The following is a 144179-nucleotide window of genomic DNA, read 5'->3' on the forward strand; positions in this document are numbered from 1 at the left end:
ACACTAAAACACTGCTCTAGACATATTAATACAACCCAGAAAAGTTCAACTGAGACAAACAGTTTTCCCACATTTGAATAAATGTATTGGAACAGTAACAAAATTAGCAGTACAGAATGAGAAGCAATAAAACATAAGTGTATGCAAAACAAGAAAAGACTCAAAAAGAGTGCAAGGGACACATCTTGGCAACATACGTGAGTCCAGATGTGGAAGCTGATTTTATTAGGTCTACATGTGTAAAAAAAAAAAAAAAAGGGTAATATCAGCTGGGACGTGCATGAGTCAGGCAGGCCCAATCTAGAGGAAATTAGGCCCCAAAGAGACCATCCAAGAAAAGTAAAAACATAACTTAATAAAAGCAGAACACAACAGATTCCGTAATGCCTTCAAGCTTCATGGTACACGACTGCAAACAAGAAAATTAAGAAATGAATATGTTAGACGGAGCAACGGACTTATGCAAATAATACATGAAGTATAGTCCAATAATGCTAGAGCCCCGCTCATTTGATTTTGTAGACATTTCTGAAGAGAACCCCTTGACAATTTACTGATGCTGAATCACTTTGTTGGACACTACATACATAGTACTTGGTGCAGGATCATTGTACTGCAATACTATATAACACGTGTGTGTTTTGTTATTTGACAGTATGCCAATGAGAGGCTTTTCTTCTTGGGAAAACATTTTTCAGGTCTATTTTAATTCAACAATTAATACCGTATGTGTACGTAGATCACTGTGGAAGTCGCTTCTTCGCGGTCCCACTGTCAAACACGGCACTGGAGCCAAGCGGGCAGGTTTAACAAGGTTTTTAATAATAATTTTGTTAGCAAAATTGTTCTCTCCTAGTAGAACGTGACTTTTCAGTCACGTCCGTATCCTCTATCCCCTCCTGCTCCCGGCCGCTTACTGTTAAAGACAACAGATGATTAGATTAACACGTACCACCTGTGAAATCTAATCACCTGCCAGCTGTGTCTCGCCGTCAGCACTGCCACACCCCCGCCCCGTCTAATGGTGCTCCGTCCTCAGCACCATGGAGGGAGGCGGTGACCTTTGCTCCTGCATACAGCGCTGGCCCCATCTTCCCCCGCAATCACTAAACGTAGGAACAATCTATCACCACTTTTGAGAGAACATCCTTTTCAAGCATGATAGTGACATGTGGCATGGTTTAAGGAAGGCAAAGCAAGTTTTTGTTTTTTTTTAACCTTTGTTTATTGGATTTTTGACATATACAGTCCAAAAATACAATTAAACACATGCCATGTATTGTCTTTTTTTTTGTTTTCTTTTTCGACATGGCCAGAACATAGTGTTTGTACGTTCAAAGTAGCGATGTGGAGCTTGTTGCGGACGTCCAAATGAAGTTGTCCAGGGGCTGATGTGTCCAATGGTGGTCTGTCTGGTTTCTATTGTTTGGGGGAGTTGGCCATGCGATGGCTCGTCAGCTGGAAGGGATGTCACCATACAGCAAACCCCCTCATAATAGGGCAGGTTTAAGTGGAACGGCTCATTATTACAAACCTGGTGCCATAAGACCCCTGGGGTTAAAGGCTGACAGGTAGTTTCAAAGGTTTACGATTTAACCTCTTAAGGCCCAGACTATTTGTTTACATGTGTTTTTTTTTATTTCTCTTTGCTATTTGGGCTTATTGGGCCCTAATTAAAATAAAAATTGTCAGAGTTTGTTGTTGACGAACCCCAAGATGCAGAGATGGAGGGAGGCATTTTGCAGGAAAACATGATTTAAATAAACACTAAGACAAAAAAAACTAAACTAAGGGCTCAAACAAAAAGCGCGCATGTGGGCGGATAACAAACAAAAGGCCTAGCTTGGAAGCTAACAGGTATCTAGCAGGAAATAGAAGCCGTACTTATAATAAGAAAACAAACTGGAAGCAGGGAACAAAAGACAGTAAGCTAAAAACATCCAACTTAATATAGCTTAATATAGCAATGACAAGAGAGACAAGACGTGAAATCGACAAAACAATAATCCAGCCCTGACTGGAGGAACAAACCAGGTAAAATAGGAGTTGGCTGATTGACACCAGGTGTGGCCAGGTGCCAATCAGCCACAGCTGAGGGGAAACAAAGCACTCAGGGAGACAAACAGGAAGCTGAACCAAAATAAGAGTGCTGACAGGAACTAAGGACAGGAAATACTAAACACACAGAGGAGAAACTAAAACACAAACAAACTGTCAGTGGAAAGCCTGACAGAAATAATCTTTTAATATGATGTACTGAGTCTGTAAGTGCACATACGTGTACTTCATGTGTAGTGATGTGCACATTTTTATTTTTACACTTTTTTTCCAAATGACATAGTACAAACGTTTGTATGTTATTCTCTTCTGACACCACCAGATAGCAGTATAATTGTCCACATAAGTGGCCATAAGATTCCAATTCAGTAGTGCACACAATTTTGGAAATAAAAGCTAAAAGCATGGACAGCACCTTTAGAGGTTAAAAGGCTTTTCAAGATTTCTAATCAGATATTCGTTTTCAACAAAGGTTAGCTTAGAATTTATTTCAATGTTGCTTATATATTGATGATAGTTATTGAATCTTCATGCATAATAGGGTGAACATCTGTTCAGACGTTGCAGATGTGGAAATTTAGAATAAACTTCAAGACAGACTATGATTGTTGTTGTAAAACAATTAAGGAAACTAAAGAGACTGATAGTATCCACTCGGCATCCATTGCACCGGTCACCTAGGGGCGGAGGTCCCCACACCTGTGGTCCCTCCCAAGGTTTCACATTGTTCCCATTGAGTTCTTTTCTTGCCCTGATGTGGGATCAGAGCCGAGGATGTCGTTGTGGTTCGTGAAGCCCTTTAAGACATTTGTGATTAAGGGCTATAAAAATAAACTTTGATTGTTTGATTGTCGTAGGAACCGTGTTGACGGATTAACACTTTTCTCACGGGAAAAAGCAATAAACCAATAAAGAGGTAGATAGTCACACACTAACTGACTGGACAGCAAACCCTATAGTTGTAGAACTCCCCCAACTTGCAATAAGAGCTAAGAGAATTTGACTATTAGGGTTCTTGTCTCTCACATGATCCAACATGCGCGGTAACTCTTTTGACAACAACCCAGAAAGTCTCTGTGATGATGCAAATAAATGTAACTGTTTGAATGTGGAAAATAGTTTCTGACAACTTTCTTCTCCCTCTCATCAAAAACCAACATGCGGCGAATGGAAGGAGTCCAGGTTAAAGGAACCCATCGCCGAACCGTTCCCACACCTCGAAGCGGTCACACAGTTCCTTTTTCCATGTGGAGTGTGCCCCAGAGGACATTAAAAGTCATAACCGATCACACAGAGGAAAACAACTACATAACTGTGCTGCCTACCCAAAGTTGTGAACAAATATGGGGCACATACAGAGAAATGTTTTAAACAAAAAAAGGCAATGATGGATTTCCACCCCGAGTCAGAATTTGGATGGGAAAATATGGGTAACATTTATATCATTTTGTATCCAGCATGTATTTTTCGTCAATTATATTTTTACCTGTTTTTTATATTACTTTCGTTGGTTTCTTTGGTAAAGCTATATTAATTTTTTATGTTTATAATAAAAATTACAGACGTAAATCTTACAACAACTGTGATTCTTAAGGTTGATGATTCAATTCAGAATCTAACCTCGTTTTAAAACATTTGTAGATTAAAACTACTCAGTGGCCTTTTGGTAAGAGTGTCCACCCTGAGATCGGTTGGTCTTGAGTTCAAACCCCGACCGAGTCATACCAAAGACTATAAAAATGGGACCCATTACCTCCCTGCTTGGCACTCAGCATCAAGGATTGGAAATGGGGGTTAAATCACCAACATTCCCGAGCGCAGCCATCGCTGCTGCTCACTGCTCCCCTGACCTCCCAGGGGACAAGTGGATGGGTCAAATGCAGAGGATGATTTCACCATACTTAGTGTGTGTGTGACTATCCTTGGTACTGATAAACATTTTTTTTTGTGCAAATAATCATTAACTTTAGAATTTGATGCCAGCAACACGTGACAAAGAAGTTGGGAAAGGTGGCAATGAATACTGATAAAGTTGAGGAATGCTCATCACACACTTATTTGGAACATCCCACATGTGTGCAGGCTAATTGGGAACAGGTGGGTGCCATGATTGGGTATAAAAACAGCTTCCCAAAAAAATGCTCAGTCTTTCACAAGAAAGGATGGGGCGTGGTACACCGCTTTGTCCACAATTGCGTGAGCAAATAGTCAAACAGTTTAAGAACAACGTTTCTCAAAGTGCTATTGCAAGAAATTTAGGGATTTCAACATCTACGGTCCATAATATCATCCAAAGGTTCAGAGAATCTGAGAAATCACTCCACGTAAGCGGCATGGCCGGAAACCAACATTGAATGACCGTGACCTTCCATCCCTCAGACGGCACTGTATCAAAAATCGACATCAATCTCTAAAGGATATCACCACATGGGCTCAGGAACACTTCAGAAAACCACTGTCACTAAATACAGTTTGTCACTACATCTGTAAGTGCAAGTTAAAGCTCTACTATGCAAAGCACAGATGCAGGATGTAGTTTTAGCTCTACTTAATAAATAACAATATTATGAAATGTTTAACTCATCCAAATGTGTGTGGTGTGCGACTATGTGTAGTGATTCATTGAGTGTTACCGGGAGTGTTGAGCGAGGTGCGGAAGTCCAAGATAGGGCAAGGCAAGCTCAGAGGTCCAAGGGCAGGGGCGAGGCGTCAGAATCCGCGTCCAGGCGAGAGGTCCAGATCCAGGAAGGCAGCAAGAAGACCAGGGGGAATCCAGGGAGACAAGACATACAGCTTGAATCCGGGGAGTGAAGAGGGACTGCGGGAACATGACACAGGACAACACGCAATGAGCACAGAGGTGGGGGGAACAAGGAGAGCGAGATTGCAAATGGAGAGCAGGTTTACTCTGGTTTAAAGGGGAACATTATCACCAAACCTATGCAAGCGTCAATATATACCTTGATGTTGCAGAAAAAAGACCATGTATTTTTTTAACCGATTTCCGAACTCTAACTGGGTGAATTTTGGCAAATTAAACGCCTTTCTGTTTATCGGTCTTTTAGCGATGACGTCAGAACGTGACGTCACCGAGGTAACACACCCGCCATATTCATTTTCACATTACAAACACCGGGTCTCAGCTCTGTTATTTTCCTTTTTTTCGACTATTCTTTGGAACCTTGGATACATCATGCCTCGTCGGTGTGTTGTCGGAGGGTGTAACAACATTAACAGGGAGGGATTCAAGTTGCACCACTGGCAAGAAATCTGCCGCCAGACCCCCATTGAATTAGAAAGAGTGTCTGTACATTTGACCGGCGATGCTAAGACAGACATGGCACAGAGATGTATGGATAACCTGCAGATGCATTTGCAACAATTAAGTCAACGAAATCACAAAGGTCAGTTTTGTTGATGTTGTTGACTTATGTGCTAATCAGACATATTTGGTCACGGCATGACTGCCAGCTAATCGATGCTAACATGCTACGCTAATCGATGCTAACATGCTATTTACGCTAGCTGTATGTACATCTGAAACTAGATACCCACATTTAATGCGAAACAAACACTTACCAATCGACGGATTTAAGTTGCTCCTGTGTCTCAAGATGCAAAAGTCCTGATCGTTTGGTTTGCACATTTTACCGGCGATGCTAATAAGGCAGCCATGCTATGGGCCACTTCATTAGGTACACCCACGCTATGGCCGAATAGCGTCAATAGCTATTCGCTCAATAGCTTCAATTTCTTCTTCAATTTCGTTTTCGCTATCTGCCTCCATACTCCGACCATCTGTTTCAATACATGCGTAATCTGTTGAATCGCTTAAACCGGTGAAATCCGAGTCTGAATCCGAGCTAATGTCGCTATATCTTGCTGTGGTAACCGCCATGTTGTTTGTATTGGCAGCCCTGTATGACGTCACAGGGAAATGGATAGTGGTTTCGAAGATAGCGAAAATAAGGCACTTTAAAGCTTTATTTGGGGATATTCCGGGACCGGTAAAATTTTGAAAACAATTTCAAAAAATACAAGTCACTGGGAACTGATTTTTATTGTTTTTAACCATTTTGAAATTGTGAAAATGTTCCCCTTTAAGAAGTCTCTTCAGCTTCAGTTGTGCAGATTTCTGATTGATTGCAGCTGTGCATAATTTGTCTATTAAATTGTTTTAAGTACAACTCTGCATAACATTGTATCCTTATTAATATTAAACAAAACAAAGATCAATTTACAACAAATAACTTAACACAATGGCCATTAACATTTTTAGTCTGTAACATAAAAGACTAAATGAGATTAATTTGACTGAAATAGTACAAACATTTGTTTTTATAACTTTAAACATTTGTGATCGAGCTCTACAATATTAAACCAAAAAATACTTTTCATAAACTCAATGAATAATAATAAATTCAAATTGATCAGCTACATTACCTCAGGTGCGCAATATATGAAAACACTTTAAACTTCAAAACAACAATGAATAATACGATTTGTGCCATTTTTTATTTATTTTTAACAAAATGAGGAATTCAGGATGAATAGCTACAATGAAGCATGATAATTGTTAAGAATTCTCTATGTTATTATACATTTTCCAAAGACTTTTATTTTGAATACCGATACTGAAAAAGTATGTTTGCAGGGGTCACACGCTCCCTACTTCTGAGGAACTGCGATTAGCATTATTTTTTTTCTCCTACATAACGATCCTCTTTGACGTCAAGTTGATCCTGCTGCTCCTCATTACTTTATGTTGTTGTTACTGATATATGGAATCTTTTTTATTTTGACAAGTAATGAGTTGCAGTGTATGTTGTTAAAAAAAAAGCGGATAACGAAACGCTTCCTCGTACCATGCACTCCATCTGTCAGGGAAAGTTTTGGAAAAGTGTGCACAAATACATCCATCAATCTTGACAAAATAACAGAAAGGGAAATGACACAATATGTTATATATATATTTCAGCAGACTAATTAGAAGCCTTTGTTTACTTCAGGGGTCTCAAACTCACTTTACCTGGGGGCCACTGGATGCAGATTTTGGGTGAGGCTGGGCCTTAAGAAAAGATTTCCAAAAAAAAAAAAAATGTTGCATACTCCTAAGCATGTCTAGTTGTGTAATGACCTTTCAAATTGTATCCCTTGTGCACCTCAACTTTCTCTGTGCAAATAAGACACGTCGAGGTGCGCCTGTCCTCAACATTGAAAATATTGCATCTACTACTTTTCCTGGAATTGTCTTTGCACATCACAAACCCTTCTCTTCACTGCAGGCTTTGAAAAAGACATGTTTGGGGTTGTGGAATATATTTGTATTTATCCCACGCACGGAGAATAATGTTATTTCCGCAATGTGCGTCGTTGCACTTTTCCTCTCTACAGCAACACGGCGGATAATAGCCGGGAAAGTATCAGGATAGCGAGCGCAAAAAAAGTGACGGCTCCCGGAGTGTTTTATATATCGAAATATATTTAATGTTCATCGTGTGAGGCAGTGTCAATTTTGACAGCAAAATTTGATTTAGTTTTAGTCATAGTCTTTTGACTAAAATGTAGTTTAGTTTTAGTCATGATTTAGTTATTTGAATTGTTTTAGTTTTAGTTGACGAAATATCATGAGATTATAGTCGACAAAAACTACAGTACATTTAGTTCACTAAAGGGTAATATATAAACTTTCCCTTCAATTTCTGAAAGTCAAAGCAAAACAGCGGAAAAATCACAGATACAAGTCGTATTTTGATGAAAATCATGTCTCGAATTTAGTATTTCACAAGTAAGCCGTGTAATAAACGGGATAACGTCGAGTGAGTTGTATGTTGTGGAAAATGCTTACCTGTGTGTGGATTTCGGGGTGTTTCCACTGTAAATGTCGCTTCAAGTTTGTTGTGTTTTTCCCTGTAATCCTCGCTCTGCCTTTCTTACACTGCGTCTTGTTATCTTTGACCTCAAATATAAGATTTCCCCATATGTCCTCTCTCCTCTTCTTCCCCGGCGTTGACATGTTTTCTCAAACGCAAACTACGTTTACGTAACTTCCTTACCACGTCGCTCTGATTGGTTCTCTTCCCAACTCCACCCGCCTTTTCCTAACGAAATGAGTTCCGATTGGATCTCGTCTCTGGCAGACATTTTCGTCTCGTTTTTATCCGTTGACGAATATGTCAATTCACCTCGTCATCGTCCTATTCCACGTAAATTATTTTTTATTTAGTTATTTTAGTCAGAAAAAAAAGGTCGTTGACGAAAATTTTTCGTCAACAAAATTAACACTGGTGTGAGGCAATGCAAATTGAACAATAAAAAAAAAAAGAAAAAATATCGATTTGAATTGGTCCAGGTTATCGGGGACTGTAATTACTGACGGACAAGTGTCACGGTGTGACTGCAGCCAGGCACGTAATAAAACCCACGTCTCCATGGCAACTCATTTGCCGCTTTTCCACTAACGCAGGGGTAGGCAACCTGGAACGTTGAAAGAGCCATTTTGGACCCAAATAACACAACGTTGTGAAGCGTTGTGTTATTTATGTTTTTTTTTTGTTTGTTTTGTTTTTTCCAAGATGGCGCTGCTGTAGTGGCTGCTGTTGGCAGGAGCTCTGTGCTCTTGTGTCATCCTTTTGTGTTTCCCTCTTGTTTTCATGTGTTATTATATATTTTTGCCCTTTGGTCCGGGACCCTTTTGGATTGTGTGACAAGGGGTGGCACTTTCATGACCTCTGTGGTGCTTTTTTTTGTGGACTTCTGGATCTGCCTCCCGGGAGCATTTTTGGCCATGGAGACCAGCTGCTGGGTCTCTGCCACACCGGAGTCGGTTTGGAGGGACTGGAGGAGATGCGGATGAGGGGACAGGGCTTCGGAGCTAGCACTGAGCACTGGGACAGAGAGGCTTTGCGGTGTCTTGGCTGGGTGAGCAGGTGTCGGACACCTCAGTCACCTTGGACGTATCCTCGCTCATCCATTCGGACTGGACACTGGCCAAGAGTGGAGTCGGCTGTCTTGGTTGCTTTGTTGGGTCTGCTCCTGTCTCTGGCCATGCTCCCTCCACCCCAGCGGTCGATGGCGTGGAACATCGCAGAGGCCACCACAGTGGATATGTTTGTTTTACTTTTTATTCATAACTGTATGTAGAAGTGTCTGGTTGTATCTGCTGCTTTAATGTCTTTAATGTCCTCTGTGTTCTTTGATGTTTGATGTTTTCCTCTTACACACATGTAAGAGGGATGTGTACTATGGCTATGAGTTGTTTTTTTCCCTAGGCCTCAGTCTCCACCCCCTCTCCAGGGCCCAGGCTAAGACCGATTTTTTTATTTTATCCCCCCCCCCCCCCCCACCCCCCCCCCCCCCGTTTACCTGTATCTCATTTTTTTTGTAAGGGGCGCTGGAAGCTGACAGACCCGTCAACGATCCTGTTCTGTCTCCCTGTAATGTTTGTCTGATCTTCAATGGGGTTGTGTTGAAAATGTTAATTTTCCTGAAGGAACTCTCCTGACGGAATAAATAAAGTACTATCCAATCTAATCCAAAGCGCCATTCATATAAAACTCGCAGGCCACACTTACATTAAACTTTCCTATCAAGGTGGGGGCTGCAAAATAACGTCTCGCAGAGACCCCTGGTTTACTTGCTTATGACTAAAAGAGAAGACGTCTTGTATGTTCACTATTTTATTCGATGGCAACATTATTGTTTGATTGCAATAAGAAACTTATGTTTAATAGTTTCTTTGTTCGGATTATATCGAAATACATGTTGGTACTGGTGCCAAAATATTGGTATCGGGACAACCCTAGTCTGTATAGTACTATCCGTGGTGTGTAAACGTAAGTCTGAAAGTCGCTCCATTTGGCATCACAGCCTTGTGCCTCATTCTACAGAGTGACATCGTGATAGCATAGCTGTTTGCTATGGAGGTGTCAGAGAATCGGCAGACACACTCCACTTCGCCCAAGAGTCTATTGTATATCCAGCATCAAACGTTTCGTCAGGACAGACAAGTTGCACCAAACCTGAGCTCCGCGTCCAGAAGTACTTTTCAATTCCGTTGGGAGACCAGTTGATCCATTCCATTGTTTACATTTTGGAGATCACAAAAATTGAGACAAGAGGAGACAAAGAAGCAAAATCAGGAGAGATAAGGAAACGGGATGGAGTGTCCGCCTTTGTTCAGAGCCACAGACAAAATTGTAATAAGACTGTCTTGTGGTCTGAGGTGTGTTAAAAGTGAATATGTCCTTATAATTACTTTTCAAAACGAGTCGGGGTTGAGATTCGTAAATGTTAAAGTTGTTCAATATTTACCATCAACACTTTTAATGTCTGTGACAAAACACACATGCCTTGCAAATGATTGCTGTGGGAATTGTGACATCTTACAGCAGGGGTCACCAACACGGTGCCCGCAGGCACCAGGTAGCCCATAAGGACCTAATGAGAAGCCCGCTGGCCTGTTCTAAAATTAGCTCAAAGAGCAGCATTTACCAGTGAGCTGCCTCTATTTTTAAAATTGTATTTATTTACTAGCAAGCTTGTCTCGCTTTGCTTGACATTTTTAATTCTAAGAGAGGCAAAACTCAAATAGAATTTGAATATCCAAGAAAATCTTTTAAAGACTTGGTCTTCACTTGTTTAAATACATTCATTTACTTTTTTTACTTTGCTTCTTATAACTTTTAGAAAGACCATTTTAGAGAAAAAATACAACCTTAAAAATGATTTTAGGATTTTTAAACACATATACCTTTTTACCTTTTAAATTCCTTCCTCTTCTTTCCTGACGATTTAAATCAGCGTTCAAGTAATTTATTTACTTTTTATTGTAAAGAATAATAAATACATTTTTATTTAGTTCTTCATTTTAGCTTCTGTTTTTTCGACAAAGAATATTTGTGAAATATTTCTTCAAACTTATTATGATTAAATAATTCATATAAATTATTCTGACAAATCTAGAACATCTTTAGAATCAAATTTAAATCTTATTTCAAAGTCTTGAATTTCTTTTAAAATTTTTGTTCTGGAAAAACTAGAAGAAATAATGTTTTGTCTTTGTTAGAAATATAGCTTGGTCCAATTTGTTATATATTATAACAAAATGCAGATTGGATTTTAACCCATTTAAAACATGTCATCAAAATTCTAAAATTAATCTTAATCAGGAAAAATTATTGAATGTTGTCCGTCTATCTGTGTTGTTGGCCCTGCGATGAGGTGGGGACTTGTCCAGGGTGTACACCACCTTCCGCCCGATTGTAGCTGATATAGGCGCCAGCAACCTCCGCGACCCCAAAAGGGAATAAGCGGTAGAAAATGGATGGATGGATGGATGTTCCATAAATTATTTTTTAAATTTTTTCAAAAAGATTCGAATTAGCTAGTTTTTGTCTTCTTTTTTTCGGTTGAATTTTGAATATTAAAGAGTCGAAATTAAAGATAAACTATGTTTCAAAATTTCATTTTCATTTTTTTTCCTGTTTTCTCCTCTTTTAAACCGTTCAATTAAGTGTTTTTGTCATCATTTATTCTCTACAAAAAACCTTACGTAAAAGGAAAAAAATGTACGACGGAATGACGGACAAAAATACCCATCTTTTTATATATGTAGATTTATTTATTAAAGGTAAATTGAGCAAATTGGCTATTTCTGGCGATTTTTTAAAGTGTGTATCAAACTGGTAGCCCTTCGCACTAATCAGTACCCAAGAAGTAGCTCTTGGTTTCAAAAAGGTTGGTGACCTTTTTACAGGAACCAATTAGGAAGCTAAAGAAAAGCATTGCAGCTTCTCTTTTGCGAATGTAGTCACCTCTAGTATGCTTAGTAGATATAACAACTTTAAAGTTTGTGTTCACCTCCTCCTTTTTTTTTTTTTGTTCGATTTTTTTTTTTTTTTTTTTTATATTTCCATGATTATTCCTCCTTGTCAAGGCGTAGACTTTGGTGTGGTTTGTTTCCCGTGGTGCAGAGCGATTGGAAATTACATGGCGTGAAGGTAAGGACATCTTTTAATTAATAACTCCAAAAAAGGTACAAAGGAAAAGCGCTCACAGAGGAGGTACAAAAACTTGGCTATGAAAACAAAGACTTGCACTAAAGCAAAACTATGGTCATAAAACAAAACGTGTAAACTATGGCGTGAATTAAGAAAACTTACTTGGACTGAGAAAAGAGTATGAAAAAGGCAGCATGGTTCATCAGCGTGGATTACGAGGGTGGTGGAGGGTGATGTCGCCAGGCTGACTGCCTGGCAACAACAGGCTTAGAAAGTGACGTGGTGATTGGCAACATGTGCATGAGTCCAAGTGAATCAGGTGCTAGACATGGGGACAGGTGAAAACTAATGGGTTGGCATAGAACCAAAACAAGGGAGTGAAAAAACAGGAACTAAGGGAGTCCAAAACCAACAGAACATAACTAAACAAAACATGATCCGGGTCACGGATCATGACACTCCTCTAGTATATATTTTTATGTTTTTACGCTCCTTGTTACAATGGTTGGTTTTCATGCTGCCTCTTCCTCGATTTTGTTAGATCACTAGCAGTGGCCGATTCTGTGAATTTTGGTTTTTAATCAGATACTAAGTAAATGATCAGGCTTGTACAGGCCTGGGAAATTATTTTGACTTGAGGGCCAAATTTAGAGACAACAATGTGTCTGGGGGCTGGTATATCTATTTTTAGGAACACTAATATGGCAAACGGACACAGGGTGGCAGTAATGATCAATAATTTATTATATATATGGTAAATATATATATAATAAGAATACTAAACAATAATAACGACTAAAACCAAGGAAATGAAGTGTGACAAAAACTCAAGAGTGTATGGTGTAAGACTTTGTGTGTAAATTAACTGAAGTGTGTGTTACCAAAAGTTGTAGAGAGAGAAGGAACAAGGCAGACGAGAGGCAGGCAGATGATCATTCAGGGCAGGAGAGAAAAGGCAAGATCCGTGCTCAGGCGAAGGTCGGGAATCAAGGAAGGCTGTCCAAAAACACAGGGGGAAACAACAGACGATCTCGGAGTGGGAAGACTCTACGGGAGAGCAACACGGACGTCAGAATCACGGAGGGAAACACAACAACGGTCAACGTACATCAGGCTTAAGGTACACCATTTGAGAACTAAGTTCCCGCGCCGATCCTTGGGTCCACTGGTCCCTTTATCCAGCTTATCGTCATCAGTCACAGGTGTGCAAGTTGACTGGTCGTTTGCAGGCTTGACATTGCATGGGCGTGCCGCGATCAGCGTGAGCGGGGGCGTGTCTGGGTGCACTGTCAGGGGTCCTCTGGGTGGTCCCGCAGCGGAGGGAGACGCAGACAACATTGAGACCATGATTTCGGTCCTAACTTTTTCACCGGTCCTCATATGGAAGGTACTTCTTGTTGATGTCTCAAAAAGGGTATACATACAAGGACACACACACCTCTTGTGCCCCTCTTGGTCCCACAAGTTCCCCCTTTGTCTTTTTGCTTCAGTCAGACAGTTTGGAGACCCTTGCTGTAATGCATATTTACATTGGTATGGAGACAAATCATTTTCTGATGCATGTGGAGAGCAGAGTGATACTGTTCAAATGTAATGGCTGCTGGTTGGAATCTGTATGGTTTAGATTTGGATGGGTGCAAAATATGAATACCATACTATCAATATTAAAAAGGAGCCTCCTTTCCTGACGAGCAATTACAATAATTGGACACAACAATCTCTTTGCTAAATCCACTAAATGGGGTGTTATTAAATACATCAGAGAGACCATTTTAATGTGTGTTTGCCAACCTAATTGTGTCTGAACAGAGAGTTGTGTGTAGTGATTTACAACGATGGAAACGGCGTGCGACAGCTTGTTTGCTTTGCTCCGCTTTAGGGGGTGAATCTTCTTTATTTGTGGTTCCTAATTCGGTACTATGGACTTCTTTCGAAATGCCGGGATGAGTGACATCATCTGGTGTCCATCAAACAGGAAACCTTCTTTTTATTTTACTTTAAAGTAATTTAAAATCAACGGATAAATTACAAACAGAGTTTAGAACAGGGGTCGGAAACCTTTTGGGCTGAGAGAGCCAAGAAGCCAAATATTTTAAAATGTATTTTCGTAAGCAACATATAGTATTTTTTTTTAACACTGAACACAACTAAAAGCGTACATTTTTAAGTAAAACCAATATTTCCACAGTATAATAGGTCTCTTATTCTTTGTAATAATATTGTTATTTTGAAGCTTACTGTGGAGGGGGCGTGGCCTGCGGGCCTGCAGAGAAGCGGGGTGTGCCAGGACCGGCCTCGAAATCAGCGACAGGTGCGTAGATGGCCCACATGGGCCTTGTCGCTATGTTATAAGCAGCAGCCAGGAGGAGAGACAGGGTTGGGGCTGTAGCCAGAGCGCGAGCGAGAACGAAAGAGAAAAAGACAATTGCTGGAAAGCAACTGAGAGACTTATTGAGAAATAAAACAATATTGTAACACTGAAACAGGCTCTCATGTCAGTCTGAAAAACCCCCAGGAGGGCAAGCCTCACACTAACCAATAATAAATAAATTACTTCTTACCATTAACGCAACTTCTTGAACATAAAAAAGCATGAGAATGTTTTATATTTTGAACGTTATTTTTAACACTGTGATTACAAGTGGAATTTATTCATTACTTATCGTGACAAGCAGTGTCAGCTCAGATTTATCCGAGAGCCAGATGCAGTCATCAAAAGAGCCACATCTGGCTCGCGAGCCAAAGGTTCCCTACCCCAGGTTTAGAAGCACACAACACATTAGCTGGTAATACATTTATTTGTACTGGAAGTCCCATAGAAGTTTTCCAGATACAACTGGGAATAAAACAGAATAAACTTGATTGGGACGTCTTTGTTGTCATTTTGACAGGTACGAAAATATTGACATTGTGGAGCATTTTGAACAAAACCCACGTTTTAGAGTACAGTATATTTCAGACTATGAGGCACACTAAAATAGTTTCATTTTCTCAAAAATTGACAGTGCGCCTTTTTTAATTGTATTTTTACTAAACATGTTCTGTCCAGCCACTCATGCAAATTCTTGAACTGGATGCTGTACAGAATTCCTTGACAAAAGAAAAGTGTGGGATATTTCTGTTGTTGCCTTATTTGTATTTTGACTTTACTAAATAGATATTTTTAGTGTTTGAAGCAGCCGGACTGCAGCAGGAAGGGATAGAAAGAAGTTTAAAAAGCAGACGGAGGTGGACATTACGGGGACCTGAGACGGACAAGACAGACAGCAACAATAACAAAAACAACAACAACAACAACAGAACAACATCAGCAAATACAATATATACAAATATGATCCCAAAAATGTTAACAAAGAAACAGTTAATGAAGTAGATAGTAATAACACAGAAATTATAATTAATATTATTGCACTACTTATGGAGCAATACAAATACCAACAGGAAAAACACTAATGATAATACATAATAATAATTATTACCTCTATTATTAACATTTCAGTCGGTTCAAATGCAACACTACATACATGTAATAAATACTTGAACTAAAAAAGAAAATCAGATGAAGAGAGGGGAACTCACATCTGCGGTCCTCTCCAGTGTTTCTAATTGTCATCCCACTGGGTTGAGTTTTTCCTTGTCCTGATGTGGGATGTGCAGCCCTTTGAGACACTTGTGATTTAGGGCTATATAAATAAACCTTGATTGATTGATTGATTGATTGATTGATTGATTGATTGATTGATTGAATAAGTTCTGTCATGATCCACTACTTGGATCATGGCATGTTCTGGTTTTGTTCTGTTTTTTTATCACCCTGTTTATAGTATTTGACGTCCTTAGTTGCTGGTGGCACTTCCTGTTTTGTTTCTGTTGCCTAGTTACGCATTTAGTGTCACCTGTCTCTTGTTTGTCGTCGCGCACCTGCCTCCTGATTTTATGTCCCTTTTTAAGCCTGCCTTTGTTTGTCTTTCGGTCTCGCAGTGTAGTTTGCTTTCCACGCAACAGGTGACGTCGCTTTACCGCATTGTGGTAAATACCCTTTTGTACTCGATTAGCTTCCATGCTGTTTTGTTTGTTTGTTTCCCTAGCTAACATGCTAGCGTCTTTTGTTCCTTCCAGCTCACATGCTAGTTCAGTTGGTTTTGTTTGTTAGTGCCTTTGTGCAAGTGTTTTTGTTCTTAGTTTGTTCTTTAGTGTATTAATAAATCGTCATTCTTACCTTCACGCTGTGTTCCATTCCGACTGCACCTACGAGAGAACGAAATCCTCACCACGATGCCCACCAATCGTCACAAGTTCCTTCTTTTTCTGGATCCTCTTGTTGTGGGGCAGACTGACTCGTACATGCACATGCATCCTGAGCTATTGCCATTTTTAATACAGAGTAGTGTATACAGTTTATCTGTCACTGGATTTCATACGGAAGCGCTAAAAACTACAACATGGCTGACGGAGAAAAGCGCAGGCACGTAAGTAGGATCGGCCAAAGAACTGCGCATCCTGAAGAGACTGTCAGAAAGCATTGTTTGGACAAAAATGCAATTGTATTGTCAGAAATGTCATACTGGAACATTCGTAAGGGTTGTACTTGAATGCACCACATTTATTTGCTCAACATTTGCTCACAGTTTATATTACGTCCCTTCAAGGTGTACAGTACAAGTAGGATTTATCCCAAAAGTTACTTAAAAAAATATAACAGAGTAAACATAGCGCGTTACTACCCACCTATGCCAGCCACCTTTACAGTGCACATTTGATTTTGGTCTATTTATTATGTCAGAGTCATAAGAGTGTGAAGCTGTTTTTATTGACTTTCTGCAAAAAAGCTAGTCAAAGATAATTTCTGTGACAGCACTCTAGTGTTTTTAAGAATCTGTTGCAAAAATGTGAGTCCCTCACAAGTTCTTTGAACTAAACTAAAAAAAAAAAGTGTACTGTTACTGCCAAAAAAGGAAGGACTTAAAGGGGTGCCTTGAGTAACGCCTAAGTTATGTCCGGAAGAAACGACATCCACAGTTTCCAAAAACAATTAGAAATTTGGTTTGTTAGACCACAGAACACTTTTCCATTTTGCATCAGTGCATCTTAGATGGGCTTTGGCCCAGCGAAGCCAGCGGTTTTTCTGGGTGTTGTTGACAAATGGCTTTCGCTTTGCATAGTAGAGTTTTAACTTGCACATACAGATGTAGTGACAAACTTTAGTTACTGACAGTAGTTTTCTGAAGTGTTCCTGAGCCCAAATGTGATATCCTTTACACACTGATGTCGTTTTTTCATGCAGTACCGCCTGAGGAATTGAAGGTCACAGTGATTTCTCCAGATTCTCTGAACCTTCTGATTATATTACGGACCGCATGACGAAATCCCTAAATTCCTTGCAATAGCTCATTGAGAGTGTTGTTCTTAAACTGTTCGACAATTTGCTTATGCATTTGTTCACAAAGTGGTGACCCTCACCCCATCCTTGTTTGTGAATGACTGAGCATTTCATGGAAGCTGCTTTTATACCCAATCATGGAACCCACCTGTTCCCAAATAGCCCGTTCACCTGTGGGATGTTCCAAATAAGTGTTTGATGAGCATTTCTCAACTTTCTCAGTATTTATTGCCACTTGTGCCAGCTTTTTTAAAAACATGTTGCAGGCATCAAATTCCAGATGAGCTACTATGTGCAAAAAATAATAAAATGTTCTGAGTTCCAACATTAAGTATCTTGTCTTTGCACTATATTCAATTGAATATATTCAATGATTTGCAAATTATTGTATTCTGTTTTTATTTACGATTTACACAACGTGCTAACTTCACTGGTTTTGGGTATTGTACTTTGCGAAAATAATTATTTACACAGAAATATTCTGTAAACGTTTATACACATAACTTAGTTGTTTCCAAACAGTGCCTGTAACATGGCAGTAAAACGGCTGATCAAACAAAACAGAATTGCTCGTCATGGACTTCCTACCTGTGGAAGCTAGCTCTCCAATCAGCTTAACGTACTCAACAACTCCTCCATGACATCTTGGTGAGTTTACTGAGGAATTTCCGAAACAATAAAAAAAGAATGCCCTTGTAAATGAATAATACAAACACAGACACCCGTAACATGTTCGCATATTAGATAAGGTTAACAACGCTAGCTTCATTACAATACAATAGCACGTGCAAAAATGCATGAAAACATTACTACAGACATTGCAACTGTTTTAGTTACACTGTAAAACTTAAAAGTTTATATATTAATGAGTAAAAACACTATGGACAGCTAAAAGACTAAATGGCAATACCCTTTAATGCAGGGGTCTCAGACACGCGGCCTGCGGGCCAATTGCGACCCGCAAGACGTTATTTTGTGGCCCGCACCTTAATATAAAAATCTAATGTTGGTGCAGCCCGCGAGTTTTGTATGAATGGCGAGTTGCAGCGTTATGCTTTCCAAATATCAGTGTCCATCATGTGATAATCATTCCCCTATTAACAATGTTAAGGGAGCACCATGGAGGCCCTGCCTTTGGCGTCCTCTACAAACTGTATGGACTACGTGCCAGCCCAGCTACATGTTGTATTTAGCTCTTGTATACGCATTAAGCGACTGCAAGACATAGTTGATCAACAGCCACACAGGTCACACTGAGGGTGGCCGTATAAACAACTTCAACCTTGTTACAAATATGCGCCACACTGTGAGCCCACACCAAACAAGAATGACAAACACATTTTGGGAGAACATCCGCACCGTAACACAACATAAACACGACAGAACAAATACCCAAAATCCCATGCGGGGTTGGAGGGACGGGGTTGTATATTGTTGCCCGGAAGAGTTAGGGCTGCATTAGAATCTGTTGCTTTTATGTTGTGTTACGGTGCGGATGTTCTCCCAAAATGTGTTTGTCAATCTTGTTTGGTGTGGGTTCACAGTGTGACGCATATTTGTAACAAGGTTGAAGTTGTTTATACGGCCACCCTCAGTGTGACCTGTGTGGCTGTTGATCAACGATGTCTTGCAGTCGCTTAAGGCGTATACAAGAGCTAAATACAACATGTAGCTGGGCTGGTTATTCAAAAGAATGTGAATCCATTAAAAAGTGCATGTTAGATTTTTTTTAAGGAATCTTTTCTTGCGGCCCAGATTCACCCAGTTTCTGCATCCAGTGGCCCCCAGGTAAATTGAGTTTGAGATCCCTGCTTTAATGGATTGACACTGCAGCACCTGCAGTGAGCGAACTTGTCCAAAAGATGTCACCATAGCACAAACAATAACATACCTTCTCATTGGATTGTCATGTAATACTTTTCATTATGACTGTTAACGAAGACAAATCCATAAATTATAAGCGCCAGGATTCAAAGTGTAGGAAAAAATAGTGGTTTATAGTCTGGAATTTATGGTAAATCCATCAGGTTGGGTGAGAGGCATTGTGTTTTTATCAAGGCTGTCTCTGTACATTGCTGCTTATATATTTCCCTCTATCTTGACAAGTCTTCCAGTTTCTGCTGATGAAAAACATCCCCACATCATGATGCCGCCTCCATCATGCTTTGCCGTAGGGTTGGTATTGGCCTGGTGATGAGTGGTGCCTGGTTTCGTCCAAAAATGACGCCTGGCATTCATGCCAAAGAGTTCAATCAGACCAGACCACATAATTTTGTTTGTCGTGCTTCTGGGAGTCTTTCAGGTAAATTATAGGCAAAGTTTTTACTCAGAAATGGCTTTTGTCGAGCCATTCTACCATACATGCCTGATTGGCGGATTGCTGCAGAGATGGTTGTCCTTCCAGAAGGTTCTTCTTTCTCCACAGAAGATTGCTGTAGCTCTGAGAGAGTGACCATCGGGTTCTCATTCACCTCCCTGACGAGACAAAGATGAATGCAGCAATGTACAGAGACCACCTGGATGCAGGCCCGCTGCAACAGGGTCGGCAAACCAAGCAATCGCGTAGGGCCCCCAGCTGAAAGGGGGCCCACTGAAAACCGCTAGTCATATTTTCAAATTTAACAGTGTGATTTAATTAGGAAAATTAAATGACGTAACATAATAGCCAAACGTCTCATATGGACAACAACAGTGACAATGAGGGATGATGTAAAGACAATGACATTATTGTTGGCGATCACTGGAAAGGACTATGATTGTCCTCCTGTTGATGGGATTGCCTTCAGGAGAACGCCTGTGCGTGGAATCTTTTAAAGTTGGGAGACTGGTGCACAGACAGCCACCACACTGTCCTTGGCAAAGAGAAGCCAAGGGTCCGATGCCATGGAGACCGAGACAATTGGGGGCCCTTCTTTTTTGCAGCCTTCTTCCGCCTTTGTTACCGTTGTGGAGCTTCTATGCGACCATCAACCGCCCACTCCGCCGTTGAGGTCTTTTTCGACGAGGGAGACGCGAAGACTCCTACGTCACTTCTTCGCTGTGGGGAGCTGTGTCCGATGGCAAGGGAAACGCAGAACGACCGGAACCTCCTCACAGCTGCAGGAGGCTGCCGGAGCTGCGGTCTGTCCGAGGACAATGTACAGTGATGTTTACTAATGACCGTAAGTCTTCAACTATACAAAGTATTTCAATGGTTGGAATCTGCACTTATGGATGATATACCAGGTACTATAGTAAACTAATTAGTTACTATGGTAATCTACGTCACAGCAGCTCACACGAGACACCAAGCAGTGTGGGCGGGATGACATCGAGGAATGACATCGCTGAGCAGGTTTGACTCCCTTTTATTTTTCAATAACAGCTTTGCCTTTTGCTCGGATCGCTTTTCAGCTGCTCCGATCCTGCTCGCTCCTCTCTCGCCTTCAGTCGGCCGCGTCCTCGTCGCTCTTGTCGGCTTGGTCTCAGTCGTTGTCGCTCTTTAGGTCTTTCTACTGGTTCTCCTACTTCTGCCCCGATTGTTCCTCCTTCTCCCCTTTTTATGCTGCAGGAGAAGATGCAGGGATTGAGAGCAGGTGTGTAATCTACGCACCTGACTCGGATTGCCGCAGCATCGCTCCAAGCGTGCCCCGCCTCTCCGCTCCGCTGCATGCTCCGCCTCCTGGCCGCCATCTTTGGTAGGACCGCTGTTTGTCCTATCCTGCTGTCGCTCGTCGGCTCCGTCTCTCCACAGTGATATATCAGATTGTAGGTGGGTTTATTTTGTGCCCTTCGCGTTCTTATTTCACTGTTTGTTGCATTTTTGTTGTGTTTCACTTGATTGTAAAATATGTCGATCAAAATGGGGTGTGACATTCATATTTTCTTCAATATTCAGTGTTTTATTTTTCATAGAAAAAAATACAATTCCATTATTTCTTTAAGGCGATCTGTCATAACGTGTTTAGCATTCAATCAGACATTTTTGTGAAGTTTTGTATTAGTGTCCCTAAAAATAGATATACCGGCCCCCAGACTTATTTTTTTCACTAAATGTGACACCCCGAGTCAAAATAATTGCCCAGGCCTTCTTTATGGCCACTGTGAAACTACTGCATGCTTAATGCTCATGTAAATATCCACCATGCACGCCAAAACAGTTTTTTGGAGGGGAATTTTGCCTATCGTTCACAATCATTTCTAAATGCATCATGACGGACGTTTTTTTTTTTTTTTAATAATGCATTCTAACCCGTAAATAAACATACATAAAAGTCGGCTTACGACTGAGCCAATGGGAGGTCCTCTATTCTGCCAATAAAACCTAGTAAATAAACATCCAAAAATCGCAACAATACCCCATTTACCTTCCGCGACTTGAATATTAACCCTATAATAGTGATATTGTTATTGTAAGCGCTCACACAGACTAACTATTTATAGCAGCACCATGAACACAAGCTTGTGTGCCAATGTTGATATTGAGTTGGAATGATTTATTGTCTACAATAAACGCCCGCGGAAGTTTATTGTAGATAGTAAATCATGCCTCTCACTTGGACAGTAGAAGGATGAGGACGTATTCCGACAATCATTGATATATAAACTATCAGACTGCGTGGTCGGTAGTAGTGGGTTTCAGTAGGCCTTTAATATCCAATTATATGAATATAATGTCGGCTGTTGGCCCGCGACCACATTTTTTTTAGCCCAATGCGGTCCCCAAGTCAAAATGTTTGAACACCCCTGCTTTAGGGGCTCTGTAGATATTAACCTTTTTTTTCTTTTTTCTTTTTTTCATGGGGTAAACATTAAGGAAATTATGATATTTTTAACAAAAATCATAAATGTATGATAATGGTAGTTCTGAGTCAAATTCCAACTTTTTATTTTTATTTTAAAAAATAAAATAAAAATACGTTTATTCCACATCCTCATTTCAGCCCGGATGTCCTCTTACACGAGACGTAAATGGATTTGTTACTTGTTTCTTTTCCCACAAAGTATCGCAGTCCTTCTTGAAGAGACACTTGACCTCCATCGACGCTCCTCCGATCCCCGAGTGACTGAAAAAAAGAGAAAAAAAAGTGGGCTGGCTACGCGCGAAGTGCAGCAGCAGTTTAGAGGACTGCTTCCATGTGGCGCACACTTCTACGCGCCTTTCTCAGTGCGTGCGTCTCTGCTGTGGGATGTTACACGGATGACAACTCTGCGGACTCGAACATGCACACGGAGGAGTGTGGCAACAGAGACTTTTGCTCCCACTTGTCCGAGAACACCTCTTGATGACTTTCTCGCCGCTGGCTGCCACATCTGGACTCTTTTCTTTGACTTAACTTGTATGTTGGAATATTGGACCAGCGATTCCTAACATCCTTCTCTAGTTAAGTGCATTTATTCCTATTTTTTTTCTTCTTTTTTTTTCCTTTTACGCTTTTGGATTTGGACTTTTTTAATGGCAAAAAACGGGAAAATGGAACACTCAGCCAAAGTGACATATATTTTGTTTTTTATCTGTCTCCTTGACAAAAGGTAAGTCACATTTGTTTTAATGCATTTATGATTCAAACTCAATGATGCTTGATTCATCGTGTGCCTTAAATATTCAAGCTACAACCACATATAAAGATAAGTAAATCAAAGGATGCAAGGTACATTTTCATATTTTTTATTTATTTTCAAAACAAATACAATGTATGGATTTTTTTTTAAAGGAAATAAACAGTTTGCATGTCTGTTTAGTGTTTATTTATACATACATACATATACATATATATATATATATATATATATATATATATATATGTACTGTACATATGTGTGTTTATGTGTGTGTGTGTATATGTATATATATATATGTATATATATATATACATATACACACACACATATATACACACATATGTACAGTATATATATATATATATATATATATATATATATATACATGCATACACATATACATATATACACATATATACACTTACACACACACACACATATATATATATATATATATATATTTATAATACACATATTATATATACACATAATATATATATTTATATATACACATACCTATGTATACAATTGATATATATATATATATACACATATATACATGTATATATATATATATACATGCATACACATATATACACTTACACACACACACACACACACACACACACATATATATATATATATATATTTATAATACACATATATATACACATAATATATATTTATATATACACATACCTATGTATACAATTGATATATATATATGTATATACACAAACACACACAAAAAATTACACATACAGTAATATATAAATATATATATATATACAAGATTTTATAAAACGTCTGCCTTGTTTTTAATGAATACTTAGGCCTACTATGCTGCTGTATTTTAATGTAGGTCTTTATCGTGGTACTTGGAGAGCAGGAGAGCAGGAAAATAAAACACTAATCCCTTAAGTGATTATTTTGCATACCATTGGATGCAGCCTGTGTACCACTACCTCACTAGATTAGGGTTGTGAATCTTTGGGCACATAATTGATTGATTGATTGATTGAGAGGTTTATTGACATCTTAAAGAATTGAATCTATGTAATGCTTCAAAAAGGCAAATGGATAGCCCACAGAGCCAAATGCCTTGTTTCCATTGTGGTCCATTAAATATTCATCACATTTGATACATTCAATAATAAAAGATATATACCTTGTAACATGTATATAAAAATATATGTTTAAACAAATGGATAAATTATGTACACATACACAGTAAACATGTCAGGTGATTTGAAAAACAATTTATACAAACAATGGGGGGGCACATATATATATATATATATATATATATATATATATATATATATATATTTATATATATATATTTTTTTTATATATATTTATATACACTTTGATCCAACTCCTGGAGTGACGATTCAAATCAGAATCTATTCTCGATTCAACACGATCCTCGTTTTCAATTTTTCGCAATGTATTATTTGGTGAAATAATTGAAACAAAACTTTTTTTAAACAGGTTACAGGTTAGAAAAACTCCTTCTGGTTGCATTGAATTGGCCTTAAATAATATTTTTAGCAAATTATTCTTATAAAATAGTAATAATAATAATCATAATTAAAAAATGTAAAACATGTTCTATCATTTTTTTTTTAATTATTAATCAATTCCAGATAAGGATGAATACGAATGGCAATTCGGATGTGAATCATTTTTTGCGCATCCCTAGTGTTGATTTAATTTTAGTCATGCACTATTTTTAAATAAAAAACTCTTCCTAAACAAACCAAAGAGTCCAGTTGTGATCGATTGAATGCCCTAAAATTCCAATGACCTGGACGCATGAGAACTTTCAAAGACAGTATTTTAGAATGTCGTTAAATAATTAGCTGCGGGTTGCAAGTAGCTGCAATGTGGAAAACCCTGATTTAAACTCAAACAATTATCACATGTTTGTCAATTTAAAGTATAAGGCACTCAAAATATATAAGTAAAAAAAAGGAGCTAATCATTGTCTTGTAAAAAAATGTTTTTGTTATCTTTGGCCAATTATCTGGCTGACCAAGCCCCCCCTTTTGCAAACAAAGTTTCTGTTAATTAGATGTTGCCCTTTGAAAAGAGCTGTTGAAACAGGCCTAATCTCTAAGTAGGAAACACAACAGGTAGTAACAGAAGCCTAACACGCAATGCCACCATCAGGATGATCATTGCGGAACAAACCATGGCCAAGGTTCCTGTTCAACTCTTTTTCACTCCCGGAAAGAGCGCCGCCGTGTTTGTTTCACAAATACCTGAAGAAACACACACACGGCCGTGGAACATGGAAAGAAAAAGCATGCAAAACCTACAGCTGCGTGTCAGGTCACAGTCAAGCATGTGCAGAAATGTGTGCCTGCAGCCATGCTCCAGGCTGTGTGCGCGGAGCCTCTGCCTGCAACGCACAACCTGCTCGCTACACTTAATTGACAGCGGAGAAAAGAAAAGACGGTCACCTTTCAGCTTGAGAGCTCTCTCGTCATGGGGGCCACGTCTCTTTTCCCAGTTATTGTTTTTGCTGTTTGCCTCTGAGGCGGAAAGAAGCTCTCCGAATATGCTGGATGCATTTGTAACACTGACAACTGGTGTTCAAACACCGGCGCTGGCCTTGACTTTAAACCAGGGGTAGGGAACCTGTGGCTCTCGAGCCGGATGTGGCTCTTTTGATCACTGCATCTGGCTCTCGGATAAATCTGAGCTGACATTTAGGGCTATATAAATAAACATTGATTGATTGATTGATTGATTGAACCAAGAGAGCCGATTCCACCCTCAGCCGCCCACCAACTCTCAGCCAGTGTCCAGTCCGCATGGATGAGCGAGGATGAGTCCAAGGAGACCTAGGCGTCCGATACTTGCTCATTCAGCCAAAACACCGTGAAGCCCGTCCATCCCGGCCCCCTGAGCCAGTTCCGCAGCCCTGTCCCTTCATCCGCATCTCCTCTCCTCCGGTCCCTCCAAACGGACTCCGGTGTGACAGAGACCCAGCAGCTGGTCCCCACGGCCGAAATGCTCCTAGGAGGCAGATCCAGAAGCCCACAAAAAAACACTGCAGAAGTCACAAAGTTGCCACCCCTTGTCGCACAGCCCCAAAGGGTCCCAAACCCAAAGGCAAAAAATTGATCAAATACAATAAAAACACAGGCAAAAAATTGATCAAATACAATAAAAACACAGGAAAACAAGAGGGAAACACCATGAACACAAAAGGATGACAGAAGAGCAGAGAGCTCCTTCCACCAGCTTGGAAAAAGTGTCTACTGTAGAGGACACTGGTTTCTCTGGAATATATGAAATACAGCTTATAGTGAAGGGACAAGTTCGGCCCCCGGTCCTTAGCTTTTGATGTACTGCTCAGTGGCCTAGTGGTTGGAGTGTCCGCCCTGAGATCGGTAGGTCGTGAGTTCAAACCCCGACCGAGTCATACCAAAGACTATAAAAATGGAACCCATTACCTCCCTGCTTGGAACTCAGCATCAAGGGTCGGAATTGGGGGTTAAATCACCAAAATGATTCCCGGGCGCGGCCACCGCTGCTGCTCACTGCTCCTCCTCACCTCCCAGGGGGTAAGGGAGATGGGTCAAATGGTGAAGTAAAGCTCACCACACCTAGTGTGTGTGTGTGACAATCATTGATACTTTAACTGTTGACTTTTTAACCGACAATTTTGGTTTGTTTTGTTTCTATTTGTCTTGTTCTGCATATTGTGCAGTATTTTGTATTTCTATATTGTTTTGTATATTGTACAGGATTGCTTATTATTTTTATTGGATAGTAGTCTGTTTATTTCAATTGTTAGTTTTTTCCTTTATTACCTCTTGTGTTATTTATTTACCCCGTATTTGTTCCCACTACTGCACCTTAAAGGCCTACTGAAACCCACTACTACCAACCACGCAGTCTGATAGTTTATATATCAATGATGAAATATTAACATTGCAACACATGCCAATACGGCCTTTTTAGTTTACTACATTACCATTTAAAATTTTCCACGGAGTTTCCTGTTGACGCGATAATGACGTGTGTTTGTGACGTTATTTGTTGGAGGGGACATATTAGCCCAGCACCACTTACGGCTAAAAGTCGTCTCTTTTCATCGCATAATTACACAGTATTTTGGACTTCTGTGTTGCTGAATATTTTGCAATGTGTTCAATTAATAATGGAGAAGTCAAAGTAGAAAGATGGAGGTGGGAAGCTTGTAGCCTTTAACCACACAAACACACGGTGTTTCCTTGTTTGAAATTTTCGGAGATGAAGCTTTACTATGGATCAGAGCGGTCAAGCGAACATGGATCCCGACTACATGTCAACTGGCAGTTTTCAGTGAGAAAATTGTGGTAATAAGTCGCCTCCTACCGGAGATCAGCGGAGCTTCTGTCCTGCTGCAGCTTTGTGACTTCCCTCAACACACCCGTCCACACACCCGTGGCTCCACCGCTCCGACTATCAGGTACTATTTAACTCACTAAAACACTAGCAACACAACAGGCAGATAAGGTAATTCCCAGAATTATCCTAGTAAATGTGTCTAAAAACATCAGCAATCGCCTTTTTTTTGTAACTTTTTTTTTCTAGTCTTTCACTCTAAATTACCTCATCCACGAATCTTTCATCTACACTCAAATTAATGGGGAAATTGTCGCTTTCTTGGTCCGAATAGCTCTCGCTGCTGGAGGCTCACAATATAAACAATGTGCTGATGTGAGGAGCCCTACAACCCGTGACTTCACGCGCACATCGTCTGCTACTTACGGTAAAGGCAAGGCTTTTTTATTAGCGACCAAAAGTTGCGAACTTTATCGTCGATGTTCTCTACTAAATCCTTTCAGCAAAAATATGGCAATATCGCAAAATGATCAAGTATGACACATAAAATGGGCCTGCTATCCCCGTTTAAATAAGATAATCTCATTTCAGTAGGCCTTTAAATTGGACTCCATAATCTCGTTATATGCAAATATAATGACAATAAAGTCCATTCCATTCTATTCTATTCTATTGTATTGTAATTTATTCTAACACTGACGTGAACCCCAATTGCCACACATGCTAACCACAAGGCCATGAGTGTCAAACTCTGGCCCGCCGTGTATTTTCATTTGGCCCTTGAGACAATATCAAATTAACATTAGAGCTGGCCCGCTGGTATTATACAGCGGCACCAACTCTCTAGCACCGCATTCACCGCTAATACTCATACTTGCAAACACCCCCGCCCCCCGATTTTCCAAGGAGACTCCCAAATTTCAGTGCCCCTCACGAAAATCACAGGGGACAACCATTCTCCCAAATTTCTCCCCATTCCCACCTGGACAACAATATTGGGGGCGTGCCTTAAAGGCACTGCCTCAAGCGTCCTCTAAAACCTTTCGTCACGTCCGCTTTTCCTATGTGGAAACAGCGTCACATGATATATGTGGCTTTTACACACACACACATGCTAATGCAATGCAAGCTTGGTCAACAGCCATACAGGTCACACTGAGGGTGGCCGTATAAACAACTTTAAGACTGTTACAAATATGCGCCACACTGTGAACCAACACTAAACGAGGATGACAAGCAAATTTCCAGAGAACATCCGCACTGTAACACAACATAAACACAACAGAAGACATACACGGAACCCCTTGCAGCACTACCTCCTCCTGGACGCTACAATATAAAAATGTATTTTTAGCCTATGGGAAAAGTTGATTTTGATATTTACCTGAGAAGGCTGCAAATTTGATTTGATATGCCATTGCTATTTTTAAATTATTAGTATTATTTCAAACTCGATTTTGCATGTCACTATAAAGTTGTATAAGTCTCGCTTGTTCAATATTCAATGCAAAACTTGTTTAGGTCCCTATTGAAAGGTTAATTTGTTCAACCTTGGCCCGCGGGTTTGTTCAGTTTAAAATTTTGACCCACTCTGTATTTGAGTTTGACACCCCTGCACTAAGCCATTGTTCAACCCCATATTTCATTATTTTTCATTATACAGTATGTCAGTGTATTCTATTTAATGATTTCATGATATCTTTTCTTGATTAAGTGGCATTCTGTACATGTAACCAAAGAACGTTTCTTGTCTAGTGAAATGATCAAATCCGTTCTTTGTTTCGAAAAAGTTGGATATCCAATAATGTTTTTTTTGGTGACGGTTTTTCGGAATGGAGTTGAACGTGTGTTTTCTGTGCAGGGCAGACGCCAATGAAATCTTAGGCCTGAAGCTCCCCAACATCGACCCGATTCTGAACGCCAACACGGTGTGCCTGACGCTGCCGGGCTTGACTCGGCGCCAGCTGGAGGTGTGCATGCGCAACCCTGACGTGACAGCTTCAGCCATCCAGGGAATCCAGATCGCTATCCACGAGTGTCAGCACCAGTTCAGAGGGCACCGGTGGAACTGTTCCAGCCTGGAGACGAGGAACAAAATACCTTATGACAGCATCGTCTTCAAAAGAGGTCAGACTTGATGCAAGATCAAATATTCCTGAGACGCGGAACGCTTGTTGGGTTGCATTGCTTCCAATATTCACAGGTAGTCCGAAGCATAATTTTTGCATAAACTGTTACATCCAACAGACATTTCCGTGAAATTAAACGCACAAGACACATTGAGAAAAAAAGTATGAAGGCATCAAAGGTTTGACGTTCAAACAGGTTGTGGTTTCACGATCAACCTCACATTGATGGAATACCTCAAAATGACAAGTTCATGGAACAGATAAGCTGCAACAATGATACGCGTGAAGGAACATTTAGTATGTTAGGGTAATCCAACTCTCCACAGACAAAAGAGATCATGTTTTCTCTTATTTCGGACAGAATCATGCACATGGTTACCTCCAGTGATTTCTGCCCATTTTTTGAAACACCCAGCCACCGCTGTCTCCTCAGTGGTTTGGACAATAGATGAGTGGACTTCAAAAGTCACTCACCTGCAGATTACCAAACTTGGTGCAGATCAGTTTCCTCCCGACTCTGTTTGAAGTGTTCAGAGCCTTACAAGTTAGCTACAAAAGGATGAAAGAAGATCTTCACATAAATGGAACCCAAGTGACTGACTGGAGAGGGCATCTGGTTCTTTGGAGCAACAGGATTGATGAGCAGTGCTTGTTGTGTGTGTGTGTGTGTGTGTGTCTGTGTGTGTGTGTGTGTGTGTGTGATACATTGAGTGGAAGTGGCTGCCCTTTTTACCACTTTAAATAGAAAATGACAGTTTAGTGAGAATTTTAATCTAAAATTGGGTAACAGTAATTGTATACAAACCAATATCTACAGTAATACAAATTACACTATAATGCGATGACGATAAAGAATAAAATAGCACTTTGTCATTGGACTTAAGTAAATAGAACACACTTGGTTGTAATTATTTACATTAATAAAGGGGACTTATGGTTAATTTTGTCCTTTCTGACTTAACGTTGCGACAATGTTGGATACTTGTGGTTAGGGGTGTAACGGTACACAAAAATTTCGGTTCGGTACGTACCTCGGTTTAGAGGTCACGGTTCGGTTAATTTTCGGTACAGTAAGAAAACAACAAAATATACATTTTTTGGTTATTTATTTACCAAATTTGTAAACAATGGCTTTATCCTTTTAACATTGGGAACTCTATAAGAATTCTACCCACGTTAATCCACTTTAAACTGCCTCAAGTTGTTGCTTTGATTAAATAAAATGACAAAACCTTTCTTCTATATATAAAAAGTGCAACTTTAAACAGTTTCAAGTTAACTCATCATGCTTAATGTATTACAGCATTTGGGAAGCCTGTAGTTGACTTTTCTTATACACACACACACACACACACACACACACATACACACATGCACACACACGCACACAGCAAAATGAGCTAACGTAATGCTAAAAGCTAATTAGCGTTCACCTCAACCCAGAACTATGAGAGAGCTGAGCTGCAGTTTAAGTTTCTAGAAAGTCAACGGGCTCATAGTGATGTTTGTAATAGTTGTGACTAGGAAGTGTTTTTTTATAATTTGGGGAGTGTACGATGTCAGCTGCTCACCTGCTAAACACATATCTGCTCATCTCGACGCCGGAGCACTGACAACATGCGCTCTGAATACGCACTGCTGATTGGCTTTGTATGTAACCAATCAGATGGTTGCGTGGGCGGGACAATGCTGGGTGCTCACTGCTCAGAGGCTGCTGCAGAGCAGCTTGTTAAGACTTTAGACTACAAACTCGTTCGATACACCCTTCTACCGAACCGAAACCCCCGTACCGAAACGATTCAATACAAATACACGTACCATTACACCCCTACTTGTGGTAAATAATTGCAAAGCATCGAATCCTGAGGTTCAAGCATTTTGATGTAAGCTTGCATGCAGTTTTGGATGTCTGTTTTTGCTGTTTTGCAGTCTAGCTACGTCGTGTCCTAGGTTTTGTGTGCCCCAAAGCAATATTTGCCCATTTGGTAGATAGCTGAATATCTCTGATATATTAAAAAAACCTTCACATTGCAAACATGCTGCCTCTAGTGTAAAGGATTGCATAAACTTTGCTTACGTCATCATAACATCCCTTTTTGGCAGGGTTATTTTAGTGATGAGTCTTTTTTTTTTTGGTGGTGAAACTTTGGCAATAATAAATAATACTTACATCCATCCATTCATTTTTTACCGCTTGTCCCTAATATATAGGGATTTCAACATCTACGGTCCATAATATCATCAAAAGGTTAAGAGAATCTGGAGAAATCACTCCACGTAAACGGCATGGCCGGAAACCAACATTGAATGACCGTGACCTTCAATCCCTTAGACGGCACTGTATCAAAAACCGACATCAATCTCTGAAGGATATCACCACATGGGCTCAGTAACACTTCAGAAAACCACTGTCACTAAATACAGTTCGTCGCTACATCTTTAAGTGCAAGTTAAAGCTCTACTATGCAAAGTGAAAGCCATTTATCAATAACATCCAGAAACTCCACAGGCATCATCTAAGATGGACTGATGCAAAGTGGAAAAGTGTTCTGTGGTCTGATGGGTCCACATTTCAAATTGTTTTTGGAAATATTCGACATCGTGTCATCCGGACCCAAGGGGAAGCTAACCATCCAGACTGTTATCGACGCAAAGTTCAAAAGCCAGCATCTGTGATGGTATGGCTGTGCATTAGTGCCCAAGGCATGGGTAACTTACACATCTGTAAAGGCACTATTAATGCTGAAAGGTACAAACAGGTTTTCGAACAATATATGCTGCCATCTAAGCGCCGTCTTTTTCATGGACGCCCCTGCTTATTTCAGCAAGACAATCCCAGGCCACATTCAGCACATGTTACAACAGTATGGCTTTGTAAGAAAAGAGTGCGGGTACTTTCCTGGCCCGTCTGCAGTCCAGACCTGTCTTCCATCGAAAATGTGTGGCGCATTATGAAGCGTAAAATACGACAGCGGAGACCAAGGACTGTTGGACGGCTGAAGCTCTACATAAAACAAGAATGGGAAAGAATTGCATTTTCAAAGCTTCAACAATTATTTTCCTCAGTTCCCAAACGTTTATTGAGTGTTGTTAAAAGAAAATGTGATGTAACACAGTGGTGAACATGCCATTTCCCAACTACTTTGGCTTGTGTTGCAGCCATGAAATTCTAAGTTAATTATTATTTGCAAAAAAAAAAAATAAGTTTATCAGTTTGAACACCAAATATCTTGTCTTTGTAGTGCATTCAATTGAATATGGGTTGAAAAGGATTTGCAAATCACTGTATTCCGTTTATATTTATATCCAACACAAATTCCCAACTCATATGGAAACAGGGTTTGTATATAATTACAGTTTTTCACTGTGAAACAACAGCTAATTGCTGTAAAAATATAAAGATAGTGTACATTTTCAGGCTTTTGTTGTAATTTTACAATACATTTAGATGTTACTGTTAAAAAAAATACTGTTAAGTGCTGTGAGATCCTGGTACATTTTTACAGTCCCAATTTATCGCAAATATTTTTTACATCGTCGATGCAGGGGGTTGTGCCTGCAGACAGATGCTCAAAGTAAAAAAAAAAAAAAAAAAAGCAGTTAAAACCTGATAAACAGTAGGCAAGGGATTCATACGGCCCCATTCCTGGAGTGATCTCTCATGCGAGGAAGAGAGGTGCCGGGGGTTATTTATTTTGTAATGTCTTCTAAAAGTGATGAAAAGCACCAATCTACATAGCAAAGTTGGAAGATACGCAAAACACATTTTAAGATGTTCAACACTTTTCTGCCATCTCTTGGTTAAAGTAGATAGTGCAACTAACCAATTCGTCAGGTTTCATGTGTTTGGTAAATGGCGCCAAATGGGGCCATAGAAATCCATCAATCAATCAATCAGTGTTTATTTATATAGCCCTAAATCACAAGTGTCTCAAAGGGCTGCACAAACCACAACGATATCCTCGGTACGGAGGCCACATAAGGGCAAGGAAAAACTCACACCCAGTGGGACGTCGGTGGCAGTGACAATGATGATTGTGAGAAACCTTGGAGAGGACCATTTTCTTTCTGTACAATGTACATGTTTGTATGAATTCCAACTCAATTAATGTAGAAACTAACTTCAAATTGTCTCATTTGAAGTTTACATAAGCACACACACGTCTTAACAAAAGGTATGGTGTAATTTCCAATAACCAAAAAAAAGGTGATGGTTAAACTGCACAGACAAGTTTGGGTTTTTTTCGTTCTTTTTTTTTTTTTAATCAATGCCGCAAAGCCCTTGTAGACCAATAGAATATGTTGGCTCACCTTTAATCACAATTTCCCTCATCATTTGAAGGCCGATAGTCATTATTAGAACGGCGGATGTTTGTTGTTAAACATCCCTGCCTCGCCTCAGGAGCCGAGACTCCAAAACCGTTTACGTAAACAGCAGACTTCCAATGTGAGGGTTCATTTTCAACCATGTTGATTTGGTCTTGCTATAAAGTGAGTCAAGTTAACAAGCCACGACCAGTATCGCGTGCAGCGACCACAAAAGTGCAGTACTGTAAAAAAAGATTTACAATCCTGACTCAAGATTTTTTTTTTTAGATTGGCTTCAGTCTAGGTGGGGTTCCTGCTAACTACGAAGCCCAGGTTTATGGGCTGGAAACAGGAATCCTTGGCTTTGACTCAACCGTAGCCCAACTGACATCACCGATCCGTTTTTGTACCTGTGCCTCAGCGTGTCATTTTGCAACACATCCTCAGCCACGGATCATTGTCTTAATGGATGCCATAAAATGCATCAGCCCATAGTCACTGGTGAAGTGAAGTGAATTATATTTATATAGCACTTTTCTCTAGTGACTCAAAGCATTTTTACGTAGTGAAACCCAATATCTACAAACCCCGTTTCCATATGAGTTGGGAAATTGTGTTAGATGTAAATATAAACGGAATACAATGATTTGCAAATAATTTTCGACCCATATTTAATTCAATATGCTACTAAGACAACATATTTGATGTTCAAACTGATAATTTTTTTTTTTTTTTTGAATAAAAAAATCATTAACTTTAGAATTTGATGCCAGCAACACATGACAAAGAAGTTGGGAAAGGTGGCAATGAATACTGATAAAGTTGAGAAATGTTCATTCATGGACGCCCCTGCTTATTTCAGCAAGACAATGCCAAGCCACATTCAGCATGTGTTACAACAGCGTGGCTTTCTAAAAAAAAAGAGTGCGGGTACTTTTTTGATCCGCCTGCAGTCCAGACATGTCTCCCATCGAAAATGTGTGGCGCATTATGAAGCGTAAAATACGACAGCGGACTGTTGAACGACTGAAACTCTACACAAAACAAGAATGGGAAATAATTCCCCTTTCAAAGCTTCAACAATTAGTTTCCTCAGTTCCCAAACATTTATTGAGTGTTGTTAAAAGAAAAGGTGATGTAACACAGTGGTGAACATGCCCCTTCCCAACTACTTTGTCACGCGTTGCAGCCATGAAATTCTAAGTTAATTATTATTTGCAAATAAAATAAAGTTTATGAGTTTGAACATCAAATATATTGTCTTTGTAGTGCATTCAATTGAATATGGGTTGAAAAGGATTTGCAAATCATTGTATTCCGTTCATATTTAGATCTAAAACAATTTCTCAACTCATATGGAAATGGGGTTTTCAAGTTACATTTAATCCAGTGTGGGTGGGACTGGGAGAAGGTGGGTAAAGTGTCTTGCCCAAGGACACAACGGCAGTAACTAGAATGACGGAAGCAGGAATCGAACTCGGGACCCTCAAGTTGCTGGCACGACCACTCTACCAACCGAGCTATACCGCCCATGGTGTTTAGCTTGTAGTATTGTCCTGAAATGTATTTCGGTACTTTTCTAAATAAGGGGAACCACAAAAAGTTGCATTATTGGCTTGATTTTAAAAATAAATCTTAGGGTAAATTAAACATATGTTTCTTATTGCAATTGAAGAACAATTTTGTCCTTAAATAAAATAGTGATCATACTAGACAACTTGTCTTTTAGTGGTAACAAACAGACTCCTATTTCGTCTGCTGACATATGCAGTCACATATTGTGTCATTTCTCATTCTATTTTGTCAAAAATATGGAGGGACAAGCTGTAAAAATTGTTTATTAATCCGTTCTTCCATTCCATCCATACTTTCTGTTTTAAAATGTTCCATCGACACTTCTGTTAAAATGTAATAATCACGTTTTCTTCTGTTGTTTGGATACTTTACATTAGTTTTGGATGACACCACAAATTTAGGTATCGAGGCGATACCAAGTAGTTACAGGATCATACAATGGTCATATTCAAAGTCCTCATGTGTCCAGGGATGTATTTCCTGAGTTTCTAAACGTAATACAATTTTTTTTAAAAGAAAAAAAAAATTAGTGACGATAAAAAATGTTGATGCAATCATAGTAGCATTGAATAGATACGCTCTTATACTTGGTATCATTACAGTGGATGTCAGGTGTTGATCCACCAATAGCCATATGACCTCCGAATTCGGGAGATGGGGGGGTGTATTTATTTTCAAGTATTTATATATATATATATACATATATAAGTATATATATATATATATATATATAAATATATAGAAATAGAAATATAATATAAATATTTATATATATATATATATATATAAATATTTTCAAGTATTTATATATGTATATATATATATATATATATATATATATATATATATATAATATAAATATATATAAATATAAATATAATATAAATATTTCTATATATATAAATATTTGAAGATATATATAAATATTTGAATATATATATATATATATATATATATATCCATGACGCTTCCGGGCTATATTTTACACTTCGCTAGCATCAAACCCCGCCTCCCCCCCCCTCCGTACGTCGGTTGAGATGGGCAGGGTTGGAGGCTATAATATAGTCTGGAAGAGTCATGGATGCTTGGGTTTCTGGGTAATTGTTATGTTGCGTTCATATTGTGTTACTGTGACGATGTTCTCCCGAAATGTGGTTGTCATTCTTTTTTGGTGTGGGTTCACAGTGTTGCGCATATTAGTAAGAGTGTTAAAGTTGTTTATATCACAACCGTCAGTATAACCTGTATGGCTGTTGACTATATGCCTTCCAATCTCGTAAGTGTGACGATTGAAGCAGCAAAATGCATGCGTCCAACTGGCACGCAGATAGCCTGGTATAAAGGTTGTAGAGGACGTTAAAAGTAAAGCCATCATGGCACGCCCTCAATATTGGAGTTGGAGTGAAAATCGGAGAATGTTAACCCCGGGTGATGTCCGGGAGAGGCACCAAAATCTGGGAATCCCCCGAAACGATAGGGGGGGTCGGCGATTATGCAGCTGAGCCACATCAGAGTGGCCAAAGAGCCGCGTGCAGTTCCGGAGCCCCGGGTTGCCGACCCCTGTTCTACCAGTACCGGTATACCAGTACAACCCTATTAGCTTGCATTAAGAGCAGCCTGAAGAGGACATGAATAGACCGAAATAAAGGGAATACCTCTCGTTTTGTTACTTTTCCCTGTTACCGTCCTCCCGCTGGCTATCTGCTTCTAATGCTTTCACTCAGCACTTTCCCCAACTCTCGGCGGCAAAAGCGTAAAACCAGTTTCGGTGGTTTTTGTAACGCAAAGTGACAGTTTCCTTTCAATCTTTAATCCATTTTGCCACTTCCTCAGCCATCAGTTCAGCCGGGCATGCCGCAGCCAGTGAATTATTTGGTAGATTGATTTGTTCCCGGTCTTCTGGGGGCCTGCATCCCCGAGCCGGGCCCAGCGCAGGGAAAGACCTAAATCAGGCTTTCTATGTATGAGGCAGAGCCTAAGTGCTACCCCCCTCTCTGTGTGTGCGTGTGTGCTGCATGCGTGTGAGGGCGGGGGTTAATGAAAATATTTAATTTAAACTTATATCATAAACAGAAATAAAAAAGGCTCATGTTAAAAACATTATTTGAAATGAATAGTATGCAATTTTCTTTTTGTCGTCACATCTGTGTCGGTGGTTGCACGGTCCCTGGTCTCGCAGATGAAAAGGGTGGATGGACTCTGCCAAGAAAAACGAAGGGCGGGGAAACATGAATGAATATGTCCGGTTAACTCAGCTGGGAAAACTCTACTGGCGTGTGCGCCGGCAGTGCCGCCACAATGACTCACCGCTTATCTGGCATCGTCACCCGCATGGCACACGTTAAAAACTCCTCAATGGGGAAAGCGGGGTCACGGCTCGGGTTGACGGTCGTGTGTTGTGTTCGAATGTGAAATGAGTTGTGCGTATATCTTCCCGGGACATTGGCAGCACACCTAGATTAGTGCGAGGGTCGAGCTTCGTTCTTTCCCCAAGATTAGTTTGTCAACATTTTCAAAACACGCCTGAATGGTCAAAAGACTTTGGAACCCATGAATTAGTACCTGTTTAAGTTATACTGTTTCACTGATGACTGAATTCGGCAAGCGCTGTTTTGTCCTATTAATTTCAGCGATCCTTGAACTCATCGTAGTTTATTTACATGTACAACTTTCTCCGATGCTGCCACAGAAATACATGTTTTATGCCACACCTTCTTTGTCTCATTTTGTCCACCAAACATTTTATGCTGTGCGTGAATGCACAAAGGTGAGCTTTGTTGATTTTTTTTTAACATACTCTGGTGCTTATCGGGCATATTTGGTCAACCCATGACTGCGAGCAAATTGATGCTAACATGAGATTTAGGCTAGCTGTATGTACATATTGCATCATTATGCCTCGTTTGTAGGTATATTTGAGCTCATTTAATTTCCTTTACTTACATTCTCTGTGTATTTAATATACATTTACATGTCTCATGACACATTATCTGTATGGAATATTGGCTGCATTTCAGATAGTTGTTTGTGTGCCATGTTGTTCCAGACCACAGCAAACCCAGCATGCAAAAATTGTATTGAATCCATTACAAGAAGACAGCCTGCCGTTACCTTTGTTACCTTTGACTTGAACGAACACACCAGCAGTATTGGCTGCATTTCAGATAATTGTTTGTGTGCCATGTTGTTCCAGACCACAGCAAACCCAGCTTGCAAAGATTGTATTGAATTCATTACAAGAAGACAGCCTGCTGTTTCCTTTGAGTTGAACGAACACACCAGCAGTATTGGCTGCATTTCAGATAGTTGTTTGTGTGCCATGTTATTCCAGACCACAGCAAACCCATCTTGCAAAGATTGTATTGAATCCATTACAAAAAGACAGCCTGCCGTTACCTTTGACTTAAACGAACACACCAGCAGTATTGGCTGCATTACAGATAATTGTTTGTTTGCCATGTTGTTCCAGACCACAGCAAACCCAGCTTGCAAAGATTGTATCGAATCTGTTACAACAAGACAGCCTGCCGTTTCCTTTGACTTGAACGAACACACCAGCAGTAATTTCCAGAAGTTATCTACTAATGATTAATGTTACAAAAATGTGTAGAATAAAGTAAAAGAATAAAAACACAACATTTCTGTCAACGAAGATTTGTGTCAGCTTTTGATAGTAGCTAATATAGACACTTACATAATGCGTTGCCTTCATTATATTGCGTTTAATTTTTGGCAGCTCCCACTGATTTGTATTTTTGAATTTTTCTTCCAATATGGCTCTTTCAACAATTTGGGTTGCCGACCCCTGATCTTTGCGATCATTTGGCCACCATTGTTAAAGTTACAGTCCCAACGATACATAAAATCTAGGTCAGTGTTTTTCACTAGTGTGCCGTGAGATACAGTCTGGTGTGCTGTGGGAGATCATGCAGATTCACCTATTTGGGTTAAAAATATTTTTTCGCAAACCAGTATTTATAATTTGGGAATAATGTGCCGTTGTTGAGTGTCGATGCTGTCTAGAGCTCGGCAGAGTAACAGATGTTTTACCATACCATATCAGTAGGTGGCAGCCGGTAGCTAGTTGATTTGTAGATGTCAGGACACATCGATGGTTTGTCGTGATCACAATATGCAGGCGACAGCGGGAGGCAGTGTGCAGGTAAAAAGGTATCTAATGCTTAAACCAAAACAAACAAAAGCTGAGTGCCCTAAGAAAAGGCATTAAAGCTTAGGGAGGGCTGTGTAGAACAAAACTAAAACTGAACTAGCTAAAAATGCTGGACGGCAGCAAAAACTTACAGCGTGTGGAGCAAACACGGCGTCCACAAAGTACATCCGGACATGACATGTTAACAATGTCCACACATAAAAAGATAGCAACAACTTAAATATTCTTGAGTGCTAAAACAAAGCAGTTGCGGGGAATAGCGATCAAAGAAAGACATGAAATTACAACAGAAAAAGTCACAAAAATGGGAGCGCAAGACAAGAACTAAAACACTACACACGGGAAAACACTAAAAAACTCAGAATAAGTCAGGGCGTGATGTAGCTGGTGGTGACAGTACACCTACTTTGAGACAAGAGCTATAGTGATGCATGCTTGGTTATGATTTGAATTCATATCCAACAATTGTGACAACGACTTTTTATTGACAATTGAGTTTCATTTTTTAAGGATTTCTTCAATGAAAAACATGCGCCTTGGCTCAAAAAGGCTGAGACACACTGCTTTAGATGTGGTGTAAATGTCCTCTGCATTTGAGGTGAAGTGAGCAGTGAGCAGTCAGCGGTAGCCGCGCTCGGCAATCATTTGGTGATTTAACCCCCAAATCCAACCCTTGATGCTGAGGGAGGCAACGGGTCCCATTTGTATAGTCTTTGGTATGACTCGGCCGGGGTTTGAACTCACAATTTACCAGTCTCAGGACAAACACTCTAACCACAAGGCCACTGAGCAGATTTGCTGTCACAATGTGTCCCTGTGACTCCAGCACCGGCTTGGCCAGTGGAGTGGCTCTCCTGGGTTGTGATAATAAATTGAGAAATCGAGGATCAAAGTCTTTTATATCCTTTTTGATAGCGCTAAGATGTTTACATTTTAAATATCTCAAACAGGGTTGTATGGTGTACCAGTATTAGTATAGTCCCGCGATACTTATGAATCATATTCGGTACGATACCGCCTCTGAACAGTAGCGTATCTAGTCGATACTACTATGAGTACGTCGATATTTTTTGGCATCACAACATCTTCTTTTGTTTTTTAAAAATGTATGTCATGTTTATAAACTCAGGAAATATGTCCCTGGACACATGATGACTTTGAATATGACCAATGTATGATCCTGTAACATCTTGGTATCGGATCGATACCCACATTTGTGGTATCATCCAAAACTAATGTAAAGTATCAAACAAGAGAAGAATAAGTGATCATTACGTTTGAACAGAAGTGTAGATAAAACATGTTAAAAGAGAAAGTAAGCAGATATTAACAGTAAATGACCAAGTAGAATAATAATTCATTTTCTACCGCTTGTCCTTAATAATTTTGACAAAATAATAGAATGGAAAATGACACAAAATGTTACTGCATATGTCAGCAGCTAAATTAGGAGTCTTTGTTTTCTTACTTACTAATAAAAGTCAAGTTGTCCAGTATGTTCACTATTTTATTTAAGGACAAACTTGCAATAAGAAACATATGTTTAATGCACTTTATGATTTTTTTGTTCAAATAAAGCCAATAATGCAATTTTTGTGGTCCCCTTTATTTGGAAAAGTAGCAAAATAATGTTGGTACCGGTACCGGGACAACTTTAACCTGCTGTAATGTTAAAAATTATATAGTACTGCATATTTTATTCTAATTTTATTTAAGGACCAACTTGCAATAAGAAATTTATGTTTAATGTACCCTAAGATTTGTTGTTAAAAAAAAGGCAATCATGCATTTTTTTGTTTTATTTGGAAAAGTATCTAAATAATTTTGGTACCGGTACCAAAATATTGGTATCGGGACAACATTAATTTAAATCCTTCTGGATGTATGAACACGTTTTGTTGCTATTTACACAAATAATATTTAGAATTGGGATAATGCAGCTGAGATAGGCTCCCCCTGCAACCCCAAAAGGGACAAGCGGTAGAAAAATTGATGGATGGATGGATGCATAATCAGAGTCACCTACCTCTACTAGCCCTGCGATGAGGTGGCGACTTGTCCAGGGTGTACCCCGCCTTCCGCCCGAATGCAGCTGAGATAGGCTCCAGCACCCCCCGCAACCCCAAAAAGGCACAAACGGTAGTAAATGAATGGATGGACCTACCTTTTCCAAAGTTTTACATTGCTCAAATATCTTTTCAATCAAGATGCAGTACTAATTTCCCTGAGTCTGTTTTAGTCACACACATCTGTCTTTTTCTTTACCTTCTTTTTGACCACACCATTCTTTATTTTATTTAAGCCTGTGTTCAGTTCTCTGAGACACGGCAATGACGGGCTCACAAACCCTCTGCCATTTACTGGAATCACGAGAAGGAAGCATTTGTGATTGGGCATGCAGAGTTCAGGCAAATGGCCAGTTTCAATATGATTTGCCTATTTATAAAGGGGCGTGGCCTGGGCGGGATCCGGGTGTGGCCCAACCACCAGCCGTCTAGGGTCAATTCCAGGTTGATTGCGATGTAATATGCTTAGAACTGTGCGTGCACACACACTTTAATACAAAGTTTTCTGGATTTTAACATGTATTTTTAGTTGGAAATCCACGCAACTCTTAATACATGAGGCCCCTGGTCTGTAATAATGGTCTGGATGCCGCTCATGTTGTGTTTGCATTAGTGGCAGCGCTACAATCACTGTTAAGAGTTGTGTATTTAAAGGCTTGTGATGACAGATACGTTTTGTTATTTTTTGGCTTCGCTGCCCACTAACTAGTCATGCTTACCACCGTCCGTGACACATGTGCGGCTTGGCATTGTTGGCTTGACCCCAAGATACAGAGACAGCAAGCAACGTGCAGGATTTAAAAAAATATATCTTTAAAATGGGACCTATTTTATGCTAAACCAACGTTTGATATACTATATTGCCAAAAGTATTTGGCCACCTGCCTTGACTTACATATGAACTTGACTTGACAGGGTCCAATATGATGTCGGTCCACCTTTTGCAGCTATTACAGCTTCAACTCTTCTGGGAAGGCTGTCCACAAGGTTGTGGAGTTTGTTTATAGGAATTTTCGACCATTCTTCCAAAAGCGCATTGGTGAGGTCACACACTGATGTTGGTCGAGAAGGCCTGGCTCTCAGTCTCCGTTCCAATTCATCCCAAAGTAGTTCTATCGGGGTCAGGTCAGGACTCTGTGCAGGCCAGTCAAGTTCATCCACACCAGACTCTGCCATCCATGTCCTTATGGACATTGCTATGTGCACAGTCATGTTGGAAGAGGAAGGGGCCCGCTCCAAACTGTTCCCACAAGGTTGGGAGCATGGAATTGTCCAAAATGTTTTGGTATCCTGGAACATTCAAAGTTCCTTTCACTGGAACTAAAGGGGCCAAGCCCAACTCCTGAAAAACGATGCCACACTATAATTCCACCTCCACCCTCTCTGTCATTTTATGTGGCCTACCACTTCGTGGCTGAGTTGCTGTTGTTCCCAAACTTTTCCATTTTCTTACAATAAAGCCGACAGTTGACTTTGGACTATTTAGGAGGGAGGAAATTTCACGACTGGATTTCTTGCACAGGTGGCATCCTATGATAGTTCCACGCTGGAAATCACAGAGCTCCTGAGGGCGGCCCATTCTTTCACAAATATTGTAGAAAGTTTCCATGCCTAAGTGCTTGATTGTATACACCTGTGGCCGGGCCAAGTGACTAGGACACCTGATTCTGATCATTTAGACAAATACTTTTGGCAATACAGTGTACCTGCTTATGTGCATTTGGGATCCCCATAAGTCCCAACATTTGAAATTAAACCGTGGAAGCATTGCAGAGATTTTATTTAAAATAATCTTGCCTTCCTTTATACTTTTGTGAAACGAGCCATTTTAAGTTTGCTCTGTCCTGTGGCGTTTTCTGCCGTATCTCGTCAACCGATAGCTCCATACATGGTAAAGTTTTACCAAGCGAGCTTAGTGGACGTCTACCATTGTAGCCCACGCTGTAGTCAAAAACCTCCTTATTTTTGTCTATTCTCTTGATGTGGGGCAGACTGGCTCGTACATGCACATGCATCCTTTCACTGTTGCTGTTTCTAATACAAAGTTGTGTATAGTTCGAAATTTCAGTAGACTTTATACAGAAGCACTAAAAACTACAACAGAGATGTCGGGGGAGAACATCCAGTACAAATTTAGGCATGCAAATAGGACCGCCAACAAAACGGCACATCCTGAAGAGACATGCAGAAAACGTTCTGTAAACCATAATATCTGCAAAATTTTGACCAAAGAACCACCATTTTATGTCATGTAGACCAGGGATTCTCAAACTGTAGTACAAGCACCACTATTGGTACGCAGGCTCCAATGATTGGTTCATCAAATAATAATGTAACTAAATATTCAAACACAGTGTTATTTTACAAACTGGGTGTAATGTTACAGTGGCCTACATATACATATACACATCTGACATCACATGGACAACTATAAGACCTTCTGGAGGAAGGTTCTGTGGTCAGATCATCCATCCATCCATCCATTTTCTACCGCTTATTCCCTTTCGGGGTCATGGGGGGCGCTGGCGCCTATCTCAGCTACAATCGGGCGGAAGGCGGGGTACACCCTGGACAAGTCGCCACCTCATCGCAGGGCCAACACAGATAGACAGACCACATTCACACTCACATTCACACACTAGGGCCAATTTAGTGTTGCCAATCAACCTATCCCCAGGTGCATGTCTTTTGAGGTGGGAGGAAACCGGAGTACCCGGAGGGAACCCACGCATTCACAGGGAGAACATCCAAACTCCACACAGAAAGATCCCGAGCCTGGATTTGAACCCAGGACTGCAGGGACTTCGTATTGTGAGGCAGATGCACTAACCCCTCTGCCACCGTGAAGCCCTGGTCAGATCATATTAAACAAAAAATCAGCTGTCTGTTCACAATACCAAGCAATATGTTTGAAGGACAGAAGGTGAGGCCTTAAACCCCAGGAACACCATACCTACAGTCAAGCATGGTGGTGGTAGTATTATGCCCTGGGCCTGTTTTGCTGCTAAAACAAAGCAGGTGCGGGGAATAGCACTCAAAGGAAGACATGAAACTGCAACAGGTAAATACCAACAAAACAGGAAAAGCCACTGCAAGACGCTACACACAGGAAAACACCAAAAAACTGCAAATAATTCACGACGTGATGTGACAGTACTTTGAGACAAGTCTAGTGATGCATGGTTGGTTATGGTTTGAATTCACATTCAACAATTGCGACGACGACTTTTTAATATCATTATCGAGTTCAATTTGTTAACGATTTCTGATGGTGGTGTGCCTTTGGATTTTTTCAATGAAAAAAAGGTTGAAAAACACTGCTCTGTCACATCATAACTGTAAAAGTCATTCTATTACTATGGCATTCACATTGTTTACAGAATGGCTTAAGAAATACTGGTTCTTTAACAAAGACCTTTCAGGGAAAAATACAGTTCGAGACAATTATGAAAGAAGAAGAATAACAAGCTATGGATGGATTAAGTGTTTGACAGACCCATGAAGACATTTTCATTGAAATGACACAATATGAACTTTGATGCAACCATGCTAAAATTGACTTAATCAGAGCACATGTTAACAGCTGGCTGGTGACGGAATATCCTCTTAATGATGGAAAAGGATACCCAGGCAGAGTCACAGTTAGTCTTTGGAACAATGTGTATTTCTATTGCGTGTCCCCAGATAGGACTGCTGAAGATCTGTTCGAGCTCAGCTGCTCCACAAAGACAAAGCAACACTAAAATTGCCATTGTTCCAGATGTTATCCTGTTTTTTTGTTGATTTTGGACTTCACCGGTGAATTACCTGATTTGTTTCTGAACAAAAAAGAAGGTTAATTTGCTCTGGCGACACATTATCCTATTGAAAACTCACATTATGCATGTCTGGTTTTTAGGTACAGTAAATCCGTGATTTTAGGCGCATTTTATGTGACTTTTTAAAACAATGTGTTAACATTTTCATTGTAAATGGATTTTTAAAACCTGAGTAAGCACACTTTGAGTTTCCATTAATCGCGATTGATCACAGTAAATGACCTGCTTGCATATTACATAAAAAAAAATGTAAAAATATTTTGACATGAACATTTCTAAAGTGCTTTACAGTGGTACGCCAACGATAAAAAAAATATTGAAAAAACACCACAATCTCAACATATAACATCCATCCATCCATCCATTTTCTACCGCTTATTCCCTTTAGGGTCGCGGGGAGCGCTGGTGCCTACCTTAGCTACAATCGGGCGGAAGGCGTGTTACACCCGAGACAAGTCGCTACCTCATCGCAGGGCCAACATATAACATGCTTTTTAACAATAATGACAACGATTTGGATATAAAATAATGTGAAAAATCCCAAATAATAGACAGTCAATATTCTGTATCATCATAACCAACAGCTGCTTTACACTAAATATAAATGTTTCTGTACTCTATTTTTATTGGATCTTATTTAACTGTGCGATTATTTATTGTCTTTTTTTTCTGTTGCTGCTACTTAAATCTCCCCACACGGATGAACACAGTTTTCATAGTACAATGGAATGTACTACGTAAAAATGCAGTAGTTTATTCAAGTGATAAACAAAAAATGTAGAGGCAGCTCGTATCTCATGATACTTGTGATACTTGTGAGTTGAGGTACTCCTAAGGTGAGATGCATATATATATATATATATATATATATATATATATATATATATATATATATATATATATATATACAGTATATATATATATATATATATATGTATATATATATATATATATATATATATATATCTTTGTACCAACAATTACAGAGAAATTGTGACTTGTGTGAAGTACGTGAGCTGAGGTTGCTGCCTATATATGTATATACAGTATATATATATATATATATATATATATATATATATATATATATATATATATATATATATATGTATATATATATATATATATGTGTGTGTGTGTGTGCGTGTGAGGGTGTGTGTCGGTGTATGTATACAGGTATATGCATATCTATATGTGTATATACATATATACATACATATACTGTATATATGTGTATATATATATATATATATATATATATATATATATATATGTATATACAGTATATGCCCGATTGAAGCTGAGATAGGCGCCAGCGCCCCCCGCGACCCCGTAAGGGACAACCGGTAGAAAATGGATGGATGGATATATATATATATATATATATACATATATATATATATATATATATATATATATCAATAAATCAATCAATGTTTACTTATATAGCCCTAACTCACTAGTGTCTCAAAGGGCTGCATTATATATATATATATATATATATATATATGTATATGTGTGTGCGTGCGTGTGGGTGTGTGTGTGAGTGTATGTATACAGGTATATGCATATCTATATGTGTATATACATATATACATACATATACTGTATATATATATATATATATATATATATATATATATATATACACACACACACATATATCCAGTATATGTATGTATATATGTATATACACATATATATATACACATATATACAGTATATGTATGTATATATGTATATACACGTATAGATATGCATATACCTGTATACATACACTCACACACACACCCACACGCACACACACACACACACATATACATACATATATATATATACTGTATATACATATATAGGCAGCAACCTCAGCTGCCGTACTTCACACAAGTCACAATTTAGGTACAAAGATATATATATATATATATATGTGTGTGTATATATATATATATATATATATATATATATATATATATATATATATATATATATATATATATATATATATATATATATATATATATATATATATATATACACACATAAAAATACACATTTGCCAGACACCACAGCTGACACACTTATCACACAAGTCAGAATTTCTCCGTAATTGTTGGTCCAAAGCTAATTATGATTTTGGCAAAATGAGGGTAGTAATGTATTTCTTGTGGTCATGCTGTGCATTTTTTACATTTATGTAGCTGTCTGGAGCATGTTAGACAGCTTGCTGGTCACTAAACACTGCATGAATGTATACAGCGCTGTGCATCAAATACGGCCGCAAAATTATATGTTGACGAAATAAAAGCATGTTTGATTGTAAGTCTATGAGTTGGACTATCAGATTGGAGGAAGAAAAATATGAAAAACTGTAGAATATGCTCGGGAGATATTGTGTTTTTGGCCTTTATAGCAGTTTGTCATATTTAGCAGCTTTCAAACTGCTTTTTTGCAGGCAGTTTCTGCTGGCATTTTGTGTGACACAAACCACATGGCGTGTCAGTTAATGTTTTTTTCTGTCAAAACTGTTCCTGGGCACAGTGGTTGAGTGACAAGCCCTGTTGCCCAACAGCAAGGAGGTATTTTGTGTTTTAATCTGCGTTTATTTAAGCCTGTTTGAAGTTTCCAGGTTCTCCTTGTCCTTACATGACTTTACGTTGGGTACTTTGGGGTAACTCCCTCAGTCGGAAAAACATGCATCTTTGAAATGTCGGTGTGAATGAGAGTGATTGATTTTGTTTATTCTTATCGTGCCAAGGCTTTTGTGGCCTTAAAAAAGAGTTTGTTTGTGGACCCGTTTTGGTCTTTAATTTGGACTTTAATAATACTCGTGTAACATACTAGGCGCTAGGGCTGACTGCAGCCTAGTTATCCCTTGCCACATCAAGCATTGACGTTTGCGGCTTGTAAAGGTGACAATGTGGTTGTTATTTAATGTCTAGGGGGCTGGAAAAAACACATTAAAAAGTTGTTAACATGTTCTTAGTCGTGATTAATTATTGTCAGAAATTAATTTGCAAAACCTGCGATGAGCTGGCGACTTGTCCAGGGTGTACCCCGCCTTCCGCCCGATTGTAGCTGAGATAGGCGCCAGCGCCCCCCGCGACCCCGAAAGGGAATAAGCGGTAGGAAATGGATGGATGGATAATTTGCAAAACCCTAAACCAGTGAAGTTAACACATTGTGCAAAAAAGTAAATAAAAAAAATACAATGATTTGATAATCCTTTTCAACCAATATTCAAATTAATAAACTGCAAAGACAAGATACTTAAAGTTTCAACTGGAAAACATTGTTATTTTTTGCACATAGTAGCTCATTTGAAATTTGATGCCTGCAACATGTTTTAAAAAAAGCTGGTACAAGTGGCAAAAAAGACTGAGAAAGTTGAGGAATGCACATCAAACACTTATTTGGAACATCCCACAGGTGAACAGGGTAAATGGAAACAGGTGGGAGCCATGGTTGGGTAAAAAAACAGCTTCCATGAAGTGTTCAGTCATTCACAAACGAGGATGGGGCGAGGGTCGCCACTTTGTGAACAAATGCATGAGAATATTGTCAAACAGTTTAGGAACAACATTATTTAACGAGCTATTGCAAGGAATTTAGGTATTTCACCATCTACCGTCCATAATATCATCAAAAGGTTCAGAGAGTCTGGAGAAATTACTGCACATAAGTGGCTAAGCCCGTTACCTTCGATCCCTCAGGCAGTACTGCATCAAAAATCAACATCAGTGTGTAAAGGATATCACCACATGGGCTCAGGAACATTTAAAAAAAACACTGTCAGTAACTACAGTTTTGTTTCTGCATCTGTAAGTGCAAGTTAAAACTCTACTATGCAAAGCCAAAGCCATTTATCAACAACACCCAGAAACGCCGCCTGCTTCACTGGGCTCGAACTCATCTAAGATGGACTGATAAAAAGTGGAAAAGTGTTCTTTGGTCCGACGAGTCCACATTTCAAATTGTTTTTTGGAAACTGTGGACGTCGTGTCCACCAGAAGAAGGAGGAAAAGAACTATTCGGATTGTTATAGGCGCAAAGTTCAAAAGCCAGCATCTGTGGTGGTATGGGGGGGTATAAGTGTCCGAAGTATGGGTAACTTACACATCTGTGAAGGCACCATTAATGCTGAAGGGTACATACAGGTTTTGGAGCAACATATGTTGTCATCTAAGCAACATTATCATGGACGCCCCTGCTTATTTCAGCGAGACAATGCTAAGCCACGTGTTACAACAGCGTGGCTTCGTAATAAAAGAGTCTGGGTTCTAGACTGGCCTGTAGTCCAAACTTATCTCCCATTTAAAATGTGTGGCACATTATGAAGCGTAAAATACCACAATGGAGACCCCAGACTGTTGAACATCTTAAGCTGTAAATCAAGCAAGAATGGGAAAGAATTCGACCTGAAAAGCTTAAAAAATTGTTTTCCTCAGTTTACAAATGTTTACTGAGTGTTGTTAAAAGGAAAGGCCATGTAACACAGTTGTAAAAATGCCCCTGTTCCAACATTTTTGCAATGTGTTGCTGCCATTAAATTCTAAGTATATGATTATATGCAAAACAAACTTACGTTTCTCAGTTCAAACAATAAATGTCTTGTCTTTGCAGGGCATTCAATTGAATATAAGTTGAAAAGGATTTGCAAATCATTGTATTCTGTTTTTATCTACGAATTATACAACGGGCTAACTTCACTGGTTTTGGGTTTTTTACATGAACCAGACCTGGAACCAGTTAACAGTGATCAACAAGGGTTGACAGTACAATAGAAAAGGGATTCATATACTGTAGCTCCATTTCCGGGTGGATCTCATGTGAGAGGAAGGAGTTAGGGCAGGGGTAGGGAACCTATGGCTCTAGAGCCAGATGTGGCTCTTTTGATGACTGCATCTGGCTCTCGGATAAACCTGAGCTGACACTGCTTAACACAATAAGTAATGAATTATTCCACTTGTAATCACAGCGTTAAAAACAACGTTCAAAATATAAAACATTCTCATGCATTTTTATGTTCAAGAAGTTGCGTTAATGGTAAGAAGTAATTTATTTATTATTGGTTAATGTGGGGCTTGAACTCCCGGGGGTTCTTCAGACCACCAAGCACCGACATGAGAGCCTGTTTTAGGGTTACATTATTGTCTTATTTTTCAATCAGTCTCTCAGTTGCCTTCCAGCAATTGTTTTTTTCTCTTTCGTCCTCAATCGCGCTCTGGCTCCAGCCCCGACCCCGTTTCTCCTCCTGGCTGCTGCTTATAACAGAGCGACAGGTGATTAGATAACAAGGCCCAGGTGGGCCTTCTACGCACCTGTCGTTGATTTCGAGGCCGGTCCTGGCAACATCCCGCTTTGCTGCAGGCCCGCAGGCCACGCCCCTCCACAGTTAATTTCAGAATAACAATGTTAATACAAAGAATATGAGACCAATTTTACTCTGGAAATGTTGGTCTTACTTAAAAATGCACGCGTTCAGTTGTGTTCAGTGTTAAAAAATAAATAAAGCATTTATCCGCCAATAATATCGGCAGTCCGATATTATCGGACATCTCTAGTTTTGGTTGTTTCGATTCAATATTGCAGAACATGGGTTACAGATTATATAGGCGTGAGTTGCTTCTTCAACATTGCGTTCAGGTTGGAGAGCATAATTACAAATATGGAGGGGAATATCCGTTTCCATGGGCAAAGAAGGCCAGTTGCACATGCAATTAGCATGTTTCAAATAAGACACCATTTTTGAACTTGTTGTCAATTGTACACGCGGTCTTAGTGAATCACACACAACACACCCACTAGTATAGTACAATTTTAATTTGTGCAATTTGCACACGCTGTTTAGCACGGGTTATTTAGATCTTAATAGATCATGACCTATATGTTTAAGAAAATATTTGGCTATGATTTATACCCGAATAGTACCGTTGCTTTACAAATACAATTAAAACATTGCTAAATTAGCAGTTTTCTCTATGGGCTTTTGGATGGAAGTGGCCGTGATATTGCTGAACTGTACTAACTGTACTATTGGAATACAGTCCATCAAAGTAGAACAAGTAAACACCCGCACAGCATGACGACCACAACCCTGAACAGAATGCATGGTGTTGAAAATAAACATCATAGAGTGGGCCTGAGTTAGTATTTGCCTCATCCCTCACTTAAAGCGTGAGTGAAGAATTTGAGTAGAACGCACTACCGACCTGATAAGACCTGATAAGTCTGAAAGAGAAATAGATGATACAGTATTATTGGCTCACTGATACTACCAGGTGGTTGTTTGAGCACACTGCTGCTATTCCCGGATACTCCTTAATGCTTCAGTCAAATGCAGGATTCTCACAGGAATGAGGCAACAATACAGCCTTACCTACTGTGATTAGTAGCGTAACGTTACATCCATAGGAGGCTGCGAAACAAAATGTTTTACCTTCGTTCTGGCAATGCTCTCTTCGCAGGTTTTAGAGAAAGCGCCTTCGCATACGCCATAGCAGCAGCAGGTGTGGTGCACGCCGTGGCCAACGCCTGCTCCATGGGCAAACTGAAGGCCTGCAGCTGTGACGAGAAGCGCCGCGGCGACGAGGAAGCCTTCCGCATCAAACTTCACCGCTTGCAACTGGAGGCCATCAATCGAGGGAAGGGAATGGTACACGGCGTCATGGAGCACTTCCCTGCCGAGCTTCCCGGACCCCAGGACTCCTGGGAGTGGGGTGGCTGTAGTCCTGATGTGGAATTCGGAGAAAAATTCTCACGGGACTTTCTGGATGCCCGTGAGACCTACAGAGACATCCATGCTCGGATGAGGCTTCATAACAACCGAGTTGGCAGACAGGTGAGTCTAGTAATACTATCAAGTGATATATCTAAATTTAAATGTCCAAAGGTTGGCCAAATTTGTACTCAACCCAAATGTTATTTATTGTTTTTTATTTTTATTTTGTATATATATATACAAACAATCTGGAGGTAATCCTCCATTTACTCTCTATAAAGCACCAGTCCCATTGGCAGCAAAACAGGCCCAGAGCGTAATACTACCACCACCATGTATGGTGTACCTGGGATTAAAGGCCTCACCTTTTCTTCTCCAAACATGATGCTGGGTATTGTGGTCAAACAGCTCCATTTTTGTTTCATTTTTGTTTCATCTGACTAAATGGATGGCTAACTAGGATAGGATAGGTCTTTATTGTCATTGCACATGTACAAGGAAACTTTGTTTCAGGCTAGAATCCCAAAGTGGATCAATCAATGTTTAATTATACAGCCCTAATACACAACGATATCCTCGGTTCAGATCACACATAAGGGCAAGGAAAAATTCACAACCCAGTGGGATGTCAATAAGAATGACTATGAGAAACCTTGGAGAGGACCACAGTTGTGGGTGACCACCCTCCTCTAGGGGAGACCGGATACAATGGACGTCGAGTGGGTCTAGCATAATATTGTGAAAGTCCAGTCCATAGTGGATCTAACATAATAGTGAGAGTCCAGTCCATAGTGGGGCCAGCAGGAGACCATCCCGAGCTGAGACGGGTCAGCAGTGCAGATATGAACCCTAACCGATGCACAGGCGAGCTGTCCACCCCGGCTCCCGACTCTGGGCAGCCAATATTTCATCCATGGCCACCGGACCTGTGCCCCCCCTTTTACAAGGGAGAAGGGGGCAGAGCAGCAAAAAAAGAAAAGGCAGATCAACTGATCTAAAAAGGGGGTCTATTTAAAGGCCAGAGTATACAAATGAGTTTTAAGATGGGAGTTAAATGCTTCTACTGAGTCTACTAAGTCCTGACTTAAACGTGTGGACAATGATGAAGAACAAGTCCATGTCAGAAAGCTAACACATTTAGCTGAACTGCACCAATTTTGTCAAGAGGAGTGGTCAAAAATCCAACCAGAAACTTACCAGAAGCCTGTGGATGGCAACCAAAAGTGCCTTATTGCAGTGAAACTTGCCAAGGGACATGTAACCACATATTAACATTGCTGTATGTATACTTTTGACCCAGCAGCTTGGTCGTATTTTCAGTAGACTCATAATCAATTCATAAAATAACCAAACTTCATGAATGTTTTTTGTGACCAACAAGTATGTGCTCCAATCACAAAAAAACAAGAGTTGTAGAAATTATTGGAAACTCAAGACAGCCATGAAGTTATGTTCTTTACACGTGTATGTTGACTTTTTCTTAAGAGTTTAAAAAACTTGAGTGAATCAATGGATGAATTAATAGATCCAAATAAGAGCTGTATCAAATATGCTGCCTTTACAAATAGGGTAATAGTCCGTTTTGATTGAAACTTATTTATTATTGCGATAGTTTACAATAATTCTGACGCTCCATCATTGTGAAAATTTTTCAGCTAAACCTAATCAGTTGTTTGAGAGGGTCGCCCAAAATATTTGCCTATTTAGGTTATATTTTTACTTAATATTAGGTACAGTATATGTTTTTACCTGATATTACTTGTATTGGTTTTGCACACACACACACACATTAAGTATATTGTAGATCAGAGGTCTTCAGACTACAGCCTGCAGGCCAAGTGCCACAATGGGAGATCCATCCATTCATTTCCTACCGCTTGTCCCTCTCTGGGTTCCCATATTTATGAAAATGTAATCCCTCCAAGTGTGCTGCTAGCAAAAGTATTTGGCCACCTAACTTGACTCACATATGAACTTGAATTGTCACCCCATTCCTAACCCATAGGGTTCAATATGATGTCGGTCCACCTTTTGCAGCTATTACAGCTTTAACTCTTCTGGGAAGGCTGTCCACAAGGTTGCGGACTGTGGTTATAGGAATCTTCGACCATTCTTCCAGAAGCGCATTGGTGAGGTCACACACTGATGTTGGTCGAGAAGGCCTGGCTCTCAGTCTCCGTTCTGATTCATCTCAAAGGTGTTCTATCGGGTTTACGTTAGGACTCTGTGCAGGCCAGTCAGGTTAATCCACACCAGACTCTGTCATCCATGCGTTTATGGACCTTGCTTTGTGCACTGCTGCACAGTCATGTTGGAAGACGCTGGAAATCACAGAGCTACTTTGAGCGGCCCATTCTGTCACAAATGTTTGCAGAAACAGTCTCCATGCCTAAGTGCTTGATTTTATACACCTGTGGCCGGGCTAAGTGATTAGGACACGTGATTCTGATCATTTGGATGGGTGGCCAAGTACTTTTGGCAATATAGTGTACATAGAATCAATATATAGGTACCTGTGAACGACTCACGCTGTCGTCGCTCGGGTTCCACTGACCACCAAGGAAGGACGTCTTACTTTAGCAGGTTTGACTCGCTTTATTTTTCAAAATGCTTGTCTGCCGGTCGGGTCGCTTTTCCAGCTTCCGTCGCGCTGCAGGTACTGCGTGTTCTCCACCTCCTTCTGCCCCGTACTCTCCTCCTTCTCCCCTTTTATACATTGAGAGGAGATAAGTTGATTGTGTACTGGTGCGCGATCCACGCACCTGAACTCGATTGTGGCGTCGCCCCCTGCACGCCGCGCTTCTCCGCTCGGTCATCATCTCCACCTTCTCGCCGCCATCTTGGGCCGGGCTCCAGCATGCCCTGCCACTTCCCCCTACCCCCTCTCCCACAGTACCATATAGACAACTATTCCCAACCATAGTGGAAATTATTTAAAATAAACACAGCAAGTTAAAACATGTGCTAGACAGCACACAACCTGACCATTGAACTATTCTGGACATTATAAAAAAAAAAAACATCTAAGCATTGTACACAGTTCGGAACTACACCCATTCAAATCCATTTCAAAGCATGATGGGTAAAATGCAAAACACTCTTTCTCCACACTTGGACATGTTTGGTGCATTTTAGCTGTGTTTGATGTTACGGGTTGATCACAATTCTTTAAGGAGGTTGTCAGAGAGGTAAACAAGGTGGGAATGATTCACACACTTAATATTCAATGTTTTATCGTTTATACTTGGTAACACCAGTTAAACTTATGTGTTATCGTTCAGCTTGTATTAATTCCTGCTATAACAAACTGTAGTAATCATTGCTTGATAATATTGTAAATCATACATCTCTTATTTTAGTACAAAATGATCGTTATTAGATTAAAATCAGCCTGTGTTCCATATGACAGCGTCTTGGTGAGATCCCCCAAAAATCGGCCTTTATCGCAGGGCGTACTTTATTTTTATATGTTTATCATGTTTGGCAAACTTCCCTCTTCAATTTGGTATTACATTTGTATGCAAACTTAAATCATTGCAATCGCCGCTCCCGTGTGAAAACATCTGTTTCAAGTTTATCAGCGCACACACACGCAATCTCTCAGTTGATCACAATGATTTGGAATAAATAATGAGAAGGGAACAGACGTTTTGCCTTAAAATGGTAACTACAAGTTACTGTAGCATTCTTTATCCAGTTCTGAAGTTAGTTTGGTGGTTTTCTGGACTATCGAGCACACCGGTATATTATTAGAGCGTTTGTGAGGGGGAAGCAGGGCTGCCACCGTATGCAGAAGCCAGTCAGGTCAACCATTTCCCCCCAGATGTGTCAATCTTGTCCTGGGACCCTCAGCGTCCGGTCCAAGTTTACGTTAACACTTTAGTATGGGGAACATATGAACCATTCATTAGTTGCTAATTAACATAGGGTTAGGGTTGGGGTTAGGTTTAGGGTATGGGTAAGGCATACTTGCCAACCCTGAGACCTCCGATTTCGGGAGGTGGGGGGTGGTATATATATATATATATATATATATATATATATATATATTATATATATATATATATATATATATATATATATATATATATATATATATATATATATATATATGTATAAAAAACTTGACTTTAAGTGAATTCTAGCTATATATATTTATTTTATTATCTATATAAATGAAATAAATAGTTGAATTTCTGACGGCACCTATCAAATACACAGTAAGAAAAACACAGTTGTTCTACTAACTGTACTGTGCTTGCTGGTTACTAAAAAAAACAACAACACTTACCTTTAAGTAAGAGCTAGACGAAGTGGCTGGAGATAGGGAAGTCTGGGCTTCCCTGCTTAGGCTGCTGCCCCAGCGACCCGACCTCGGATGGGCGGAAGATGATGGATGGATGGATGGATGGATGGATGGACTTACCTTTAACTATTTGAGTAACCTTTGTTCTGCCATTTGCGTACTGGCGAGAGTCACTTGCCGTCAGGTGCACAACACCACATAAATCGTTGGCCAATCAAAAAGCAACCCCATAACGCTATAGCCAACATTCACCAGGAGATGGCAACAGACAACATGGAATCACTCTATTACAGACGGCGTCGCCATGGCTGTAACTTCCTCGTTCGTCTGCGTTGTCTCCTTGTGTGTGCAGTTTTTTATTAAAATCCGTAGATGTTGTGACGTGATTGGGCAGGGAAGCTGTTTATATAGTGGGAAAGCGGACGTGAAAACAGGCGGTCCCCACTCAGGTCCGCATGGGGACCTGCTGAATTTCGGGAGAAAATTTCTTCCGGGAGGTTTTCGAGAGAGGCGCTGAATTTCGGGAGTCTCCCGGAAAATCCAGGAGGGTTAGCAAGTATGGGGTTAGGGTTCGGTTTAGAGCAGGCCTGGGCAATTATTTTGACTCGAGGTCCAAATTTAGAGAAAAAAATGTGTGCTGGGGGCCGGTATTATTTTTAGGAACACTAATACAAAACCTCACATTAATGTCTGATTGAATGCTAAAAACTTTATGACAGACCGCCTTAAAAACGGAATGGAATTTCACATGTTTTTTACTGAATGAGACACTCAGAATGTACCGGAAAATAAAGAATGTGACATTTACAATATTAAATATGAACGATAAAACACTGAATAATGACAACATTTGAACGTCACACCCCCTTATCATTCATATAGATAGATAGATAGTACTTTATTTATTCCGTCAGGAGAGTTCCTTCAGGAAAATTAAAATTTTCAGCACAATCCCATTCAAGATCAGACAAACAATACAGGGAGACAGAACAGAATCGCTGCTGGGTCTGCCGGCTTCCAGCGCCCCTTAAAAAAAAGATGAGATACAGGTAAACAAGTGGGGGGGAGAAAAAAAAAAAGGAAAGAAGATTAAAATAAAATAAAAAAAAAATTGGTTTTAGCCTGGCCCCTGGAAAGGGGGTTCAGACTGAGGCCAAGGGAAAAAAACAACTCATAGCCATAGAACACATCCCTCTTACATGTGTGTAAGAGGGAAACATCAAACATCAAAGAACACAGGGGACATTAAAGACATTAAAGCAGCAGATACAACCAGACATTTCTACATACAGCTATGAATAAAAAGTAAAAGAAACATATCCACTGTGGTGGCCTCTGCGGTGTTCCACACCATTGTCCGCTGGGGTGGAGGGAGCATGGCCAGAGACAGGAGCAGACCCAAAAAAGCAACCAAGACAGACGACTATACACAAACACAGCAAAATATAATCGCCAAGGGTAAACAACAAAACAAAAAAAACACCTACAATCTGATATATCTGGTATATCACTAAGCTGTAGAACTTTGTTATAAAAATCTCCTTCTGCATCTGTCCCTGACACTCACATTTCAGGCTCTGGAAACACTCAGTGGAAACGCTCCCCACCCACACTGCTTGGTGCCTCGTCTGATTTAGATTACCATAGTAACTAATTAGATTACCATAGTAACTAGTATATAATGCAAAAGTGCAGATTCCAACCATTGAAAGACTTAGTATAGATCAAGACGGTCATTAGAAAACATCACTGCACATCATAATGGCAGCTACACTTTCCAGCTTAAAGATCTCCCAAAAAATATTTGGGAATGTCCGGCGGGCCGAATTGAAAAGCTTAACGGGCCGCATGTGGCCCCCAGGCCTTAATCTGCACAGGTCTGGGTTAGGGTAAGGGTCAGGGTTGGGTAGGAGTAAGTTTAGCATTAGGGTTGGGGTTGGGTTTAGGGTTAGGGTTAGGGAAGACTCTTTGTTAATGGTTTACTGTTTGTGTAATAAGGCCATGCAGAATAAGTACTTAATAATGACAAATTAACAGCCAATGTGTTACTAATTTGCATGTTAATAAGCAACTAATTAATGGTTCTTATGTTCCCCATACTAAAGTGTCACTAAGTTCACTCATGTCTCTCTGATTAAAAAATTAATTACTCTTATTTTTCTGATATGAAGAGGTCCTATATAAACTAGGAGAGACAATTCCTGAAGGAATGCTCCAATGCTGAAGTTGAACTGAAATGCTGACAGAAATGTAAGACGAGTTTGAATGTTGGAATGGTTTGAATGTTGAAGAGTTTGAATTTCCAGGCAAACAGGAATTTGGTCTGGAACTTGGTTTGGAACTTGGTTTGGAACTTGGGAAAATGTTAGTTTGAATGTCCAGGATAAGAGGAAGGGTTTGAATAGGTTGAAAAATGTGGGAATTGTGTAACTTTGGAAACATGTCCCATTCATTTCAATGGGAGCTTCCTGGAAATTTGGGAATTTGGGGGAAAAGCGAGATTTTTAAAAAATGATTAGGAGCATGAATGTCCTGAATGAGCTGAATTGGTTGGTGTTGGAATTGTTTAAATCGGTCGAGAAATGTTGAAGTAGTAACATTTTTCATTGAGAAATGGTATTACGGAATTCCTGGAATTTTGGGAAAACTGGGAATTTTTCCAGTTCAAAAATCACCTTTGTTTTTTTGTCCTGATTAAGGGGAATCATTTGACGGTTGAACTGGGTTGAAAAATGTGGAAGGAGTAGTCGCTAAAAAAAAGGGTGAAAATAGGGCTTTGTAAAACCAGGAATTCTGGAAAGTCCTGGAATAATTTTTTTAATTTGGAAAAAGGGTAGTTAGTATTTTCTGGAAGGTGTAATGTGTTGAAGGTGGAATGGTTTGGATTGTTTGGAAACTGTGGAAGTTTGAAAAATGGTCTACTTCATTTTGAATGGGAAAAATGTCCCGGGAATTGATTGATTGAAACTTTTTGCACAGTACAGTACATATTCCGTTCAATTGACCACTAAATGGTAACATCCGAATAAGTTTTTCAACTTGTTTAAGTCGGGGTCCACGTTAATCAATTCATGGTCCAATCATGGAAACCTGGAATTCTGAGAAATCTGGGAATTTTGGGGAATTTGTCAACGGAAAGCCCGCGATTCACGAATAGGCTGAACAGTTTGAAGTTGGAATAGGTTTGATTTGGGTGATAAAATGTGGAAGGTATAGAGCGCGGCAAAATCTGGAAAAGAAGAAGAATGATAAATTAAATAAATAATTAATTTTGGTGTAGAAAACCATATAAATGATAAATGGGTTGTACTTGTATAGCGCTTTTCTACCCTCAAGGTACTCAAAGCGCTTTGACACTGCTTCCACATTTACCCATTCACACACACATTCACACACTGATGGAGGGAGCTGCCATGCAAGGCGCCAACCAGCACCCATCAGGAGCAAGGGTGAAGTGTCTTGCTCAGGACACAACGGACGTGACAAGGTTGGTACTAGGTGGGATTTGAACCAGGGTCCCTCGGGTTGCGCACGGCCACTCTCCCAATGCGCCACGCATATGTGTGAATGAATGCTTTGGAGCATTCACACATATGAGATGCACACTGCAAAAACTGAAATCTAAGTAAGATTACAAATCTCAAAAAAGGATGATATTTGCTTATTTTCTGTCTGATAAGATATTTCTTCTCACTAAGCAGATTTTATGTTAGCGTTTTACTTGTTTACTTTCAGTGCTAAGACAAAAGCCCTGCCTCTACCGGAAGTCGCAGACGATGACGTCGCAAGTGTGGGTGCTCCTCACATATTCACATTGTTTATAATGGGAGCCACTAAACAAAAAGTGCTATTCGGACCAAGAAAACGACAATTTCCCCTTTAATTTGAGCGAGGATGAAAGATTTGTGTTTGAGGATATTGATAGCGACGGACGAGAAAAAAAAAAAAAAAATGCGATTGCATTGGGACAGATTCCGATGTTTTTTAGACACATTTACTAGGATAATTCTGGGAAATCTCTTATCTTTCTATTGTGTTGCTAGTGTTTTAGTGAGTTAAATAGTACCTGATAGTCGGAAGGGTGTCTCGACGCGCAGTGTCTCAGGGCAATTGACGGCAGCTATGGACGGGGCAAGCTCAGCTTTTCTCCGGTAAGAAGCAACTTTTTAACCACAATTTTCTCACGGAAACCTGCTGGTTGACATTCGGTTGGGATCCATGTTCGCTGTGATCCATAGTAAAGTTTCACCTCTGTGAATTTTAAACAAGGAATCACAGTGTGTTTGTGTGGCTAAAGGCTAAAGCTTCCCAACTCTATCTTTCTACTGTGACTTCTCCAATATTGATTAAACAAATTGCAAAAGATTCAGCAACACAGTTCTCCAAAATACTGTATAATTATGCCGTTAAAGCAGACGACTTTTACCTGTGTGTGTGCTTAGCGCTCATACTTCCTAAAAACCCGTGATGTCTTGCGTACATGTCATCATTACACACTGTTTTCAAGATGAAACTCCCGTGAAATTTAAAATTGCAATTTAGTAAACTAAACCGGCCGTAATGGCATGTGTTGCAAAGTTAATATTTCATCATTGATATATAAACTATCAGACTGCGTGGTGGGTAGTAGTGGGTTTCAGTAGGCCTTTAAAGTATTTTGGGGTTCATTTAGGTTTGCTAATTTTATTGTTTTGGAAAGCCTTGAGAAGCCAAATTTTCTTGTTCAATTGGCAGATAATTTTGCTTAGTTCAAATAAAATACCCCTCTTTTATTTTTTCCCCCCTTGTTTTTGAACACTTACTTTTTGCAGTGCAGGCTGAAAATGGCCCCCGGTTGCACACTGCTTTAGAGAGAAGTGTTGTGTGTTGAGGCCTGTGTGGCTGTATAATATCTGCCGTACAATATCCTATACAGCGGCGGCACATTTGAACTGTTAGGTCAGGAAGATGACTATAAGTGACAATTGCACATCCAAACTAAAGCTTTCAATGTGCTGTGCAGATCTTTTGAAAGATGCTCTACATACAAGGCCATCATATTCGTAAGCCCGTACAAACTTTTACTTAAAAACTATTATCAATCAGGATTTGCGTGACACATTATCATTATACCTCGCTGTGTTTGAAGAAAACATTTAATCACATTTCACTACCTGGCACGACACCTGAAACGACCGACAGGAAGCGTAAAGTCGTAATTCTTGAGTTTACAAGGGCTTTGATATCAGGAACCTGCTTTATGGTTTCATTTGATCCATTTACTTGTAGTTCCTTTTTTATACTTTATGATTGCCTTAGGTGGATATTTGGAATCAACCAATTGCTTAATTATCTCGGCTGGCGGGGACTTTAGTCGTTTTGTCAACTTCAACAACTTTATGTACATCACTGTAAACCTGAATGCTCAAAATAATTAATTAGAATAAGTAGTGTAAACTTCAGCTGCCCCAAAAGGGACAAGAGGCAGATAAGGATGGATGGATGGATGGATGGTGTAAACCTAAAAAGTTGTTAAAAGTTGTGCTTACTTAAAAATGTTGAGTGTGAGTAACATTTTCCTTCTTGTTAAGTTCATTAAACTTGTTCTTTTTAATTAATGTTAACTTGTTTGCAGATTATGTGACTGCTACTTAAAATAATTAAGTCACAGTTACTAAAAACTCACTGGATTAAACAAAAAATGTGTCTTATTTTGAAAGAACAAATCATTAAAAAAAAGGAACATTACTTTACCTTTTTTTAATGATTTGTTCTTAAACCAATCAAGGGTGATGGGTCAGATGCAGAGAATGATTTCGCCACACCTAGTATGTGTTTGACAACTTGTTTGCAGAGTATGTGACTGCTACTTAAATTAATCAAATCCCAGTTACTAAAAACTTAGTGGATTTAAACACAATTTTGTCTTATTTTAAAAGAACAAATCATTAAAAACAAGTTAAAGTACTTTAACTTTTTTTTTTTTAATGATTTGTTCTTTTAAAATAAGACAAAATCAAGTTAAATCCACTGAGTTTTTGTTGGATTTTAAAGAACAAATCATTAAAAAAAAAGTTAAAGTAATTTAAAAAAATGTTTAATGATTTGTTCTTTCAAAATAAGACAAAATTGTGGTTAATCCACTGAGTTTTTAGTAACTGTGACTTAATTACTTTAAGTAGCAGTCACATAATCTGCAAACAAGTTGTCACACACACTAGGTGTGGCAAAATTATTCTCTGCATTTGACCCATCACTCTTGATCACCCCCTGGGAGATGAAGGGAGCAGTAAGCAGCAGCAGTGGCCACGCCCGGGAATCATTTTTAGGGATTTAACCCCCAATTCCAACCCTTGATGCTGAATGTCAAGCAGGGAGGTAATGGGTCCCATTTTTTTATAGTCTTTGGTATGACTCGGCCAGGGTTTGAACTCACAACCTACAGAACTCAGGGCGGACACAAGTATAACTCATAAAAAAAAAAAAAAGGTCTACAAGTGTCTGTGTTAGCATTACTAACTTACAATGGCAATCTTTTTGTATTGTTTCAGTTTTGTAAATTCACTTAAAAATCACAGTTTAATTATTGAGTCTGTTTATTGAAAGAAAAGGTGATGTAACACAGTGGTGAACATGCCCATTCCCAACTACTTTGGCACGTGTTGCATCCATGAAATTCTAAGTTAATTATTATTTGCACAAAAAAAAATTAAGTTAAAAGTTTGAACATCAAATATCTTGTCTTTGCAGTGCATTCAACTGAATATGGGTTGAAAAGGATCTGCAAATCATTGTATTCTGTTTATATTTACATCTAACACAATTTCCCAACTCATATGGAAATGGGGTTTGTAAAATTAAGTGGATAAAATACTGGTGCGCTTTATAGCCCGGAAAAGCCTGGTATGTAACCAAGGTGTTGCTGAAGCTTGTTTACTTCAGATGCAGTCAGTAGTCATTTGTTCAACTTCTTTAGTTAAATTAGTCGTGTTTCTCAAGGTTCCATTGTAGGTCCTCTCTTTTTCCTCATTCGGGCTATTCAACTGGTTGCCTGCGAGTTCAGATCAACAGACCTGCGAGAGATTCACATTTTTGCAGAAAATTCTTAAAAACTCTAGCGTGCTGTCATGGAGATGCTGTTTGACTCGCTTCATTGCAGAAGGTCCCTGAAAAAACGCAGTGCTCTATTGTAACAAAATCAATATTCCAAATCAAATGTTCACTGGAGAGGACACTGATTCTGTGTGATGTACAAAATAGGAATGATATTGAAAGCAGAAGCTTGGTCCTTAGCTCTCTGGAAGTTTGGCCCCCAAAATAATTTAGTTGAATATCCCTGCTACTCATGGTGGTAAGTATCCAGAATGGCACTGTGCACACTAACCATCAAGTGCAACATCTGACAATGCACTGCATATCCTTTACTTGACAGTATAAGCACACTTTTGCAATCATAAGAGTAAAGTGTAAGCACATAAGTGCACACATTGAGACCTTATATGACATATACAGTCATGGTCAAAAGTTTACATACACTTGTAAAGAACATAATGTCATGGCTGTGTTAAGTTTCCAATAATTTCTACAACTCTTATTTTTTTGTGATGGAGTGATTGGAGCACACACTTGTTGGTCACAAAAAACATTCATTAAGTTTGGTTATTTTATGGATTTATTATGAGTCTACTGAAAATGTGACCAAATCTTCTGGGTCAAAAGTATACATACAGCAATGTTAATATTTGGTTACATGTCCCTTGGCAAGTTTGGAGAAAAATAAGACTTTCTGGAGGAAAGTTATGTGGTCAGAGCTGTTTGGCCATAATACCCAGCAAAATGTTTGGAGGAGACAAGGTAAGGCCTTTAATCCCAGGAACAGCATTCCTACCGTCAAGCATGGTGGTGGTAGTATTATGCTCTGGGCATGTTTTGCTGCCAATTGAATTGGTGCTTTACAGAGAGTAAATGGGACAGTGAAAAAAAGAGTTTTACCTTCAAATTCTTCAGGACAACCTAAAATCATCAGCCCGGAGGTTGGGTCTTGGGCGCAGTTGGGTGTTCCAACAGGACAATGACTCCAAAGAAAGGGCTAAATCAGGCTAGAATTTAGGTTTTAGAATGGCATTCCCAAAGTCCTGACTTAAACATGTGCACAATGCTGAAGAAACAAGTCCATGTCAGAAAACCAACACTTTTGGCTGAATTGCACCAATTTTGTCAAGAGGAGTGGTCAAAATCTAAACCAGAAGCTTGCCATAAGCTTGTGGTTGGCAACCAAAAGCGCCTTACTGCAGTGAAACTTGCCAAGGGACATGTAACCAAATAATAACATTGCTGTATGTATACATTGACCCATCAGATTTGGTAACATTTTTAGTAGACCCATGATAAATTCATAAAAGAACCAAACTTCATGAATGTTTTTTTGTGACCAACAAGTATGTGCTCCAATCACTTTATCACAAAAAAATAAGAGTTGTAGAAATGATTGGAAACTCAAGACAGCAATGCCATTATGTTCTGTACAAGTGTATGTACACTAGAGATGCGCGGATAGGCAATTATTTCATCCACATCCGCATCACCAAAGTCTTCATCCACCCGCCGTCCACCCGAACCAACATTTTATCAGGACCGTACCCGCCCGCCAACCGCCCGCTGAAATACATCAGAGTTTGTCCGCTTCTACCACTCACAGTGTCATTTAAACCTGTTTCACAGAGTAATGATGACAATTGGAGCCACTAACGTTCCTGCTAGTAGCGTTCATCCTGATTACAAGAATATGGGCGTGCTGTAGAGCCATTGCCTTTGACACCTTCAACAACATGTACGAAACGATTGATGATCCCAACATGTTGTGTGCAGCTTCCGCAATTACACGTTCAAGATTGAAAGGCATACTGGGTGATACAGAGTAAACTGATGGTTGTGATATAAACAACTTTAACACTTACTAATATGCGCCACGCTGTGAAGCCACACCAAACAAGATTGACAAACACATTTTGGGAGAACATGCTCACAGTAACACAACATAAACGCAACACAACCAATACCCATAATCCTTTGTATCCGTGACACTCCTTGAATATATTTTACACCCCCGCACCCCCAACCCGCCCACCTTACCGAAGAAGGGTGGGGGGGGGGGTGGGGGGGAGGTGGGGGTGGTGGGGTTTGCTGCTAGCAGGGTGTATAAAATAGTCAGGAAGTGTGATGAATACAAAGGATTATGGGTAATTTTTGTGTTGCGTTCATGTTGTGTTACTATGATGATGATGATGAGGATGTATTAGATTTATATCGCGCTTTTCTATTGTTAGATACTCAAAGCGCTCACAGTGAAGTGGGAACCCATCATTCATTCACACCTGGTGGTGGTAAGCTACATCTGTAGCCACAGCTGCCCTGGGGTAGACTGTGAGGATTTTCTTCCGAAATGTGTTTGTCGTTCTTAAAGGGACGGCGTGGCGCAGTGGCAGAGTGGCCGTGCGCAACCCGGGGGTCCCTGGTTCAAATCCCACCTAGTACCAACTTCGTCACGTCCGTTGTGTCCTGAGCAAGACATTTCACCCTTGCTCCTGATGGGTGCTGGTTGGCGCCTTGCATGGCAGCTCCCTCCATCAGTGTGTGAATGTGTGTGTGAATGGGTAAATGTGGAAGTAGTGTCAAAGCGCTTTGAGTACCTTGAAGGTAGAAAAGCGCTATACAAGTACAACCCATTTATCATTTGTATTTAATTGGTGTGGATTCACAGCGTGGCGCATATTACTAAGAGTGTTAAAATTGTTTATATCACAACCATTAGTGTACTCTGTGTCACCCAGTATGCCTTGCAGTCGTGTGCGTGTTGCTGCGGAAGCCACACACAACATGATGCTGGACTGACAAGCAGATTGTTCATGTTGTAGAAGGCAACAAAGCCAATGGCTTCATATCACGCCCTGATACTTATTATCTGGGTGACTACCGGCAGTCAATCAGGAGAGTAATATTGTCTCTTATTGTCTTCTTCACTCTATGACACGGGTCTTAAATGGCACTTTGAATGGCAAAGCATACCGATCACAAAACCATGTATATCAAATATTTCCAGATGTTTCAACCGCCACCTGCCCGAATCTAATTAAAATCTAATTTTTCGTCATGTCAACCGCCCAACCCGCGGTTTATCCGCGGACTCCGCGGGTGAGACCGCAAACCGCACATCTCTAATGTACACTTTTGACCAAGACTGTATATATGCTTTTTAAAGGCCTACTTAAATGAGTTGTTCTTATTTAAATGGGGATAGCAGGTCCATTCTATGTGTCATACTTGATCATTTCGCGATATTGCCATATTTTTGCTGAAAGGATTTAGTAGAGAACATCGATGATAAAGTTCGCAACGTTTGGTCGCTAATAAAAAAGCCTTGCGTTTACCGGAAGTAGCAGACGATGTGCGCGTGACATCACGGGTTGTGGGGCTCCTCACATCCTCACATTGTTTATAATCATAGTCTCCAGGAGCAAGAGCTATTCGGACCGAAAAAGCAACGGTTTCCCCATTAATTTGAGCGAGGATGAAAGATTTGTGGATGAGGAAAGTTAGAGTGAGGCACTAAAAAAAAATGTGTTGCAATGTTAAGATTTCATCATTGATATACAAACTATCAGACTGCGTGGTCGGTAGTAGTGGGTGTCAGTAGGCCTTTAAGACCATTTAAAAGTATATTCTCATTTCTGTAACTCAAACACTTTCAAATGTTTTTTTTCAAATCCATCCTAAAAGTCAATCACATGTATTTTTATTATTAAATTAGCAAAATGGTTGTCCTGACTTGGGCAATGCATGACGCAGATGACAGAGACAAGCCTCGATGGTCCCCATGCAGCCACACCACAACGTGGACAAGAAGTAGATTTTAATCGCACATTGTTCCCTATTTCCTCCCGTGTCATTTGGGCCTGGATCTTTCCATCAGTTGACATTTGGTGCCCTTGATTATGCAGACAAAACACAACATTGGAGAGCAACAACATTCGGCCTCCCAGCGGTGGCTGTAATAGTAGAAATAACCCCCGTTTCTTAAACGCTGACATCAGTTCTAAGCGGCCCTGTGGAATGGGAGTCAGTCTTAGGTGGAGGCTCGGATAACATGTAGTAATGTGCTCTTGAGCCAAGACATGGAATACATTGTCTTTTGGGGCCTCTTTTAGATGTGTGGAGTAATGTTATGAAACTCGTAGGTCAGCTGGGGCTCGTACTTACCCCGTCTGCTGAGCCTCTGAAAGCAATTGCTTCTGAACATTTAAGTCCTCTGTGTGTTATTTTCTGGAGTGTGGGCTCGTGTGTGGATTTATAAACAATTCCAAAACATTCAATAATGACCCTGACATAGCATGTACAGTGCAACCTCAGAAGTCAAACCCAATCCTGACACATTCGGCATCAATTTTCCTTGTATTAAAACAATATGTCAGGTTTTTTTGTTTTTTTTTGCAATAAACATGCTTACTATGGTATATTATTTATTTATAATTTTTTTGTTCACTGTTCTGTTACACTAGGGGTCGACAACCCAAAATGTTGAAAGAGCCATATTGGACCAAAAATACAAAAAAGAAAAAAAAAAGGCTTCTATAAGTGTTATAAGTGTCTATAATAGTTATATTAGCCTACTATCAAAATGACTTTGTGTTGCAGGCTGACACAAATATTCATTGAAAGAAATGTTGAATGTAATATTTATTCTACACATTTTTACAAGATCAGAAAACAGTAGTAAAACAGAGGCTTCTTAGGGGGTGAAATATCTATCCATCCATCCATCTTCTTCCGCTTATCCGAGGTCGGGTCGCGGGGGCAGCAGCCTAAGCAGAGAACCCCAGACTTCCCGTTCCCCAGCCACTTCGTCTAGCTCTTCCCGGGGGATCCCGAGGCATTCCCAGGCCAGCCGGGAGACATAGTCTTCTCAACGTGTCCTGGGTCTTCCCCGTGGCTTCCTACCGGTTGGACGTGCCCTAAACACCTCCCTAGGGAGGCGTTCGGGTGGCATCCTGACCAGATGCCCGAACCACTGGTCAGGATGCCAAACTCATTTCGGCCGCTTATACGCGTGATCATATCCTTTCGGTCATGACCCAAAGCTCATGACCATAGGTGAGGATGGGAATGTAGATCGACCGGTAAATTGAGAGCTTTGCTTTCCGGCTCAGCTCCTTCATCACCACAACGGATCGGTACAACGTCCGCATTACTGAAGACGCCGCACCGATCCGCCTGTCGATCTCACGATCCACTCTTCCCTCACTCGTGAACAAGACTCCTAGGTACTTGAAGTCCTCCACTTGGGGCAGGGCCTCCTCCCCGACCCGGAGATGGCACTCCACCCTTTTCTGGGCGAGAACAATGGACTCGGACTTGGAGGTGTTCATTCTAACTACTGGAAATGACTGACTTACATGTGTGTGTCCAAGTTAATAGAAACGGCAGGCTGTCTTCTTCTAGTAGATTTATTACAATCTTTGCAAGCTGGGTAACGTTTGCAGTGGTCTGGAACAACATGGCAGCCACTATTATGTAATGTAAATATAAATTAAAAACGCAGAGTACATAACAAAGTGAAGTAAAATGAACTCAAATATACCTACAAACAAGGCATAATGATGCAATATGTACATACAGCTAACCTAAATAGCATATTAGCATTGATTAGCTTGCAGTTATGCACTGACCAAATATGCCTGATTAGCAGTCCACATAAGTCAATAACATCAACAAAGCTCACCTCTGTGCATTCACACACAGTGTAAAACATTTGGTGGACAAAATGAGACAAAGAAGGAGCCTTTCTGTGGCAGCATCGGAGAAAGTAAACAAACTACGGTGAGTTCAAGGACCGCCGAAACGAATAAGACCAAATGGTGCCCGCCAAATACTCTCATCAGTGAAGCATGTTTAATATAACATTAGGAAGGTTTGTGTCCTCCTACAGAACCCATACAAAAAATATATATTTTCCCCCCACATTTTTCCATTTTCATAATTTTTTTTAAAAAGCTCCAGGGAGCCACTAGGGCGGCGCTAAAGAGCTGCATGTGGCTCTCGAGCCGTGGGTTGCTGACCCCTGTGTTACAGAGAACAAGGAAAATGAATAACATTGATTTGATACGAAAGGGAGTAGGATTAAATAAGCTCTGCTTCTTCCTACTCCTTTTTGAATGAGCTGTAATAAAACAACTGGATTTGTTTGATGCATTACATTGTATCGTATGCATGTTCAAACTAAACCAAAACTGAAACTGAAAAAAACGAATAATTTTAACGGTTAAAACCATCATACAACTGTAAAAAGAAGTTAAATGCTGTACTGTCTGTTAAAAGTATTGATGTTAAAAATAACAAGTTAGCTCATGTAATTGGGGCGGTATAGCTCGGTTAGTAGAGCGGCCGTGCCAGCAACTTGAGGGTTCCAGGTTTGTTTCCCGCTTCCACCATCCTAGTCACTGCTGTTGTGTCTTTGGGCAAGACAATTTACCCACCTGCTCCCAGTGCCACCCACACTGGTTTAAATGTAACTTAGATATTGGTTTCACAATGTAAAGCGCTTTGTCACTAGAGAAAAAGCGCTATATAAATATATCACTTCACTTCACAATTACAATAAATTCTGGACTGCAAGCCGTTACTTTTTCCCTACACTTATAAAAACGGTGCGGGTAATGTATGGATATTTCTTTGCTAACGACTATAACCTTTTCTGTTCAACAATTATTTTTTTATCAAACACAAGCAGAGACCTGGAAAAATGGTGCTGATGTTTGTGCTACTTTTAAAAGAGTTCGCCTCTGTTTAGTGCTTTAAACCGGAAGTACATGTGCCGTTTTGTCATCTAGTCGTCCTTAGCGTATCTACTTGTATGGATTCTATATTCATCGTTCCAAGCAACGGGTGTAAGTTTTAAAAGATAACTAAATATATTCATACTTATAAATATATTCATACTTATTTTAATTTTAATTAGCAATTAGCTAATATGCTTCTGTGTCTGTGTTAGGATTATTAACTTACAATGGCATTCTTTTTGTATTGTTTCAGTTTCAGAAAATTCCTCAGTAAATTCACCAACTGTCACCGGGAGTTATTAAGTCTGTTTAGCGGATCGGACAGCTGACTTCCACAGCTAGTGGGTCCATGACGATGACCTCTGTTTTGTCTGATCCTCCGTTTTACTGCCGTGTACAGGCACCATTTTAAATAAATATTTTGAAAACAATTCTGTAAATAACTAATTTCACAAAATAAATTATTTGTGACTTATAGTCCGATGCGGCTTAGAAACATATTTTTTTCATCTAAAATTTAGTGGGTGTGGCTTCTACAGTATACATGCATGTAGCCCATAAAATATGGTAGTCACAAAAAAAATTGCATTAATCAAGTAAATACGCGGTTTAATCACACCATTTATTTTGACAGTAGATGCTTCTGTACCTTAACCGTGGATTGTTACCTGAAAGGTGGCAAAGGTTATTATACGGTAATTGGTCAGGTCAATGCATACCAAATATGAGTGAGGAGACTCGGACTGTTGTGTTTGCTAGCAAATTTCCCTTCAAAATACGCCCTGATAGGATTTTTTACCAAGTTTTGAGCAAATAAACATAGTGCATTCAAGTAGCTTAAAACTTTTAAACATGTTCCTGGATGTTGTACACATTGTATTGCCATACTTGCCAACCTTGAGACCTCCGATTTCGGGAGGTGGGGGGCGTGGCTGGGGGCGTGGTCAAGGCGTGGTTGGGGTGGGGGCGTGGTTAAGAGGGGAGGAGTATATTTACATCTACAATTCACTCGAGTATTTCATATATATTTCATATACTGTATATATATATTTATAATTATATATATGTATGAAATACTTGACTTTCAGTGAATTCTAGCTATATATATTTATTACTTTATTATATATATAAATAAAAAAAATAATTGAATTTCAGACGGCACCTATCAAACACACAGTAATAAAAACACATTTGTTCTACTAACTATACTGTGCTTGCTGGTTACTAAAAAAACAACAACAACAACACTTACCTTTCACTATTTGAGTAACTTTTGTTTTGCCATTTGCCTACTGGCGAGAGCCACTTGCCGACAGGTGCGCAACACCACGTAAATCATTGGCCAATCAAAAAGCAACCCCATAACGCTATAGCCAACATTCACCAGGAGATGGCAAAAGACAACATAGAATCACTCTATTACAGGCGGCGTCGCCATGGCTGTAACTTCCTCGTTCTTCTGCTTCGTCTCCTTGTGTGTGCAGTTTTTTATTAAAATCTTTAGATGTTGTAACGTGATTGGGCAGGCAAGCTGTTTATATAGTGGGAAAGCGGACGTGAAAACAGGCTGTCCCCACTCAGGTCCGCATGGAGCTGGAGGGGGCGTGGCCTCCACCTCCGCTGAATTTTGGGCGATTTTCAGGAGAAAGTTTATTTCGGAAGGTTTTCGGGAGAGACGCTGAATTTCAGGAGTCTCCCGGAAAATCCGGGAGGGTTGGCAATTATGTGTATTGCATTCGTCTTTACTTTTAGTTTTTTAAAGTTAGTCGTGATTAGTATAAATCCAAAAGTACGGTTATTCTGAATAAAATATATCATCATTTGAAAGCACTAATTAAAAGTCGAGTTTGTATTTACTTACTTTAATGACACATGATGACCAACATGCAAAGTGATATGAACTTACAGTTTACAAATTGTACGATTTTAAGGGTATTCAAATTTAAGTCTTCCTGTATTGTCCAGAGAGGTAAACAACATGTGGTATTTGCACGTCACTTCTTTCCTCTAGCCAACCTTTGACTACCACCTTGCTCCCTCCGTGCACTGCCCCACTCCCCTTTCCAGAAAGGTGTTCTTCAACTAGAGGAATGTGGTGGGGTTTTTCTTTAGCGGGGTGTACATGTCCCCTCATGCCCATAACAGGGTTCTCACGACGTCCCATCTTGTTTTTAGTTCTAATTAGTGGCTCCTGGCAGTTTGGAGACAGATGTTTAAAATCCTGCAAAATATCTTGACTTCAAACACCAGAGTGGAAAGTAGAAAGAGTTTCGCCCTTCCTTCCCTTTTTTTTTTTTTATCTCACTCTGCTCTCACTGTTCACATTATGGAAGCAGAAAAATCAAATAAATTAATGAGATCAACAGAGCAGATTTTTTTTTCTTTTTACACAGAATGTCAGAATACCATTAATGTTAAATACATTTTAAAATACTCCTGTCATTTGATTTACAGAGCACATTACTAACAACTGTAATTTAACACCACCCACAAAATACTGCACTTATATAAATATTCTCAGGTCACAATGACGGAGATTTATATTAGCGATTGGCTTTCTTGGTTTTACCGATATCTGATATGTCAATAATGCTCATAAAATATTTATTTGTATATCACTTCATTTTTCATATTAACAATAATGATATTTTCAGAAGTTCTTATATACAAATATTTGTAACAATAATGATAATAATAACAATGATGACAATTAGGTAGGTAGTAGAGATGCGCGGTTTGCGGTCTCATCTGTGGAGTCCGCGGATTAACCGCGGGTCGGGCGGGTGACATGACAAAAAAATAGATTTTAAAAAGATTCGGGCGGGTGGCGGTTGAACCATTTAGAAATATATGATATACATGGTTCAGAGATCGGTAACTTTTACCGTTCAAAGAGCCATGTTGGACCCGTGTCACAAAGCGAAGAAGACATTAGTTGACGTTAACTTTCTCAAGTATTTCTGCCGGCTGTCACCCAGTTAATAAGTATTAGGGCGTGCTATGAAGCATTTGCCTTTGACGCCTTCTACTACATGTATAATTTACTTGCAAGTCCAGCAATATGTTGTGTGTGGCTTCCACTGACACACACACACGACTGCAAGGCATACTGGGTGATACAGAGTACGCTAATGGTTGTGATATAAACAATTTTAACACTCTTACTAATATGCGCCACGTTGTGAAGCCACACCAAACAAGAATGACAAATGACAAACATCCTCACAGTAACACAACAAAAACGCAACACAAAAAATACCCAGAATCCTTTGCATCCATGACAAAACCTGACTATATCATACACCCCACTAGCAGCAAACCCTGACCCCCCGTGCGTCGGTAAGGTGGGCGGGGTTGGGAGCGTGGCGGTGTAAAGTATATTCAGGAACTGTCATGGATGCAAAGGATTCTGGATATTTATTATGTTGTGTTTATGTTGTGTTACTGTGAGGATGTTCTCCCGAAATGTGTTTGTCATTCTTGTTTGGTGTGGCTTCACAGTGTGGCGCATATTACTAAGAGTGTTAAAATTGTTTATATCAAAACCATTAGTGTACTCTGTGTCACCCAGTATGCCCTTCAATCTTGTACGTGTTTGCGTAAGCTGCATACAGCATGTTGCTGGACTGGCAAAAGGTTCATACATGTTGTTGAAGGTGTCTAAGGCAATGGCTTCACAACACGCCCTTATTCACGTTATCAGTATGATCACCGCCGGATAGTCGCGAGAACGTTAGCGGCTCCCATTGCCTTCTTTACTTTGTGACACTGGTCAAACTAGCTCTATTAGTGGTAAAGGCCGCCGAATCCGGAAAAAATAACAACGAGCGGGTGGCGGGCTGTTGCGGTTCTGATAAAATGTTGGTTCGGGTGGATGGCGGGTGGATGACGACTTTAGTGATGCGGTTGCGGATGATATAAATGCCTATCCGCGCATCTCTAGTAGGTAGGTAGGTCTTTATTGTCATTGCACAAGTACAACAACACTTTGTTTTCAGCACAAACCAGTTCAAGATTAGATAAACAAACAGTCCATAGCAGGGGTCCCCAAACTATGGCCGGATACGGCCCGACAGCGTCCAAAATCCGTCCCGCGGGTAGTACCAAGTAAAAAAAAAAAAAAAATGTTATTTTATTTTATCTTTTATTTTTTTTATTATTATTTTTTTAATCTGTTCTTTTTCACCCATCCATCAATCCGTTTTCTACTGCTTGTTACTGACTCTCCTAGGCAGATACGGCACGCCAGCGTCTAAAATCCGGCTCGCGAGTAGTCCTAGCTAAAAAGTAAATACAAATTTTATTTTTATTTTTATTTTGATTAGAAATATTTTTAATCTGTCCTTTTTCGCCCATCCTACAATCCATTCTCTAACGCTTGTTACTGAGTCTCCGAGGCAGAGAATAATTTCACCACACCTCGTGTGTTGGACAATTATTGGTAATTTAACTTTAACTTTTAAAATCTGGCCCGCGGGTAATCCCGACTAAAAAAAAAAAAAAAAAAAAAAGATGTTATTTTTGTTTTTTGTAATTATTGTTATTTTAATCCGTCCCTTTTCGCCCATCCATCAATCCATTTTATACCGCTTGTTACTGGGTCCCCTAGGCAGATACGGCCCGAGGGTAGTCCCGACTAAAAAAAAAAAAGGTATTTATTAATTTTTTTTAATCCGTCCTTTTTCGCCCATCCATCAATCCATTTCCTACCGCTTGTTATTGGGTCTCTTAGCTGCTCCAGCAAATTATATGGTCTAAAAATGCATTTTCCCAGCGGTGACGGGACGTCATCACGCTTGCGCCACAAAGGTGGCAAGTGCGCTATCTTTCTGTCAATTAGTGCACGAGGGTAAAAAATGGCGAAATCGTTGGGGAAACATAAATTAGACTCCAAGTGCAGAGTTTTTAAACATCAGTGGACATATAAGTATATATGTATATATATATATATATATATATGTGTATATATATATATATATATATATATATATATATATATAGTGACGTGCGGTGAGGTTCATGGCTGGTGACGCACTGACTTCTTCACAGTCAGATTTATAAACATATGAACCCTATAGAGCACGGGTGTCAAACTCTGGCCCGTGGGCCAAATTTGGCCCGCCGTGTAATTTCATTTGGCCCTTGAGGCAATATCAATTGAAATTCGAGCTGGCCCGCTGGTATTATGCACACCCCCGCTGTAACACCGCAAATTCTCATACTTGCCAACCCTCCCCATTTTCCCGGGAGACTCCCGAAGTTCAGTGCCCCTCCTGAAAATCTCCCGAGCCATCCATTTTCCTCAATTTCTCCCGATTTCCACCCGGACAACAATAATGGGGGCGGGCTTTAAAGGCACTGCCTTTTGCGTCCTCCACAACCTGTCGTCCACGTCCGCTTTTCCTCCATACAAACAGTGTGCCGGCCCAGTCACATAATATATGCGGCTTTTACACACAGACACAAGTAAATGCAATGCATACTTGGTCAACAGTCGAGGGTGGCCGTATAAACAACTTCAACACTGTTACAAATATGCACCACACTGTGAACCCACACCAAACAAGAATGACAAACACATTTCAGGAGAACATCTGAAACACCGTAACACAAGATAAACACAACAGAACAAATAACCATAACCCCTTGCAGCACTAACTCTTCCGGGACACAACAATATACACCCCCCTACCCCCAACCCCACCCACCTCAACCCCCATGCACTTTCTCTTGCCACTTCAAGGCTTGAATGTTTGATTCATTCCTTATTTTTATTTTATTTTCAAATGTATTATTGAAAAAGTTTATTTTGATAATTACCTCAGAAGGCTGCAAATACAAAAGAGGCATTGAATTTTTATTTAATTTTTTTTTTATATGCCATTGATATTTTTTTATTATTATTATTATTATTATTGGACACTTGATTTTCCATGTCACTTTAAAGTTATATAAGCCTTGCTTGTTCAATATTCAATCCAAAACATGTTTGGGTCCCTATTAAAAGGTTCATTTGTTCAACCTTGACCCGCGACTTTGTTCAGTTTTAAATTTTGGCCCACTCTGTATTTGAGTTTGACACCCCTGCTATAGAGTATCTTATTCACCATTTGATTGGCAGCAGTTAACAGGTTATGTTTAAAAGGTCATACCAGCATTCTTCCCTGCTTTGCACTCAGCATCAAGGGTTGGAATTGGAGGTTGAATCACCAAAAATGATTATCGGCTGCTACTGCTCACTGCCCCCTCACCTCCCAGGGTGTGAACAAGGGGATGGGTCAAATGCAGAGGACAAATTTCACCACACATAGTGTGTGTGTGACAATCATTGTTACTTTAACTTAATGTAGCAGGTACTTTAGCTAGTATAGTAGAAGTTCTCAATATTTGGGCAAATCAGAAGTCTAGATTACGACTCGGAGAGAGTAGGACGGACAAAATTAAATACTTTAAATGATACTGGTGTTATTTAAACATGTACAGTGCAACAACTAGTGGACAGACATTAATAGGAATGGCCATTCAAAACAAAAGAAAAAAACAGAAATGAATCTCAACAAACAATGTTGGTTTAGTTCGGGTAATTCATAAAAGGTAATATCAAAAGTTCTTCAAGTTTATAGGAGCCATATGAGACTGATTGCAGTCCATATGTGCATTTACAGTTCATACGGCCACACGGTGTTGTCACTATGACCTCATAGTGTAACCAAGCTCCAGCGGCCGTGTTCATTCGTTGTCTTTTTACTGTAGCATAAACAATGCAGATGGCCTTAAAACGCCACAATACTCAGTCACCATATTTAAGTACCCAAAATAAAGACTCGACATAAATATAAATTCAATCGGATCAGAGACATCGTAGGAAACGGGATTAAAACCCGATGCTAACCGCCCATAGAAAATACATGGGTACGGCTAGTAGCTACTCTTAACAAACAGATAGACTTACCAAGTTGGCGTAAAATCTCAACATCGACACACTCTTTCGTCCCAACTCGGCCCTGATGGTCGGCACCTATAAGTTTACAATTAGTTGTAAAATGTTGGACGGTTGTTTTTACGATATGCAGGCAAACGACAACTTTAAAACATACCGGCTTCAGATGTCCCAAGGGCTAGCCGAGTAGTGCAAGAATGAGCTCTCTGGGATCACTAGCGCCCTCTACCACCAGGGGGCCGGATTACTGCAGGCGTCACACAGTGCGTCTTCGCAGCAGTTTTATGATTGCCCAGCACAAGTAATACGTTACACACATACAGTTGTTGACAAAATACACTGTACTATATATACCTCAGCTAACTAAACTATGGAAATGTTTAATATAATTCATATAGCAATAATAATAATTCATATAGCAATACGGTCTCACTGCACAGCAGCCAGCAGTTAGCCGAGTCATTGCCATGGTGACCGGGAGGCTCAACTGGCTGCTGACTCACCGCAGGTCTCTGCTCGGTATTTGAACACAAATGTGAAAATTCAGCGATTTTGAATAAAATAATCTAAAACTGGTGAAGTTAAATGGAAAATAATGTTGTAGTATAATCGCTGGATACATATAACAATTTAATTATTATTTTTTTCTTTTTACATTTTTTTTCTTTCCATGATGGCAGGTGAGGCGGGGCCTTACCTGCCTACCCTGACTGCACGTCACTGAAATATATATATATATATATATATATATATATATATATATATATATATATATATATATATCGCGGCCCCAATACGGCCCCCGGGTCAAAAAGTTTGGGGACCCCTGGTCCATAGGGTTACAGAACAAGAACGCTGATGGGTCGCCATGAGGCGCCCCGTAAAAGATGGGAAAAAGGTAAACGCTGTGGAAGGATGAGTAAAAAAATACAATCTAGACTGGGCTACTAAGGGGGCCCAGTCTGGAGTGGGAAAAAAAAAACATCCATAGCAAAGCACATATACATATTACAACATACATCTCAAGATATCTAGCAACAGAGGGGAAGGAGTCGGGGTAACGGTGGCACGACTGCAGCTCTTCAGGCGCTGCCCAGCTGTCTATCATCCCTAAGGGATTCACGACAAGGGTGTTGATGGGGGGGGTATGTGTGTTTGCCGTATATTTTTGTGTATGCACGTGTGTGGGTAAGCCTGCCGCGTGGCTCTACTCCGCGGCCTTTATGTCGTGCAGTCGCTAGTCCAAATTCAACAACAACAGGTGTGTGTCAATGATAGACAAGAAGGTAGTTTGTTGTGTCTTCGCCGCACTGTCCTTCAGTGTTGGATGGGGGGTGGGGGGGTATATGTGTGTCTGTGGCGTATATTTTTGTGGATGCATGTGTGTGTGTAAGCCTGCCGCGTGTCTCTATTCCGCGGCCTTGATGTTGTGCAGTCGCTAGTCCAAAGTCAACATCAACAAGTGTGTGTCCATGAGAGACAAGAATTAGTGAGGAGAAATTTGTCTTGGACATCAATACACAGCGTTTTACATACAGTGCGCAGGTATATCAGTTATCTATGAGATCACACATTACACTCCCCCTGTAATGCACACCTCCCATATTGCACTATCCCGTAATTGCAATCATTATATCATCCGGTTATTACAGTAGTTTTCTGTTGTTAAGTGCTTTGATTGCCAGTGGGACAAAGGAAAGTCTATACCCGTTGAGTTTGTATGTAGCTGTTCTGTACCATTTACCATTTGGCATTGTTTATTGTTTATTGTTTATTGAATGGATCCCCATTAGCTGACGCCAAGGCGACTGCTAGTCTTCCTGGGGTCCATATAAGAGCATACAAAATTAAAATACAAAGAATACATGCATTACCAAACATTATACAATGGAAAAATACAACATGAGATAAAAAAGTTAGTTAAAACCAGTATTAAAATTTCACGCCATGTGGGCAGCTGCAATAGGTGTATCTTCAAAGCTGTCTTGAATGACAATTTACTTTGTGAGAGATTAATGTGTGATGGCAATATATTCCAGAATAACATACATCTATACATGATTGTATGTTTGAGGAGATTGGTCCTGGGAGCAGGAAGTGACAAATAGCCATTACTGGCATTCCTAGTGTCATAAATATGTGTGTTAGTTGACATTAAAAACAGTTTGTAAAAGTAATCTGGTGATTGATCTAAAATGATAGTTCTAAAGAACATAAGGAGACTACACAGCATCTTTTGTTCAACAGACAACCAGGACAGACGTGAATGCATAAATGAAATTTTAGTGCGCAATGAACATTTAAGTAACAGTCTTCCCACTCGGTTTTGAACAAGTTGAAGTTTGTTCAGGTCAGACTTAGTTGTAGCGGACCATATTATAGGACAGTAATGAAGATGACAGAAAACCAAGGACTGTATAACTTGACCCATTGTTGAGGATGTCCAGAAGGTGGTGCACTTTCTGACCATGGCTAAACCTCTTCCCATTTTCATTAAAATACTATCGATATGATCGGACCATGACAGTTGATTGTCTAATAGCACACCAAGCAGTTTTGCTTTTTTGACCTGGACAATAGGTATATCTAACATTGAAATGTGAAGCTGAGGGTCTTCAACAAGCATATGCCTGGATCCAAAAAGAATGCTTTTTGTTTTGTCAATATTCACAACAAGTTTACTATCATTTACCCAGCGTGACACTCTCTCCAGGTCCTGATTTAAGTTATTTTCTAGGTCATTTAAGGTAGAGGCAGTGCCGTATAGTTGTGTCATCTGCATACATAACCATATTGGTGTTTGTTATAACACAGGGAAGATCATTAGTAAAAATAATAAAAAGTAAAGGACCTAAGCAGCTTCCTTGAGGTACGCCGCAGTAAATGTACTTGCGTTCAGATAGGCTACCATTAAAACACACTCTCTGTGATCTTCCTGATAGATAGCTCAACATCCAAGAAAGTGACATACCATTAAAACCATATTTTCTCAGTTTGGAGATCATTATATTGTGATCTACGACATCGAATGCCGCACTAAAGTCAATCAGGACAGTACCAACCATCTTCTTGACATCCATTTGTGACAGACAGTCATCAGTCAGCTGAGCTTGAGCAGTAGATGTTGAGTGACGTTGTCTGTAAGCATGCTGGGAACACGACATCAGTTTGTTGTAGGCAAAGTATCTTGAATCTGTTTGAAAACAACTTTTTCCATCAATTTACTAAGAACTGGAAGTATGCTTATTGGTCTACTGTTTTTACCTGTAAAATCTTTATTTTTGTCCTTGGGTAGAGGGATGACTTTGGCCTCCTTCCAAACCCCAGGACAGACTTAATGATTTATTAAATATATGAATGGCATTATTAAATATATAATGGCATCAACACCATTTCACAATGAAGTATGTGGTGTGGGTCATGGGTGATTTTAAGACCCTGGTTCCTCACGGTCTTGTCGAATAGTTCTTGAAGGGCACAAGGTGGCTGCATGCCAATTATTTTACCAGCTCTCTTGATAAGGTTTTGAAGTTGGGTTTTGAGTTTGACAGATTTCCAAACCATGTGAAGATGCCATAACAGATAACAGATTCAATGTTTGGCTTATAAAATATGATGCATTAACCATCAAATTTGATGCCTGAATTAGAAAAAAAACAACTATCAGAGCAATGCAAAACATTTGAAAATGTCACTTGCCTAATAGGTCTCCATTGCAATGAAAGCAAGACTGAAGTAGTCTCGTCAGTTCCAAATTGTTGCCCTATGTAATTTTTGGGGAACAGTATGAACCAAGTAACCGACTTCAAGTATCTTGGGTCTTACATAATGGATGCCGCAAAAGATATGAAGTCCTGCAAAGCCTCAGCATGGACAGCCTGCACTAAGCTGCAAAAGTTTTGCCACGCGACCATCGGTCATGAAACAAAAATTTACATTTTTAGAACGCTGATAGAGCCTAATCTCCTCTATGGCGCAGAAACATGAACTCTCACTAAAGCGCCTTGATGGAGCTTACACCAACTTGTTTAAATGCGTCCAAAACATCCACTGGTCTGAGCATGCTCCTTAGAGTGTATATACGGAGATATTATGCCACTATCTCTGAAGGACGCTAAGCAGAGGCTATCGTTGGCTGGGAACTGCTACCGGACCACTGGGGAAATTATTCAGCCACTACTGCTGTGGAAACCTGGTGGCCCAGTTGGCTCACCTTCCCAGATGTACACTGTCACAACCAGAATTGGACCCTGAACACAGGCGCAGGATATCAAAAGCTGTCATTTTATTTTGACAAGGGAAGGGATTCAAAAACGGGAGAAACAAAACGAAGATATAATCTGACCACAAATTTACAAAATTATCAACAAACACAAAGCACTCCAGCTTCGGAGGGAAAAAGGTTCTAAGAAATGAAACTACAAAATACAACAAAAGGCTCTGCAACGGAGCTGATACTAGGAAACTAATCTGACCTGAAAATGTTACAAACCAAAAACTCTCTCGAGGATCCCAAATTTAACACGAAAAACGTGGCTTTGGCTGTGGACAAGGCGGTGGCAAAGAACCGCTGGAGGTACGCACATGGAGATACGAAACACTGTAACAGGACAACAAGAGGACGAGACATTTAAGCATGGGGGAACAGGTGAAATCAATCAAGACAAACGAGGAAGGGCAAATGATCTGAAACGAAAGGGAGAGTTAGCATTTCTATATAAAACAGGAAGTGACAAGACAACCTGAAACCAGACAAAACCCAGACAAGTCTTCACCCAGGAGTGACAGAACCCCCCCCCCCCAATTCGAGGGCGGACTCCTGATGGCCCAGGGACCTCAAAGTGGAGTCTATAGAAGTCCTGGATCAGGGAGAAGTCATTAATGTTCCGTTGGGGTACCCACTGTCTCTCTTCGGGACCCTTCCCCTCCAGTCCACCAAGAACTGTTTTCCCCGACCTCTGTTGCGTACCACCAATAGTTTCTCGACCCGGTACAACCTGTTTTGTTTGATCAGCCATTTTACCGCCATGTTACAATCCCCATTTTGAAACAATTAAGGTATGTAAATAAACATTTACAAAATCACCATATGTAAATATCTATTTTCACAAAGGAGCGGTAAGTGTTTTGGGCTTATTTCCCAGTGCGGGTAATTTATAAAAAAATAATTGTATTTTCTAAAATGTTGTGTATTTTCCAGCTTAAAGTCAGAAAAATACGGTGGGAAGGCCAATATTGTTAGACATGTAATTTTTAATCATTTCCGACTTAGTTTAAATATTTATAGGTATTAGTATTATGTACCGTTTTGTGGACTAAACATAAAAAACAAAGGGAAACCATAGGTGTGTCGTGTGATTGACTGGTAGCCAGTCCAGGATGTACCCTGCTTCTTGGCCCACCACACACTTCTAAATTATTTCATTTTCCAAAATGATGTGTATTTTCTAGTTTAAAATCAGAAACATACGGTAGGAAGGCCATTATTGTTGGACATGTATTTCTTAATCATTTCTGACCTAGTTTAAATAACAATATGTATTAGTATTATGTACCGTTTCACGGACTATACATCAAAAACAAAGGGAAACCATAGGTGTGTCGTGTGATTGAATGGTAGCCAGTCCAGGATGTACCCTTTTCTTGCCCCACCACCCACTTCTAAATGCTTGATTTTAATAATTGGATTATAATATTTAGTTGTATAGCTTTTCAACACCATATATACTACAGCAGGGGTCACCAACCTTTTTGAAACCAAGAGCTACTTATTGGGTACTGATTAATGCGAAGGGCTACCAGCTTGATACACACTAAAATAAATTGCCAGATATAGCCAATTTGCTCAATGTACCTTTAATAAATAAATCTATATATATATAAAAAAAATTGGTATTTCTGTCTGTCATTCCGTCGTACATTTTTTTTTCCTTTTACAGAAGGTTTTTTGTAGAGAATAAATGATGAAAAAAACCCACTTAATTTGCATCTTTTTGATAAAATTTAAAAAAAGAATTTATGGAACACCATTTGTAATTTTTCTTGATTAAGATTAATTTTAGAATTTTGATGACATGTTTTAAATAGGTTACATTTCCAATCTGCACTTTGTTAGAGTGTATAACAAATTGGACCAAGCTATATTTCTAACAAAGACAAATCATTATTTCTTCTAGATTTTCCAGAACAAAACATTTAAAATAAATTCAAATGACTTTGAAATAAGATTTGAATTTGATTCTACAGATTTTCTACATTTGCCAGGATATTTTTTTTTAATTTTAATCGTAATAAGTTTGAAAAAATATTTCAAAAATATTTTTTGTCGAAAAAAAAGAAGCTAAAATGAAGAATTAAATTAAAATGTATTTAATATTCTTTACAATAAAAAAATAAATTTACTTGAACGTTGATTTGAATTGTCAGGAAAGAAGAGGAATGAATTCAAAAGGTAAAAAGGTATATGTGTTTAAAAATCCCCCAAAAAATTTTAAGGCTGTATTTTTTCTCTAAAATTGTCTTTCTGCAAGTTATAAGAAGCAAAGTTAAAAAATAAATGAATTTATTTAAACAAGTGAAAACCAAGTCTTTAAAATATTTTCTTGGATTTTCAAATTCTATTTGAGTTTTGTCTCCATTCGAATTAAAAATGTCGAGCAAAGCAAGACCAGCTTGCTAGTAAATAAATACAATTTTAAACAATAGAGGCAGCTCACTGGTAAGTACTGCTATTTGAGCTATTTTTAGAACAGGCCAGCGGGCGACTCATCTGGTCCTTTCGGGCTACCTGGTGCCCACGGGCACCGCGTTGGTGACCCCTGCACTACAATATAGACATTTATTTTTGGAATATCTCCTGACTACCGGTGAGTGCCTGTGCCAGCAAAGGGCTGCATGTTTGCTGTCAATTTGCAGTGAACCAAAACACTTTAGTTCAATAGTCAGAAATGGTAGCACTATAACCTGATTATAAGTGTTTGCTTAAGGCAAGGAAACACTTCTGTGGGGCTATAAAATTCACAGCCAACTATTTTCTTTGTTGTTTTATATTATTTCAAAGAGTCCCCTCAGTTATTAAGGCGACACACCTTCAAGCCAAACATACAGCAAACTTCCCTGTGTGCAAGTAGGAGAGCTTTTTGAACCGTGCCACGCGTTCTGTTCAATCCTGCCTGTTCATTAGGCAGGTGGTGACAGTGCAACAGTGTGTTGTGTTCCTGGCAAACGCCTTGTGGTAATTATGATTTACCATCAACGCCTGACTGGAGGCGAAAAAGGGCGAGATGTTTTGGCTCATTGCGAAAGGGAATCGACCTTTTTCCATGCAACATGCCTGCTTTGAATCTACTACCTGTATATAATTATAGAGGGCCTGGTCTACTAAGATCCAAATATTACGCGCTAAAAAAATGTGTATTATTAGTGGGTGTGTTGCATGTGATCTACTAAAACTGTAAGTACAATTGAAAAGTGGTGCAGACTGCCTTATTTAAATGAGGTTTTTGTGTCTAATTTGCGGCTCTAAAAACAGAGACTACCAAATGTCCATTTCTCAGAAGATATTATTGTTGATGACTGAAGTGCTGATATCAACCAAACCTAAACCTTCATTGGCAGTAAAGGGTTAGGTTTGGTTGATATCAGCACTTCGGTCATCAACAGTAATATCATCTGAGAAATGGACATTGAAACAGTGTATGTCTGACTTCATAGGATATGTACAGCGAGCAGTGAACATAGTGAGCTCAAAAAGTATAAGAACAAGTATATACAGTTGATTATTTACATTTGATTATTTACAATCCATGGAGGTGGGATGTGGATGGGGGGAGGGTGTTAGTCTAGGGTTGTATTTGCCTGGAGGTGTTCTTTTCATGCGGTTTTGAAGGAGGATAGAGATGCACTTTCTTTTACACCTGTTGGGAGTTCATTCCACATTGATGTGGCATAGAAAGAGAATGAGTTAAGACCTTTGTTAGATCGGAATCTGGGTTTAACGTGGTTTGTGGAGCTCCCCCTGGTGTTGTGGTTATGGTGGTCATTTACGTTATGGAAGTAGTTTGACATGTACTTAGGTATCAGGGAGGTGTAGCGAATTTTATAGACTGGGCTCAGTGCAAGTTGTTTTACTTTGTCCTCCACCTTGAGCCAGCCCACTTTGGAGAAGTGGGTAGGAGTGAGGTGTGATCTGGGGTGGAGGTCTAGAAGTAACCTGACTAGCTTGTTCTGGAATGTTTGGAGGCTAGATTTGAGGGTTTTGGAGGTGCTGGGGTATCTGCTTTATCAGTACCGGTATACCGTACAACCCTATTGGATTGGATGATACTTCATTAATTGAGTCTGAACTGTGTCAGAAACACAGTCAAAAGTATGAGAGACCAAAGTTTGCAGACACTTTGCTTTTATTACTGCACCTTCTTTCTGCACCCTTGTGCATTGACACGAATGCTCAGGTGTAAGTGCTTATGCCGGTAATGACATTTTGTCATAGACTGTGGACACTTGAATGTGATGTGCTGTCTTAAGTGGGAGAAAGTATGATCTTGCATGCGTGCGTGCTGTTGTGTTCTCAGAAGAGTGTGTTTGTGTGTGTGTGTGTGTGTCTTGTGCATAATGAAGTGTTCCTTTGAAGCAAAGCGTTGTTTAAAGTGACGCCTAAAGCGTATCCGTGGGATTTGTTTGCGTGCTTTGATATGGCCGTGGCTTTCGGTTTAACTTTAAAAAGTAATTCGCTTCGAACCAACAAACAACAGGCAGTGTTGTTCATCAATCCAAAAGAGATGACGAATAGACAGCAGACATGTTTTTTTTTCCCCGACGTGCTTAGTTACGACGTCAAAGAGATTGACTGGAGATTACATTCCAAACACATTACTGTGTATTAAACATAAGCGTGGGTATGATAGTCAACTGCTACGCTTCCATTGCACTAAGGCCTCGTTTACACTAAGTAGGATAAGGTTATCTAGGGTAAAGCCCACCTAACCTTATCCGTGTCCACACTCAACAATACCACCGTTTAAGACCCCCTCCCTCCTGCAACAACGCAACCTAGTACGCATGCGTGGAAAATATGGAGGTCATAGTCACAGTGCATGTTCTTAAATTTAGCTCATCTGAACAATATCCAGTGGAGATGCGCGGCTAGGCAATCATATCATCCGCAACCACATCACCAAAGTCGTCATCCATCCACCGTCCACCCGAACCAACAATTTATCAGGACCGTACCCGCCCGCCAACCGCCCGCTGAAATACATCAGAGGTCGGCCGCCTTTACCACTCACAGAGCTATTTAAACCTGTTTCACAGAGTAATGAAGACAATTTGAGCCGCTAACGTTTTTGTGACTATCCAATAGCGTTCGTCCTGATGACAAGAATAAGGGCGTGCTATGAAGCCATTGCCTTAGACACCTTTAACAACATGTACGAACCGATTGTTGATTCGGCAACATGTTGTGTGCAGCTTCCGCAATTACACGTACAAGATTGAAAGGCATACTTGGTGATACAGAGTACACTGATGGTTGTGATATAAACAACTTTAACACTTACTAATATGCGCCACACTGTGCAGCCACACAATACAATATTGACAAACACATTTTGGGAGAACATCCTCACAGTAACACATCATAAACGCAACACAACAAATACCCAGAATCCTTTGTATCTGTGACGTTCCTGAATATATTTTACCCCCCCCGGGGGGGGGTATAAAATAGTCAGGAAATGTCATGAGTACAAAGGATTCTGGGTATTTGTTGTGTTGCATTTATGTTGTGTTACTGTGAGGATGTTCTCCCGAAATGTATTTGTCGTTCTTAATTGGTGTGGCTTCACAGCGTGGCACATATTACAAAGAGTGTTAAAATTGTTTATATCACAAACATTAGTGTACTCTGTGTCACCCAGTATGCCTTGCAGTCGTGTGCGTGTTGCTGCGGAAGCCACACACAACGTGATGCTGGACTGACAAGCAGATCGTTCATGTTGTAGAAGGCGACAAAGCCAATGGCTTCATAGCACGCCCTAATACTTATTAACTGGGTGACTGCTGGCAGTCATTCAAGAGACTAATAGCGTCTCCTAGTGTCTTCTTCGCTTTATGGCACGGGTCCTAAATGGCTCTTTGAATGGCAAAGGATACCAATCCCAGAACCATGTATATCAAATATTTCAGGATGGTTCAACCGCCACCCGCCCTAATCTAATTAAAATCTATTTTTTTGTCATGTCAACCACCCGACCCGCGGTTTATCCGCGGAGTCCGCAGATGAGACCGCAAACCGCGCATCTCTAATATCCAGTGTTGTGGTATTTCAATTAACTGGAATCCATTGTGATGTGGGGCCCTCGTGTAGTGAATCATAAATTAATCAAAACTTTATTGGACACGTAAACAATGTGATAAAGAACATTTTACATCAATCAAACTAGGGAGCTAGATATCTGGTCACGACACTCCTAACTATTTTGTCTTTTGTTGACTTTTTATACTCTGGACCTAGACGTCGAGTCGGCGACATACTTGGCGGACAATAATTGATACATTCTGCTTTGCCAGTCCAAATGCATTTGCCGTTTTCCGTAATTAGTCTTCCCTCGACGGCCACGGGAGCTCGCATTCTCGTTGTCTTTCCTTTGACAAATGGAAAAAGTTTTTCGCAAAGTATAATCAATGCTAACTTTGACATTGGAAAGTTCTCTTGCCGTTTGAGAAGTGTTGCATCCGAAATAGCTGCAATTGCTTTCTGTTGAGGTATTCATGTGTAATATCCACAAGCCTTCCAAACCATGAATTGACTAAAATGGACCCCGACTTAGACAAGTTGAAAAATTTATTCGGGTGTTACCATATTATATTTACTGTACTGTGAAATCTACTAATAAAAGTTTCAATCAATCAATCAACATGTAGAAGAAGGAGAAACACGAGCATGTCTTGATGACTCGCTTTCATATTTCAGTGGTTGTCTCCGAGTTACAAAACCGCTTTATTATGAATCTGGCTGTGGCATTATCATGTCTATGTGATCATGTTTTGTTTTAGTCATGTTCTGTTTGTTTTTTGGCCACTCAGTTCCCGTTTTTGCACTTCCTGGTTTGTTTTGTCACCATAACTACCCATTAGTTTTCACCTGTCCTCAAGTCTCACACCTGTTTTCACCAATCACCACAGTATTATTTAAGCCTGTCTGTTTCTGTTGTTCATTCTGGCAACGTCACCTCCTTCTCACCGTCTACGACCTTCTATGCCTTCCATGCCAATGATCAATGCCCCTTGTCTTTTTCCAAGTAAGTTTTTTTGTTATTCATGCCATTGTGCAAGTGTTTTGTTTTATGTTCATAGTTTTTTTCATAGCCACGTTTTTGTACCGCCATTGTGCGCGCCTTTTGTTTGCTTCCTTTTTTTGTGAAGTGAAGTGAAGGGAATTATATTTATATAGCGCTTTTCTCTAGTGACTCAAAGCGCTTTACATAGTGAAACCCAATATCTATGATACATTTAAACCAGTGTGGGTGGCACTGGTAGCAGGTGGGTAAAGTGTCTTGCTCAAGGACACAACGGCAGTGACTAGGATGGCGGAAGCGGGAATCGAACCTGCAACCCTCAAATTGCTGACACGGCCACTCTACCAACTGAGCTATACCGCCCAGTAGTTTGTTAGTTTTAAAATAAATTATGTACTTACATTCACGTCTTGCCCGTGCCATCTTTCCTTTGCCTTCTGAGAAAACAAACCCCATAGTCCATAGTCATGACAGGCGGGGTCTTTCTGACGTCACTTCCTGTGTGGAGTGCGGTCTTTCTGGCGTCACTTCCTCTCTGAACTCAGTTTGTAAACGATCAATGAGTCCACACAAAGCTAAGTGCCGTAGATTCAAGAAATACTAAAAAAATTGTCCGAGGAGGGGCTCCTTGAATGATGGTTTAGTGTGGCTGACCCGGGGCTTTGGCTAAATAATTATTTGTTTAAGGGGTTGAACAACTTAGTGTAGACATGGCCTAAATTAGTCTGATTTCACAAAGAGTTTTTTTTTTTGTGTTTTCACATCTACGTGAAAAGTCCAAGTGTCCATGCACTTTCTTTAATGCCACCACTATTTTTGCAAAAATGACCATTATTCTTCAACGTCGTATTTTTGTAAAACCTCTGAAAGTCTACAGTTAAATACCATGACTGTACACACCTTTGGCAGATCCTTGCATTGACATTGTAACCAACATAGAACACTGTCATCCAAGCGAGCATATAACTGAGGCGCTCCTCAAGGCACCCCAATAGGTCCCCTCCTTTTTTGCAATTTATTTTCATAACTTGATCTGTGTAACTAAGGTGTTGCTGTAGCTTGTTTACTTCAGATGCAGTCAGTAGTGGTTTGTTCTACTCTTAAGTTATTCCAGTAGCGTTCCTCAAAGTTTCAGTTCAGGTCCCCCCCTTTTTTTTATTTGTGGGCTAATCAACTTCTGGCCCACAAGTTCAGTTCAAAAAACTTGTTCGTAGCAAATTCTTAAAAACACTAGAGTGCAACGATGCAGAAGATCAAAATCAAATATCTACTGTAATTAACGCTGGTTCTTCATCCATTCATTTTCTACTGCTCGTCCCTTTTGCGGTGGCGGGGGGGAGAGGGGGGGGGGGTGCTGGATTGTCATTCGGACTTGTCATTGCCATATATTGCTCTTGTCGTGTCTGTGATTCTTTTCAGCTATTACCTGTCGTGCTACATTTTGTCCTGGTTGTCGTAGCGGTAAGCTGTTCTTGTTAGCCATTAGTTATTTCCAGTTTTTCTGTTTGGTATCCTTTAGCTTCCATGCTAAAGTTCCTTTTTGTTTTCTAGCTTCCAGTGCTAGCTCCCTTAGTTTGTTATTCCGCCCACGTGCGTGCTTTTTGTTTGTTCTTGTTCTATTATTTATATTAAATAATGTCTTCATATCCAGTGCCTGCCTCCATCCCTGCATCTTGGTGTTCAACAACAAATACCTCTGACAGATGCCCCCCAAAGCTGTAAAATTAAGGGAAACACCGATCCACCAGTAAGATAAAATACAAGAGATGTATCAAAAACAATAATGCTATGGCATCAAAACCCTAAGAGATGAATGAACAGTACATATGAAAGGGTTCAGCACTAAAATCCAGATTAAACTTTGCCAGTAAACATGGAAAAAAAAAAGAAAACCGCCAATGATCTGGAATCAGTTTCTTTGGCCAGATATAACACAAGTCAACTTGAGTCAGAATGATGGGAATATAAACATATGGCGAAGGAAAGTAAACCAAATCGTATGTCAAACATGGTGGAGGCTGTGTCATGGCATAAGCATGTTTGACTGCTAATCGAACGGTGCCTCTAGTGTTTAGAATTGCTGCTGTAACATTAGGAACAAGTAGGTTCTGTCTTCGACTAAGGATTGTACAGCAGAATCAAATTTGTTTGATCTTGTCCGTAGGCGAGGATCAGTGGGATATTTTTTTTTAAAGAATAATAGACAGATTGTGATGATATGTATGTAGTAGTGTATAGTGACTGGTCACAAAGTATTAATAACATCATAATGATGTGCTCCAAGTAGCACTTAAACTGTGATTATTTTAAAGTTAATTATACAATTAAAGGAATAAAGTCTTTCATTAAAGGCAGGGGTCTCAAACTTCATTTACCTGGGGATTACTGGATGCAGAGTCTGGGCCGCTAGAAAAGATTTCTTAATTTTTTTTTTTTTTGCATACTCAGCGTGTCCAGTTGTATAATAACGTTTCAAATTGTATCCCTTGAGCACCGCAACTTTCTCTGCAAATAAGACTCGTCCGGGTGCCCCTGTGCTCATCAAAGAAATATTGCATCTCCCACTTTTCCTGCAATTGTCTTTGCTCTTCACTGCAGGCTTTGAAAAAGACATGTTTGGGGTTGGGGAATATATTTGTATTTAGCCGACGCACAGAGAATAATATTTCCGCAATGTGTGTCGTTGCTTTTTTCTCCCTACAGCAACACGGATAATAGTACCGGGATAGTGAACGCGAAAAAATGATGGCTCCCGGAGTGTTATCCGGCGTCATATAGAAATATATGTAGCGTTCATCGTGTGAGGCAATGCAAATTAAACACTGAAAAAACAAATAACGGATTGAAGTGGTCTAGGTTATCGGGGACTGTTATTACTGACGGACAGGTGTCGCGGTGTGACTGCAGCCAGGCACGAGAAAAAACCCTCGTCTCCATGGAAACGTCTCTGTCGCTTTCACTCATTTGCCGCTTTTCCACTAATGCAGGGGTAGGCAACCCAGAACGTTGAAAGAGCCATTTTGGACCAAAATAACACAACGCTGTTAAGCGGCATTCATATAAAACTTGCGGGCCGCACTAACATTAAACTTTCATATTAGGGTGGGGGCCGCAAAATAACGTCTCGCGGGACGCAATTGGCCCGCGTGTCTGAGACTCCTGATTAAAGGGAACTAAATATTTTTTTCACCTCAAAAAAAGGTTAAATAGGATAGGATAGGATAGTATAGGTCTTTATTGTCATTGCACAAGTACAACGAAACTTTGTTTTCACCACAAACCTGTTCAAGATTAGACAAACAAACAGTGTACAGGGTTACAGAACAAGAACCCTGATGGATCGCCATAAGGCGCCCTGTAAAAGATGGGAAAAAGGTAAACGCCAGGGAAGGATGAGTAAAAAAATACAATCTAGACTGGGCTCCTAAGGGGGCCCAGTTTGGAGTGGGAAAAAAACCTCCATAGCAAAGCACATAAACAAATTACAACCTACATCTCGAGATATCTAGCAACAGATATCAGAAACAGGTGTGTGACAGGAGCCCGTGAGGAGGAGCACAGTACGTTGTCATGGTGACTAAAATAAACGAGGAAGTGCTCAAACACAAGGAATCAGCCGAGTCCAGAACTAAACATGAACAAAGACATATAAACGGCAAAACAATAAACGATCCGCACAGCGGATCGTGACAATCTAGCAACAGAGGGAAGATAGTTCAAGGTCATGGTGGTAGGCCGCATCTCTCAGGCGCTGACCATCCATTCATCACCCCTATGGGATTTGCGTCGAGGGCGTTGGGTTGGTGGGGGGTGGGGGGGTGTATGTGTGCCGTATATTTTTGTGGATGTGGCGTATATTTTTGTGGATGTGTGTGTGTGTGTGTGTGTGTGAGACCGTAGTGTGTGTCTGTTCCGCGGCCTTGATGTATTGAACAGTCGCTAGTCCAAAGTCAACAACAACAGGTGTGTGTCCATGAGGGACAAAAAGGGAGTTTGTTGTGTCTTCGCTGCTGTGTCCTTTGGGAGAGTCTCAAAGCCAGGGAAACAATCCAAGTTAGAATGACTTGTATGCGAGTGAAAATAAAATTAGCTTTTCACTCTAAATTGTCTATGACTGGTCCTCAAACCTACGGGGTAGACAGTCGGATGTAATCCACAGTTCTTCCCGCATCCTCCAATCATTTGTGGCAGCTTTGGGGTACTTTGAAGACTGCCAGCAACTTCCCATTTGTCGACAAACCGGAGCAACGCTTACTCCGATCAGCAGATGTCCTGTTGTCATAATTCCGAATAGGTGGATATCTTCACGTCTCCTACAGAAAAGGGTCGCCAGGCACGCGACCCCCCTTCTTCTCCCAAGAGTCCGTGGTGTGTCCAGCAACAACCGCTTCGTCACGACAGCAGGTTCCCCCAAACCCAAGATCTTGTCAATTTTGTCGAGGCCAGTTAAATAGTTCCAATGTTTAGATTTGGAGAGCAGTGCAAAAAGAGGCAACAAGAAAGTTAAAATGAGACAAAACAAAGAAGCAAGCAGGAGAGATAAGGGAGAGGAAAGCGGAGCGTCCACCCTCGATGAGTGCCAGAGAGAAAAAAAATAAAATATCAGAGTTTGCGAGGTTCTGGGCTATGAAGCAGCGCCAAGAGGACATCAAACTTGACTAAAATAAAAGGTAAAATTTGTAACAAAGTTACCGTATGTGAACCAGCGGAAGGATCATTACCTTTGCAAAGGAGAGCTACACCGAAGGGGCAATTTCCGGCGATGATTCCCACCCGGGTTGACAGCGATATTTAGCACGGCGGGCTCTGTGACTAACAGCGGTGTGTCTCGACGAGCTTTAAACAGTTCCCCCTGTATATCCTCCCTACACTGGGGACTAAAATATTATTGTGCAGACAAATAGATTTTACAGAGTAAGAGATGAAGCTTTACTATGGAACAGAGCGGTCAAGCGAACATGGTTCCTGACCACATGTCAACCGGTAGGTTTCGGTGAGAAAATGGTGGTATTAAGTCGGCTCTTACCGTAGACATGAGCGGAGCTTGCGTCCTCTTGCAGCTGTGGACTCTCTTACCTCCTCCCACCAGAGACACTGGCGGTCACCACACCCGTGGCCACACCCCTCCAACTTTCAGGTACCATATAATCTCACTAAAACACTAGTAACACAATAAGCAGATAAGGGATTTTCCAGAATTATCCTTGTAAATGTGTCTAATAACATCTGAATCGCTCCCACTGCCCTCGCCTTTTTTTTTTCGTAGTCCTTCACTCTCACTATCCTCATCCACAAATCTTTCATCCTCGCTCAAATTAATGGGGAAATTGTCGCTTTCTCGGTCCGAATCACTCTAGTTGCTGGTGGCCATGATTGTAAACAATGTGCTGATGTGAGGAGCTCTACAACCCGTGACGTCACGCGCACATCGTCTGTTACTTACCGTACAGGCAAGGCTTTTTTATTAGCGACCAAAAGTTGCGAACTTTATAGTCGATGTTCTCTACTAAATAATTTCAGAAAAAATATGGCAATATCACGAAATGATCAAGTATGACACATAGAATGGACCTGCTATCCCCGTTTAAATAAGAAAATCTCATTTCAGTAGGCCTTTCTGTCAATATCCTCAGAATATTGCTTATTAGTAACCCAAACCCTAACCTTAACCCTTATATGAGCGTCCAAATACCTCTTAATTAAGTCACTGTTGCTTTAATAAGCAACTAATTAATGGTGAATATGTTACCATACTAAAGTGTAACCTTGCTTATAAATTGCTTATAAATGCCAATTATTGGGCCTTTTATGAACTAAAGCCTGCATAGTCACAGTGTTTAATCCACCAGTGCATTTTTTTTATATATATTTTTTTTCAACAAAACCCCACACATAGGTGGGGCAGTGGCGGTGTGGCAACACTTCACCTTCTGCACACTGCCATTATGTACAGCGTGCATTCGGACTTACAACTCTAACAGGCACGTGCATGCTGAAAACCGCCTCCCGTGTTTGCTTTCGCCACAAAATATTCACTGCAATTACTCTTATTGACTTTGCAATTACACCAACACAAATACTTTGCTGTCACAAAAAACAAACACAAAAAAATGAGTACAGTGATCTAAGTCAACAAACTTTCTTTTTTGGAATCTTGACAGGGAATTTTTTTGTTCTGTCTGCTGGGAATACACTTTGAAAAGTTGAGATGAGAGCAACAGTAGATAACCCGCTACCTCTAACGTTGAGGTAACTGCGTCCACTTACTGCTGCACAGTAGTTGCAGTAGGGTGTGCTAAGCGCCCCCCCATCCCGAATGCATCCTGCAGCCTGAATCTGCTCCCAGCATGTCGTGTTTGATCTCCGTCTGGGGTTGTTTTATGGACGCCTCTGTCTCACTCCAGCCAATTAAAAAACTTGCCAGATGTTAGTCTTAAACTGCGGTCCAATCTGCGTAGCGGGCATGCAATGTAAAGAAAGCAGTGTTAATTTTGACAGCAGTTTGTAATTTAGTTTTAGTCCAAGTATTTGAACAAACATCTGTTTTAGTTTTAGTCATCTAAATTAATTTATTTTTTTTAGTTAACTAAAATTACAGTGAATGTTGTCGACTAGAATATGAAGTATAACGGACATCGCATCTTTAAAACTGTCTTGAAAGCCTGTTTATTAATTATTCATTATTACCAAGCATCTCAAAAGCTAAATTCACAACAAGACCTGCACTCTATGAACACAGGAGTACATTGCACACTAAACTTATTATGTGTTATCATTTTAGCTGAATTTTTTTTTCAAATTTTCAATAATATTAGACTAAAAGTTCGTATGATGAAAAATACAAGTTGTTTTTCTAGATTGTGTATAACTACACTGAGTGTATATATATATATATATATATATATTATATATATATATATATATATATATATATACATTATATATATGCATGTGTGGGGAAAAAATCACAAGACTACTTCATCTCTACAGAACTGTTTCATGAGGGGTTCCCTCAATCATCAGGAGAAAAAACAAACAAAAAAAAACTCCTGATGGATTACCTCCAAATTCTTCAGGACAACCTAAAATCATCAGCCCGGAGGTAGGGTCTTGGGCGCAGTTGGGTGATCCACAGGACAATGACCCCAAACACATCAAAAGTGGTAAAGGAATGGCTAAATCAGGCTAGAATTAAAATAATGAGAATGACCTTGCCATATATATATATATATATATATATATATATATACTGTGGGGCAAAAAAGTATTTAGTCAGCCACCGATTGTGCAAGTTCTCCCACTTAAAATGATGACAGAGGTCTGTAATTTTCATCATAGGTACACTTCAACTGTGAGAGACAGAATGTGGAAAAAAATCCAGGAATTCATATTGTAGGAATTTGAAAGAATGTATTTGTAAATTATGGTGGAAAATAAGTATTTGGTCAACCATTCAAAGCTCTCACTGATGGAAGGAGGTTTTGGCTCAAAATCTCACGATACATGGCCCCATTCATTCTTTCCTTAACACGGATCAATCGTCCTCTCCCCTTAGCAGAAAAACAGCTCCAAAGCATGATGTTTCCACTCCCATGCTTCACAGTAGGTATGGTGTTCTTGGGATGCAACTCAGTATTCTTCTTCCTCCAAACACCACGAGTTGAGTTTATACCAAAGTGGATACATGAATGATACAGCAGAGGATTGGGAGAATGTCATGTGGTCAGATGAAACCAAAATACAACTTTTTGGTATAAACTCAACTCGTCATGTTTGAAGGAAGAAAAATACTGAGTTGCATCCCAAGAACACCAAACCTACTGTGAAGCATGGTGGTGGAAACATCATGCTTTGGGGCTGTTTTTCTGCTAAGGGGACAGGACGATTGATCCATGTTAAGGAAAGAATGAATGGGGCCATGTTTCGTGAGATTTTGAGCCAAAACCTCCTTCCATCAGTGAGAGCTTTGAATGGTTAACCAAATACTTATTTTCCACCATAATTTACGAAGAAATTCTTTACAATTCCTACAATGTGAAATCCTGGATTATTTTTTTACATTCTGTCTCTCACAGTTGAAGTGTACCTATGATGAAAATTACACACCTCTGTCATCATAATAAGTGGGAGAACTTGCACAATTGGTGGCTGACTAAATACTTTTTTGCCCCACTGTGTATATATATGTATATATATATATTTATTTTTTAAAGCAAGCGGTGGGTGGGCCGGACTTTGGCTCCCCCTGTTATTACGATACAATAATTGATGGCACACGGTGGCCAGTGGGGCATAATGTAGGAATAATGGGTATAGTTAAACAGATAGTGTCAAAGATAGGGTAGAATGACCTGTGATTTACACACTCACCCACTTACACACCCGCGTACACAATACGAGCAGAAAAGAAAAACCAAAGAGAGCTAATCACCTCCTCCTCCTGTCATTGTGTCTTCCTCCCTCATTTCCTCTCCCCACCCCCTTTTTAAAGCGCACCCCTTTCAGCGTCACCACCCACTCAATTCATGCATCTGATTCCCTCCTTTTTTTTTCCCCAGTCGACAAGTCATGTGACAGAAACTTTGACGTCACCACTTAGTGTTCATTTTGTTCATTTTGTTTTAGTCATAGACCAAAATGTATTCTAGATTTATTAAAACTTTAGTCGCCTTGATGGACTTAGTTGAAGTGTAGTATTAGTCGGATAAATTTCACAAAATTTTAGTCAGCTAAAATTACAGTTAATTTAGTCGATTTAAGCAGGTATCCTCAAACTGTTGGCTCTTTTTAGTGGTATTCCAAATTACCACTTAATTAAACATTTTCATGTAACGTAATTCATTATATAAGTACAGTGTTTTAGTTTCCTCTACTCCGACACAGTGTTACTGTTCAAAAGTGTGTGCAATGTTACAGTGGCCAACTTGTTAAATAAAACCTTGTTTTTAAAGATTACCTAGGCCTACCACGCTACTGTATTTTATTGTTGATCATTACGGTGGTAGTGTTTTTTTTTCTGAGGCATTACTTGGTGAAAATAGTTTGAAAACCACTGGACTAAAATAGTAAAATGTAATCAGATTTTGTATTTAAATTGTCTGTTGCACAGTCTATGCATTGTTTCATTTAAAAAGAGTTGTATTCATTAAGAATTGTTAGAGGTAATCAAGAGTAGTCATACTGTCATGGTTTGCTGCAGAGTCACAGAGTTGTCACATCAAATAGTAGTTGAAGATTTAGGGCCTGATCTACTGAGATCCAAATAGCTGGTGCTAAATAGTGCTGTGCCGTGGGGGATTTTCTGATTTCACCCATTTGGGTTAAAAATATTTTTTGAAAAACAGTAATTATAGTCTGCAAATAATGTGTTGTTGGTGCTGTCTAGAGCTCGGCAGAGTGACTGTGTTATCCTCTTCCATATCAGTAGGTGGCAGCCGGTAGCTATTTGCTTTGCAGATGTCGGAAACAGCGGGAGGCAGTGTGCAGGTAAAAAGGTGTCTAATGCTTAAACCAAAAATAAACGAAAGGCGAGTGCCCCTAAGAAAAGGCATTGAAGCTTAGGTAAGGCTATGCAGAACTAAACTAAAACTGAACTGGCTACAAAGTAAACAAAAACAGAATGCTGGACGACAGCAAAGACTTACTGTGGAGCAAAGACAATGTACAGCTGAACATGACATGACAATCAACAATGTCCCCACAAAGACGGATAAAAACAACTGAAATAGTCTTGATTGCTAAAACAAAGTAGATGCGGTAAATATCGCTCAAAGAAAGACATAAAACTGTGACAGGAAAATACCCCAAAAAGAGAAAAAGCCACCAAAATAGGAGTGTAAGACAAGAACTAAAACACTACACACAGGAAAACAGCAAAACACTCCAAATAAGTTACGGTGTGATGTGACAGGTGGTGACAGTACACCTAATTTGAGACAAGAGCTATAGTGATGCATGCTTGGTTAAGGTTTAAAGTCGTATCCAACAATTGCGACAACGACTTTTTACTGTCAACTGAGTTTCGTTTTTTAATGATTTCTGCTGGTGGCGTGCCTCCGGATTTTTTAAACGCGAAAAATGTGCCTCGGCTCAAAAAAGGTTGGAAAACACTGAAATACTGTGTGCACACTTCAAACGTATGTGTGTTATTAGTCGCCGTGTTGCATGTGATCTACTACAGGGCGGCATGGCTCAATTGGTAGAGCAACTTGCCTGCAACTTGACGGTTCCGGGTTCGATCTCTGCTTCTAGCACATCCAAGTCTTTGGGCAAATGTGTGAATGTGGAGTGAAGGAATGATGGGTTCTCACTTTTCTGTGAAGCGCTTTGAGTCTCTAGAAAAGCATGATATAAATCAAATCCATTTATATTTTTTATTATTAAGATCCAAGAACCACGCGCTAAAGAGCATGAGAAAATGATAACATTGCGTGTACTATTAGTGGGCGTAATGCGTGTGATTTACTAAGACTGCGTGTACAATTCAAAAGTAGACCGCCTTTTTAAATGAGCTTTTTGTGTTTACACTTGATCATTTTTCTGCACATTCCGACCTGTGGCGTTTTTTTCTATGTATTCAAACATTGGGATGCACCACTTTTTATGGGCATTTTAGAAGCAGTCAGATCATTTATTTTTTTAGCGTTTTAAAGGTGCTCTAACGGGAAAGATGTTGCACTTATGTGCTCAAGATACAAAAAATGCATGCTTCAAGACGTTTTTTGTGATATGTTAATATATATATATTCTTTGTGGGAAGAAATGAAGGATGCCTGTTAGTGTATGTTTTGGTAACAATGGGTTCATTTGAATTTCTTTTTAAAACACAAAAATGAAAATAGAAAAACAAAGTGCTTTTCTGTTTTGGTGTTGAAAAGCCGTGAAAAATTATAAAAAACAGTTTTACCTTTTATTTTTGCGTAACTGTGCCAGGTCCATGTACCTTCCGTTCATTCCATTTCCAATTCTAAAACGCCAATCAAAAAATACAATTAGGGCCGTTGTGGAGGTTGGCCTCCTGGGGGTTCTTCAGACCACAAAGCACCGACATGAGTGTCCGTTTCAGGGTTACAATAGAGTTTTATTTTGAAAATTGTCCCAGGCTGCTTTTCAGCAATTGTTTTCCAGTCGCTTTCTCTCTCGCTCTCACACCAGCTCCCCTCCAGCACCAACCACATCTCTCCTCCTGGCTGCTGCTTATAACAGAGCGACAGGTGATTAGATAACAAGGGCCATTTACTCACCTGTCGCTGATTTTGAGGCCGGTCCTGGCACACCCCGCTTTGCTGCAGGCCCGCAGGCCACGCCGCCCTACACAGACGTTTTTTGATTTTTATTATATAGGACATATTTTAAAACAAACAAAAAAGGTTCATTAAAATATTGCCATAAAATTGGATCTGGTGCTGTTTTCCTTTAATGGATTTTTATTTTTCCAGATAAACACAAAAATATAATATACGTTCATCCAAAATGCAAAAATGCGTGGATATCTGTGTGATGACAAATTGATCCGGAAGTAGTATTTTAGCTTTTCCCTTGCGTTAAGCATGGTTTTTAGCATAACGGTAACATCTTTGTTCAGCAGGAGTCCTATTATCGTTGTCAAAAAGTGTCATTAAACAGTTGTCCAACTTTTGTTTCAGAAATGAAAACAGAAAAATTGGTCCGAATTTAGTTATTTTATTCGCATTTAAGAATTGGTACTAGGACAGTGGTTCTTAACCTGGGTTCGATCGAACCCTAGGGGTTCGGTGAGTCGGCCTCAGGGGTTCGGCGGCGGTCAAAACACACCAGACTCATCGTCTCAATAAAAACTTCTCCCTATCGGCGTATTACGGATACGGCAACAGCAGAAGTTATACTGATTTGCAGGTGTGTAATTTGTTGTGAGTTTATGCACTGTGTTGGTTTTATCTCTTTGAACAAGGTGATGTTCATGCAGGGTTCATTTTGTGCACCAGTAATAAAACATGGTAACAATTGAGTATGGGGAACATATTCACCATTAATTATTGTTGCTTATTAACATGCAAATTAGTAACATATTGGCTCTTAACTAGTCATTATTAAGTATTTATTAATGCCTAAATCGGCATGGCCTCATTATAACCCTAACCCTCTAACCCTAACCCTAAACCTCTAACCCTAACCAAATAACTACAAATTACGTATATATTACTTAGAACTTGTTCCCCTAGTGTCCAACAACCTCTAAATTAAGTCTTTGTTACTTAGAATATGTTCTCCATACTAAAGTGTACCAAAAACACATAACTTTGTCTTGAATTTAAAAAAAAAAAAACATTTAATTTTTCACGTAGAAGGGTTCGATGAATGCGCATATGAAACTAGTGGGGTTCGGGACCTCCAACAAGGTTAAGAACCACTGTACTAGGATGAACGGAAGGTACGCGGACCTAAAATAATACTTCCGGTTCAATTTGTCATCACAAAGATAAACAAGCATTTTTGCATTTTGAATGTTTTTTGTTTATCTGGAAAAATAAAAATCCATAAAAGGAACACAGCACAAAATCAATTTTTATGGCAATATTCTAATGAAAATCAACCCTTTGTTTTTATTCAAATCTGCCATACATAATTAAAACCGAAAAACAGGGCTAATTTAGTTTTTTGATTTGCGTTTCAGAATTTGGAATAGAATGAACGGAAGGTACACGGACCTTTCCAGACGGGCTGACTTTATATTCCAAACAGTGGATGCAGAAGAGTTTTAGGTTTGATATGTTTGCATATTTGCAGTTGTGAAGCCATTGCGATAATTCCCCTGGTGATGCCGTGGTAGCGTCAAAAGTGAAATGTATATTCTCTTTCTCACAGGTGCACACACATTTCCAGTGTGGAAACTGTTAAATGCTTTCAGTATTGCGATATCAAACTTCCCTATCTCACAAAGAAAAGCATCTGATAGCATCTCCTTTGAAACCATCTCTGTTTTCATAGACTGCTAAAGAGCTGCGATTGGATACAATCCAAGCTTCTTCACCCAAGACGATTTTGTTTCTGTCAATAGTTCTGTCTCATTTTAATTTGTTGGGTAAAATGACAGTTGATTTTGTCATCGTCTTCGTTGAGGTGCTTTTTTTTCATTAGCTATCATTTTAGGCGGGTGGAAATAGGTTGTTAGCGATACCTAAAACAAAAATCATTTGTCCATGGAATTAATACTTTGAGAACGGTTTGCAGATACACTATATTGCCAAAAGTATTTGGCCACCCATCCAAATTTGTTATGATCCGCCGCCCGGATCATACATTATTTGGGTTTTTGAGTTTGTTTGTGCACTTCCTTGTTTGTAACTTGTTACCATGGTTTCTGATTTGTTCCACCTGCTCTTGTTTTTTTACACGCACCTGTGATTAATTATTACTTCCTCTTTTTAGCCAGCCTTTTCCTTTTACTTGGCCTCACCTCATAAAAGTTTTGCTGCATGCAACTTGCGACTACGTCAATTCCGTACTCTGGTAAACTTGCTTGCTTTTTGTTAGCTTCCACGCTATGTTCCATCGTTTCCTAGCTCCCATGCTAGCGCTTTGTTTCGCCATTTGTGCTTAGTGCAAGTTTTTTTGTCTCTAGTCTGTTCTTTTAGTTTTAATAAATCATTACTTCTTACCTTACGCTATGTCCGAGCCCGATCTGCATCTTGGAAGAGCACCCTCCGCATCACGATACCCCGTAGTCGTTACACAAATGATCAGAATAAGTTTCAAGTTTATTCACAGTACCATATTACAAATGAAAACATTTAAGGATGGTGATAAGAGAAGGGGTCCCCCAGATAAGCTAGAAGAAGCTTTTGGCAGGGGTTCAGAGGTCAGAAAATGCATGGAATGCTTATAGCACAAAAACACAATATGACAAACACAAAATAGGAGCACAAAAGCATGCATACACATACATACATACATTCAACCACACACAACCCAACACTAATCTACCCCGAATCCTCTAAAGGAGCACTAGCCATTCACATGATGCATTAGAGGTACGTGCTCAATAGGTATGATTTCAGTTTCTTTTTGAAGTTGGAGAATGAATACAGCATCCTGAGGCTCTCATCAAGCCGGTTCCAGATCTTTGGTCCCCTGCATACAACACTTCGAGCAGTACAAGCCTAGGCTGACCATATTCTGAAATCCCAAAATGAGGGCACATATATGCGTGCCAAGCCGGGCAGCATGTCAAGACCGGGACTCGGTGAAAATTTGCCAATGATACTTGAACTTGCATTACAAATAATATATCTATTTAAACAAAGCATTTCTTCTCCTCTGTTGACAGCAGTTTGGGCGCTACGAATTTTCAAAATGGACCCCATCAAGTCATTAAAATGGGGTCCCACTTTTTTGTAAGCATTATGAGAACAAATGATAAACGTATGCATTGTCCTGTTATATCTCACATTATATACTGTGTTTTTGAAATAGGTTGTCAGAAATGTCACTTAATTCCTTAAAAGAAATAATATAAAAAGAAGACACATTTTATTGCTTATGTAAATTAATTCAGTTATAAACATTCATTCACTTTCTTCTTTCCTTCATGGATTTAAACTTTACAGCTGCGGATAGTTTTTTCTATGTTTTTATTTAATAAGTTGTAGGTGTATTTATTTCAGTATAAATGTGTAAAAAGTGTTTTGCTTGGGTCATGAAATGTTGATAATGGTGTGCCAGGGCATACATACATGTTGTATTTAACACTTAAATCTCTTGAGTTTACATATATTCCTCATTTCAAAATGTTTCATAATTTTTTTAAATTTTTTTGTGTTTGTTTGTTTTCTGCCCTTTATTGTCATACAAAACTGTGTTTTTTTATGGCAAACACATAAAATATGCAAAATCTTCCACCAAAAATATTTTTCAAAGTGGAATATTTGATGTGACGTAATCGGAGTTGAGGTGGGGAGGAGGATAGAGGGTAACGGGGGTGTATATTGTAGCATCCCGGAAGAGTCAGTGTTGGAAGGGGTTCTGGGTATTTCTTCTGTTGTGTTTATGTTGTGTTACAGTGCGGAAGTTCTCCCGAAATGTGTTTGTCATTCTTGTTTGGTGTGGGTTCACAGCGTGGCGCATATTTGTAACAGTGTTAAAGTTGTTTATACGGCCACCCTCAGTGTGACCTGTATGGCTGTTGACTAAGAATCAATCCACTACCTCGCTCTCTCTGTTTCTTCCCCTCCCCCACGACACTTTCACATTTTGTTTTGTTTTTAACCCATCTTAACCCTTGACGTACATTGAAAATACACGCAACGGTGACATAAAACCCTGGACATTTGAAGCATTTTAGAGACCCCGCACAGACACCCGGACAGTCCCGCAATAGAGGACAATACTGGGGAAAAGAGGACGTCTGGTCAGTATATACAAGCCAGTAGACAATGTTTACCTGATATCAGGTCAGTTACGAGTGTTGCGGGCATGCTGGAGACGATGGATAAGAACCAAGCTACGGAGTTTGAGGTTCAGCCTGTGGATGGCTTGATAGGTTAGACAAGCATTGTGATAAATATTGAGCTCTGTCAGTCTTAAGAGATGATATTTATGAAATAGATGACGAGTGGGGGCATTAAACTTGGACCATGAGAGGGCCCGTATGACTTTCTTTTGCATGGATTCTAATTTGTGAAGGTAGCTAGGGAAGTTGTTACACCAGATCATATTATAGTAGTTTAGATGTGGTTCACAGAGAGTTTTGTATAGACTGAGTAGAGCATAAAGAGGAAGATAATGACGAAGGTGAAAGAACAGGCCAACATATTTGGATAATTTGTTTAACAGATGGCTAATGTGACATTTGAAATTGAGGTATTCGTCAATGATGACCCCCAGGAATTTTGTGGAGTTCACTCTCTGTATTTCTTGCCTATTGATGTTGATATAGCAGTGTTCAGTATTTGTCCAGTTTTTAATAGAACGAAATCAAATTACATTTGTTTTATTAACATTAAGTGGAAACTTGTTACATTTGCCCCAGGAATCCACTTTCACAAGTTCTGAATTGACAGTTTCTTGTAGAACGTGTAGGCTCCTGTGTGAGGTAAAAAAATTTCTATTGTCAGCAAAAAGGATTTTATGAAAAGTTTCAGAGTACTTTACGAAATCATTTATGTATAGGATGAAAAGGAGATGCCCCAAGATGGATCGCTGGGGAACCCCATGATTTATGGTTATAGAAGGTGATTTGTGTTCATTGATGCATACACATTGTTGCCTTCCGTATAGGCAAGAACGGAACCAGTCGAGAGGTACCCCTCTGACACCATAGTGGTATAGCTTATACAGTAAGAACTCAAAGTCTATTGTGTCAAAGGCCTTCGACAGATCCCAAAAAATACCAATACCGCATTGCCTTTCTTCAATACAGTCATTGACTCTTTCCAAGAGGTCCAGTATAGCCATACAGGTAGTGCTTTTTTACGAAAACCATTTTGGGAGGGGAGCCATTCAGTCGGTTATAGACCACTTTCTCAAATATTTTAGAAAATGTTGTTCAAATAGAAATTGGCCTATAATTGTTCATATCATTCTATAACCATTGACCGGCAAAGGCAGGCTTAAAAAGTCCCTCTAATTAGTGCTCGGAAAACAGGTGAGCCTCCCGAGCACCAATCAGAGACAGGTGGAAACAATAAGCAACCATGGTAACTAAAAAACAAACAAGGGTGCACAAAAACAGGAACTAAGGGAGTCCAAAACTAACAGAACATAACAAAAATATGATCCGGGCCACGGATCATGACACTGGTTATAGAAGCGAGCGGGAACAGAGGGTAAAACGTTGGAACAAACGGAAGTTGAAAGGGTGAGGTCGGCATGACCTGACGCAAAAGCTAGCTTACCTTTTGCTGTTACTAGCTTACAGCTAATACCGTAGCATACCGTCGCAAGACAATGCGTTACTACGCTAGATAAACAGTTCCTCAGTTTGCTCTTACACAACTACAGCTTGGCTATTATATATCCATCCATCCATCCATCCATTTTCTACCACTTGTCCCTTTTCGGGGTATACCCCGCCTTATGGCCGAATGCAGCTATTATACAGGTTTCGGGAACAAAAATCGAGCAATTTTGTCTTGTCTAATCATAAAAGATGCAGACGAGGCGAGTTGGCTGAGTTCCAAAAGTTTACTCCACAGCGTGATCATCAATAACATCCAACTGCCGGCATTGCTACAGTCAACAACCTAAACAGGGCTACTGCGCATGCTCTTCACTACTGTGGCATGCTGGGTAACGGAGTTCTTATGTTAATTAGCTCATAACATCACAATATATACAGTATCTGCCTTAGACCAGCTAGAAAGCCTTACTGACAACAACTTGTGATCCGATTGGCTATCGCAACTGTCCGTCACATGTTTGTGTCCGCATTGTTGATTCTGAAGGCCTCGGGCAGATTTGGTACAGCATGGCAACATAAGCTAGCTGAATTCTGATTGGATAAAAACTATATATTCCTAAAAACAACAACACTGGAAGGAGCAAAATATGACATTAAGAGAATATGAATAGTTTTAGATATTTAGGGAAAGTAAACAAAAAATTACCGTGGAAGTCGCTTCCCAGCAGTCCCACTGAGAGACACTTCACAGAGTCCCAGCGTGCAGGTTTCAACAGAGTTTTAATCATCATGTGTTTTTTTATCCAAACTGTTGTCTCTCAGAACGTGACTTTCAGTCACGTCCGCATCCTCTCTCCCTCTCTGCTCCCGGATGCTTGCTGTTAAAGGCCTACTGAAATGATATGTTCTTATTTAAACGGGGATAGCAGATCCATTCTATGTGTCATACTTGATCATTTCGCGATATTGCCATATTTTTGCTGAAAGGATTTAGTAGAGAACATCGACGATAAAGTTCGCAACTTTTGGTCGCTAATAAAAAAGCCTTGCCTATACCGGAAGTAGCAGACTATGTGAGCGTGAAGTCACCGGTGTGACGGCTCCTCACATCCTCACATTGTTTATAATGTGAGCCTCCAGCAGCAAGAGCAATTCGGACCGAGAAAGCGACAATTTCCCCATTAACTTGAGCGAGGATGAAAGATTCGTGGATGAGGATATTGATAGTGAAGGACTACAAAAAAAAAGGCGAGGGCAGTGGGAGCGATTCAGATGTTATTAGACACATTTACTAGGATAATTCTGGAAAATCCCTTATCTGCTATTGTGTTGATAGTGTTTTAGTGAGATTAAATAGTACCTGAAGTCGGAGGGGTGTGGCCACGGGTGTGTTGACGCCAGAGTCTCTGAGGGAAGTCACGGCAGCTGCATGGACGGCGCAAGCTCCGCTCATGTCTCCGGTAAGAGGCGACTTACTAACAAATTTTTCTCACCGAAAACTGCCGGTTGACATGTAGTCGGGATCCATGTTCGCTTGACCGCTCTGATCCATAGTAAAGCTTCATCTTCGGGAATTTTAAACAAGGAAACACCGGCTGTGTTTTTGTGGCTAACGGCTAAAAGCTTCCCACCTCCATCTTTCTACTTTGACTTCTCCATTATTAATTGAACAAATTGCAAAATATTCAGCAACACAGATGTCCAGAATACTGTGTAATTATGCGATCAAAGCACACTACTTATAGCTTGGATCGGGCTGGAAAGAAATGTCCGCTACAACCGGTGACGTCAGACTTATGCGTCATCATACCGCGACGTTTTCAACATGACACTTCGCGAGAAATTTAAAATTGCAATTTAGTAAACTAAAATGGCCGTATTGGCATGTGTTGCAATGTTAATATTTCATTATTGATGTATAAAAGATCAGACTGCGTAGTCGGTAGTAGTGGGTTTCAGTAGGCCTTTAAAGAAAACATGATTAGACAACTCGTACCACCTGGGAAATCTAATCCCCTGCCAGCTGTGTCTCGCCGTCTGCACTGCCAAACCCCCGTCTGATGGTGATCTGTCTTCAGATCTTTGGACAGAGGCGGTGACCTTTGCTCCTGCAGGCGTGCTGGTCACACTCTCCCTCCACAATTACTTTTGTCTTTAACTATGATCAAGATTTATGGTTATGTTAGGCCAGCAGAGAAGGACTTGCTGGCCCTGACTATCTGGTATCAGACGTTATTCTGTCATAAGGAATATCATATATTTTCAGCAGGTTACAATCTAGTCAGGTTTGGTGTAACCCTGCCGTGAAAACAATGTTTTAGCTGTTTTTGTCGGCCGACGGGCCGTTAATCCGCCACCCTGCCGCGAGTACGCCATCAAACGGTAGCAATGTGGATGCAATTATGACTCTTACAGTAGGTCAGTCTGACTCTTTAAAGTTGAAGTGGGTTGGAGAGTTTCATGATTATAGACTTTGCCATGTGTTTAAGTCCGGCATGTTTGTGATTCTGGGATTGAATCTGCCCCTAAGAACTCCACCAAATACTGCAATTTGAACGCAGTGCAAGTACTGTAGGGGCCATTATACCGGTGTTTACAAAAAGGCTTCCGGGATCTCGTATGCACCGATCGCAGCTTATTTTCAACACCCCCATGAAGAGTAGACCCATGTTTATTCAAAAGGCAATACGGGTTACTCTCTGTTATCGTGACACACATTATGGGCAGACAGGGACGCAGAAGAGGAGCATATTTTGCAATCTTTTGTTTATTTGCCGAAGCCAAAGTGTTCCTAACATTTCATTTTCTCGGATGCCCTACATTTCTGGCCAGTTTGATGAGTGATAGCAACAGAAATACATCTGGACACAGACACTTTGGTACAAAGGGGCAACGTAGAAAATGCGAAAAATGAAATGTGCAGAATCAAACCTTTAATAACTATTCGAAATATGTCTTGAATACCTTTTTCTCTAGTCTGGTCTCTCGATTCTGACTGTGCCTTCTCTACCGGTGGTCTGATGCCTTTTCATTCTTTGACTGATGCGACTAAACATTATTGACTTTGGCTCTGTGACTCAGAGTGTTTTCATTGCTCATCATTCTTTTACATTCCAATTCCAAACAGATGAGTCCATTCTATTTATCACCGTCACTTTCAATCTTGCAATTACTTCTCCAGGGCCAGTTATTCTCAAAGTAATATTTTATGTTCAATAATAATGTCATAAACCAGAGGTGTCCAAAGTGCGGCCCGTCGCTATTTTTTTTCACGCTGCCCGGATCATTATAAAAATACCATTAAAAAAACAAACAGTGACTTAAAAGAGCAAACAGGGGAAACGTAACGACAAAAAGTTGCAATGTTGACAAAAGTAACACAAATATGCCTTGCAGGCTGTTTTTTTGTTGTTGTTTAAAATGGTCATTGCTCAACAAATTATACTGAATTAAAATCAACAATCATTTTGCAATGCAGTCTGCTGGAAATGATGGAAAGTACTACATAACAACTGACGCTGGGGTCGATGTTGGAATTGTCACAAAACACATTTTCTACAGCTATCCGGCAGCTAAAGTGGATAGTGAACCTTTCCCAATTTGTCACGTTCCATGTGTCAGGTAAACTTTGACGAATGGGGCCATATGAATCCCCTTCCTACTGTGTTGGAATTGGGGGGTTAAGTCACCAAAATTATTTTCCGAGCGCGGCCACCGCTGCTGTCCACTACTCCCCTCACCTCCCAGGGGGCGGATCAAGGGGATGCGTCAAATGTAGAGGGTAATTTGAGGGTTATATCGTAATGGTTTTGAAAATGAAAAATATCAAAATAGCCCCCGAATGCCTTCGTTTTTCAGTGAGCGGCCCTCAATGGAAAGGTTTGGACACCCCTGTCATAAACAGAAACCAAAAAAAAACAAAACATGTTTCCACTTGATCAATGTATTGTTACTGGAATAAACATGGAGTTTCAATTTCATGGAAAAGTTTAAGGGCCTCACAAGAAATACAAAAAATGATTAAGTATTATGATAACTCTAATAATAGTCTTCTTCAATCAGAATTTGCCACAACGAGTCAATCGTAGAATTTGTTTGCCTTCATTTTCCCTCACTCTTAGTATTTTGCTAAGGCATAGTGTTGATGTAGTACTACAAAAACACTATGCCAGTGGTACTCACACTTTTTTCACCAAGTACCACCGCAAAACAAACTTGGCTCTCCTCAGTGCAAAAACTGAAATCTAACTAAGATTAGATATATCAGGTAAGGGTGATATTTGCTTATTTTCTGTCTGATAAGACAATTCTTCTCACTAAGCAGATTTTATGTTAGTGGTTTATTTGTTTTAAAGGTTTTGGTCCTAAATTATCTCAGTAAGATATTACAGCTTGTTGCTGAGATTTTATGATCTATATTGAGTAAAACATGCTTGAAACTAGAATATCAACTATTGCAAAGCTGTGTCATCAACACTCACAAGTATAAAACTACTTTTTTAAAGTAATAATTTCTTACTTCAAGCATGAAAAAAAAAATCATGATGCCGAGCGCATATCATTATGTCAAGATAATGGCACTATCCTTTACTTATTTGAAGAATATGTTTTAACATATCGAGCAAAAAGGTCTCATGTTTTAGTTCTACCAAGAAAAGTGCATTTGTTATTATTGAGAATATACTTGTTTTAAGATATGTTTGGGTTCATTGAGGTTAGCTAATTTGACTTTTTTTAGAAAATCTTGACAAGCAGAATTTTCTTGTTCTATTGGCAGATAATTTTGCTTAGTTCAAATAAAATACCCCTCATTTTTGTATATTTTTTCTTGTTTTTGAACACTGATTTTCCAAGTGCAATTACCACTATATTGACCAACACCAAAATTCCAAAAGCATAGTAAGCCTAAATATTCATTAAAAACAGGGGAGAAGTTCAATGAATATGAATCCCCTTCCTACAGTAAAAGTGTTTGACCTTGCATCGTCAGAAAAACGTTGTGATTGCACAACTGTCTAGTAATAATAATAATACTAATAATAATAGATTTTATTTGTAAAAAAGCACTTTACGTTGAGCAAACAACCTCAAAGAGCCACAGTGTAAAAAAATAGAAATAATAATAATAATAATAATAATAAAAATATAATAAAAATAAATAAAATATAAAACTACAACCAGCTCAACAGCTAGAACCAGAATGCATATCTATAAAAAGGCTTTTTTTAAAGAAGGGTTTTTAAGCCTTTTTTAAAAGTATCGACAGTCTGAGGTGCCCTCAGGTGGTCAGGGAGAGTGTTTCACAGACTGGGAGCAGCGGAGCAGAAAGCCCGGTCTCCCATAGTTCCTAGCTTTCTTCCTTGGAGGTTGGAGGAAGTTAGCCTGTTTGGAGCGGAGGTGTCATGTGGAGGATTTGGGGGTGAGCAGTTCTTTGAGGTAGAAGAAGTAATAGTTATTGTTTTCCCATTAATGAGGAAGAGGTCATTAATCACTCTCGTGTTTTTTCTCTCCATCTGTCATGGCCAGGTGGTGCTTGACCACATGAGGAGAAAATGCAAGTGTCACGGGACATCGGGAAGCTGCCAGCTGAAAACTTGCTGGCAGGTCACGCCCGAATTCCGCGTGGTCGGCTCCATCCTCAAAGAGCGCTTCCACATCGCCACACTTATCAAGGCCCACAACCGCAACACCGGGCAGCTGGATCACTCCCACCACAACAACAACAACAACAACTACCACCACAGCCATCACAGCAACCACCACCACCACCACCACCACCATCACCACCACCACCATCACGGGCACCGCCGGAGGCCCAGCATCAACGACCTGGTCTACTTTGAAAAGTCGCCGGATTTCTGCGAGCGGGACCTGGGTTCGGACTCGGCGGGGACGCAGGGCCGGATTTGCAACAAGACCAGTCCGGGCATGGACAACTGTGAGACTCTGTGCTGCGGGAGAGGCCACAACATCCTGCAGCAGACGCGCAGCGAACGCTGCAACTGCAAGTTCCACTGGTGTTGCTACGTGGTGTGCGAAGAGTGCAGGATCACAGAGTGGGTCAGCGTGTGCAAATGAAGAAAGCACTGGAAAAGTCGAAAACAACGGAAATACAAACTCAACATCAAGATTATTGACCGGGAAAAAAGGGGTCTCTGACTGGGACGTGTGTGCCCCGGCTCCATTTTTTACAGCGGAGCTCCGTGTTCCGTTTGGCTTTGCGGGACGGAGAGGGCGTAAATGTGCGAAGTCGGAAGGAATGTGCATGTTGAAAAGTGTGCGCACGTGCAGTGCAAGCCCAAAGCTGTCACAACTCTGCAAGCATGCATGTTTTGCATTGCTTTTGATGCAAAAGAAGCACAATTTTTATCAAGCAATAAAAGGAAAACCACAGCACTGCACATAGGGACTGCTCTATGAAACCCTTCCTTCACAAACAATAACAGCAGAGACAAGATAGTACATAACATTTTCATCGCGGGGCGGCACAGCTCGGTTGGTAGAGCGGCCGTGCCAGCAACTTGAGGGTTGCAGGTTCGACTCCCGCTTCCGCCATCCTAGTCACTGCCGTTGTGTCCTTGGGCAAGACACTTTACCCACCTGCTCCCAGTGCCACCCACACTGGTTTAAATGTAACTTAGATATTGGGTTTCACTATGTAAAGCGCTTTGAGTCACTCGAGAAAAAGCGCTATATAAATATAATTCACTTCATGGTATTCTATTGACATATTGTACATTGGCAAACAAGACTGTTTCAGCATGAGCATGCCTGGAGCACGGAGATGTCAGGCCAAATTTAAGGGCACTTAAGAAATATAATGTTTGTGGTTTTTATGTTGCTGTTTTTAATGTATTTGCCTTGGACAGTCCATACTTGTGTCAGTAAATATTATCATGACGCACACACCATCTATAAACGTTTCTATAAATCAGGCATTTGGATTAGGTCAGAATTTACAACGTTGGATCCTCCGGGGTGTTGCGAATAGTAGACAAAAAGTAAGTAATTGAGACGACGAAAAACATATCTATTTTAACTCTCCATCCAAACTCTCCTTGGTAGATAGGTAGGTCTTTATTGTCATTGCACAAGTACAACAAAACTTTGTTTTCAGCACAAACCCGTTCAAGTTTAGACAAACAAACAGTGTGCAGGGTTACAGAACAGGAACGCTGATGGGTCGCCACAAGACACCCCGTAAAAGATGGCTTAAAATTAATCAATCCATCGGTGTTTATTCATATAGCCCTAAATCACGAGTGTCTCAAAGGGCCGCGCAAGCCACGACGACATCCTCGGTTCAGATCCCACATCAGGGCAAGGAAAATCTCAACCCAATGGGACAATGAGAAACAATGGAAAAGGACCGCAGATGTGGGGACCCCCTCCCTAGGGCGACCGGTGCAATGGACGTCGAGTGGATCTAGCCTAATATTGTGAGTGTCCAGTCCATAGTGGATCTAAGATAATACTGAGAGTACAGTCCATAGTGGGGCCAGCATGAGACCATCCAGAGCGGAGACAGGTCAGTTGCGCAGAGATGTCCCCAACCGATGCACAGGCAGAGAGATCCACCCCGCAAGGTATACGCTAGGGGAGTATGAGTAAAAAAATACAATCTAGACTGGACTGGAGTGGGAAAAAACCTCCATAGCACAGCAAACATACATATTACAAAATTTCAAGACTTAAACAGAGGGGAGGGCGTGGGGGCCACGGTGGCACGGCTGCAGCTCTTCAGGCGCGGCCCATCCGTCCATCACCCCTAAGGGATTCGCGTCAAGGGTGATTAGATTGGGGGTGGGGTATGTGTTTGTGGCGTATATTTTTGTGGATGCATGTGTGTGTGTCTCTATTCCGGGGCCTTGATGTCGTGTAGTCGCTAGTCCAAAGTCATCAACAGGTGTGTGTCCATGAGAGACAAGAAGGGAGTTTGTTGTGTCTTCGCTGGAGTGTCCTTCGGGAGAGTTTCAAAACCAGGGAAACAATCCAAGTTAGAATGTTTTGTATGCGAGTGAAAATAAAATTTGCTTTTCACTCTAAATTGTCCATGACTGATCCTCAAAATTCATCCTGCAGGGCAGGCAGTCCGATGTTATTCAAATCACAGGAGTATCCACAGTTGTTCCTGCATCCTCCAATCATTTGTGGCAGCTTTGAGGTACTTTGAAGACTGCCACCAACTTCCAATTTGTCGACAAACCAGAGCAACGCTTATTTCAATCAGCAGATGTCCTGTTGTCATAATTCCGAGTAGGTGGATATCTTCACGTCCTCGCCAGGCAGGTGGCACTCTTTCTTCTCCCAAGAGTCCGCCGTGTGTCCAGCAACAACTGCTCCGTCAGGACAGGCAGGTTCACCCGAACCCAAAGTTTTGTCAATTTCGTTGAGCCCAGTTAAATAGTTCCAATGTTTTAGATTTGGAGAGCAGTGCAAAAAGAGGCAACAAGAAAGTTAAGACAAGACAAGACAAAGAAGCAGGCAGGAGGGATAAGCGAGAGGAAAGGGAAGCGTCCGCCCTCGATGAGTGCCAGTGAGAAAGCCCTACTGGCCTGATCAATATTTGTCATAAGTGACTGTTGTAATCACCAGATTACTTTCGCCGTCTCTCTTCAATTGCCATTTTTTACCTGCCGAGAAGGACGCTAACAAGCACAATCCAGTTTTAAACCTCAAATATGCCTCACACAGTTACAGTACAGAAGGGATTCATATGGCCCCATTCTTGGGTGGATCTCGCGTGAGAAGAAGAGGGGAGGGTTTATCATTTTGCAATGCAGTGATGGAAAGTACCACTCTACATAGTAACTGACTTTGTGGTCAAAGTTGGAATTTCCACAAAACACATTTTAGGATGTTCAACACAACAAAGGGTACAATGCACTGACTAATTTGTCACGTTTCATGTGTCAGGTAAACCACGACGAATGAAAAGCGTACTTTTAAATGATATATTGTATAGGTACTCACCACTAATGAATAATAACGGAAGATGATAAATAGAACGGATTTAAATTGTGGTGGTATGCGGCGCCTCAGGTTCCAACTCTCCCGTCTTCGCGGTCAGTGAACATACAAAACATAATCCACAATGTTTTGATTTCAGAAACGACTTACAATCCAATTAAACTTGTGTTCTGCTCTATGCACAATTCAAGGCCAAACTGGCTAGCTAGTGCAGGATTTGCCATCTTGCACTGGCGTTACATCGCTATGTCACACTGCACATTTTATGCTTAATTATCATGTATTTATAAGTTATTACTGACTGAGGGTAAGATGTGTTTTCTGTGGGCCTCTTTTTAAAGAAAAAAAATGATTTGTTAGAAATATTGGATGGCGTGAGTGGTCTAAATTAAATTAAATTTCCCCAATCTTTTTGACTGCATGGCCACATTGGGTTAGATTAATTTGCTTGGCGGCTGTCTATTTGTCTATGTATGTATATACATATTTATATGTATCTATACTTTACATATAAAGGCAGAGGGGGTAAATAAAAACTATTTTGTATGTAAATCTATTTTTTTAAATATATATATATATATATATATATATATATTTTTTTTTTTTAATATATATATATTGTATATATATTTTATATATATTGTACATATATATACAGATATATATAGATATATACATATGTATATATATATATATATATATATATATATATATGTATATACATAAACGTATATATATATATATATATGTATATATATATTTATTATTTTTTTTTTTTCTTTTTTAATTATTATTATTATTATTTCCCCCTTCTTTCTATCCCGTCCTGTCTTGGATGTCTTGGTCCAGGCTGCACCAAACACTAAGTATACCCAATATTTTATAAAGTCAATTACAAATAAGGGAACTGGAGAAAAATCCCACATTTTTCTTTTGTAAAGTAAGTCCGTACAACAGATGTTGGCATTCGAACAGCTGGACAAACATTTATAAAAATAATTGAATATATATATATATATATATATATATATATATATATAAATATATATATATATGAATTTATATATGTACGATGTATATTTACATATACATATACACACACATACATATAATATATATATATATATACATACATATGCATTTATATTTGTACTATATTACATATATAATATAATATATATATATATATATATATATATATATATATATATATATATATATATATATATATATATATATATATATATACATATATATATATATATATTACAACATGGAATGTCCTGCGGGCCAGATTGTGGATGCTGGCGGGCCTGATCCGTAGTTTGGAGACCACTGACCTAAATCTAAAAATGACACTTATTGACGGTTGAGAGAGCGATCTGATAATGTGATTGCTGATGCTGCTTCCTGGGATTTTTCCTATCAGACCTAAGCAACTGGAACCATTTCCTTCCTTCTAATAGAGGATGTTGAAATAAAGGCCACACTAATTAGCTCTCGATAAAAAAAGCACTATTACACACTAACTCAGTGTGAGGATTGTCAGTGTACAGTAGATCCAAAAGTTTGATAGTTCTCGCATTTTCTGACCACCACTGTAAATATGTTTAAATATAGTATTGCTCTATAAATAGAATAAGCACATGCACACAGTGTTTTTGTTTCATCATGCAATGTGCTGTGTGCAACACTGTGTGTGGCCTTTGTGTAACATATACACAGTACCTATAAACACATTCTCTGTATGTACTGTACACCATTGCGATGACAACTTCCAAGTACAGTAGCCCCATTCCTGGGTGGATCTTCCATGAGAGGAAGAGGTTCATCCGTTTGCAATTCAGTCCGCTGAAAACGATGGAAAGTGCCACTCTACATAGCAACTGACGCTGTTTTTTAGAATATTCAACATCCCATTTGGTGGCTGAAGTGGATAGTGCACCCTCAATTTGGGACGTTTCATGTGTTAGGTAAACCGCCACGAACGGGGCCATAAAAATCCCCATTCTACTGTACATCAGTAAGAAAACCGACATGGTTCGTGCAACTTGCACAATTGTGTAATTTATTTCAACTACATATGCGTTAAAAAGTGGACAAAACAGGAATCTTGTTTCGGGTGTTTCATTGACTTTAAGTCAAGCATAAAGTCATACAGAAAAACTCATAAAGCGAAAGTTTTTTTTTTTCTCTTATTAATTATGGAATTGTTTGTATTTTTTTATGTTTGATGCCTAAGTTATTTTATGTTTGTGAATAACGTAATATTTGTAAAAAAAAAAATAAAGAAAGAGCATCATTGTAAAACGGAAAAGATAAGAAAAAACATTGAAATGTAATAAGTTTAGCTACTGCCTGCAAATGATCCTAAGCTAAGGTAAATGTAATGTGGGATTACTTCAGTACTCAGAAAAAAATATATATATTTTGCATTAATCCCAACTATCTACTCTTTTGTTTTTTTTCAGATGCACTAATGTGAAGATTGTTTTTTTCACATTCCACACAAACTTTACAGTTGTATTCAGTCTTTGCTCATTTGTTTATTACCACTATTACTTGTCCTGCTGTGACAAAACTATGCCAATATCCATTCTCTGTATGCTATGTAAAGTTTTGTCCATGAAGTATTTAAGATATAAATATTTTTATTTTCCTACTTTTTAAGTCCAGTATGTATTGTATATACAAATATGAAATGTTTAAACCATCGATTTGTTATTGGTTGTTGCCATTCTGACATGGGAACACACTGTCTGTATTTATGTGTATAGTGCCTCTCTGAAAGCTGAGTTAATAAATGTCAAATCTGCTGGTAAGGAAAGGTGCTGACAATTTTATTTATTTTGCTGAGGTGTCTCTGAAATCCCCTACAACGTAAATGTGTGAGTGGTCAGTTTCCATAGGAAGACAATACATTTCCGGAGTTGTTGTCTTCAATGTGAGGAGCATGGTCCACTGCACGTTCTTAAAAACAGGGCCAGACAAACAAAGAGAGTGTGGGAAGAGGTGAGAGTTGTGGCAGGACAACACCTGGTTGTTTCTTCGTGACAATGCGCATCATACCCTGAGCGTCCAACAGATGATTTCAATATATTATTAGTACAATATATGTGTTTTTTTACTGTTGTTTCTCCTATAAAACTATTTGAGTAGTAATAATGATTAGAGATATCGGATAATATCGGACTGACGATATTATCGGCTGATGAATGCTTTAAAATGTAATATCGGAAATTATTTTGTATCGGTTTCAAAAAGTAACATCTATGACTTTCTAAAACGCCGCTGTACGGAGTTGTACACGGACGTAGGGAGAAGTACAGAGAGCCAATAAATGTTAAAGGCACTGCCTTTGCGTGCCGGCCCAATCACTTAATATCTACGGCTTTTCACACACACACAAGTGAATGCAAGCATACTTGGCCAACAGCCATACAGGTCACACTGAGGGTGGCCGTATAAACAACTTTAACAGTTACAAATATGCGCCACACTGTGAACCCACACCAAAAAAGAATGACAAACACATTTCGGGAGAACATCCACACCGTAACACAACAGAACAAATACCCAGAATCCCTTGCAGCACTAACTCTTCCGGGACGCTACAATATGCACCCCCCCTCATCTCGACCCTGCCCGACCCACCCCCCCAACCACGCCTATCTCAACCTCCTCATGATTTCTCAGGGAGAGCATGTCCCAAATTCCAAGCTGCTGTTTTGAGGCGTGTTTAAAAAAATAATGCACTTTGTGACTTCAATAATAAATATGGCAGTGCCATGTTGGCATTTTTTTCCATAACTTGAGTTGATTTATTTTGGATAACCTTGTTACATTGTTTAATGCATCCAGCGGGGCATCACAACAAAATTAGGCATGATAATGTGTTAATTCCACGACTGTATACATCGGTATCGGTTGATATCTGTCACAACTTGGACTATGGGATATTTTGTTTTTCCAACGCAAAGGATGATTGGCACGAGCCAGGCGTGAATGAAGGTACATTTTATTTATTTTCTAACAAAACTACAAAAAGGCAAATAAAAGGCGCGCACAAGGGCGGAGAACAAACTTGACTACTCAAAACAAAAACAGCACAATGGCATGACTATATACAAAAACCAAACTAAACAACTGAGACATAACAAAACCAAAAATTTACTTGACAAGAGCATGAGGAAAATAGCATGGCTTGGCATGAAGGTGTTGAGGAATACAGAGGTATGTAGGTAGGTAAAGTTGCCAGGACGAAGAACAGAAACAGAATGGCTTAAATAGCAGTGACATAATCAGTGATGGAACAGGTGCGTGACATGACTGCTGAAACTAATGAGTTGGCATGGTAACGAAAACAAACCAGGAAGTGCAAAACAGGAAACAAGTGTCCAAAAAACAAAACCGAACATAACCACAACAAAATATGATCCATAGGCCTGACAATATCGGAATCGGTAATTAAGAGTTGGACAATATCGGAATATCGGATATAGGCCAAAAAGCCCTTATCGGACAGCTCTAATAATGATAAAACTATTCTTAATATATGCGGCATGACATCCAAACATATGCACTCTCAAAGTCGAAATGTATTGAAACAAGTTAATTGTAATCATTTCTTAAATCCTCAACATTATTTTATCTAATGAAATATTTTGCTGCAATCGTTATTTGGTGGTCTTTAGTACTAAAAAATACTTTTCACTGTGCGGCCACACACAAAATCTAAAACACACCTCCTGACAGTGTTATGCCATTTAATTAAAAATGTGTAAAACAATCACTACTTTAAATTGATATCAAATCAAATCAAACTGTATTTGTATCGCACTTTCTAATAATAAAAAATGTAGCACAAAGTGCTTTATATTTGAGAAAAATGAAGATAAGTGCCATTTTAAATTTTGCGCCGAAAATTCCTACTGAAACGTCTCGATATGATGATGCGTGCGCGTGACGTCACGCATTGTAGAGGACATTTTGTTCTACCATCGTTCCCAGCTATAAGTTGTCTGTTTTCATCGCATAAGTCCACAGTATTCCGGACGTCTGCAATTTGTTCAATGAATAATGGAGACATCAAGGAAGAAAGCTGTAGATGGGAAGCAGTGTATTGCGGCTGCCTTTAGCAACACAAACACAGCCGGTGTTTCATTGTTTACATTCCCGAAAGATGACGGTGAAACTTTACTATGGAACAGAGCGGTTAAGCGAACGCGGTTGGATTGGACCACACACACAAAGTACAGTGCATTATACAACGATCATTTCGAAAGATCGTGTTTCGAAGAGGGTCCCTTGCGAAGGGCAGAGATGGGCATTGCCACCACCAGTCGACTGGTGCTGAAGAAAGGTGCGGGGCCGACCTTCAGGTTGTACAGGTACGACCATATAATCCCACTAAAACACTAGTAACACAATAAGCAGATAAGGGATTTTCCAGAATTATCCTAGTAAATTTGTCTAATAACACCTGAATCGCTCCCACTGTATAGTCTTTTTTTTTCTATTCCTTTACTCTCACTTTCCTCATCCACGAATCTTTCATCTTCGCTCAAATTAATGGGGAAATCGGCGCTTTCTCGGTCCGAATTGCTCTCGCTGCTGGTGGCCATGATTGTAAACAATGTCCAGATGTGAGGAGCTCCACAACCCGTGACGTCACTCGCATATCGTTTGCTACTTCCGGTACAGGCAAGGCTTTTTTATCAGCACCAAAAGTTGCGAACTTTATCGTCGATGTTCTCTACTAAATCTTTTCAGCAAAAATATGGCAATATCGCGAAATGATCAAGTATGACACATAGAATGGACCTGCTATCCCCGTTTGAATAAGAAAATCTCATTTCAGTAGGCCTTTAATTAGATACAATATTCATTCATTCCTTTTTATTTATCTCCTTTATTGATGTGCATCTTTCATCAATAGACTATTAAACCTCCGCAACTAAACATACATTTACACACCAATGCCCCTTTCAACATAATACATAGTCTTACTTAATGAATAGCATACAAACCAAACAAATACATCCAAATATGATGAAAAACAAAAGAACACACAAAAAAACACAACAAATGTAAAACTTCATTAAGTGCAAACCGAACAAAAAAAAGTGATATACACCTTACGGGATGATACAAAACAAATACAAAACCAGACAAAAAAATAAGTAAAATAATAAATACAAAGCAAAATTTAAACACTTATGTCTGTATACTTCTTTTTTTTAAATTGGAATATATTTTTACAGTCTTTTTGTCACGCTTGTAGATTATGTTTTGTTTTTGCCATGTTTGGTCATGTTATGTTTAGTTTTTTGGACATGTAGTTCTGTCTTTGCACTTCCTGATTTGTTTTCGTCTCCATGCCAACCCATTAGTTTCACCTGGTGTCCTGGGAAAATTGTGAGGGCCAGAGTTTGATACCCATGATCTAGATAGTATCAATACCAAGGTGGGTATTGGTGTTGTATACTTTCCATTCAGGTTCTATTTTATACATCCAGCAAAATATATTTTCCTTTATGCGACTGCAGCATCAATGCACATAGTGGTATTTTTCACAAACGAGGGCGTGTCATCTTTAGTTATTTAAGTGGTTTTGTTTACATTTTAAAGTTAATGTTTTCGTTACATTTCTAAAAGGGAGACGCGGTAGAAAATGGATGTTACTTTTTTCGCTGTGACATTTCCTCAAACGTGTGTGTGTGTAATATAACTGAAAAGGGATATTATATTGTTTTAAAATGTTATATTTAGTCATAAAATTATTTTATTCGCAGAACGTATTTTTTTGTGTTCTCATAGTCATAATCAACTAAATTGCTGGAAATTTGCAAAATGATTCCATGATCATGAGGTTCAAAGCCAAAAAGCGTCGGTTCATCTAAAAGGTAGATTATTGATGAGCCTTTTGTCATCTTTTGTGTATCGCTGCATCGTGTTGGGGACATACAGGAATGAATTTGTCTCTGGCTTTATTTCAATATGTGCCTGTACTTATTTGACGGATACATAGTTTTTGATTTATTTTAATATATTTATTTATTTTTTTAAATTTTATTTTATACATCATTTTTGTGGATTTTTTGATTGGGCAGAGAAAGACAACATTTGACATGTGTTTAATTGTATTTTCTGGACTGTATACGTCAAAAATCCAATAAACGAATGTTTTTTCAAAAAGGTGTTTATTTATCGTTATCAAGCTACTAGTTTTGTATTTACTTGGTGTCCTATCAATAAAAATATTTACAGTATCGCCCAACCTTAGTAATCTAACAAAATCAAAGAAGAAGAAAAACAGGCAACATAGAGGAGGGAATTTTTGTGATTCTGGCAAAAAATTTGAATCCCCAACTAAAACAAACCCAGAAAAAGTCTGACTTTTTAATCTCAGCTGCATTCGCATTCCTGCTCTAAATATACGCAGATCTCCTATATTTGCCAGTCGCCACAACATATCCGCTTGTGTAAGACAGGATGTCAGAATAATTGTATCTAAGTTATCACAAAACTTTGTTTCAATGAGTTCCCGGTGAGCAGACAAATGCTGTCTTTAATCCTACCTAGCAGAGGGCTTGTAAAACTCCACTGTGTACGATGGGAAGCAACATGAAGGTGTTCTGATTCTTTCATGTATTGTAATCAACAGAAAGACATTGTCTTGACCCAAGAACTACACAGCGGGGAGGAAGCAGGGCCTGACTACCCTCCAGGCACCGCTTCTTTGAACTCTTTTACGACCCTTTCTGTGAACTGTTTACGACCTTTTCTTTTAACTGTTCTGTAACCAAGGCTGATGGCTGTTTACGACCCTCCACCCTCAGAAACAGCTGTTGCCTTGTCATCAGGGAAAGTCCAAATAAAAGAGGGGGCGTACAATTTTTCGCCAGAGCGTGATGGAGACTGTACAAGACTACAGCCCAGACGACCTCTCTTCAAATTTAATTCCTTGCTTTTTGTCTTATTTAGTAGTTTTCATCAGTGTTTGAACCTGACACAGGAAGTTATGTATAAACACAATGTAAAAATCCCATTTACTTTCAAAATAAAATACTCCTCTTTTTAAGGCCGATCGTATTTTACACTTTGGAACGTCCAAATGGGAAGCGATGGACATGAAGTCAACCTGTCAAAGGTTTTCAGACATAATTTCCCCTGGCAGACACAAATGGATGAGGACATGCTTTTTTTATTACAAAACCCAAAACCAGTAAAGTTGGCATGTTGTGTAAATCACAGATAAAAACAGAATACATCCATCCATCCATTTTCTACCGCTTGTCCCTTTTGGGGTCGCTGGAGCCTATCTCAGCTGCATTCGGGCGGTAGGCGGGGTATACCCTGGACCAGGGGCGTCACTAGACCCAATACTGTACTGGGGCACACCTGGGGCACAAATAATTCATGTGAGCGTGCAAAGCGCGCAAGCAAAAACATTTTTAGCACTTATTTATCATAAAAAATACATAAATAGTGCTTTAAACTATGAAATCTTATCAGATTATGCTGTATGGATCTTTGATTAACCACCTGAAATTAACTAATGCATTTGACCTACTTGTGAACTTTTTTACTCCAGACTTCCAAACTGCTACTGGTAAAAGCAAAAAGGAAGAGCAATGAATCTTTTTGAAATATATATTGCAGTAATCATCTGCAAATTTAACATCTATAAAAGTAAAACAAAAAATAAAGCACCCCTACATCTCTGGGTTCTTTTATATTATTTAAGTTCCATTAATGGCAATGTGGCGAATCCTATTTCAGATACAGAAAACTATAAAATATACACAAAACAATAAAGCCACAGTAGTAGAATAAATGAACAACTGTTGTGTGTCTGTTCAGGGAATCATTTTCCGAGAAGTAAACTGTAACGTCTCGTTTTCATTTTTGCAAAGTGGTCAATCACTCTGGACAGACATGGAAATATTACAGTAACTGTTATACAGTTGACCACTGGTTCCACACTAATTAAGGTTAGGGTGTGTCAGATGTGTGCATGAAAAAAAAAAAAAGTTTAGGGAGAAAAAAATCTAATTGTGGCAACAAAACCAGATATTTTTAGTCATTTTTCTAGTGACTATTAGTGAGTATTTTAGCTAAAAGCAAACCGACTAACAAGTTGGAGGAGGACTCAGGACAGACATGGAAGTATATTTAACAAAAAAAATAAATGGGGCAACAAAACCTGATATTTTCAGCCATCTTTCTGAAAACAAATACAGAAATGTTATTATTTTTTCTGGAAACAAAACCAGATGCTTTAGCTGTAGCCATTTTTCTGGTGACAAAACAAGATTATTTTAGTCAAAGTCACACCGATTAACAAGACAAGTCTACGGTGCTATTTTTCTGTGAAATAAACTTGAATGATTTAAAAATTGGCTCACGACTTGATATGGAAAAATGTTTTTCTTCCTGAAGATAAACCATTTGAGAAGCACTCAACTCGCACATACTCCAAATCATCATTGATGCAGATTCAGCAGACAATAACCAACATTATGTTTCATGTTCATTGCAAATTCCCCCGACAGCTCGTACAGCAAATGAATATGTTTGTCTTGATACAAGGAAGAACGTTAGCTAACTTAGCATCAAATTAAGACAATGATGTTGCCTAGCTAGCAAGGACTTCACTTACATCTCTCATTCCTTGCTGCTTCTTCCCTGCTGCGGGCGATTAACTTTCAGCTATCCATCTATGAGTTACAGTTTGAGTCAAATCTAAATCAAAATAATATAATTAACAAATTGTTGTTGGCTAACGTTACCTACCTCAGCAGTGATTCGCATCCCCCCCTCTTTCTCTCTCTCTCAACAAAGTCTCAATCCACACGTGAATAAATTACCATATTAAGTAGCCATGTGCTCATTGTTAAGTGGAGTGAATACACCCATAACAAAAAATTGCTTGCTCATCTGTTGCTTAATCTCGTATCTTGAGAACATTTTGAGCTTCTCATATCTGTCTAATTCTGTGATCAATTGTTTCTCTTTTATTGCTCCTAAGGGACCCTTAGGAGCAATAAATAAGCTAAAAAGAGACAAGACATCACTGAGACAAAGGAGGTTGAGTTGAGAAAACCATTTGAGCAATATTTGAGAAGTGGGATACACTGAGGAGAGCTCATATATGTATGCCATTGATCTCAATTATGTCTCATTTATTTTGAAGGATAATAAAAAGAGAAAGAAATGAGATGTATGAGTAATAAATGAGATCTTATGTATGTCTTTTTCATGTCTTGATTATTTCTTTTAAATTTATTATCATATCTCAAATTTGAGAATCATGAGAACAAATTGAGAGTGCAATTGAAATATTCATCTGACTTAATTAGAAATAACACTAAACAAATACTCAAATATTGAAAGGTGTATCACTTTATTTGCCTACACAAAAATACAAAATATAATATAAAAATAGATTAAATACAAAAATGTAAATGTAATTAACTAGTACATACATAATGTACATATTGACATTCACAATACTTAAAACATAGAAAACAATATACAAAAAATAAATGAATTTGACTTTAAGTACTTACTTTGTTAGAATGAAAATGTCAGGTGTAGTTTTTTTTAACTCCTTGTTGAGCAAACCATGTACCTTAGTTAAAAAAATACTTGACTTCATCTCAGTAAGAGGGTGAGTAAATGACAAAATTTCAATTTTTTAAATATTCCAAGCAAAAACTGAAATACATTTATAAAATTGTAACCGTGCTGTCTGGAACTGGTCTACATACAAAAAAATAATCACACATTTTTTACCTTGGGGCACAACCAACTTTTCCACTAGAGAGGTGTCTGGGGCCAAATGAAATACAAACACTGAATTAGTCATCTTACACTAAAGTGTATTACAACCGAGTACCATTGCGGCCCATATGGACGGACCACAGCTAAGAAACAGATATTTATTGGCGGCTTCCAAGGGGTACTCGCAGCCAAACAGTGGGCCCCAGCTCTATGATTAAGAAACACTGTTGTAAACAACAGAACAGCCTCCTGCGATAACAATATAACATTTGGTACATAAATGATCATTGAAACATGTTGAAATTGGATACAAAAGCTACTAATATACCTAATTATGTAAGCAGTAACATACTGCGTCATTTCCAGTTGCATTATGTTTTTTATTTGGAAACAACTTTGCACTGTGAAGGGATATTAGCCGCTAACTTGTTAGTGAGGTTGCATCAGTGCCAAATTTGCTTGACACAGCACAGCTCAATATGCATTATCACAGTATAACGTGGTACTAAAAGCTACATCATAGGGCAATTTTTTACAATATATACTGCGCAAACCTAGACAAAAATATTTAACATGTTTACCAAGGAAACATCCTACCATAGAATGAACTTGACAGGTACAAGGGCCTACTTAAAACCGTCTCGACATTTGTTTACCAAAGCTTTCTTGAGCTTGGCCTCCTCAATATTTTCGCAACCAGGAAGGGTACGACATCTCAGGACATACGCTGCAAGGCAAGAACATAATAATCAGCCATTCGTAATTTTGCCACATCAGTTTCTACAGGTATCAAACCTATGCAATGCAATAACAATAATGCAAATCAAATGTAATGCTTGTTAATTCCATTTTGTTGGTACTTAAAAAAATGTAATGCCCATGTGCGACTGCATATATATATTTTTTTTAATATATAATCAAAAGCTTACAAATATCTGTATACACACAGTTGCAAGCATTAGACAAGTAAATTAGTTGAAAAGTTTACATTAACTGTTACTATCTTGTGTATTAGAATTGGATTACAAAGCTTTTTAATCGGAGAATGTATTTTTATTCATTTATTTCTGTGGAGTAGCATATGGTGCATGGCCGTAGACAATCGCTAATTAAAAGGTTTCGACTATTAAAAATATTAAAGGAGAACTGCACTTAAACCCTCTAAACAAACATCCCATTCTGCATCAGATGATCAATATAATATACCCATTAGCCATTTATTTAGTTGTGTCTGTTTGAAACATGCTGTAAGTATATATATATATATATATATATATATATATATATATATATATATATATATATATATATATATATTCTCTGAAATTATGACTTATAATAGCCATAAAATGGAGGATACCATTTTTAATCAGGATACAATTTGTTTTAAAATAGTTAAAAGGTTTTATGGAATAATAAATGAACATCATACTAGGATTGCAAATTATGCATGTTTGGAAATGGATGATCGATTTAAACATTTTAGAAAAATACAGAACAATATTGGTAAAAATGCCAATAAGATGCATTTAAAAAAGCTATGGCAATTAAACATATTGAATTTATTGTATTTTACACCCTCTCTGTTGTTTAAAATGTTTACAGTAAATACTGGACAATTGACACAGGCTTTATTTAACAGTTTTCTTTGAAATCTCTTTGAACAGAGTGATTAAAGCAAAGCGACTATGGAATCTATGATAACAAAAGACATAGGCAAAACGCAATAAACAGAAAATCACTCCATAGGGAGGAAAAAGGCAATAGCAAAATTAGACACAAATCTAACAAAAAAACAATCAATGATTAGCTAAAAAAAGGTAAATCACTCACGCAGAGGAGACAAGAAACTTTTAACAGAAAGTGCGCTATAAAAAGCTGAGAAAACTACAAACTAAAGCGCTCCAAGAGGAGGGGAAAAAAAGAAGGTAAAGCACTGAAATTAGACACAAAACTCTTGACCAAAAACTTTAACAAACAAAATCACTCTTTCTCAGAGGAAACAAAGAAATCAATAAATAAGGCAAGGCAATACTTAGCAAAACTTGGTTCAAGGCTGTGGACAAGGCTGGAGGCACATAGCGAGACGATATACTCTGGTACAAGACAAGAGGAAGACCAGACATTTATACACATGAGGGAGGGTGACACAGGTGGGCACAATCAGGCAATCAGCAGAGACATCAGACCAGTGAAACAGGAGGAAGAGCAAGTGACCTGAAACGAGAGGGAGAGTTAACCTTTCAAAATAAAACAGGAAATGACAAGACAACAATGACAATACTTCACCCAGGTGTGACAGAGACTTACCAGATTGCTCATCTGACGGAGGAGAATTATGCAGGTCCTTCATTTTCTTTGTGGGAACTCTTAACCTCTTTCTTGTAGTCATTTCCTTTTTGTCCATCCTGTAAATGAAAAAATACATTTTGGATCACAAACTGAGGATAGGTTGATTGGGAACACTAAATTGACGCGTGTTTGAATGTTGTCTGTCGATGTAAGTTGACTTGTCCATGGTGTACCCCGCCTTTCGCTCGAGCGGAACTGGGATAGTCCCCAGCACCCCCACGACACGAAAGGGAAAAGCAGTAGAAAATATATGGATGGAACTATAATATCAATGGAAACTATTTACATATATGGCGTCACTCCCTCTGGATGTTTACTTTTTGGGTGAATCATATTTAACTTCTGTTAAAAACAAGTAAACAAAATGATTGTTTATGATCGTTCGGCTATAGTAAAAAAAATCTTAACCCAGACAGTTTAATTCTTATTTTAATTCGTATCTATTTTCAGGTGCGGTGGGCTCGATGGTACCTTTTTATAATGGGGTACATATTAAGAAAGTTATAGTATTTTTAACAAAAAGGTCATGAATATAATCTCGAGCCCCAATGACTTTGTATTGAAGAGGTTGACCATAAATTGGTGCATTTTGACCAGGTTAAAACAATCATAAGTTTTTAAACATGTATCACAGGAAAACTATTCTTATATCATGTTGCTAGTCTTAACAAGACCTGTCTGATAATACCCATTTCATTTAAATTAATGAATGTTTAACATTTTACACACATACCTACTTTATTTTCCTAAATATATGCAGTTTATACAATCGATAGCATGATACAAAACATACTCGGCCACTGCCAGTGAGTAAGCAAATGTACTGCTGCTTTCAAAATGGCGGGACAAATTGGTTAATTACTGAATACTTTTGGATGTCATTTCGTATTCATTGCAAATCGCCAGCCTTACCAATAAAATGGAGCCCGGACCTTCTTTGTCGATTGTCACTTTACCTACAACAGTATTATAAAACATTTTTAAGTTAAGCCCCCGAAATTAATATGCACTGTGGAATCCAATTGTGAAGGTCATTATGTATGCTTACATTACTTGTTGGGCAGACGCCATTAGCGTTACCGCAGCCTAATAAAGGACCAGTCCGTTGTCACAACAGTTAAATATTTTTATTTCACAACATTACATGGTTGACCAACTAAATAAATATTAGCATACTTACCTCTCCAAGTCTCACGTCGCAAGCGTTGTGGTGTCCTTTCCAAAAACTTTCCCGCTTCTTCTTCTCTTTCTTCTTCTCTTTCTTATTCTTCCTCGTTTTAGTTTAAGGTAGGCGCACAGACCACGTTCAAATGTTACGCCACCTACTGTTTCCCCGCCTCCTCTTCTTCTGACGTTAACTGTTGGCAAACAATGCGTCATTTCCGCCCACCGTCTGATAGAAAGCGTAAATGTTCTAAATTCGCATGCCTTTGAAAGTTACTCATAGCCCAAAATTGCTATTTACAGATGGAAAAATAAGGAGAAAATCAAGTTTATCTAAATCCTGAGATCGCGAGATCTGGCACATCACCCCATGAATCTGTCCAATCATATTTGCTTTTCCTGGAAAACATGCATGCGCATTTAGTGGGCGGATGTAACTTGATTTCGATTGGAAGAAACAATATTCAGGATCGAAGGAATAACAACTGAAAGTAAGTAATCCATCCATCCATCTATCCATCCATTATCTTCCGCTTATCCGAGGTCGAGTCGCGGGGGCAACAGCCTAAGCAGGGAAACCCAGACATCCCTCTCCCCAGCCAATTCGTCTAGCTCTTCCCGGGGGATCCCGAGGCGTTCCCAGGGCAGCCGGGAGACATAGTCTTCCCAACGTGTCCTGGGTCTTCCCCGTGGCCTCCTACCGGTTGGACGTGCCCTAAACACCTCCCTAGGGAGGCGTTCGGGTGGCATCCTGACCAGATGCCCGAACCACCTCATCTGGCTCCTCTCGATGTGAAGGAGCAGCGGCTTTACTTTGAGTTCCTCCCGGATGGCAGAGCTTCTCACCCTATCTCTAAGGGAGAGCCCCGCCACCAGGCGGAGGAAACTCATTTCGGCCGCTTGTACCCGTGATCTTATCCTTTCGGTCATGACCCAAAGCTCATGACCATAGGTGAGGATGGGAACGTAGATCGACCGGTAAATTGAGAGCTTTGCCTTCCGGCTCAGCTCCTTCATTACCACAACGGATCGATACAACGTCCGCATTACTGAAGACGCCGCACCGATCCGCCTGTCGATCTCACGATCCACTCTTCCCTCACTCGTGAACAAGACTCCTAGGTACTTGAACTCCTCCACTTGGGGCAGGGTCTCCTCCCCAACCCGGAGATGGCATTCCACCCTTTTCCGGGCGAGAACCATGGACTCGGACTTGGAGGTGCTGATTCTCATTCCGGTCGCTTCACACTCGGCTGCGAACCGATCCAGCGAGAGCTGAAGATCCCGGTCAGATGAAGCCATCAGGACCACATCATCTGCAAAAAGCAGAGACCTAATCCTGCGGTTACCAAACCGGAACCCCTCAACGCCTTGACTGCGCCTAGAATTTCTGTCCATAAAAGTTATGAACAGAATCGGTGACAAAGGACAGCCTTGGCGGAGTCCAACCCTCACTGGAAATGTGTTCGACTTACTGCCGGCAATGCGGACCAAGCTCTGGCACTGATCGTACAGGGAACAGACCGCCACAATAAGACAGTCCGATACCCCATACTCTCTGAGCACTCCCCACAGGACTTCCCGAGGGACACGGTCGAATGCCTTCTCCAAGTCCACAAAGCACATGTAGACTGGTTGGGCAAACTCCCATGCACCCTCAAGAACCCTGCCGAGAGTATAGAGCGGGTCCACAGTTCCACGACCAGGACGAAAACCACACTGTTCCTCCTGAATCCGAGGTTCGACTATCCGGGGTAGCCTCCTCTCCAGTACACCTGAATAAACCTTACCGGGAAGGCTGAGGAGTGTGAGCCCACGATAGTTGGAACACCCCCTTCTTAAAGAGACGAACCACCACCCCGGTCTGCCAATCCAGAGGTACCGCCCCCGATGTCCACGCGATGCTGCAAAGTCTTGTCAACCAAAACAGCCCCACAGCATCCAGAGCCTTAAGGAACTCCGGGCGGATCTCATCCACCCCTGGGGCCTTGCCACCGAGGAGCTTTTTTACTACCTCAGCGACCTCAACCCTAGAAATAGGGGAGTCCACCACAGATTCCCCAGGCACTGATTCCTCATAGGAAGACGTGTTGGTGGGATTGAGGAGGTCTTCGAAGTATTCCTTCCACCTATCCACAACATCCGCAGTTGAGGTCAGCAGAACACCATCCGCACCATACACGGTGTTGATAGTGCACTGCTTCCCCTTCATGAGGCGGCGGACGGTGGTCCAGAATCGCTTCGAAGCCGTCCGCAAGTCGTTTTCCATGGCTTCCCCGAACTCCTCCCATGTCCGAGTTTTTGGCTCCGCGACCGCTGAAGCTGCACACCGCTTGGCCTGTCGGTACCTATCCAATGCCTCCGGAGTCCTATGAGCCAAAAGGACCCGATAGGACTCCTTCTTCAGCTTGACGGCATCCCTCACCGCTGGTGTCCACCAAGTTGTTTTAGGATTGCTGCCCCGACAGGCACCAACTACCTTGCGGCCACAGCTCCGATCAGCCGCCTCGACAATAGAGGTGCGGAACATGGTCCACTCGGACTCAATGTCCAGCACCTCCCTCGTGACATGTTCAAAGTTCTTCCGGAGGTGGGAATTGAAACTTTGTCTGACAGGAGACTCTGCCAAACGTTCCCAGCAGACCCTCACAATGCGTTTGGGCCCCCCCAGGTCTGTCCGGCATCCTCCCCCACCATCGCAGCCAACTCACCACCAGGTGGTGATCGGTAGAAAGCTCCGCCCCTCTCTTCACCCGAGTGTCCAAAACATAAGGCCGCAAATCCGATGACACAACTACAAAGTCGATCATGGAACTGCGGCCTAGGGTGTCCTGGTGCCAAGTGCACATATGGACACCCTTATGTTTGAACATGGTGTTTGTTATGGACAAACTGTGACGAGCACAAAAGTCCAATAACAAAACACCACTCGGGTTCAGATCCGGGCGGCCATTCTTCCCAATCACGCCTCTCCAGGTTTCACTGTCGTTGCCAACGTGAGCGTTGAAGTCTCCCAGTAGGACAAGGGAATCACCCGGGGGGAGCACTTTCCAGTACTCCCTCGAGTGTACCCAAAAAGGGTGGGTACTCTGCACTGCTGTTTGGTGCATAAGCACAAACAACAGTCAGGACCCGTCCCCCCACCCGAAGGCGGAGGGAGGCTACCCTTTCGTCCACCGGGTTGAACCCCAACGTACAGGCTTTGAGCCGGGGGGGAAACAAGAACTGCCACCCCAGCCCGTTGCCTCTCACTGCCGGCAACGCCAGAGTGGAAGAGGGTCCAATCCCTCTCGAGAGAAGTGGTTCCAGAGCCCTTGCTGTGCGTCGAAGCGAGTCCGACTATATCCAGCCGGAATTTCTCCACTTCGCGCACTAGCTCAGGCTCTTTCTCCCCCAGTGACGTGACGTTCCACGTCCCAAGAGCTAGCTTCTGTAGCCGAGGATCGGACCGCCAAGTGCCCTGCCTTCGGCTGCCGCCCAGCTCACATTGCACCCAACCTCTATGGCCCCTGCTATGGGTGGTGAGCCCATTGGAGGGGGGACCCACGTTGCCTCTTCGGGCTGTGCCCGGCCGGGCCCCATGGGAACAGGCCCGGCCACCAGTCGCTCGCCATCGTGCCCCAACTCCGGGCCTGGCTCCAGAGGGGGTCCCGCGTCCGGGCGAGGGAAATCTGGGTCCATGCTTTTTCTTCTTCATAAAGGTCTTCGAGCTGCTCTTTGTCTGATCCCTCACCTAGAACCTGTTTGCCTTGGGAGACCCTACCACATAGCTCCTAGGATCATTGGGACACGCAAACTCCTTTACCACGATCAGGTTGCAGCTCAGAGAGGAGGTAAGTAATCCAATTTATTGTTTTGTTTTGGTATTTAAATTACTTTAACCCACACGAGTTAGTTTTTTTAAACTACTGTTACGTCACTAAGTTACGGAAATAGAGCTATATATGCCGCATTTAAAGGCGCAACCACCTTGCTAGACGCTATGATAGTTACCTCCACCGAGGTAAGTATAATAACAATAAGTGAAATGTCTCCCGGCTGTGATAGTTACCTCCACCGAGGTAAGTATAATAACAATAAGTGAAATGTCTCCCGGCTGGCCTGGGAACGCCTCGGGATCCCCCGGGAAGAGCTAGACGAAGTGTCTGGGGAGAGGGAAGTCTGGGTTTCCCTGCTTAGGCTGTTGCCCCCGCGACCCGACCTCGGATAAGCGGAAGATGATGGATGATGGATGGAAATAACAATGATAAAAATAAATGTTCAGACAACATTTGAATTGGAACAATATACATTACTAAACATACACTGGTTCAACATAATATAGAGTTTTACATTTACAAGAAGTTCCACGTATATTCCAGCAACATTTGTCTGTATTTACATAGTATTGGAGTGTCGAAATGACAAAACGAAAACCTGGAAAACGATGAAGAAGAACTGGTAAAGAAGTCTACTCAAATAAAAGATCAAGAAGGACTGTAAAGTTGGTGAGTAGACTGGCCTAGTGGTGGTGCATTAAACTGGCAGCAGATATAATATGTGATACTTTATTTTTCTTCCTGCATTCATCCCGTCCTGCAGCATGCACCTATGTGAATGAGGAGACTGATGAGCAATGGTTAAGTAAGTTACATGTATATGCGTGTTCTTTGTTTAAGTGAATTTGATCTGATTGAGATTTACAGACCAGATAAATGGATAAAAGCTGTCCACAGTTTGTCAGGAACAAACATGGAAATATTGCTTTCTTTTACCCTGATTACAGTAGCACATATGAAGAATGAAACATAAAATATGAGTTATCTCAGCATGTGTAATTAATGTTTTTTGAACCTTTCACTTTCAAGTTAAGGCTGGTAGGTAACATCAGTTCATGACTAAGGATGTAACAATATCAACATTTCACGGTATGATATCGTCACAGTGTTAAAGCCAGGGTAAGATATTGTTACAAAAATGTCAAAGTGTGTTAAATGACGTGGGAGTTTAGGATAAATGCACTTACTATAATTGAACACAAACATAATGTTCATATGTTGTAATCATATTTATCAATATAAACAGGTATTTTAGGTGCAAAGGAATGGTGCAGAATTTCAAGTAACACACAAAGAGAAAACAAAAACCAAAACTTTCAAATAAGTGTCTTTAAACTGACATAAACAGTAAACATGTTTCTTTTGCCAAGAAACTATACTGTGTGTCCGGTATGTTTTTTTTTTCAATACAACTTGGTATTATTGTGGGTTTGATTACCTTTTTAGCACATTCAACACTACTGCGATTATAATGCTAACAGCGATCATTTTGGTCACAGTAATGGTGATATGACATTTTGATATTGTTACATCACTGCTGTTTAGTTCAGTGTTTTTAAACGTTTAACTTCCTAAGAAACTGCCCTTTGCCGTCAAAATTGTATTATTAGTTTGTAGAATACTGATTCTTAAGAGGTAACTAATAATTTGACTCTTACTCATGTAAATATCTTACAAATGGATATTTTCCCTTGCTGACGTCTTGGTTTCACATCAACGATATTTTCCAAATAACGTTTCTAACATATAACTCATTCTAATATATTATTCCTGTTACCTAACTTATTGTAAACATTGTAGTGTGTAGTGTCAGCAAATTTCTTGTTTTGTGCATGTCCACATTTCCTCTGGTGAGCTGCAACGGCTCTGGGTCGACTTGGAAATGGTCTGGATGAACGTGGCATGCTTTACCTTGCAGTATGCAGACTTTGTTTAAGGTTAAACTAACACGACAGTTATAAGCACAAACGTTCCCATCACTCCTGCACACTTCCACTTTTTCGCCCCTCTATAACATCCCCTGTTTGAACGTTGTTGTCCCACACTGTGCGGGTTATCATGGGAGATCGAGTTTACATCTCAGATGAGCCCACTTAATATTGTCAGAAAAAAACACACCGACTGGTGTTCTCGTTTGATAGAGTCACACATCACGGCATTATTGTGACAATTTTGAAATAAAAATAACTTTATATTTACAATAATGTTGCATCCCTCGTCAAGATCCTTTCTCATAGGTTTGGTTTGCTGTTGTGTATTTACTAATGATTGGCATTAGCATCCACAACTTTCTTTTTATAGTGTGTGTTGTATTGTGATGAGTTACATTTAACACTGTGGATTATGTGTTACCACAAACACAGAAGATATGTAAACATGAACTACAATGCGCTCAAGATGTGGGGAAAAAGTAAATGCATTCAATTAGCTGAATTTGTATAATGTGTTCAATTTATGTCAACTTCCTTCTTGTTTTGCATGTTTGTTGTTACGTTTGCGCGGCATCGTGGATGCGCGGGGAGTGTCGCCTCTCGATGCGCAGGATCACAGCAGGCAGGAATGAAGGTATGAACAGCCTTTTAATATGAAGTTACAAAAGAACACTGGTACAAAAGAGCAAATCAAAGGCGTGTCTGAGCACAGAAAACTAAATGCTAATATACACAGAAGACAGAGTTCGAAGTCCATAAAGCGCGAGCCAAGCGCGCGGAGGCAAGCTACATTTAGCAAGCAGAAAAATAATCAGAGACCACTCACGTAACGGTTGCAGGTGCAAACAAACTGGCGAGAGCGAACTAGGTAGCAGAGGGGCTTAAATACAGAAAACATAATTACAAACCGGTGTGTGAATGAGCCATGCAGGAGGAGCAAATAAGTTGTCATGGTGATGAATGTAAATAAGGAAGTGCGCTAACAAACGGGATCGGTAGAGTCCAAAACATGATCAAAACATAGTAGGACAATACAAAAAAGACAAACATGCTAGAGATGTGTGATCCGGAAGCCGGATCACAACATTACCCCCCCCTTAAGGGGCAGATCCCAGATGCCCCCAAAAAACTGCAATAAAGAGAACCCCCTCCCAAAACCAGAAAGTTCACAAACGAAGGGAGGGCGGAAGGAGTCCACGGTGGAGGGTCGCCAGATCGCATGTCCCCGAATCCACCGAGGACACATCATGTGGCGGCGGCGGGTGGAACGCTGCTGCCGAAAAAGTTTTGGCGGGCGACCTCGAAAAGGCCACATTAGTGGCCGCCTCGCAGGATGAGGTGCCCGGCGAGGCGGACGACCCAGGCACGGCCACATCCGTGGCCGACATGGAGGAGGGAGTATCTGGCGAGGAGGATGACCTCGCAGAGGCCACGCCCGTGGTCGACGTGGTGGACGACGCCTCAGCACCGAAATCCCAGCAGGCTTGGAAGCAGCAGACGAGGGTGCGGGGACTGCAGCCAAAGCAGGCCCGAGTGCAGCTGGCGAGGATGATGCGGGTGCTGCAGCCGCAGGAGTCGTCGGAGGCGGCCTGGGAGCCGCAGGAGTCGTCGGAGGCGGCCTGGGAGCCGCAGGAGTCGTCGGAGGCGGCCTGGGAGCCGCAGGAGTCGTCGGAGGCGGCCTGGGAGCCGCAGGAGTCGTCGGAGGCGGCCTGGGAGCCGCAGGAGTCGTCGGAGGCGGCCTGGGAGCCGCAGGAGTCGTCGGAGACGCTGGTGTGGGCTCCAGCCCCGTCGTCGACGCTGGTGTGGGCTCCAGCCCCGTCGTCGACGCTGGTGTGGGCTCCAGCCCCGTTGTCGGCGGTGCTTGGCGGCGCGGAGCTGGCACCGGTGCTTGGCGGCACGGAGCTGGCACCGGTACCTGTCGTGGTGCTGGTACCGGAGTGGGCTCCAGCTTAGGAACTGGTGCTGGTGTGAGAACCAGACTGGGAGCAGGTGTCGGCTTCAGCCGAGGAGCAGGTGTCGGCTTCAGCCGAGGAGCAGGTGTCGGCTTCAGCCGAGGAGCAGGTGTCGGCTTCAGCCGAGGAGCAGGTGTCGGCTTCAGCCGAGGAGCAGGTGTCGGCTTCAGCCGAGGAGCAGGTGTCGGCTTCAGCCGAGGAGCAGGCACAGGGGTCTGCCGAGGAGAACTAGGGGACTGGCTGTGAGCAGGACTAGGACTATGATGAGTGATAAGACAAACACTAGGACTCGGGCAAGGACTTGAGAGAGGACCAGGACTTACAATCACACTAGTGCTTTGAGAAGGGCTTGGGCAACGACCAGGACTTACAGTCATACCAGGGCTTGGGCAAGAACTAGGACAAACGGTCAAACTAGGGCTTGGGCAAGGACTGGGACTAACAATCAAACTGGTGCTCGGGCAAGGACTAGGACAAAGACTAGGACTTACAGTAACACTGGGGCTCGGACAAGAACTTGGGTAAGGACTAGGGTTCGGACTAAGACCACGAGGGGAATCAGTACTAATATTACAAAGGCAAGAAACCAGACTCGGGACCGGACTCGAAACAGGACTCGGACTACGGATCAGTCTACGAGTGGAACTAGGACTACGACGACTACGAGAAAGACTAGGACTACAACTAGAATCAGAACGGAAACTCGGACCAGGACTTGGACTACGACTCAGTCTACAAGTCGGTCTACGAGTAGGACTAGAGCATGGGCTACGAAGAAGGCTGGGACTCGAACTCTGAGAGAGACTGTGACTAAAACTAGAACTAGGGCACGGACGGAACACAGGTGGAGGAGGTCTAAGAGGGCGTGACTTGACCGGGGAGAACACCGGTGGAGGAGGTCTAGGAGGCCGTAGTGGCTTAACAGGTTTAACAGGGGTGAACACCGGTGGTGGAGGTCTAGGAGGCTTAGTAGTAATACTGGCCCTCCCCTCAAGACCCGGATTCCAGACGGGGCCCAGTTGGACAGAGGCTGACCGTAAGGGCGGGCGGTGGGAGGTTTGGAGGAGGGCAGGCTCCTCCCCTCTAAAATGTTCAAAATCCTCACTAAATGAGGTGGAAAAAGGCACGGATTCAGGCGGAGAACGAGACTTGAGAGGGGGGGAAGCGGGTATGGGGGGTGAAGACTGACTAGAGTCATAGTAGTGGCGGAAAATGTCCTGGTAATAATTAATTATATTATTAAAGTCATTGTTGGGGGTGTGACTGGGCTTGGATGTGCTACAATTATCCTTGAAAATTTTCTTATATAAAATTAGGTCCTTGGGTGGAATGGGAGAAAGTTCATCTTCAAAAAACTCCTCGTCACTAAGGTCAAAAAAATGTGCAGAGGAATCCACTAAGGTGTTAACGGTGACGTCATAGGGGGGCGTGAACGGAGTGACGTCACTGTGAGTGACAGGGAAGGCGGAAGATGGTGGGATGCTAATGGGAATAGCAACATGGTGACTGGGAACGGGAGAAGTGAACAAAGTACCAACCCGTAGAGAAGAGTCCTGGGTTGGAGCGGAGGAGTACTTGGTCGGGTATGCTGCTTGTCGGGAACGGTGTCCTGGAGGATCCAGCGCGAGGTGACGCGTTTCTGCTCGCCAGTTTCTGTTACGTTTGCGCGGCATCGTGGATGCGCGGGGAGTGTCGCCTCTCGATGCGCAGGATCACAGCAGGCAGGAATGAAGGTATGAACAGCCTTTTAATATGAAGTTACAAAAGAACACTGGTACAAAAGAGCAAATCAAAGGCGTGTCTGAGCACAGAAAACTAAATGCTAATATACACAGAAGACAGAGTTCGAAGTCCATAAAGCGCGAGCCAAGCGCGCGGAGGCAAGCTACATTTAGCAAGCAGAAAAATAATCAGAGACCACTCACGTAACAGTTGCAGGTGCAAACAAACTGGCGAGAGCGAACTAGGTAGCAGAGGGGCTTAAATACAGAAAACATAATTACAAACCGGTGTGTGAATGAGCCATGCAGGAGGAGCAAATAAGTTGTCATGGTGATGAATGTAAATAAGGAAGTGCGCTAACAAACGGGATCGGTAGAGTCCAAAACATGATCAAAACATAGTAGGACAATACAAAAAAAGACAAACATGCTAGAGATGTGTGATCCGGAAGCCGGATCACAACATTTGTGTCTTTTTTTTATTTTATTATTTTAATCTTTTGAGTTTTTTGGTTCCTCTTCTTTGTGTCAGGGGGTAGCAGCAGGGTAACACTGCAGGAGGCAGTGCCCCCTGAAGGAGCTCAAAACACTGCTCTTCAAATGGAACACATCCAACCTTCAGGTGTCCATGCAGGATGTACCACTCTGGAACATCAAGCTTCTCCCCACCTGCCAGGTACACCCACCGTCTTCTGTGTCTGAATAATGTTTTGTTGTGAATTTTGTCACGAAGCAAATCCTGCTAAAATATGACAAACTTTTGACTGTAAGATTGTGATCGATGTGCTGAGATGTTATACGTTTTGCCTTGTGCCAAAATGTTATAAAAAACCTTTAGTGATTTGTATTCTATTTTAATTTCAGCACATGAAAATATTTTCTACTTCTGACTAGGGATTAGATTAGATAGCACTTTATTTATTCCGTCAGGAGAGTTCCTTCAGGAAAATTTAAATTTTCAGCACAATCCCATTCAAGATCAGACAAACATTACAGGGAGACAGAACAGGATCGCTGACGGGTCTGCCGGCTTCCAGCGCCCCTTACAAAAAAGATGAGATACAGGTAAACAAGGGGGGGAATGGGAGAAAAAAATAGAAGATTAAAATAAAATAAAATAAAAATCGGTCTTAGCCTGGGCCCTGGAGAGGGGGTGGAGACTGAAGCCAAGGGAAAAAACAACAACTCATAGCCATAGTACACATCCCTCTTACATGTAGAGGGAAACATCAAACATCAAAGAACACAAAGGACATTAAAGACATTAAAGCAGCAGATACAACCAGACACTTCTACATATAGCTATGAATAAAAAGTTAAAGAAACATATCCACTGCGGTGGCCTCTGCGGTGTTCCACGCCATCGTCCGCTAGGGTGGAGGGAGCATGGCCAGAGACAGGAGCAGACCCAACAAAGCAACCAAGACAGCCGACTCCACTCTCGGCCAGTGTCCAGTCCGCATGGATGAGCGAGGATACGTCCAAGGTGACTGAGGTGTCCGACACCTGCTCACCCAGCCAAGACACCACGAAGCCTCTCCGTCCCAGCGCTCAGTGCTAGCTCCGCAGCCCTGTCCCCTCATCCGCATCTCCTCCCCGCATCTCCTCCAGTCCCTCCAAACAGACTCCGGTGTGGCAGACACGGCCAAAAGGCTCCCGGGAGGAAGATCCAGAAGTCCCCGAAAAAAGCACCACAGAGGTCACGAAAGTGGCACCTCTTGTCATACAGTCGCAAAGAGTCCCGGACCAAAAAGCAAAAAAATATATAATAACACATGAAAACAAGAGGGAAACACAAAAGGATGACACAAGAGCACAGAGCTCCTGCCAACAGCAGCCACTACAGCAGTGCCATCTTGGAAATGCACCGAAATGAAAATTTGTGGCCGAAGCCGAAACCGAATAAAATTTGAGCGCTTGGCCGAAGGCCGAATACCAAATACCGAATAATAAATGCAGTTTTTCACAACTTTTAAATAGCCAAGAATGCATTTTTAGACATGTTTTTCAAATAAAGTAAATGTTTATTGAATATTGACATTTTTTAATATTCCAGTAGCCTTTGCTTTTCAAAAAAAGCACAGTTTTTCATTTATATTAGGCCTTCAAACAAAACATGCATTCCAAAAAAAAAAATAAAGTGCATTAAAGTGGATAAACCCACAACAAATGAATTATTGTCCTTTTGGCAAAAGTCTGCTTAGCCACAGTAGATAGGCTAATAATGTAAACAGAAGGCTCAAGTAAATCTCAATTAAGTGTGTGCTTGTAACCTCTTACACTTATACAGGTAGCCTACACAACAGGCTAATAATGTAAACAGAGGCCCCACTAAATCTCAATAAGTGTGTGCTTGTAACCTCATACACTTATACAGGTACACAACATATCCCAGGCCAGAACAGATTTGTCAATAACAGTACTTCAGCTTCAGAATAAAAAGAAGGAAACTAACTATGTATAAAACAATTTAAATTTAACACTGCACGTTGGTTGATTGCGTCACCGCGTCAAAAAATTGCGTCTTTGCGTCACACGCCACTATTCGGCCTTGCTTTTAACTCATTCCACCGAAGGCCGAATGTGGCTTTTTTTGCCATATTCGGCCGAATATATTCGGTTACCGATTAATCGGTGCATCCCTACTTCTGACCATCGAAGACAATGGAAAACCATTTTCCAGATCAGCCCTCATAGATCCTCCTGATGGCCTAACAACTAAACTACATGTCGATGCTGAGTATGATCCATTTCAATCATTTGAGGAAGCTCTCCCTGATATAGGGGATTGGATGTACAATGACGGACATACTTTTAATGAAGGATTTGAAGATCGTTTGAGTGAGGATTATGCAGAAGAGTCAAAAATCAAGGACACAACAGACACATCAATACATGACAATGCATCAGAAACCATGGCAGAGTGCCTTCTGATCATCATGGGTTATGTAAACTGTCATAAAGTCACCGATAAGGCCCTAAGCGATATGCTCAAAATGTTAAAGTTGCTTTATCCCGATAGTCTGAACACAGACTGCTTAAACAGTGTGCAGAAGTTCAAAAACTTTTTTTATCCCACTCTGCATCATCCCCTACTATATTACATAAATCCTCCAGTAATTGTTTTAGGCCAACAGAAAGTAAACAAATAAAATGCCTGTTTTGTGGGACCAGTGTGTCAGAAGAAATATTCTCATCCTTTTTTTAAAGTATGTACAGATTGATTTCTTGTTTACCATAACACATTCATGTGCCAAATGGGCCCTCGTTCGTGAATTTAAACATGCAGGTTTTTCTCTGCTGCAAGATAGTGTAACGTATAAGACATGCAGTCATGTTATTCCCCTATTGGAAACTTCGCCAGTACAGTAGTAACCTTGGATGCCATATTGGGTAAAGTTGTTTTCCTTGACTTCACATCTATGCCTGGCATTGTGTTTGCAGTTCATTTCCCCAACACACTTGAAAAGTTTTAAGTAATTAAGAACTGATCTGGCCTAAGAAGCCACAAATCAAATCTTGGATCATTGTTATAAATGTTGTGAAAATACACACTGATGTGATGTTGCCGTGGATTCTGTAAAAGTCTGTAAATATGTACTGTATATGGAGTATCATTGTTGATTATGTTTTTGCATTGTGTGTAATATTTCAGTGGTAAATATATTAAATGTATTTGTTTAATAAAGCCACTGTCTTTTTTTAATGAATACATAGGCTTACTATGCTACTGTATTGTAATATTAGTCCTTATGATGGTGGTTGGAGAGCCAAATATCTTCTGAAGTGGTACTTTGTTAAAAGAGTTTGAGAACCACTGCTCTAGAAAGTTCACAAATGTTAAAAGCTCTTAAAAAGTGTCTTGTGATCATATCAGTATTGTTTGGGTTCAGTTTTAAATCTCACAATTGTAGTCACTGAGTTACTGTACATGGCGTGTGGATAAGAAATCAACAAATTAAGTCAAACATTATTTAAATAAACCATTTATATTACAGAACATATATCCATATTGTCTGAATTAATTATTTTCTCCAAATGTTGGCATGAGAAAAAGTGGAATATGATTGAGGTATAATTAAATTGTGCCAATTAAAATGCATTTTTTTTATTATTTTTTCCAAGACAGAAAATGTGTATATCTAACAACTCAAATAGTGAGCAGTGAGAGACAAAACCAAGTATATCTCTCACTGAGACATCATTGAGACACATTGAAACCAATACTCATCAATTGTCTTTTTGCCAAAATAGAAAAGAGACATCTGAGAACTCAAACAGTGATTAGTGAGAAACAAAGCCATGTGTATCTCTCACTGAGTCATAATTGAGACATATTGGAGACCAGCTCATTCATCTCTCATTTTGGTCTTAGTTGAAATCGGGAAAAGAGATAACTGTTAGACAACTTTGAGATCTCTCACAGTGCTCACTGCGAGCCTTATTTCTCAGGAGCTACATTTGAGAAGAATGAGAAAACTACTTTGGTCTCGATTACTGCTCTTTTATGTCTAGGAGATATATATAAGACATACATGAGATCTCATCTTCAATTTTGCTTTGCTACTGCAGTAGCAATCAATTACCATACTAAGTAGTATGTGCGCTGTTGTCTATGTTATGTAGACTTAAAACTCTGAAGCATTTTTTTTTATTGGTGAAATTTTTACTGGGGCACTGCAGATCAACACTGGGGCAAGTGCCCCAGTGAAATCTGTCTGGCGACGCCCCTGCCCTGGACAAGTCGCCACCTCATCGCAGGGCCAACACAGATAGACGGACAACATTCACACTCACATTCACACACTAGGGCCAATTTAGTGTTGCCTATCAACCTATCCCCAGGTGTATTTTTTTGGAGGTGGGAGGAAGCCGGAGTACCCGGAGAGAACCCACGCAGTCACGTGGAGAACATGCAAACTCCACACAGAAAGATTGAACTCAGGACTACTCAGGACCTTCGTATTGTGAGGCAGATGCACGAACCCCTACAAGGATTTACAAATCATTTTCAACCTACATTCAATTGAATAGACTCCAAAGAAAAGATACTTAACGTTAAAACTGGAAAACGTTTTTATTTTTTGGAAATATTAGCTCTTTTGGAATTTGATGCCTGCAACAGGTTTCAAAAAGCTGGCACAAGTGGCACGAAAGACTGAGAAAGTTGAGGAATGCTCATCAAACACTTAACGTCCCACAGGTCAACAGAATAAATAGAAACAGGTGGGAGCCATAATTGGGTATAAAAGCAGCTTCCATGAAATGCTCAGTTATTCACAAACAAGGTTGGGGCGAGGGTCACCACTTTGTGAACAAATGCGTGAGTACATTTTTGAGCAGTTTAAGAACAACATTTCTCAACAAGCGATTACACGGAAACCTGGGAATTAACCATCTCGGTCCGTAATATCATCAAAAGGTTCAGAGAATCTGGAGAAATTACTACACATAAGCAAAGACATTATGGACTTTCGATCCCTCAGGCGGTAGTGCATCAAAAAGCGACATCAGTGTGTGAAGGATATCACCACATAGGCTCAGGAACACTTCAGAAAACCACTGTCAGTAACTATCGCTACATCAGTAAGTACAAGTTAAAACTCTACTATGCAAAGTGAAAGCCATTCATCAACAACACCCAGAAACGCCGCCGGCTTTGCTGGGCCCGAGCTCATCTAAGATAGACTGATGCAAAGTGCCAAACTATTCTGTGGTCTGACGAGTCTACATTTCAAATTGTTTTTGGAAACTGTGGACGTTTTGTCCTCTGGAACAAGGAGGAGAAAGACCATCTGGATTGTTATAAGCGCAAAGTTCAAAAGCCTGCATCTGTGATGGTATGGGGGTGTATTAGTGCCCAAGGCATGGGAAACTTACACATCTGTGAAGGGTCCATTAATCCTAAAAGTTACATAGAGGTTTTGGAGCAACATACAGTATGTTGCCATCCAAGCAATGTTATCATGAACGCCCCTGCTTATTTCAGTAAGACAATGCCAAGCCACGTCTTACAACAGTGTAGCTTCATAGTAAAAGAGTGCGGGTACTAGACTGGCCTGTCTGTAGTCCAGACCTGTCTCCCATCAAAAATGTGTGGCGCAATATAAAGCCTAAAATACCACAAGGGAGACTCCGGACTGT

At 40.2% G+C, this 144179-nt stretch overlaps 1 protein-coding gene and 1 long non-coding RNA gene across 3 annotated transcripts; one reads left to right on the top strand and one right to left on the bottom strand.

The window, feature by feature from the left end:
- The first annotated feature begins 22490 nt into the window (after positions 1–22490).
- Positions 22491–112175, top strand: wnt10a (wingless-type MMTV integration site family, member 10a). Of its 2 annotated transcripts, none has more exons than XM_061918488.1 (4): positions 22491–22950; positions 29191–29451; positions 51856–52229; positions 110866–112175. In XM_061918488.1, the coding sequence occupies exons 2-4, from the start codon at positions 29301–29303 to the stop codon at positions 111415–111417; spliced, it is 1077 nt and encodes a 358-aa protein (XP_061774472.1). In that variant the 5' UTR covers positions 22491–22950; positions 29191–29300; the 3' UTR covers positions 111418–112175. The 2 variants fall into 2 exon arrangements, with proteins under 2 accessions (XP_061774472.1, XP_061774471.1); XM_061918487.1 differs by having other exon boundaries at positions 22493–22950; positions 29186–29451.
- A 14363-nt stretch (positions 112176–126538) lies between these two features.
- Positions 126539–128891, bottom strand: LOC133564910 (uncharacterized). Its single transcript, XR_009809368.1, has 3 exons — positions 128362–128891; positions 127408–127505; positions 126539–127314 (listed from the first exon to the last, which is right to left on the bottom strand). It is a non-coding gene; the product is annotated as an uncharacterized LOC133564910 (long non-coding RNA).
- Positions 128892–144179: the final 15288 nt, after the last annotated feature.

This window comes from Nerophis ophidion, linkage group LG13 (assembly GCF_033978795.1).
Source record: "Nerophis ophidion isolate RoL-2023_Sa linkage group LG13, RoL_Noph_v1.0, whole genome shotgun sequence".
Lineage (NCBI taxonomy): Eukaryota > Metazoa > Chordata > Actinopteri > Syngnathiformes > Syngnathidae > Nerophis > Nerophis ophidion.

Bases quoted from the DNA above. Each gene is read 5' to 3' on its own strand.
- wnt10a (XM_061918487.1), top strand. From the start codon at position 22,874: ATGGCAAAAAACGGGAAAATGGAACACTCAGCCAAAGTGACATATATT. The intron at 22,951-29,185 runs GTAAGTCACATT...TTTTCTGTGCAG, and splicing joins ATCTGTCTCCTTGACAAAAG to GGCAGACGCCAATGAAATCT. The intron at 52,230-110,865 runs GTGAGTCTAGTA...TGTCATGGCCAG, and splicing joins ACAACCGAGTTGGCAGACAG to GTGGTGCTTGACCACATGAG.